Consider the following 121,896-nt stretch of genomic DNA (forward strand, 5'->3'; position numbering starts at 1 on the left):
GAGCCTAGTGGGAAACTCAAGATCTTTATATGCATTTTGACCAAGACTAAATTTAGATCCGGGTGCCAAAAATGTCCCTGTCATAGCAGAGTCATTCATTACATCACCTCAGCATCTGTCTGTGGCCTAATTTGCCTTACCTTCATTGTTCTTCAGATGCAGTGGAAACAGGAATGGGCAAAAAACTTGTAAAACTAAACTTGTAGTTTAGTTGCTTTTGTTCCATGGTTGCTGAAACTACTGAATCAAAACAAGGGTTGGGGTATACTCAAAACTAGAGATGCGATAGTGCTAGAAATACAGGGACAATGGTGCATATTTTTAGATATTCTCTCCTGGGAGACATTCATCGTGTTGCACTTCATTGTGATAGAAATAGACGCGTAGAGAAAGAAAAAGGAGGATCTAGAGAGAGAAGTTAAAACTTTGGCTCTTTTCTTACCTATGCACAGATGGACAGTCATGTCCTGGAGAGGTTGTGAATGCCAGATTGCAGATTTTTTGAAAAGCTACAGATAATGATCGGACCCCCACGCCTTATAAGACATTTGAAAGGCATGTGGGGGGGGGGGGGGGGGGGGGGGGGGTCTACGATGCTCTGATCTGATCATCTGACAAACGGATCAGATGGAATATACTGGCCTCTTAAGAGGGCATCTTTTTATGAAGTTGGCCAATAGTTGTCATATCATCAGCATAAGTTTGGGAAGTTCTGTGGTGTAGCTGTTTGGTTGCTAGTTGTTTTTGAGAAATGAAGCAATGAAAATAATAATTTAACTGAGATTCAGGTTAACTGAGGTCAGAAAAACATTACTTCAGTGGGCTCAGAGATTTAATTCAACTAATAAAATGATAGACAAGTGAGACAAGTGAGTGTCTGCTTTCATTATCCACTCACCTGGCAGAATGAAGGGTTTGAATGGAGTGTTCTCCTCTCCTTCCTCTTGCTCTTCCTCCTCTTCCTCGTCTTCTTTAGGCTGTGCTCCCCCACCTGTCTCCCCCCCCATCTCTTTACCCCTCTCCGTCTCTCCCTCCAGCATCTGCCTGTCTCCCTCAGCCACCGTCCCATTCTCCCTCCCCCACGACCCGCTAGCACCCAAACCCTCCTCCCCCGAAGCTCCCCCCTCCTCTGGGCCAACCCGAGCCCGAATCAGCCTCTGCCTCTGTGGGTGGGGAGGGGAGTGGGGTGAAGTCCGAGAAAAGACAGAGGAAAAATGAAAAAAAAAAAAAGAAGAAAACAAAGTGACATGAGAAACACTGCGGCTAGCTTATGGAATAGACTTCATCTGACTGTGGATAACAATATGAGAACTGGCAGGAGGAGTGATTATGCAGCCAGGCATGTCCTCACATTCACTGGAGGGGATTTGGAAGCATTGATCAAGGGGCATGGCACAGAGCAGGGGCAGCACTGGCAGTTGCGATTTAATTTGGCACTGGAAATGGCAAGCACACATGCAGGAGAGCCGAGGGAGTGAGGAAGCAGATTTGGAGATTGAGTTCTTTTCTGCTTTTGTGTCTAGGATAATATTATGCATTAGGCAGCAGTGTGTATGTGTCTGTGTTTGTTTCTTTGTCGGCTTATTACATGGTGTCCATCCAACAACAACTAACAGGATGGTGTTTGATATGCCAGTACATATCTCCCTAGCTTTCAGTCTATCTACTTGAGATGCACCGCTCCAATGTTTTTCTCTTCCAAGACCTCAATTTAGGATATCTGCCGATGTTGAATACTGATCCTAAACCAGTGCTCTCATTTCACAAATTTAAAATCTGTAAACTTCACTGTGTGAAACTCACTGGAGGGCTTTTATAATGTAGAGTAACATAAGGGCCAGGGATTGCTATGGCACTGAATCCTGAGCTGGCAGCCTATTATGACTGAATGAATGTAACTGATAGCAGATTTAATTTTATGACATTAACAAAGAAACTGTCTGATCCGCTTAATGTTGGTTAGAATCAGACATGATTGGGGTGTATCACACTGGTAGGATGGCACTTTTCAGGTTCAATTTGTGACCAGTAACAAATGTTTCTCACCCCATTCTGCATAGAAATGACAAGACGAAGACAAATTTTACTCTCAGTGTGAACAAATTTACCTTTAGTTGGAGGTATGCCGGTTTAAATGCACCAGAGAAACAAAGTTATTATATTATATTATCATAAGATGTCAGTATCAATTTGACAGTAACATACTGATGTTTAAAATGCTGCACATGCACATTTAAATACCATCCAAAACTAGCCGAAAAAAACAGGGGAACTTGGCGTTATGTGAAGGGTGTGAACGCTTGCAGTGTACCTCATTGATGACCATGCGTCCTGCCATGCGCAGGCGGGTGAAGGGGGGGAAATGCGGGGTGATGAGAAGGCGGAGGCTTGCCTCAGAGAAAGAGAGCTGGTGGGGGTGCAGGTGTAGCAGCTCATCCACCATCACCACCCCTGAGTCCTGACCGGCCACCACGCTTGAGTCTGGGGAAAGTGAGAGGAGATGGATGAATATTACCCAGACATAAAAGCAGAAAGGAGAGGATAGTTTCATAAGACACAGGTAGTAAAAGACAAAGTTTGAGAAAGAAGGAGAAAGACACAAGAGAACAGAGAGACATAAAATGGAGAAATGGAGAAAAAAAACTTGTCCATCAAAGTGATCTAGTTCTTTGTCAGCCTGTTGAATCCACAGAGGAGCAGAAATGGGTTTGACTGGCAGCCTAAACTGTGTCATTAGGTCTGTTGAACGCAGCTCAGAGACTGAGGGAACTTTCTGATGTTTTCGATGTACACATGCGCACGTACAAACACGAGCTCCTGCACCTGGCTTCAGCGGCACCATGTCGTTGTCACAGTCTCCGACGTTTCCGACAGCAGTTGTCCGTCGCAGACTGCTCAGACACGGCTGACCTGCCCTGCTGCAGTGTCTCTCTACCAGGCTGCACAGAGATCTGTTGAACCTGTACAAACGACAACACACACACAAAGATATTGTGGCTTTAGTGTGTGTAGAGGGTGTGGTGGCTTGATACCAACAGGATGCAACTGTGAGAGGAAGAGAAAGAGACTCACTTCATAATGATTATGTAGATTCCATACATAGAGATCAGGATGATGGTCTCCCACCTGAGACATGAACACAAACACTGATTCATAAATACCACATTCATCTCAATGAAAATCAGCTATCTGATCTAATCTGATATTCAAACAGTAGAGGCTACTGAGTCATAAAGTTTCATTACAGTCTTACCACAGGACTTTTTCATCATAGATGACCTGCAAATAAAATGAAAAATACTTTAATTACAACTCAAAAACTTTTTACATGTCTAATCAAAGGAACATAAAATATTGATTAGATAATGAACAATATATATATATATCTTTCTCCGTCTCACTCTTTCTATCTATCTATCTATCTATCTATCTATCTATCTATCTATCTATCTATCTATCTATCTATCTATCTATCTATCTATCTATCTATCTATCTTATAGTTTGACCAGAGGAGGATTTCTCACCAGAATAAGCACCAGTATGGACAAGATGTAGAAAACAGCATCACGAAAAACAGGCCACCAGCTCAGGGTGATGGGCTGGAGAGAATGAACACACATAGTACATTTATATTGGTTTGATCAAGGACATTGTGGGCCAAAAAGTTTGATTGTTTTTGGTTGTCAGAAAAAAAAGGAAAAGCCTTCACTAATATTTATCTATATTGATAACTGATAAGTTTCTATTTAGTGATTTGGAAAAGGTCAGGTGAGTGCTCGTTTTAGTTCCTGATTTGAACACAGTGTATGTACCTGTCCGGAGAAGATGCCACAGATGCCGATGATGACCAGGATGTTAAAGACAGCGGATCCCACAATAGTTCCCACACCCACATCTCCTTTTGTGATAAACACCCCTAAAAACACAGAAAGGTAAAGAACAATAAATCATAAAAACAATGTCACAGCGTTCAATGAATGATGGATTGTATCTTTGTCCAATACAAACTAAGTGAACAAAGTTAAGACACAATAGCTCTCCACTCTGACCAGAAATATTGCATTTTTGGTTCATAACCACAGGGGCTGGGTAGATGTGTTTTATCCTGCCTAAAGTCACCCCAACACTAGTAAAATAGATTATTCTAGTGGCGATATAGTGTAAATATCCTTAAGCCACATGGATTTAGACACAAAGTTTTCATTCTTATAAATCAGAGAAAGACAATGGTGATGTTTCCAGAAACATCACCATTTTAATAGACTACATCTTATATCCTCGATCAAGGGGCACTAGAGATGTGTCCGCTTGGTAAGGTAGAAGCTTTTTTACTGTATCTAGAATAAATCTCCTATATTGTTTAATTTCTCAGATTTACAAAATGTGTGCGAGGGTTTCTTTCTCTGTTTCATTTCTATTTTGAAATACTGTGAACAACAAGACTTCTTTAAAAGTCTTTAAGACAACTGACAACTTTTGTCTTATTGATTCATTGTTGTTTTCTACTCAAAATCATTTGTTTCATCTAAGTCTACATTTACTGAAACCCTAATGGCTTTGTAAAAAAACAGAAAAAAAATGAAAGCTTGCTGAAGTATCTGGGCTACAAAGTAATTTATATTTAAGCTGACAAACCATAAAGCAACATGAAACATGCTCTCCTTGTTGTCTTTGTTTATGTCTAATGCTTGAAAAGGGCCAATCAGTGCTTCTGCCTATGTACACTTGACTTTTCTGAGTCCTCATCAGGTGAAGATGCATATGATTGCAGGTAAGGAATAATGATGGAGCAATCATTGGGCTGACACATTGGGGTGAGTAATTGACTAGACAAGCATTACTGACCAATCAAAGAGGTGAAAAGCTCAGGGGCGGAGCTCCCAGCTGCCATGAAGGTTGCCCCAGCAACATCCTGACTGAGCTGAAGGTTCTAGAGGACAGAGAAGTTTAAACAGATTAAAGAGTAGGGCTGGTGATATTATATATTTTTCATATTGCAAACAAATATCACTGTATATCCAAACACTATTGCACTGACTGACATGTGAATTTATTATGATAAACATGGGCCCTGTAGTTTAATATGAGTCAATACGACACACTGCACATAAGGTGCTAAATGTGAATTAATCCACAACTGAAAATAATATCAAACAAATGCACAGTTTACTTCTTTTGAGTGATGCTAAAACTATGGTGCCCAGCTGTTAGGTGGATTCATGCAACCCTGATGGGCATTTTTTGTCAGAGATGTGTCACCTTGCTCGACCAGGGAAACCGTGGCCTCCTCCTGGAGCCATGTTGGATATTGTTGTGCTGTCTTGACTGACAAGCCTTTTAAGTGTCACATGGAGGTCAGGGACATTGTCTGTTGACTGGCAGACTGAGGCGTTGGTTTCCATATTTAAAAAGGGAGACCAGAGATTGTGCTGCTCAGCCTCCATGTGAAAGTACATAGCATTTCTCTAATACACACATACACACTGATGGTACATCACCAGTACATTTGGAGTTCAGTATCTTGCCCAAGGACACTTCGACATGTGGACTGGAGGAGCCAGGGACGACTCGCTCTACCTCCTGAGCCACAGCTGCCCCTTTGCATGGTTACTGGAAGGGTCATGGGATTTTACCCATACAATCTTCATGTGTTTTGCAGACTTGGAGAGTCCTATACTAGAGAGACTCATCTCATCTGGCCTAGGAACACCTCGGGATCCCCCAGGATGAGCTGGAAAACATTGTTGGGGAGAGGTACATCTGGACTACCCTGCTTAACCTGTTGACATCATGACCCGACTCCAGATAAGCAGCACAAAATGGATGGATGGATCTTTTTTTTTTCAACCATGGCACATATATCTTTTGTTCATACCTCTGATACTTTTTCCAGTGATGGCACAAAGTAAACATCACACACGATGGCCAGCGCATGAAACATGTAGATAGCCTGTAAAATACAGCAGACACTAAATCGGTCAAGTGAGTTAGTCTTTGAGCTATAATGCAACAAAATGTAGCGTCTCTCATTTCAACTTCTGGCCTTCCTGCCAGCCGAGCTGATACTCACACACAGAACATGAAGGAGTACTGCTCCCTGCCTCCTCTGCTCCAGAGTAAAGATATCTTCAGGGAACTCATTGATAGCTGAAGAAGAGATGGACAGAGGATAACTTGTTGATGGATGAAATTAGGAGATTTTAAATAATTAAAGCAACAGACAGCAGACCCTGAGCTACAGCTGAAACAATTAGTCAGTTTCCTGATTGACAGATAACTAATTAGCACTTTGTCCCTCAAATTAATTAATCATAAACCGTCAAGCTACTCAGTTCAGTCAGAGGCACTTGAGTCAAGGAAGTGACCCTTATACACTTGCATGAATATGATTGGCTGTTACTAGTCACACCACTGTGATTGAACCAGTTATTACGAATGAAAAAGTTGATGCCAATCAGCTAATATAAGTGCAAAATAGCAAAGGAATAGCAAAACAACTCACTATGATTTAGTAGTGAGGATTTGCTGCTGTTTCTCTTTGTCACTACTGGCTCCATGTCACTTTTAGGATTGATTTTGACATTATCTTGAAATCATAAATTGATTAATCAATTAGTTGAAGGTTAAATTAATTCATAATGAAAATAATCCAAATTCCAGTTTCATTCAAAAGTTTTTAAACACTTATGGTACTTAAAACTGCACTTGTTGTTGTACCCTTTAAGCTCTCTGAGGAATCTCAATTGAGGAACTTATAACAGCTTTTTCTGTTCCATTTAGTTTGTGGATTTTATGTACTTATTCCTCTTTTGTCGTCCTCTTTCTGTTTAAAGCACCTTGTAACTGTTTTGAAAAGTGCCAATGTATAAGTTTGCTTGCTGTTCTTTGTCAGAAGATATTCATGTGACTGTAAACTGAATATATTTGGGCCTTGGAGTGTTGGTCAAACAAAACAAGCAATTTGATGATATCACCTTTGGCTTTAGGATATTTTTGATCGTCTTTTTTTTGGTCGATAAGGGGAGAAAAATAATCAGCATATTTGTTATTTGCTGCTCACCATTGACCTTCATTCACTTGTGTTTGTGTGTGTGTCACAGTCATGTGACTAAGCCAGTTCAGTTGCATTGTAATTGAGTTTTTCGCCCATTTTCTTGTAAAGCACTCCTCTTATGACTGAACACTATCCCTCGTGCCATCTACACTTTGGTAATGCATCACAAGCACTCTCTTTCCAACTGTACATACAGTAAGCTCAGACAAATGACACAACTCACTGCGCCATAAAAAACAAACAAACAAAAAACTAACACAAAAATACTCTTTTGTTACAAGCTGCCTTTCAAGTGATTTTCCCTAAGAGATTTTCTTTAGTTGTGAGTCAGGACTTATAAAACCTCCACTGAAGATCAAGGTCACAAACAACAGAGTGAAACAAGTGTGACAAAATTGGATAACATCCTGCACAGAGGCAACATTGTGCAGTTGCAGTTAACAGTTGCAGTGTTAGCTGTGCAGTTAACACGCATCATATGTAGGGATGGAGACAGAGATATGGCGTGATATTGTGACAACCTGTCACATGATGTTGTTTGGACACCCTGATTAAACAGCATCATTTCATCAACAGCAGTGTTTGAGGCCTTGTATTTCCCAATGGCAGTAAGCTTTTTCTAGCTCAATATATGTAGCTCCATATACTCTCTGTAATTGGCTACAAACTCTCTTCATCTCAGTATCAGACTTTAAGATGCAGTCACCGTCTCTCTCTTTCAAACAGCCCAACAGATCCAAGCCCACACAAGCGATGAGAGAGCTGCTGATGAGAGGCTACTAATCAGCAGGTCATTAGGACAGGGCACTTTGAACAGCTTCAGATGCACACATCATCCAACCACAAATTCACAATTCAGTTTCCTAGCAACTGGGCCCCTCAAAGATCTAACTGTGTTTAAACATCTAGATGTGCAGTTGGAACAAATGAAGGATGAGGTAAACTGGAGAGGCTGATCGATGAATGGAGGAGATAGACTTGGATTAAACACATTAATGGAGATGGGACCGCACACTCACACTGCCTTTGCACACAAAGCACGCACACACGCGCACATACACACTGCACACACACACACTACACACTGGGGTGTTACCAAGATCATCGCAGTGACTTTACATCCATTACTGCATGAATATCGAAACCCAAACTTAAATCTATGTTGCTGTAGGTTAAAAAATGTCTATTTTTCTGTTTTGTGGGGATAAAACGGAAAAAATTCTCTCTCCCTTGTATCATGCGCACGTATTACCACATGGTAAATCATGTCTCACCAGATCTAGAAATACTGTCAGTCTGGTTGTCTTCTTTTTGCTGGATGAGCTCTCTCTTGGATAAGACGATGTCACGATCCACAGTGGGTCGATGGGAGCCTGAAAAGAGGAATTGAAAAATAAATAGATACTAATGATAAGAATGTTATTATTATACTGTATATCAGTGTGTTTGTGAAATACTGTAAGTTGAGCATAACGCTTACCCAACTTTATGGTATTGCCTTTTTCTACTGTGCCGCTAAAATGCTCTTTCAAGGTTATAATTACCCATTAATAGGTGTATTATTACCGCAATCTATCATCTAAATAATGTAATGATAATTTGCATAGTTATAAACAACACAGATAAAGGATGAAATAAAATCATAAGTTATATGTTTTTTCTTTTTCTAGAGACGTACCTGTCACATCATTGAGGTGAAAGATCAAGGCGGCTGCGAGCAGACCGACTCCACATAAGCAGACACGCGGGAGGAGCCGCGTCTGCCTCGGTCTCCTCGGCGCCTTCATGCCGCCAGCCCCCGCAGCTCACCGCCTCTCCGCTCAGAACATGTCGCCACTGCCGCCGCTGTCGCTCCTCCTCGCACAGCCAGTCCTTTCCCTTGTTTACTGACTAGAGCAAACCAGCCTGTTGCTCTCGTTTCCTGATTTATTGTCTTTCAGCTGTTCTGGCTTTGGTCTCCATCCACGACACAGGAGGACGTAAAAGAGACTCGGCCTGTCATCAGCATCTCAGCACCAGTCAGTCAGTCAGTCAGTCAGTCAGTCAGTCAGTCAGCACCAACGAACGCAAGCATCCGCGCCCCCAAGCTTCAGCTCCGGCAGATATGTACAGACAACGAATATCAGTCAGCACCTACACAATAATGCCCAATAATGCCACCAGTCCACACACCGCTCCAGCCCTAAATCTGATCCCTGGTTTATGATTTTCTCTCTGTCTGCGAGGGGGTGTTTTCCTGGAGTCACAGACAAGACCACCAGGGAGCGTCTTCAGCTGGGTGGGGCGAATGGAGAGAGCCTGGCAGCAAAGGGAGGCATGGGAGTAGTATGGACTCACTTTGACTAATGCATGTAGTTCAACAGCGACATTATTAACTTTCTAATAAAGCTGGGGACCTAACCTCTTCCTCACAATAAAATCTGTTGTTTTAAAAAACATGAATACTGGACTTTCTGGCAGCTGGCAACTCTAAGCCTTTCCCAGAATTTTTCATGGTTTTTCTGTTGCCTTTAGTGAAAAGTATTTATCTCAAAGTATTTCCAACCATCAATCACTCACCACTTTTCCACAGTTGTGTCTAAACTAGATGTTTCCATATCAGTATGTAAAAAGCACCCTGTTTATTTGAAATAAATTATAATTTATATATTAGTTCAATAAGTAATTTATAAAAGACTCAGTGACTTTGATGCAAGTCATTACTGTAGTGGCAAGGACAGATTTTCTTTTTTAATTAACAGTTTCTTAGAAAAACAATTGTATCCCTATTTGATAATTGTCCTGGGTTGAACAAGCAAATATAAAATAACTCGTGTCTTCCTAACCAAAGTGAAGCTTGAGGTACAGTGAGCAAGCAACTCAAAATTTTCACTCAAGATAAAAAGTTTTAAAGTTAAGAATTTCCAAGTCTTGCTGAGTTTGACTTTCACCAATATAAATTTGAGTATTTAATTGAAAAACAACTCAAAAGGAAAGCGCAGATGTTTGAGAATCAAATAGGCCTTTTTTCACAGCACAGGAAAAGCACAGATGTTACTAATAACATTAACAATGGCTGTTATATTCAAGTGTCCCAGTAGGCCATGACAGTGTGACACAGCTAAACAAGATGCAGCGGTCATTAAATTTGAATTTTTTACACTTGTGCCTTTTCTACTATATGTCAAAATGTCTTCTGTGAAAAGCTCCTTTGGATGTTTTATGAATTTATGTCACTGAATGTAGTTTTATAGATCTTTCATGTCATATTTAAAAATAAAAAAAATTAAAAAATTTGAAATAAAATCATCAGTCTTATGATCTGCTGTGTAGAAAATAAACTCAGCTACAAAAATAACAAACAGTCAGGCAGAGGAATAGACTTTTATGTTTATAAGAAGGAGTGTTAAGATCAAATCGGAGGTAGGGCACCATAGTGCACTCTGCAGTAGGGCTGTAACATTAGATGTGCACTGGTCCACAAGCTGCTAATGGAAAACAAATCACCGCTTCCTGCACAGCTTCCCGAAGCCACAAAGACCAAAACAAGGACAATGAAGATGCACATCATAAATAGTCCTGCTCTCTGGATGGCTGTCTCCAATGTACCTTCACGCCTTAGACAACAGAGAAGCCAGAGGGATGGTGATGAGTAAAGAAAGAAGAAGAGAAAAAGAGTGTGAATATGATATAGAACTACTGCAAGTTCCAGAACAGAAAGTTTTCTACATATTCCTACCTTTCATTCATCATATACCAAAGTACCTTTTGGTCTGAAGGTCTACTGTGAGACTTTGAGGTTTCAGCAGCTCCTCCTCCTCAGTTTCGTCCTGTGGACACAGTACCAGACATCACTAATCTACCTTGTTTCTATATCTACAGTAACAGAGCTTCTGAAACTTGGCTTTGTGGTGGCACACTCTAGTGGTCACTTGTAGAAGTGCAAAAAAAGTCAAAAGGTGGTAAATATCTCACTAAATATCTATCTATTATTTTTTAAGGTTCTAAACATATGGGTCACAGAGAGAATTCATACATTTCTTAGATGTTCGGAGTCTGACATGCTGGTTTTCAGTTCATCTGAAGCAGCCTGTAGCTTCATTTCGTCTGCGAAAGACAGAGGGGGACTGAGCGAGCCTTCATTTTCTTCTATCAGAGCAGACCTGGAGACCAACAGCAGACACACAATCAAGTGTGAGTCCACACAGACGACTCAGTGTACATCATGATATTCATTCAAAGCAAGAGGACTTTGTGCGTCATGGTTACAATATGGCCTCATCCTGTCTGTTCTCCAACTGCTTCCTCAGCTCCTGATTTGTCAGCCTGAGATCCTGGAGCAAAGAAATCAAAACATCTGACAGCAGTCAATAGTCAATGTTGCAAATTAGGTGAAATATCCATCATGAGTACACCTCAATTTGTTCTGTGATATATTACTGTTCTTTTACAGATGCAACGACCAAATTTACCCTCAGATTAATTCCTTGTCATAGTTTAAGTAATTCATATGAGCAAGGAGTTACATGGCATGTTCAAATTGTATATGACAATGTCTAAATAACAATGAAGTAATAACTGAATAGCAATGGATGAGAAAATCTTTACCTTTATGATGATGGAACACTCTTCTACTGTTCCCTCTGAGTGCTTTAGTTTCAGGTTTTTCTATCACAAAACACATACACACATGTTTAAAAATGTGATGTTCAAATAATGACATATAAAAACCTGCCAAAATACTCATGTTGAACTCCAAAGAGAAAGATCTAGATTTATATCAAAATCTTGGCCTTTTGCTCAGTCAGTGCCTAATACTGAAGTCTCTGTTCCTACCTTTTGAATAACCTCATCCCTGTGCAGCAGCCCTAACTGAGCCTCCTCCATTCCAAGCTAAAGCAACACATGACATAACAAATGAGGAGTTGGTTGACAATGTAAAATGACTAATGGTAGGATGAATTGAGAGAGAAATATAATCAAACATCTCCAAGTTGAACCTGCGTTGTTACCTCGAGGGTTTGAAGTGAAACCTTGAATTTGCTCAAGCTTATCTTGTCCTGTTCTCTCTCTTGCTGGAGTTTCTTAAGCTGAAAAGAATTTAAATGTGGACAGTGTTTTCAAATTTCTGTACCCCTTCTAACTGTAGTATACTATATGATGATGATTAAAGTTTGGAATTGGAATTGGAAAAATTATGTGACAATAAAAGACATCATACCTCTGCAGTTAGTTTCTTATTTTGTTCCTTCATCATGGTGGATTCCTCCTCCTGCACAAAAACACAATTTGAAGGCTCACCTTGAGATATTTAAAATGCCAACCATCAGCCTATTTGACAGACTGAAGTTTACCTGCAGATATTTATGGTAATGTGATGGTTCATTTAGATTTTGTGCTCTCCACTAGTATTGTGGTGGCAGAGCTGAACTGAATCCAGTTTCACTAACTGTGAATGCACTGCCATTTAGATGAAACCCATTATGCAACTGCCCTTTCTGACAAACAGGGGACGTTAAGTAAATATTAATGTTGTTAAGTCTCACAACTAGTCTTAAATTGTGGTGGTTTCTGAAAAATGATTCTTACAGCTCTAGGTGTCTGTGAGGCAAAAATTACCCACTAGAAACACAGCCGGGCAAATTGTTAATGCAATGTAAAACTAAATATCATCAAGGATTTTGCTTTCGCTCAAGTGTATGGCAGGTTAGTTCAAGTGATATAATTTTATGAACTGAAGTCACTGTTATAGCTGAGTGAAATCAGCTATCACTGCCACATCACCCACACATTTAAGCTTTTATTAAGTCTAAATACCTTTTTAAAAACAGAAGTTCTACTGTAATACAATAACAATTCTGGTTACTCACCAATTTCTGAATCTTTCTGTCACTACATCTCTTGACATCAAGGTCATCCGTTAGGAGGGACCTGCTTGGCTCTGCTTCAATCTGCTGTGCTTCACTGACAATCTTCTCCAGGCTGCAGACACACAAAGAAAAGCCCCTGACAGTTTTTCCACCAAAGTGTTACGACACTGCTTCAAAAGCAAAAACCTAAATACAAAACAGGAACGATTCTGTGGTTACAATTAGGTAAAGATAAAAACCCGTAAAGCTAATGATATAGTGGATATGTTTATCAAATTCTGATCCAGAATCAAATACATAGCTGTGGTCTGCAAGTCCAAGGATGGAGACCTGGCCTGAATGCAAACAAGATGCATGAGAAAAAAAAACCCACTGGCTATGTTGAGGGCAGCAAGGAGCTCAAACAGAATTATCGATGATGAACACAGTAAAAGATGATTGCAGTGACAATACAGGGACCTTTCTCCTAATGAGTGGAGATGATAATGTGTGACTAGTTACGTTTTCACTTGTTTTCTGAGGGTGACATTCTCTGAGCGCAGCGCTGCCATATCCTCATCTGCAACATCCAGCCAGTGCCTCATCTCAGTGTTAAGTTCCTTCAGCTGGCTTTGACTGTAATCCAGCTCAGCTATTTTCTCAAGCATCTCCTTCATTGTCCTACACACATACACACACACACACACACACACACACAACAGAAACAAATCTTCATATATTTGCCACTACATCACTCATCCAGACAGTTTTTTTGTGTGGATTTGTTAAGTAAAATTCACTCACATATTTTCCTCTGTGACAAACATCCTGCTTGTTTACTCCTCCTTCCTCCTGCTTGTGAGCAACATATAAACAACCAAACTCCTATTAGGAGTGACACACAGCTTTTAGGAGATATTCCCCATATCTTCTAATCTAAACATATTCCAAAGTCAGTTTATCTACCTGGTACAATGTGCATAAATTATTAAAACACTTTACATAAAGCAGCAATACCTGCAATATGTGCAAAATTATTTTTACTGTATTCAGATAAGCATACAACGCAACATGCAATGAAAATGGGTAGATGGATCAATTTCAATTAAATTCAAAAAACTTATTTTTAAGTTCCACATATTAATTCTACATGGCATAAAGTCTTTTCCAGACAGATTTGTTATTTTTTCTTTTGTTGTTGTTGCTACAATCACATTTTATAAGTGACATTACAGCAATGGCAGCAATAATTTTTTTAAAGACTTTCTTAGACCTGCAGATACCCTGGAATAAGAGATTTATGATTTACAATGAAAAATCAGTCACAGTAACTTCGATAACCGCCCTTTCCTGAAAAATCAACAGCTTTGAAAACCAGCCAGTGTGGTGTGACTAAGGTTATAGCCGATAAACACTGAAAAAAAAAACGTATTTTAAATGTTGGTAACGTTGAATTTTATGCCGTTTTTGTCGCTAAAGATAGCAAAGGTTAGAGAACTTAGGTTAGCTAGCTAGGTTACACTTTTTTTGTTTTTAAAGAACTGAGGTAAACATTAGATAAGTTCACATTTCACATGTGTCTTAGACACAATAACTGAGTTTTGGAGAAAATAAAGTCGGTCTTTTTCAAGACCTTTTAACCGACACCATTATTCCATGTCTTCAACTAACTTGGCTATAAGCTAATGTTACCATTGACAGCTAACGTTTTTCAGTTAGCTAACTTTACGCAACGAAACCGAACCCTGGACATTTTAATTTCCACATTTACTAAAAACCCAACAAAGCCCAATGCTGAAACTGCGGTGCCGCCATAAATGGACAATAAAATGCCTTACCAGCAAGTAAATTCAAGCTAATAAAGTTACCACAGCTAAATTGTAGGTCTAGCTGCCACACCAAGCACAGGTGACCTGGGTTGACAGGTTGCTATGGACTTGGTCGTTATGATTTAGAAATGAACAGCTGGTTGTGATTATGTCAGACATGGAACAAAAGTCCAAAATGTCCCTATTCATGAGGGTCATGAAGATGGGTCTAAAATAGTTCTAGCTATCTTAGTTGTAATCACATTTCTAATATTTTAACAACATCATCCCTTAGAATTAAATCAAAAGGAATGTGAATGAGTACATTTGACTGTTCTTACACTCAAGCATACATTAAAATAATTTCAATAGCAGCAATTTTGAAAGTTTTCAAACTCAAATTTAATTATTACAACAAAACTTACACCACATACATTTTCAGAGTACAAAATAATGAAACATTTTTAAATAGTTCTGCACATCCCTCGACACAATAAATTTCATCACTCTCAAATGGCAAAAAGAAATTCAAATGGTGTGAGCCATATGAAAAAGCAGGAAAAAAAGAAATTAAGCAGACATACATATTTGGCGAAACAACTAACAATACTGACAAATAATAGTTTTTGGTAAGTAAGTGCACCTGTGGTGAGAGGGGTGGGTGTGAGGCTGGAGGGTGTTGTAATGAGGCAACAAAAGTTAAGATGCTGGCATCAAGTGCTGTAAAACATGTTCATCTTGTTCCTAATCCATACTACTTACAGGTTTTTCAGTATGTAGTGTTTTCACACCAGAAGAGTGATTAAATAAAATATACTCAAAAACAGTCAGGTGAAAGAGCGCCAGGAACACATCAGAAAACAAAAAAGAACTGACTAACAATCTTTTGGAAAAACATTGCTTTTTCATTAAATTTAATTACCAGTGGAATTCTGAAGTCACAGTTTGATTGACGCCATCTTGTTACACTGTAAATTTTGTTTGTAATAGTACCTGACTGACCGAAACGTGAAAAGTGTCCATAAGTAGATTTTAAATACTGCATTCACTAAATGCCCTTACATTAGTCTGTAGACTGCAACACTAGATGTACAATTTCTGTCGATTGTTCTCTAACACACATGCTGTCTTGTAGATGTTAAGACATTAACTGTAATTTTTCTCATTGTCCCATGTGGGATAAAGTTCTGTGTAATAATCTCATCTCAGGAGTCGAAGGTATACGCACATCATGTTCATTGCAGCAAACACACAAAAGCAGATAGGAAGCTAATAATGGTGTATTTTATAAACAGTGCAAGCCAAGTTTGTTCGACCTTCAGATTTAGGCAGTTTATCTGTATAAGAAAGACTCCCAGTTAAGAAGTCATTGATTCCAAGAGGATGACTACCCAGGAGTCATAATCAGTAATTACGAGTTGTTCCTCCATCCTGTTAATGAGGATTTAAAACTTTTCATTATCAATAGAATACATTCTCATTTCAGTGTTGTTTACATACATATTTTAGTGCTAAAACCCAAAGAACCACTGCTCATTTCTGTGGTAATATTATGAGGCCAGCCTCAATGAGTGTACAGATTACCTTTAGGTCAAGGACAATGTACCTTCCAAAGTAGGCCCACAATTTCTTTGTCTCAGCAGAGGTAAAGGATGAGGAGAAGATACTGGTAGACAGTTATACCCAGTAACACCTTTAACAACCACACACCGTTCTAGCTTCTTCCCATCCCAAGCTATCTCCTCTTGAACTGAGGTGATATTCCCTGCTGCTGCTCCCCAATAACATTAACTATCACCAATAAAGTAAGGACACAGCCTGTTAATATTCAGACTTTTAAGCTGTTACCGGGCAGGTTCCAGTGATCCTGTAACCTGAAAGCTTATCCCATCTCCAGGTAGAGGTGATGGGATGAGCGGGCAAAGCCAGCAGAGGTACCAGCGAAGGCCCAGGGTGTGACGCATGTTGCCCAGGAGTCCCAGGCTGTAGGGTCGGCGGGATGAGTACCACTCCCTTGTGGTCTGTCCCCGAAACATCAGGAAGAGATGGAAGAAGAAGAAGGCTGACACCAGCAGGAAGCCCACCACACATGTGTCAGCAATGAAAGCGAAGGCAAAGGCACGGGCCGAGACCTGGCCTAGGACACGGAGAAGGGACACAGTCAGTCATAACACTCCAGCTAGATTTGTGGATTGCACCTCATCTCGAACAACTGAACCGATGCACAAGAAGCATAAAGATAGTATTCCTTTTGCATTAATTCTGAGTTTCTTGGACAATAACCTTCAATGTTTATTAAATTAAATACAACACTACAATAGCCCTGGTAATAAGTGCCATTTTTTGTGTCAAGAGTCATCCACATGTATTTGTGAATTCAACTACTGATCCCCGTGAAACAATGCAGTGTATTAATAGGACGTCATGATCGGAGCTTTCTCTCAAGTGAATTCTGGCAGATAAAAGTACAGCAGACAAAAAACAATAAAGTACACAGCATGAGGGAAGGGCATGTTTGCTATTATGTAGTATATTTGTGTATTTGATGGCTTGTTTAAAACAAATAGTTTCAGAACAACTGAAATTATTTAAAAATAAGTCAGTCTTAAAGGTGCAAATATAAGGATCACGTTTCTCCTGTGCTGTCCAGTACTTCTTATTTAAAACCTCTGCTGCATTAGGGCAAAAAACTAGGGTTGAATTAATTAATTAATTGGCAACTGTTTTGGTAATTGATTAATTGAGTCATTTTGAGACATTTGCCTCCTCCAGTTTCTCTGGTGTGAGAATTTACGGCTTTTCTCTATTTTATATAACTGTAAATATAATATTTTGGACTTGTCAGACGAAACAAGACATTTGAAGATGTTGGTGATATAGTGTGCTACCACAGCTATGAAGAATAGATACAAAATGGGACAACCAACAGATGAGACACCAGATTCTACCTGAAACAAGCATGATCCAGGGTATGAGCAGTAGCAGGACGCTGTGCACAGTCACCCCCTCCTTCAGTATGACGATGAAGACCTCTGCGTTCATCAGCGTGGCGTAGAGGAGCCCAGACCACATGAACAACAAGCAGCTCAGGAAGAAGCGGTAGTTACGGAAGCCCACACACTGGCCAAAAAAGACACAGTGGTGATCCCGCCGCAGCACACACACTTTGCAGTCATAGCAGTGGGAGCAGCGAGGAGGAGTGTGTGTCTCACATGTATAACAGTACCTGTGTAAGGAAAAAGACAAAATATCTATTCTCAAATATGACAAAAGCAACATTTCACAGGTGAAATTGGAAAAAATCTGATGTTTCTTTGCTGTGGTTACTCTGCTTTTCTGCAATCATGAAGGATTTGACCCACACAGCAATAATGACTGGATGGCAAATGTTTCTTAGGAATTGGCAGAAAAGTTGACAGACAGAACAACATTTCCTCAACTGGGGCATGTACAGTATATCTCTTTTATGTTGCTTAAGTAAAAGAATGAGGTGGAAGCAAAGTGATGATGCAGATTTCCATGTTGGGAGTTTTGCTTTGTATGGTCTCTCAAAATTGTATTGTGTCTTATATTTTTTATCGGCTTTATTTCTATGGCAGGCACTTTGTATTTTGGTGAACCCTTCTAGTTTCCATGGGGTTGGATGGAAATGGGAAGTCCCTACTGATATAGGCTGCTTCTCTCTTTTTTTTTTTTTTTTTTTTTTACTGATTTACAGGACTGATGTTATATTTCAAAGTAAGAATTAGATGTCATACAAAAAATCCTCGATTGGAACTAAGGAGGCTGCCCCTGACCAAAAGAGCACAGAAGTGTGTAGATAAGGGTGTCCACATACTTTTGGTCATATAGTGTACTGTGTATTCACTACTGCTAAATTGTAAATAAAATCCATTCATTTTCTTGTCTATAACAACCCCCACAGCTGCTCCTTCCTTACCTCCAACCCTGACCCACCCCCTCTCCTCCCAGGAACACCCCCTTGATGCTGGGGCTGGTTTTAACGAAGAGCAGGGCGTTCCAGCAGATGTTTCCCAGCATAAAGTACTGGGCCAGCAGGTGCACGACCTTCCACCAGGCGGACCACTCCGTCTTCTTCTGGTCCGCCTCAAGCGGAGCCTCGACCAGGACCAAGTAGCTCACCTCCCCGGTGATGGAGAAGACCAGGAAAGTGTTCAGGGCAACGGGGAGGTGGCGACACACCCTCTCGACCCTGCAAAACGTTTTACTGGCAAAACTCGTCATGTTTCCTGCGTGTCCTCCTCTGCGCGATGTCTGAACCACAGCTGGAAACCCAGTGGTGTGGTTATGGGAAGGACTGATTTCAAAGACGCACCGCCAAATAACCGTTGGTTAGCTTTGTTAGCCGTATAACCACACCATTAGCTTTCTGACTGAGGTTAAACCAACCGCACGGTATTAACAATACCAAGAAAAACTTCGGGTACAACTTCATGTAATGTAAGAGGTGAAATGTGACGCCGGTAATCTGTAAAAACCCTCTCCTTACCACGATCTGTCAATGGACGGAATCAAGTTTCTGCTTGCAAGCGTCACACAAAAACATATCCGTAATGCTACAAGATACTATGGTTCCGCTAGAAAAATGCCGTTAATCTTGTGCCCTTTTCAAAACAATGTTCAAAACGTAATATGTACAGTGGTGAAAAGTTACTAACCACATTTACTGAGGTACCATACTCGGGTACAATTTTTAGGTACTTAGGCACCAGGTAGCTACTGAGGTACTTTACTTGAGTATTTCCATTTTCTGTCATTTTGTACTTTTACTCCACTACATTTATTTGCTATCTTTAATGACTTCACAAATAAAGATTTTCTACATACAAAACAAATAAAGAGTCTATAAAATACTTGAAAGACTTTGTTATGAATAAGAATAACCAATAGTATATACACATAGAGCTGAAAAGAATAATTGATTAATCAATTAGTGAGCTGACGGAACTCTTGTTAATATTTCATGGTTTCATCTTTTTAAATGTGATTATTTGCTGGTTAATAATAATGCTTTTAATTCAATAAGTTTGGAGTTTTGTTTAGGTTTAGGTTAGGTCAGGGTTAGGTCAACACGGTTCGCAAACAAGGCCATAAGCATTGTGAACGACCCCAGCCACAGCTCCTCCTTCACCTCCTTAGAATCCAGCCAGTGTCACTGAAGTATCAAGACCTCCTCTAGCAGGCTGTACAAAAGACAAATAGTCCACAAGAAATGATATTTCGTTTACACGTGACAACAATAAAAGCTTGAACCTTGAACCTTGGTTGGACAAAACAAGCATTGTGAAGTTGTCACTTTGGGCTGTGGTAATTGCGTCACTTCAAGAAGCTAGAACAATAAAATGCTGTTTACACATTAATGCATCCAGAATAATAATATAATGATATATATATAATAGTACAACAGTCACAGGGGATGTTTTCTGCATTGAGTACTTTTACTTCTAATAGATTAAGTAATTTTTTCTGATTACATTTACATACTTTTACCTGAGTCATCTTTTGAATGAATTAAGTTCCATATTAATGGTTTTCAATCTTTTCAATTACAGAACTATAGTGTATGTAAGTGGATGTTTCAATAATTTGGTTACCTGTGTGGCATTAAAAAAAAAAAAAGCTCACACTACTGTTTAACCCCATTACCATGTCCATGTGTGGATTTGGCAGCATCTCGCTGGTCCCTCCCCCTCAAAGCGCAGACCTTAATCCTTGATAATCTCTGCATCCATTGAAAGCCTTCAGTCATGGCTGCACCGAAGGAGAATTTACTGTCTCTTGGATATCTGACCGGCACTGAAAGAAACACTTTCACAAAACAAAGAGAGCACAGTCTAAAGAATAGGTAAGATTATTGGATGCTGCCCTGGAGTCAGGGAGTGGGGATCATGTTGGACTTTTTTTTTCAAAATGCATTCAGCAAACAATGATTACCATTCCTGACTAAAATTACCATAATACAATTTGACTTCTGCAGGGATTTGAACAGGGTGGTACTCAAGAGGGAGATCAATATGTAGCCTTGGTAAAGCTTATTGAATTTTTATTTGGAAACTTGAAAGTTTAGTGGTGTAAACTCTGGGTGGTGTGTGAGAGTGGATAGGTGTGTGTGTGTGGCATGCTTTACTATGATGCTGTATCATGATGCAATGTCTCCTCTTACAGTGTCCACAGGCCATTGCTGTTGCAAACTGACTTTTCAACTCTTCAGAGTCACCAACATCTGTAAGTGCACAGACAAAAACGCAATAAGATGTTTGCGTTATGCATCATTGTCTATGAATGGGGATGTGGAGGAGAACACATACTGCAGAGTTCATGTCAGGATAACCAGCTGTTCACCACCTCTGTCAAAAATCCAGGCTGTATGCGGGCAACTAAAGAACATTTTCATTATCAATTAATCTGCTCATTGTGTAAATCGGTTCATTCAGTGTTTGTCATCTCAGACTGTGTGTGTTTCCTGCAGCAGAGTGATGCACCTGCAGCAGCGCTGGCAGGAGCTGAAGGAGAGAGAGCTTACAGCCCAGCAGCACAACAGGCAGCTCCTGCAGCAGTTCGAGAAAGCCCAGGACACACTGAGAGAGATGTTGGCCCGCAATGCTGCCATGAAAATGATCCGGGTATATATATATATATATATATATACACACACACACACACACACACACACACACACACACAGACAGACAGACAGACAGACAGACAGACAGACAGACAGACACACAGACAGACAGACAGACAGACAGACACAGACACACACACACACACACACACACACACACACACACACACACACACGAAGAAAAATTTAGGAAGTAGCTCAGGAAAAGAATCCTGGCTTCTATGTTGATTGTAAAAAAAACAGTCACACTTGTATTTCATTCCTGCATCAGTGAAGCCCTTGTGCTCAATGTTTGTCTTGACCTTTGACCCCTGCAGATGGAGTATGAGAGGTATCTGGAAGAGAGCGCCCCCCGCTGGCAGCAGCAACTCAAGGAGAAAACCCAGGCTGCTCAGAGGAAGGTATGTAGCAGCTTTCCTTTAATTCAGCAAGCCATTCGAATGTGAGGCATTTTGAGACGTTTATGAAACTGGATCAGTGTGAAAAAGGCTGTTTCTTCAACAGAGGATGGAGGAGTATCTGAGGTCATGTCTAAAGAATACAGAGCAAGAACAAATGACAGATCAACCTTTACTTTCGCAAGGTTTTTTCTCTTCCTCACTCACTTTAAGAAATTATATTGTGACATTTATTCTTAAATTTTATTTATAGCATCACACAACAGGTCTTCTGTACTCTCATATTCAGCATGTACCTCTGTTTGTAGGCCTTACCAAAAAGACACAGAAAGTTTCTGCATCTCAAGAGAACAACAACAACCAAAGCAGCCACTCAGACTACAACCAAGATGTCTCCTCTCATCTCCCCTACGTGCAGTCTTCCTGGCTCACCCACACTCGATCCCAGACAGCTAGGTTTCCTATCAGAGTGCCCTGTCAACCCCAAGGTTCCTCTCATGCCCCTCCATCCTATCTCCCACCGCCCGCCATCTTCCCACATCCTGATCAATTCCAGCTCCAACACCTTGCGTCTTTATCTAGTCATCATCATCATCATCATCATCCCTGGCCCAGACAGGATCCACCAGGCTGGGCTCCCCCTCAGCTTGACTACCCCTGGTCCTGGCCTACAGGTGCTGCTGGGATCCCCTCAGGCTCTGGGGCTCTGTTGGGTCAGCTCTACACAGAGCAGCCTCCTAATGAGAGGGGGGTGGAGGCTGAGACAAGCAGAGCACCTAGCTCAAAGAGAGAGAGAGGCGGTGGAAGCAGGAGCAGCCATTTATCCCAGGAGCTGGACATTAAACCAGGTGGGAAAATGAAATTTAACAGAAAACAAGCACTTATTTCATGTCAGTGTGTATATCTATACAACATGTGTAGCCTTGTTCTTTTTTAAAATAAGTTTATCTGTAATGTGTGTGTAGTTCGCCTGTCCAGTGGCCATGCAGAAAGCAGCGAGAGTGGCAGGGATTCCAGTCAGGCGAGAAGAGAGATAAGGAAGAGGAGGGAGAAGAGAGGAAAAACACGGAGTACCTCCTCACACAGAGACAGGTGCAGCTCTCAGGAGTGAGTAAAGATATTTTTTAAAGATTTCACTTTGTATTTGGTTCCCTTCATGCCTGTGTACTTCATTAAGTTTTCCACATACAGCTTGTCTCATTTGAATGGTTTTAAGAGGCTTTGTAGTATCATACATCACAAAGAAGAATGACACATTTTGTTGCAGAGATACTGTAATAAGCTTTTTTTTCTCATCTCCTATCTTGTTAACAATATTGCAACCTGGGGTCCCATCCCTGAGGCAGAGAACCACCCCTCTATGTTCATACAGACCTAATCAGTGATGGAAAGCAACTAAGTACATTCACTAAAGTACAATTTTAGCTGCTTGTACTTTACTTGAATATTTCCACTAAACTACATTTCAGAAGAAAATATTGCAGTTATTCTTGTAAAATATGACAGTGTAATAGATTTAGCAATGTATGAAGCAAACTAGTTATAGTTTAATTTGTTATTTGATGATAGAGTTTCCTACTGTCCTGGGCTTTTATAGGACTTTACTGGACAATTTAGTTCCTTACTAACAATAACCCAATATTACAGTAATATAACACTGACAAGGCCTATTCTGCGCTGAGCACTTTTAACTTTGATACTCTAAGTAGATGTTAATGCCTTCTACCTCTGTATTTCTACATTAAATGCAGGACTTTAAATGGAATATTATTTTTTCCACAGTATTGTATTGATATCACTGTATTATAAATTTCTTCAAATCATCTTACCTGACAGTTTTTTGTTCATTCCTCTTAAGGTCATCTATGACTTCCAGTGCAATTGTCGTTGCTGGAGTCACTGTGGTTCAAAGCTCAGAGAGCGAAACCTCATCAGAGAAGCGCAGCACGAGTGGCAGTGGTAGAACAAGGACTAGAAGTGGGGGACTTCCTGTTGGATCACCAAGGATGGAAGAGGTGGCAAGTGAAAGTACCAGGAGCAAGGGAGATGACTCTGGTAGTCACAAAGAAGAGAGTAACTCCACTAGTGAGGAGTCAGTGAGTCAGATTGAGAAATCCAGGAGTGAAAATGTCCTGAATCAAGGTCCTGATGACAAATCAGACAGCTGTAGAGAGGAAGTATCACAAAGTGTTAGTATAAAGATTGAAAATGGAGTTGCAGAAATAGAAAAGCAGGAGCGAAGGAGCAGTGCTGAAGAGAGCAGTGCTGAAGAAAAGGATGAGGAAGAAGAGGAGCATGAAGATCTTGAAGAAAGAGCCGATGGTGAAGGTGAGGAGAAAGAAAACAGTCAGAGAAATGTGGAGGAAGATGATGGTGATGTTTCTGCCAAAAAGAATACAGCAGAGGAAGAGGAAGAGACAGCAGCAGAGGAAGAGTTGGAGGATCAGGGAGATGATAAAGACAGTTTGAAGAATGAAGACGGCGAGAACAGAACACAGGGTTCTGCCTCCTCTCAGGATGAAGAGGATGAGAGTGAACAAGATGACAACAAGATAGGTGAGGATGAGGAGGGGTCTGCTGAAGAGGAAGGCGAGGGTGAGGAGGAAGAGGAGGAAGAAGAGCAGGAGAGTGATGAAGTAGGAGAAGCAGAGGAGGAAAGCGATTCAGAGGACAGTATCATCTCACCACAAAACAGGTAAGATCATATAGGAATTCAACGGTTTTCTTTGCAAATGACTGAACCTAAACTAAATATGAAAAAAATATTTTGTTTTCAGACTGAAAAAGATGCACATTATTCCAGAGGAAGCAGCTGAAGATGATGATGAGCAGAAGGGGAGTAAAACAGGATCCTCAGACGAGGTCTCAATTGAGTTCAGCGAGGAGGACGATATTGAGGATCTCCTCGCACCTCAAGAACAAAGAAAGAAAGAGTGAGTACAGATTTCACTTCTCTGATGGCAAAAACACATCTGCATATGCTTCTCACATCTTTTTAAACATGTATTTTCAGAGAAAAGGACCTGAAAGTTGATGACAAGCCTGAAGGTACGGTCTCAGCCAGTCAAAAGAATCACAAGATGAAATGAATATACGAAAAACTTGTTGTTGAAGATGCTGATTATGTGTTCAACTTCTTTTCCAGCAACTTGTGACAAGGTGGAGATTTTTCAAGTGGAGCTGGACAATTCGACAAAGACAGATCACCAAAGTGACTCTGATGAGTTTGATCACTTTTATGACTAAATACGTTGTTTTAAACTGTCTAACCCTGAGAATAAGGGTTAAAAACTACCTCAGTCACCTGCAATTTAGGAGAATATTTAAAAAAGATGTTGATTCATAAATAATGTTGATTATTTAGTTTCTTTGCATTTAAATAGAGATGGATATCTAAATGTTGGATAATTTCCATTCAAAAATAAAAGAAATCTCACCTCTAATAACGGCATTTCTTACATATCAAACATTTCTTTCTTTTATTTTTGAGCTACAATTTATAGGTTTCTTTCTCCTCCAGTCAAAACATACCACAGAAACATGATATAAAGCTCTGGCACAGGAAAGGAGCAGACTGTGCAACAATCTTTTATTTATTTTTTTTCTCTTAACTTTTTGCATGTATTTAACCCAAACCACAGGCAAATAACATTTTCAAGTAGAAGTAAGAGGAAAGTACACAATAAAGTACAAAGGGTGACAATAATTTATTGAAAAGAGATCTGCTGTATCTGAGTGATTGCTATTCCTCCACATTCCTGACACCACCAACCAGAGTACTGTACACCCCAACATGTTTTGTCATATAAAAACAGACCGGTGGGCAAAATGGTCTCAACAGCACAAGAGTCGTTTCCTGCTTTTACATATTTTACATCCGAGAGCCTGGAGAGTGCAGCGTGCAAAGCTGCTGGCAAACTGGTCCTGGTTAATCAAGTCACTTCTGTTGACAGTGAGAATTTAAAGTCTTTGTTATTGTTAGATTTTCACCACCTGAGCTGCCAAGCAGGGGCTCACTCTCTTCCCGTCCTCTGATGTAGCGCTGCGCTGAATGAGCAGCCTGCCGTAAGTCCCACCCACCTGGCCTTTAGTCAGCCGTCCGGGATTGACACAGACACAGCCGACAACATCCTGAGGACAGGTGAAGATGAAGTTTAAAAAAACAAAACACACTTACATTCTTTAATGTCAATGTGAAAACGTATCCTCTATTCCTCTATTACACTTCACGTAAATGATTAACTATTTAAATGTGGACTACATGTTAATGAAAGGGATGTTTGCACCTTTACAAAGTAGCGCAGCTCAGAGGGGATGATGAGAACATCGGGGGTGAGCGGCATCTGACCGAAGCTCTGAAACTTCTCATAATCCATGTTAACCTCCTCCACAGGTGGGTACAGCGGGTAGTAACTTCATGTTAAGACAGAAACAGAGGGGGCATTAATGCTGGGCATCCTCAAAAATAGAGAGAACAAGTGAACGCTTTCTGGACTCCTACCTCCTCTGGGTCAGCATGTGTTTCAGTATCCGTGAAAATCTGTCTGATCCAGTGCCACTGCAACACAAATCAATGGCAGTTTTTACATAAAACTCTATAGTGATGGCAACCATTAACATATTCATCAGTGTAATGCAATTATAGCTTTAAAAGGGTTGTTTGTGTGAATAATATGAAACATATTTAAAAACAAAAACAAAAACATATTTTCAGTTCTAGTCAGTTCTGAGCTCCTTTGCTGGATGGAGAGTGTGAGACCATTACAAATTGCAATTTAAGCACATTCTGGGGGTCTTCCTCACCAGCTGATCTCCTCTGCGCCCATGTGGAACAAGATGTCGGTGGATGTCAAGCCAAAGGTCACGCCATCGATCAGCAGGGTGCAGGGGTCAGGGACCAGGGTGACACGCTGCAAAGCATGAGGAGAAAACATTGTCTGAGACTGATCGTGATGATGGACTACGAAATTTCCAGTGACGATAAAAACAAGTAGTTTGTTGGGTTGACGTGAAGAATCCTACAGTCAGGTCTTTCTGTGTCTGACCTGGTCCTTGCTGAGGTTTGGCAGGGTGAAGGGAGGCTGTGGGTAGATGAAGTGGTGGTGGATGTCTCTCTGCGAGGGCACGAACACCAGATGACAGCCAACACTGCGAAAAGAAAACACGAAGCTTCATGATTTGTAAAAAAAAAAAAAAAAAAAAAAAAGTCTGATGAAAGCACAATACAATGCTGCTCTTTATGGTCACCAGGAGCTTAAACAGTAGAATCAGAGTGAGGAGAGTTATGACACGTACCTTCTGGTGCCATCCACGATGCTTTCAATACATCTTGCGAAAATGGCCTCAAATGTCTCAGTCACCTGTGCTTTCTGTTGGAGAGATGGTCACATATATTCAAGTTAAACAAATTAATCCGAGCTCAAAAGAGTGATTAGAAGAGCGACTGTTATGTTGGACAAGAGGAATTAATATTTGTCTTTTGATTTTTAAAATCAAATTTTAAAAAGAAAATGAGTTCAAAGAGAAGAAGGTATTCTGAGATAAACAAACAAGCTGATCATGTCCGCTGTTAAACCTACCTCAATTTGTTCGTGTTTGGAATCCACAAATGGGCCCAGCTGGTGAAAAGAAGGGAGAATTAGGAAACTCACACATAACACTGAATGAAAAAAGGATTGTGCGCCTATAAACTAGTGACAGGGGAGGTTTTATGAGCCACTGTGTGCATCTAGCCACACATGGAAAGTGTATGAAATATAGTTTATGATGCAACAACAACAAAAAAAAATTACTATACCAGTAGGCAGACATCAGGACGATCCCTGACAATGACATTGATTAGGTCCAGCAGAGGGTCAAAGGTCAGACTGTCAGAAGGGGTGTATGGTCCACAGGCCACTAGTACATTCATTGGCTCTGCAATTGCATGAGATGACGAGTGTGTTTTCATTGATGTGAAAGAGAAAGTTCTCCGCATCATTCAGTCACTGGAGAATATTGTAAGCTCCATGTCTAGTTAAACAAGTCAGTAACAGGATACAGTGATACCTGTATGATGCATTTAAAACGACATTGTTCCTTACCTTCATCCATCTCCATTTTCACCTCCGAAGTGTAGAAAGGAAGTGGGACACTCTAAGAAAGGAAAAAAAGACAAAACCATTAACAGAAGATACACAAACAGGTCTTTATTTTTAAACATTTCAAGTAAATGTGGCTTTAAAAGGCTTCATCTTTGACTCGCTCATGTGTCAGCACTTGTTAACTTGTAGCTGACCTCATAGAGTTTAGAAGCCACCAGTTTTCTTCCTGTTGTGTTCATTCCCTCCATCATTACAACCTGTAGGAAGAGGACAGACAAGGGGATGAATCTGTGCTCCTTCCTGCACAGCAGTCTCATACACCGCAGGGAGGCAGTTATTGATTCTTTTGTGGGAACGGTTGTTTTTGTCAGAGTTCTCGGTCAGACGCTGGGTGAGTCTCCAGCCCAGGTCCTTGGCATGCTCTGTTACTCTTGGTGGACATATAACCTGCTGCACACAAACCTCAGTGCACAGGCAAAGGAGAGCCCACCACTCAGTGTGTGTTCATCACTTCATTACGGTGTGTGCATTTTAATCTAGTGACTCTCAATGGTAGAATACATGACAGATAATAGCAGCATAGAGATGGGTGCACATCTTAGAGGAGAATCATGCAGGAGACATTTGGTTCAATAATGTAAAAAAATTTTTCCTAATACAGCTAAAATAACATTTACAGCAGACCCCTTTGTAGCTTGATCTGTCACAACAATTGCGTTCCTTCTGCGCACCTGTCCAGGAAACAGGGAGTACTCTTTGAGCTCTGATAGGTCAACAGGTACTTGCTGACCACCTTGCTCTGGTCCCGCCTCCAGCAGAACTGACTGCGCGTTCAGTTTGCCATTGCTGTCGCAGCACACCTGTCCCAGCACTGTTACACTGTCCTGCAGGTGGACAAACACAAACACAAGAAACTGAGCAGTCAGGTAGTCGTTAAACAGAGATATAACTGAGCTGTATCTGTTTTAGTCACATAAAACAACAAATGTGGATTACACAGTAGAAGCCTAGTCGAGGCACGTTTTATCCACATACTAAGAAATTTCTACAACAGTTTTATAACATAAGAGAAAACTTACATTCATGTGCCTGAATCCAAGTTCAAAACAATCAAAAGCTCATTACAATGTACAAGTTTAGCAGTTAAAAAACTTTTAGGCTAATTTTATATCATAAAATATAAGATCTATTCAAAACTTCTGTAAAACAGGTTTAAGCTTCTGTGACTAAATAAGATGTCCACAACAATCAAACCTCTGTACCTGCGCGGGCAGAGAGACAGGGGAAAACTCTTCGATACTGAAGTGAGACTTGAGGCCCTCTCCCAGCTCCTCTATCTTCTCTGTCAACACTGGGGAGGAGAGATGCAAAAATGTGTATTACAGGCTTCAGGCACTTCTACTGTCTCCATTTAGCTGATCTGGTTTTTCAGTTACTTTTAATGTATGTTTTTACATCTATACATTAAGGGGAGCCTTTGTTTTTTTTTTTTTTTTTTTTTTTTTACAGACAGTAAGTGTCAAGATGTCTGAGATTGATGACGTTGAATAAATCTGTACAGCTACATACCATTTCGAACATCTCGCAGCCTCTGGAACATGTACTTGTAGCTGCAGCGGAGGGAGTCTTCGGGACCTTCCAGCAGCTCCAGCTGGACGCCTTCACCCGGAGCTTTCCTGCCTACCCAGCGGGTGCCCTGCACAGCCCCAAATGTAACCACCACCTCCCCTTTCCCCCCTCGCTGGCTGTACTTCTGTGAGGGAGTTGCACTGCAGAGAGAGATGGGAGGAAGGGCAGAGTCTGGTCACAGTGCAATAAATTGCCATTTTATCAAGTGATTCAGTCTTATGGTTCAAAAAAGGTCATTTTCTTTTGGTGTCATGGCTCCAAAATTAGGTCAAGTTAAAGGCTAGCTTAATTTTTTTTGGCTTATTATGTTGATTATACAACTCATGCTTATTTAATTTGAGGATTTTGAAAAGTGATATATAAAGTTTACTCTTACTGTGAAAGTCATCAAAATCAAGTCTATAACTTTTCCCTGTAAAAAAAAAAAAAAAAAAGACTACCTGACTAATTAAATTACACTTGGAAACACGACAGACAAGCAGATATTGTTCACTTAGTTCACACAAGAAAGTGATTTCAATACAAGGCAAGACTGAATAAATCTTAAGTGTGTTTTTTCTTAAAGGTTGACCAATATCAAAACCAGGAAGCAGAGTGTATTTGTGGGGATTTGGCTGCTGTTGGTTTACACTGCTGAATACCTGGGAGAGAAGCTGGCAGGAGACAGCAGCAGGACAGGGCTTGCCAGCAGAGCTGCACTCCTCTTTGAACGAGGGTGTTCGGGAGTGGTCAGTGCTCGTTTCTGAGAGCCCTGCACAGACGTAAACAAACATGGTCAGAGCAGAGCATACGGAAAACACAAACATGCTCAGACTCACTGTATGGACAGCTAGTTAGCCACACCTATACTAATTCACCTTTTCTAAGTGAATGGAGAGTGAACAGGAGTAAAAAATAAAAGTTGTCATCAAAATTTACCTTTGCAGGGGTAGAGTAGGAATCTAGTAGATCGTCCTCCTCCTCCTCAGCTTTGATTCTGAAGAAATTATGTTAAGGTCTGGTCAACATGTTGACAATAACAAGACACTCATCACAGACAACAGTTAAATCCAGAAGGAGGAGCAGCTGGATAATCAAGTGTGTTTTTTTTCCCCCGAGAGTTCACTGTGAAGGATACAAGTCCTGCAGAGAGTGGATGTCTCTGGTTCTGTTATGAGTTTCTTCTATTCTGAAGCTTTGTTTATTCCTCTTGTTCAACACCTGCAAAGAAGATAGACACACACACACACACACACACACTGTAAATTGGTTTCCTAGGGGTGACCACCAATTCACACGAGTACAAAATGGTAGAGTCACAAATAAATGTGGTTACTTTATTGACTGGAAAAATATAACATATTCAGTTTCAGCCTGTCACCTCATGTTCAAACTGCTCCAGGTTGTCCAGGGTGAGTTTTAATCCATTTTTTGTGCTGCTGTAGGCCACCCACTCCAGCACTATCTTGTCTATCTGTAACCTGCTACAAATACACTGCTCCACCACTGAGGGACAGAAAGAAGGACAGCAAGTGAAATGTAAAGCAAACTGCAAACACACCGAGGGACCATAAATATGACATTACAACAGTTACTGAAAATAAAACTATAAATCAGAGGATGAGGAGGATAACAAGTAGCATAATTGTTGTGCAGGTTTTTTTTTTCTAAAGTCTGCCTTTACATTCTGATATATGAACATTAACATTGAGAATGAATGAAGTGCACAAACACTTTTGCATTTGACAGTAATGCAAATGTTCTTCTGCAGTCACCGGAAAGTGATGTAGGTGTTTAAAGAAAGACAAAACACAACATAAAAGCCCATACATTGGGATGGAGCACAAGACACCTCATAAAATCCGTCACATAATAGACATATACTGTAGTTTACTCTATAGCAGATGAGACCAAACATCGCAAACTATAAAAATGTAGCAGTACAGTCACATAACGTTGCACCCTGTTGGACGGTTGTTGAGGTACTGGCTGCTTTCCAGCTGAGATTGAAAAAATTAGCAGATGTTAGCTACTTACTCTTGTCGAGGACCGAGTCATCCTGGTAGGGTATGCCGAATATTTCCAGCTCTGATTTTAGGGTTTCTGCAGATAGTTCTGCCATTGCTTTATGCTGTATATTCACTAGACACCGTGTTGTAAATATGGAGGAATTCAAACGTCAGAAGCTCGAGCGCAACGTTAGCTTTCGTCTCACTTCATAACAACGACGTCGAACCAATTCTCTCAACAATGCGACTTCTAAACACCAGCTACGGCAGTTTGCTCCAGCTTAGTTTGGTTGAAGATGTGAGAGCTGTGAATAAATCTGACCAACATTAGATGCACATTTCATTTTACCGCGAAAAAGCGCTGTCGGTGTTGGCGGCCGGAACTTGCGTCACAGCCAAAAACAATAACAAGCGGAAGTTAACAGTGCTGAAAAAATAAGTCTCTGTCGCCACCTATTGGTCACTGTGAGAATGTTCACCCTGTTAGCCGGGGCTGTACGAATACTTTCATGTTTAATTTGGTTTTCCCTGTTCAACTACAAACAATAGCATTAACTGCGGAGGTATATAATGTAACCTTACAGCGTCAGTAGGAATATAAACACTATAGATGCCCATGCTACTGTACCATATTGTTTATTTCGGGCTACATAAAAAAACATCAACAAAGGAGTGTTTCAGATCAGAAATGAGTCAACTGAACGAGTAGTTGACGGAAGAAAAAACAAAAACTTTTCTGACAAATGATTAATCATTTAATTTTTCAAATAAAAATACCAAAAATGTAATCCTTTCAATTTCTCAAATGTGAGAATTAGCCTTTTTTTTTTTCTTTTTCACATTATAGTATATTGAATACGTTTTGGAGTGTTGATCAAACAAAATATGACATATAATGATGTCACCTGGTTCAGGATATTTTCACGGGCAAGTATCACAGTATTTTGATTGAGAAAAGAGATTAATCAGATCAATAATATGAAATAATAATAATGAAAATAACTGTTAGCTGCAGACCTTATATGTATGTGTTATATAGATCTTTTAGAATATTTTATATCTTAGAACTGTGTAAAAATCAATCACATCTGGTATAACACACAAACTATAATAACAACAGTGTATTTTTTAAAATTAAAGGTTAAATAAATAGCTATTTCAGCCATTACCGGCATATTTACAACATGCACTACTGCCACACTTTAAACTGCAAAATAATCATCCTAGTGTTAACTCCTTCCACAGGTTTCAAATGGAACAAAACTCATTCTAGAAAAACACAGACAGTCTCAGATTTCTGTTCTAGTAGCCTCATCACTCTCAGGATGTTCTTCCATCTGTGGAAGCAATGATGTGGTGTTAGATTATGGTACAAAATCAGAGGTCTGACAGTAATGAAGTGCTGCTATAGAAACTGGTAGGTGTCAAAAAACAAACATTCCACTCACCTGAACTGAGTAGCACCTGCCCCTGGGGGTGAATTTCCATGATGTCACCCTCCTCAAAGATTCAGAGAAGGAGGCCGACAGTTCATGAGTGTCATGTACCTGATAAACACATACATTATGTACAGATATCTGACAGACAGGATCAACATGGATGCGTGTTTATCTTTGTATGTAACAGATGTATTTGCAGTGTAGCTGCTAATATCTTTGCTTGGTGTCTTTTACTAATGACGAGATGTGAAAGTGAATAACTATTTTATTGTTTATATAAATATCTGCATGAGCATTTTAAAACTTTTTTCACACCTTCATGCTGTTCAGACAGGCATTTCTGAAGTCCATGTTGCTGCTGCTGCTCACGATACTGATGGATGAACTGCGAATCACGTCGACAGCTGAACGCAGCTTCTCTTGGTCCTTTCATGTCACACACAATACCCAAACACACACTATCAGGGCTCTAGTAAATTATTAATTTCATAATTTATTTGATTAATAACAATGTCAAAATGTAATGAAAAATAACCATTTCAATCTCCCAGAACCCAAGGTGACATCTTATTATTGCTTGTTTTGACCCACCATCAGTCCAAACCCCAAGGATATTCCATTTATAATAATTAACAACAAAAACAAAAGCAGCAAATTCTGAGATTTGAGAGGGTGGCGCCAGGAAATGTTTGGCATTTTATCCTGATAAACAACTTCATCAATAAATTGATGGTCAAAACTGTTGCTGACTTATTTTCTGTTGATCGATTAGACAAATAATTGTTCCACACACCATTTTATAAAACTAGTAGGCCAGTTAGTGTATATGTGTTTCTCAGACTTGCCATTTTTCTGCGATTTTGGGCTTTCAGAGTGTTTTTCAGCTCAGTCTGCAGGGTTGTTGTGACTGCCTGTCTGTTGTTGCTCAGAATATCCTCCAGGTGGTGCTCGATCAGTGCCTCTGTATCTGTAAGAGGAGAATAGATATCCCTGTTACCACTGTAGCTGAAACAGTATTTTATTCTTGTGTTCAGCTGTAGAAGAAAAAATTAAGACAGGCCACCTGCAACCCATTATTTTGTGAGTCTACATGATGCAGTTGTCTCTCACCCATAACATCAGAGACCTGGGAGGTGAAGGGGTCACTGTGCTGCAGGAAGAGAAAAAGCAGGAGACTCTGCTGCATTGTGGGAAGACTTGATTCTTCCTCTGAGTTTTCTTGCTCTATTTTATACACGGTGCCACCACTGAGTGCAAGATCTGCAGAGGAAGTTAAAATATTATTTTGCAAAACAGATAATGAGGAGGGAATGGAAGGAGAGCTTGATTATTAGTGAAGAAACAGTAAAAACATTGCAAGTCAACACTGGTTGAAGGCACACTAGTACAATTACAGCAAATGGAAGACACACCTTTGGGTTGTGGTTTTGGTTGCGCAGGTAATGTTGTCATGTTTGGTTTTAATATTTTCATACCAAATTAAATGAAACTTTACCAACATACATGTTTGTGGGAGAGTATCTTCTCTTTGAGAGACTGGGGTAGACTGTACTATGGGACCTTTTCTTTTTTTTTTTAAACTTTACTTATCATGTATTGTGGATGAATAAGCTACTTGCAATCACTGTAGACCTGTGGTTTTGCTTGTGGCTCTGATTCACTGTGTAATCTACAAGGGAAAAAATAAAATAATGCAACAGCAGTCTCTGAGAAATCAGCCAGTTTTTAGCTTTTTCATGATACAACTTACACATAACTGTACTACACTATATTATATCCTATTGTCTGTGCCAGACAGCGATCATTTAGCAATGATTAAATTTAGTTTCCAGATTAAAGTGTCTCCTTACATTACATCAGATTTACCCAAATTCACTCTCTGAAACATAATTTAGAGCAGTCAGACTTTTTAACTTAACTAACTTTAACCTATTGTTGATTTAACTGTACTGTTTGCCTGAAAGAAGATCTTGTGTTACTCCAGGGCTTAAATTAAACCTGTGATTAGGATGGTTTTAATTCAGATATGCTGACTATTGCCTGGAAACATACAGATTATTTGGACTATTTTAGTTAAGATTAAACACCTACAAGGTATTTATTGAAAGGAGATGTACATGTAATAAATGCAACCAGTTTGCATCAGCAAATAACATTTTACATTTCTAGCCTTGGTAGTGGCGTTGGCCTGTTGGTTGGCTGGTCCACCACTGTGGGCCTCTTTGCAGACTGAAATATCTCTACAACTATGGTACAAATTTCCGAGACATTTTCTACGTTCATCTTCTCCAGAGGATGAATTGTTCCATAACCATGCTTGTCCTTATAATGATTTTTGGTTTTTAATGACAGCTATTGGATGGATTGCCACATAATATGGTACACACATTCATGTTTCCCTCAGGATGAAATGTAATAGCCCTTAACTTTTCATCTAGCACCATAATCAAGTCAAACTTTCTGTTTATGACATTATCATTTAGCTGAAACCCACTTAGTTAAGGTCTGGGAAAGATCAGGGTCAAAGTTACATAGGACAAATTTAAACGCTGATGTCTAGTATAAAACAGGATGGGAACCAGAGCATCCTGTGTCAAAGCCAAACACATGGTAAACCCCTTCTCCACCCCAGATTCTGCACAACAACTTTCTGCTGTGAGAATTCTTTGTGACGTGGACGTATGCAACACTACTCTTTGCATCTGAACCAAATGTTTGCAATCGACATAAACCACTTATGCAAATTACTTGCATATGAGCATATTTCACAGGAAACAGCTTTGTAAAATGCAGTGGCAATCATTTCACTGCTGTGAATGCTTGCAGTCCATTCTCTTCAAATGCTGTCACAGGTTTTTGTTATCGTCTTCATTGTTTGTTCTTTTTTCCTACTTCCAATGTTTGGTCTTGTTTTATTCTTCTGATTCAAATTATGGGCCTTTTGTGATTCATTAAGTTTTTATAAGCAGCTGCAGGCCATGGTTTTGTGCACAGTCTCTCACAAATGAGCACAGGTGGTTTAAATTACTCTCAGGCCTCATTTCAAACCTTGTAATCAAGAAGTATCTAATCCAAATTTCAAGTGTTACGTTACTTTTGAAGGGCAGGATTAACTGTCCCGGACTTCGGAACCTACTCCAGGTTCAATCTATAACCTGTCCAATAAAACTGGCCCTTACCAGTATGTGTTGTTCCCATCAGTGGTTGTTGTCTACCTTTGAAGGAGGAGCAGCGAAGGCCATGCAGGGTCAGTTCTTGACAGCCCAGATGAGCGGGGAGGTTCTGGAGGAAGGTGGAGGGCCCTGTAACAGGAACATTACTGGGGCTGTAAACCAGCACCTAGAGGCATGTGAAGTCAAGGACGACTAATCCAAATCAGATGCCTGGACCACCTCCACGGAGTCAACACAAAGCAGCAGTGGTTGCTACCCACAACTTTGACCAAAAGTGAGGGCTGGAACATCATCTGGCCAGCAAATCAAGAGCGTCGCCTTCAAGCTGCCTCTTCACCACCACAGTCCAGAACAATGTCCACATTACTGCTAGGTTATAGCACCAATCTGCATGTTGATTTTACACTACATCTAAAGCTGCCAGTATAGTTTTGTCTGAAAATGTGCACTTACTTAAACAGTACTGCATTTCCACAATGTCTCTGTCTGGCTTTTCACTATGCCTTTGTGTTTGGATGTGCAGAACAACTATAAACACACTTGATTTACGACGTGGTCACACGACACGTCTGACTAACTGGTTCTTTCTGCACAATCCGGCCCTTACCCTCACTCATAAAAAAGATTTCAAAATACTTTAACTCCTTCACTTGGGGCAGTGACTGACTCCAAATCCTAAGGGAGCAAGCCTGTTTTTCAGGCAGAGTACCATGGCCCCAGATTTCGAGGGGCTGGCCCTCATCCCTGCTTGCACACTCAGCTGCAAATGGTCCCAGTGCGGACTGGAGGTCACAGTCTTAAGAGGCAAGCTGAACCACGTAATCTGCAAAAAGCTGTATTGAACACTGTCTACAACTCTGCCTAGAGATTCTGTTCCTGACAATCACCACCAAAATGACAATGATCAGCAAAGGATATTTGTATGTGAGTTAGCTGGGTTGCCAGATTGGGGTATTGCAGCACACAGGGCCTGAGAAGTGTTACAGGCTGAATGCTGAGCTCCCCGTACAGGCCCTGTTCCATGGCTTGTGGTGGGATACTGAGTGGTAACCTGCCTCCAAGGACAGGGTGTCCTCCCTGACACCAGCATCCTTTCTTCACACACTCTGGAGGCCTTTGAACCCGAGGAGAGAGAATCACTTTTTGCAGTTAAAAGCAGGTATACAGTATGTACAGAAGTATTTATGTTGTTGCAGCATTGATATATGAGGATAAAACTTGTATTCATTACACATCTGTAATTTCCCTCCTAAAAGTAAGGCAACATTGATCCAAACAAACAACCACACATTAAATAATATTAAAAATTTGAATTACTGACTGTGTATTACAAGTGACATCCAAGATCAGTGATGGGTCATCTGCCTGTGCAACTTTACTTTTGATTTTCACTCTGCATGAATAGGAACACAATGTTAGTACTTCATGAAAACTGAGGCTGACATTCCCATTGATCATTTAAAATTATGAACTTCCTTCCACCCATGGGAAATTAACTGAAGTGGTGAGCTTTTATCTTTGTGGCTGTTATTATATTGTAACTCCAAAAGCCAAAAATGTTGCAAGCCACTATTAAAATCTTTCCTTCTGAAATGCAATCCTTGTGTGTGAGGCTAAATTTTACTTCAATAAATTACTTTATTAAACAAACTATCTAAATACTGTGTAATGCACCGTGACTGCATAGGTCACATTTTAAAATAAATGTCATATAAAAGACACAGTTTTTGTAGTAACCTGCTTTATTGTGGTCTTATTTAACGTAAGGTAGGCTCCCTACAATTACCCGAAAGAAAGTTTTAACTTTTGCCTTTGTTGTTGCTGTCAAACCTGAATTCTTGTTGGAGGGTCTCCTGGTTGAATTTGAATTTGAGGTGGATTTTAATCTGTGAAAAATAAAAAAGTTATGTTTTTGCTAACTACCTTATCATATAACTGTAAATAAGGAAACAGATCCTTTCATACCCCTGCATTAGCCAAACTGAATATGCGTAGGAATGCCTCTATATGAGCTTGACACTCTGGACTGAAAAGTCTTGCATCTTTCATCTGTATAGTGCAATGAGATAACGTGTCACTCACAGCCTCACTGTGATCATCAATCATTAATGACATTTGAAAAGGAAATACATGAAAAAATTTCACTTCAAGATTTAACATTAGTAAAGGGTCACTATTATCTGTACCTGAAAGGAGAGGAGTAATCTGAGGGAACCGTACAGATCAGTAAAGGAACACAACTCCTCAGGGTCGGGCTCAGGACACAGCCATGCACAGGGAAACATGCTCTCCTTCAAATCTGTGAGGACTTATGCGGCAAAAAGAGTCATATGGGATACAGAAGCTGAAGATGAGTGCATATGTTGTATGTGTGTACATACCAGGTTGGAGTGCTTTCATTTTAATCCCTGTGCACCAGGGACCAGCAGCTGCAACTGCACAACAAAGGGGACTGCTGTTACAACACCTGGCAGTTTGTTACTGTACGCCAGACTTATATTCTTTGTTGTTGCACCTCGTCCTGACAGCTCTTTTTCTTCAGTACAGGCTTGAATCAGTGCCACTACATATGGACTGGATGACTTGCACTGTTTGGTCAAATCTCTCTGGAGTTAAACATCTGATATCCATGTGTTTTCACCATGTCTGGCACATTTTTACCTCAAGTGTTATTTTTATTTATGGTTACTTAATACCCATGTTATTTTATAATTCATGTCTAAGGATGTTGAAAATTTCCTCTGACTCAATTCTCTGCACCAGTGGTAGGCAAACAGAGACCCCTCAGCCAAACACCCCCCCCCCCCAACAAAAAATATTTGGTCCAAAACAAAACTTAATCTTTCATATTGATACTGTGGGTAATAGTGTATATCCAAGGCTAATGTAAATAAATATGACCTTGTAACATCTAATAATGATCAGAGATTTGTGTGTCAAACCAAGCATAAATAGTAAGCACAACAGTACTTTCATTCACCACAAACGAGGCAGACCACAGTTTAATGTGTCATAACTTCATCCATTTGACTTTCAGGTCTTCAAGCACAACACAAAGCATAAAGCTGCCAAAATTAGTCACTTTTTGTCAAATGAGTACTCATACTGGTAGTAGTGTTAAAGTGCTTGCAACTCAATGTTTCAGTGTTTGGAGGTGTTTACTAAGATTTCTTTGTTTTGTTTTACATATATTTAAAATAAGAGTGATCAAATGCATAGCTTCTACCCTGTTCCTTTGTTCGTGTACATTTAACAGATATTTCTACCACACAACAAGGGACACTTCATGTCATCCTCCTGCTAGTTTAACCTGATGGAGCAGTTCACATTGTGAGAAGAGTTAAAACTTACCGGTGCAGTATAAACTTTGAACAGAAGTTCTGGTTTCAGTCCACAGAAGAACCAAAAGCCCTCCTGCCCTCTTAAAACCATGCTGCTGCCTTTGCTTTCCCATTAGCATGACCAGCCTCAACACCTGCAGAGGTAATTACATAAAACACAAACATATAGCTTAGCAAGCTAACGCTACATATGTTATGCTAGTTAGCTTCAACCGGAGAGGACCAGTCTGTACTTTCTAAACATTTACAAACTGGGGCTGGTGACACTAAACAACATTCTTACATGTGTTTCTAACTGGAACAGCTAATTTAAACAATTACCTGCTGTATTTCTCTGAGCATTTTTGTGTACTGACACAACAGCACTCGATAATGAATTTCAGATGCAGTTTCCCACTGGTTTACTTTGCTAAAGCAGAGTTATCGACACTTGAAGTCCCTCTGCACCCAATATCACAGCTAGTAAAGTTACTACACCTTTGAAGTCGCTGTAAATATTCCTACAAAGGAAGTAAATACCTTTGGTAAATAGTAAAAATACCAATACCACATTGTAAAAAATACTCGATTACAAGTACTTTGCATTGAAAGTGTTAAAGTGTTACATTAAGTAAAAGTATGTAAAAAAAATCAGGAGAACGTACTTAATAAATTAAAAGTAAAAGTACTGTAGCCTACTCAATCCACAAAATGGTCCCTGTGAGGGTTTTATCATTATTATTCATTCATGTGTAGCCTAAGCAGCATTTTACTGTGGTAATTGAGTTGGAGCTAGTTTTTAAATTATTTATATATGATCAGTTAATTGTTTGTTTGGTTTGTAACAATTCAGGAAGTAGCGGGAAATGCTTTTGTCAACAATAGTCAAATTATTAAAAGGAATAAACAGTTAATCCTCACATTTTACAAATCTGGAACTATACCACAAAGTTTTTTTACCTGAAAAATTACCTAACCCTTATCAAAATAGTTGGCAATTCATTTTCTGTCAGTAAACTAATAATTTCAGCTCCACTACAAGTTTCATTTATAACAAAGTATCATATTTTATAAGCTCTTAATATGTTTTGTATGCAAAAATCTTCATTTGTAAAGTAACTTAAGCTGCCATATAAATACAGTGCTGTCAAAAAGTACTATATTTCCCTCTGAAATGTAGGAGTACAAGTATAAAGTCGTATGACAAGAAAATACTGACGTAAACTACAAGTACCTCAAAACTGCACTTAAGTACAATACTTGAGTAAATATACTTAGTTACATTGCAGCGCTGGGTAAGAAGTTTAAATCGGTAGTCTATAAATTAGGAGGAAATGACCATGACTTGATAATTGTAATAAAGTAGGGTTTTGTAAATACTGAAGTCATGAGTCTGCAAAAAAAAAAAAAAAAAAAAAAGCAAACAGCCAAACTCAGTAAATGTAAAGGGCTTCAAGATTGTACGATGCAATTGCTGTTTTACCTTGCAGGGAGTGCTTTTCCTAGTTTTGCATGTCTAGATGTTGAGCTCTCATAAATGATCCACACAAATACATGTAAATAACATAATTTTATTTATATTCATTCATACATGGTGCACTCTATGAAAACAAAACAGTATCAAAAGATAAAAAAAATAAGACACCGAAATGTTTCTCTAGTTTGTGTGTCGAGGTTTCACAATTGCCATTTTGTATAAATATACAGATTGATGAGAAATTAAAGGAAAAACCTGAATAAATGAGTGCAATCATAACAAATGCAGATGCCTCCATACAGGGAACGAGGGCTCACTGAAAAGTTTAAGGTGTATAAAAATGAGTTATATGTTAGCTTTGTTTCCAGTATGTAAATATTTGGATTTGAAATGTTCACAGCTCATATTACGGAGGAGCTTGTGGAGACAGTAGTATTTCTATGTGTCCCTAGTGAACACTTTGAACACAGTTGGACTGAAAGCTTTGATGCTTCAACGAAACTTTGTCCACCCCGTCACTAATGGTCTTCACAGTCTCCATATTTCAACCCAGCGGAAAACATATGAGAGACCACCAAACCACCACATGAGAGAATATCATTTGGTCGAATGTTGTTCATCCCTCCAGTAGAGTTGGAGAATATATGACAAGGAAGCAATGAAGCTGTTTTGGAGGCTCAAGGTGGAGCAACACCTTACTGGATTTATCCATTGTTTTGTCACCCATCTGTACACGAGGCTTTCCTTCCACACAAATCACTTCCCCTCTTTCTCAGACCACTCCTTGTATCCTCCAGTATAATTGCATGCACTGAAACACAAGACAGAGGAACACAATAGAAGAGTTGTCATCATTACATAATTACTTATTACATAATAGTTAGGGCTATTAATGTAAAACACTGCCTGTTTAAAAGCAAGATGGGCTGTATGTGTGTGTGTGTGGGTATTATGAATAGTAAACAATAATTTATTTACTTTGCGTATCCAAGCTCATGGGCCTTGCCTGTGGCCACTCCCCCTCGCCTTCCCATCTGGCAGTGAAACACCAGCTCTGGGGCGTCCAACGCTGGCTTCGTTACTCCGTACGCAGCCTTGAATTCTTCAGGCCCCTTTGCAAAAGCATCTTCTACTTTATCAACTGAATGAATAATGGGAGGAAAGGAAGAAGCATTTTGAGATTGAACAGATGATGGACATATAGCATTAACATCTATCAGCATTAACAAATATACAGAACCAGACTACAGTAGACTGATGCTTTTTCAACACAGCACACTTTGGCATATTAAGTATACACAACAACACATGCGGAATAACTTTGGGCTGGGTTTGTATGGGAGTGGAAACAATGGGGGAAAAAAAGGGAAATTTCATGCTCAGGATGAGACAATGGTTAACACTGTATGCCTTTTAACCTTGGAGATTTAATGAATTTAAAAAGACGCTCACCTGGGATGTGAATAGATCCTGGAATATGTCCTTTATCCACTTCCTCTTTACTGCGTACATCAACCAGGAGGAGATTCTGGCTCTTCCCCAGAAGCGCTTTCAGTTCCTCATAAGAGATCTCCTTGGTAACTGGCAATGACAGACGAAGGACATCAAAGGCTTTGTAAAGTCTGAAGGTCATTCTTGAAAACTTCTATAAGATTGCAGAATTCACTTTAAATAAGCCTGACTCAAGATTTTACTACGCACTTAAAAAAAAAAAAAAAAGTTAGTAGTAAAAACTTTTTTTAATACGATAATTAAGAATGTACCCAACAGTAAGGGCACTGGGTCTCACCCATGATGTGACTGATACACATTTAATACCCTTTGTTTGTCAATGTTATTATAAAATGCAGTATTTCCAGTTAAATCCATTTTCAGTCACAAAGGGCTACTGTGCTAACAGTTAAGAAAAGTGCTACATAAATAAAATGTGTTTATTATGATTATTATTATTATGATTATTATTACTGACTGTGTTTTTAGTGGCACAGCAATAATAATGAATAAAATGAGATACACACTGAGGTGCAGAGAGTTTGAATTACAGTTGCATGTATTTGCTTTTCTTTGAATGCTTATGGGGCTTTACTTTTCATTTTAACTTAACTTAAAAAACAGGAAAAAAATTAAACAGTAATTGTGGCATGTGGAAAAGTTTGAGCACCCCACTATGTCAGTATTTATTAACTCCCCCTTTGACGGATAGCACAGCTTGTCAACACTTTTTGTAGCAGCTGAGAGTCTTTCTATTCTTGAATCAGGAATTTTCCCCCTCTCTTCCTGCAGATCACTTCACACTCAAAGATGTTTTTACACTGTTCTGCACACGCAGCATGTTTGCAATCTACCCACAGATTTTCAGTGACGTTCAGGTCAGAGGACCGTGAGGGCCGTTCACAGTAGTTCACAGTGGATTTTAATGTCTGCTTTGGATCATTGTCCTGTTTTTAAAATCAGCCTCTTTGCAGTGTCAGTTTCCTGACCGACCGCAGGACATTTGCATCCAGAAATTGCTGCTATTTAGTGGAATCCATTCTTCACTCTGTCGGTGCAATGTTTCCTGTGGCACTGGCTGCCACACAACTCCAAAGAATAATCTTTCCATCCCCATGCAAAGTTGTCAAAAATACTAAGTACTTAGTAATTTGAACAAACTTTTGATGCATGCCACAATTAAGTGATCATTCTTTTTTTAAGTTCATGAAATAAAAAGTGACACTTGATTAACATTTGTAGAAAGGCAAATTTTTTCTAATCTATTTGCTCCTGGGGTTGAATTTACTTCTTTTCTCAAAAATCAACAAAATATGGAGTTAGCCTGGGGGTGCCCAAACTTTTGCATATACCTCCAGGTATCTCAATCACTATCTGGAGAGCAAATCAGACTGAATGCCCATTTGGTTTCACTTTCATCATTCACTCATATTTGACTGTATTTGAATCACTGATAAAAATCATAGACATAGGTGATAACTGAAGAGGTCTGGAACCAGGACACGATACAAGATGGTGATCACGATAAGAAAAAAAAAATCATCATCATCTCCACTATCAGGTTGCATTCATCCCCTGAAGACGGCTCCCTCATATTGGCGCTAGTGCTTTTTCTTATCAGTGTACCTGTGTGTGTGTGTGTGTGTGTGTGTGTGTGTGTGTGTCAAAATATTAGGAGTAAAACTACAATGCCCTCATTGCCTTTGATGCCCTAATTGCCTTTGGTATGCTTATCAGATTTATCAGCTTCATTTAAGGGTCAAATACTGGAAATGGTTTATTGTTGCTTGGGTAACCAGACTGCATTCCCACAAGACTTTAATGGCTGCTGAGTCATTCTGAATCAGTCATGTTCTTACAACCTGATATTGTTTCCTCTCTCATTATTTATCAAATCGCTGCCTAGATAGTTGCAAAAGACCCACAATTGTTAACACGATCTGACAATGAAAATACCATTAATGCCACTTAAGATACGATTGTTTATTCATTAACTGAACAAGTGTTAGATAACTACTTAACTCAACGCAGGTTTCTAAACCAAAATTACGGATCTTTAAAGTTGTTCAGCCAATTCAGATAAACTAGTTTTAGTTAAATTATGTCTATCTCAGTGAGTCAGGTGAAAGAAGGACTCACCTATGCTCGCCATCCTGCGTCTGTAAAGCTGTGGACATGAACGGTACCTTCTTCCTCATATTGTTTGACGGCAAATCATTGGCTTAGACACCGGGGAAAGGCGGGACTTAGCTTGAATGACTCCAGATGTTAGCCAATTAGATTAACTTCTTGCGGTATTGTTTCAAGACTTTCAAAATAAAAGTTAAGAACTTGGTGTTAAATAAACAGTTGTGGAAGTTATATTTAGGTGCGTCGCTTAACTAAAAGTAACAATAGCAAAACGTTCAAGAAGTCTTGCATACAAAATCGTGAGCAAAAGTATAACAGTAGCACTTGAAAGTATTAGAAGTAAAACTACTCCCTATAAAAAAATGGCACATGCCTCCAAAACTAATGCCGTCAATTGTTTTTAATTATCACTTAACGTCATACAAAGTGAAGTAAACAGAGAAAAACTAAATCAAATCCATATTTGTTTTTTTCTACACTTTGCCTTCAAAACAGGTCCAGCTCTCCAAGTTAATTGGCAGTTGGTTGTCTGGGCTGTCTCAGTGTCTTCTGTTTCAGAGAACACAGTCCAGAGTAAACAGCATACCATCTGATGCCAAGGCTCATTTAAGCTGTTGTGGTTCTCACTGTGGCCCAACAACTCAGCTTACATTATCATGGTTTTTCCTTTCCTTTGTCACCCATCTGTATGTTATAAAATCTAGGCCTATTCAAAACCTTTTGAATGAAAACAAAAAATTCAACCACAAGAGTCTATACACAGTTTTTTTTTTATTAAAATAAATGTTAGTTTATTACAAAACTTTCAGTCAGTAACTATTCTCAAAACATTATTTACAATTTAATTCACTACAATAAACCTACCGAGGTTAATTTGCCAGCAAATAAACCTGTAGTTTTAACCCAAATATAACACAATTAACTATTTGTTAGTGGTTTTCCATGAACACTGCTGCACTCTCCCAATCTGATCACATATCGATTCCTGAAACAGGAATGTAAACAACTTTGATTCTCTAATGAATCACAAGACCATCCCAGAATTGTTTGACTTTCGTTCGTGATCACACCGCTGTGCCCCCCTCCATCTCAAGGGGCCTGTAACTGGGTTGGATCATCCATGTTGCACTAGTCTGTATTACAGAGTTCCCTCTGTACTGTAAGAAGGGTTCCCTAGTCCATCAGTGGAGTCTTCCTTTCCCTTTTGACATACTTTATGTTTCCATAGGATCACAGATGTTATGATGATGATCAGCAGGAGGGCGACTCCTCCACCTATGACCCAGGCAAACAGGTTATGATCAGAAGATTCAGGAGGGTCATACCGCTTACACGCGGACTCTGAGCGGGTGCTGTGTCCTGCACTGTTCACCGCTTCCACACACACCTTGGTCCCACTTTCCAAAGATCCCACCAAACCTCGCCGCCGAGCACCTCCAAACTCCAAGGCATTACCGTGGCTTCCCTCAAACACCACTCTGTACCCAGTCACCACAGAGGATGGAGCACACCACTGCACCTCTACCATCCCCCTGTTATCCCCTTTAGTGATTGGCAGCAGTGCTTGAATGCGTGGTGAATGAGGAGGCTCATCAGCCCCACTGATACCAGGACAGAGGCACCCAGTCTGCTTTAAAAGCTTGGCGCAGGGCTCCTGATTCTCCAGGCAGGGGTTGTGCTGGCAGAGTTTGGGTTCCTGGTGGAGCTGGGGAATATTCACAGAGGACAGCACTTCAGGAGGAGAGCTGTGGTTGTCAAAATAGTCATCTTTATAGTCATCATCTGAGCCCAAGTCAGTCATAATTAGGATTCGTGGAAGAGTGACAGGACGGGAAGTAGAGGCAGCATGAATGAGGAGGTTGTAGTGGAGGAGTGATGATGCATTCAGAAAAAGAAGAAGTGCAGCCAGGTTCTTGCCCAGTGACGCCATCTCTACGGAGTAACAAATAACTATTACTTACAAAAATATTGGTCATTTAAAAACTAATACAGCGATAAACAAATCATTAACACTGTTAACAGAAGTTCCAAACAAATACGTATAAGGCAAGAAGTATCTGAAGTGGTCCGAAAGATAAGAGATAGAGTATATGAAGTTTCAAGATTTCCCCCCTTTTGTTATTTGGATATGTCAAAGAGGAGAAAAACAAACAAAAATGTTGAGAGTCAAAATAGAAGAAAGCTATTTCGCCAGATTGAAATCCCTAGGATGCTATTTCCCCATAGTTTACGGCTAGGAAATGTCTTTGCTTATAATAAAACATTTTCAATGTTTTGGTTTCCATCCATAAACAGCTTCAGATAAATAAATGCTGAGTGCTGGAAGAAAAAAATACAACTATTGTGGGTGACCCAATCAGCACGTCCATCATTTTCTCCTGGCAGCAAGCCCGTTGAGTTCTGTGGGAACCCAGGGCTGAATCAGAAAAGTAGAAAGATTTCAGTTTACTCTCTGGTTGATTTTAAAATAACTCGAATCAGTGAGAATATTTTTTCTCATGCCTTGAAATGCTGAAACGGATAACTGATTCTCTAAGAATAAACATGTAACCACTCCTGTGGTTTCAGTCTGGTCAGCACACACAACACACATATTACCGTAGAGATAAAGTGAATGGAAACTAAAGTAAAGCAAAGAAAAGTGCTCAAAATGTTTTACTGTACCTGTTGGATGTTGATGGATATTTCAAGTCTTTTTCTCGTGTTCCCAGTCTCTCTGCTCACACCGTGTGCTTACTTACTCTTCAGATTTCACTGTCTTAAGTTGTTTCCCTCAGTCTCTCTCCTCCTCCTCCTCAACACCCCCTCATTTTCTCCGCTCAGTGCTTCTCCCTCCCCTCTTCACTCTTTCATACTCTGTCTTTTTTCCCTTCTCGCCTCCTCCTCTGTCTCAACAGGGTTTCCAACCAGCCATCGCTGCGCCTTTATAGTTCTCTTTTTGCGGAATTCTTGCGAATATTGTGTCAAGAAACTTTGTGTGTGTGTGTGTGTGTGTGTGTGTGTGTGTGTGTGTGTGTGTGTGTGTGTCACCCCATGCCTGTGTGCTTCTCGGCATATTAATTTGCTGAGCAGCAGCAGGAGGCAGGCTTGTGCTTGTTGCAGTATGTGTGTGTGTAATCTCTAGGTATAGCTGTCTGTTTTGGATAACTTTTTTAAGAGATAAACACCCCACATACTCTGCAGGTGTTCTTGCGAAATGAACAGGGTCACAAGGTCACTTCAGTGTGTGTTTATGTGTCCCTTTGAGAGTGGGGGATGAAGAATGCATGCATGTGTGTTTATCATAGACCCCCTCCACCTCTTGCAGCCACCATTGTGAAGAGCTGGAGGGGGACGATAAAAGCTTTCTTTTTTCTCGTCCTTTTATGGGGTGAAGCTGGCAAAGTGGGCGAGTTCTTTCTTATTCCAAGTGCCTGCGTTGAACAGATGAGAGTCAAAGTACCAGGGCTGGAGCCTCCTTGTTTTCCAGTTACAGAACCCAAAGGATTAGAGAAACAAAATCCCAGGGACTTTTTCTTTTTTTTCTTAGAATAAATGCCATTCTTTAAATTTCAGTTGAGCTGACATAGAATCTGTTTATTGTTGAGTACATGTACATGAGAAAAACCAGCAACATAAAGCAAAGTGAGGTTGTGAGAAGTTGCACTTGCATATATAAATCAACTTCATATAAAGGCAAATAATGTAATAATATGTTCACAAGATAAGGGCTGAGTGGAAAGAAACAATAAATTATTGAGAGAAGAATAAACACTGAAGGGAGACTTAAATGTATCGCCATTTAAACAGTACAGCAGGAAATACAGAGCAGATTTATGTACTGTTTTATTTGGATTTTATGTACTTACAGTAATTGGGAGAAAATGCAGTGTGCAGATTTATAGATTGTGTGTCCAGTACATGCATGGTTGTACAGATGTACAGATTAAGACTGAACGTGACTGAATCCAAAATGAGAAAAAGTGTCACACACAAAAACTGAGTTCTAGACCCACTTAATTTTAGTGGATAGCTGAGGGGTAGCCTATGCAGCTTTACACATGTAATATGCATCTCAAAACACATTGTTTGCCTATTTACAACTTTGCAAACATGCTGAAATAAAATGACAGCTCTAAAGCTGAATTTTGCTTTCTGGTAAACGTGTCACAATTTAGATTCCCTCCCATGCCTAAATCTGTAACATATGTGCCTGCTTAAAGGGAACATCAGGGAGATATTTGAGAAGAAGAGACAAGCTCTTTGCAACAACTTCTTTGTTAAATTTGTTGCTCACTGCCTCTGAGGGAGAAGCTGAAGTTCTCTGACATTTACCATGTGGCAATGCTCAGAAAAAGGTGGTGCCTTGGGTGAGAAACATCAGTCACGACGCTGAAGTTCTTGACTCATGTCATGTCATACACATGGAGGGCATGTTACATCCAAACGATCTTTTCCTCGGGGCTACATGACACACAGAGCCGTGATCTACTACGCTGGGTGGGCTGCTTTGAGCCAGACATCGAGAATATGAACTAAAGTGGAGTAGTACAATTACTCCTCTTGCGGCAGATTGGTCTATTTAACTGATCATATGTCTACATGAAACTGAAGGGAGCACAGATGTTAGAGCAAGTTGGCCCCTGATCATTACATTTCCCAGGAATTTTTTAAATTGTTCGTCGTGGGACTATGTGTCACTGTTGGTTGGTCAATCCACCCCTTTGGACCTCTTTACAGACCAAAGTATCCAGACCACAGAATTTGGCACAGACATTCATGGTCCCCAGATGATAAAGCAAGTCACTGACTTTTCTTATAGTGCCACCATGAGGTGGCCATCATGTTACAATTAAAACTGAAAACAATCAACAAAATCAACACAAGAGTTAAAACCGGACATAATTGTTTTTATAATCCAGCACAGGGATATATGCATGTGAAATTTACCTACATGCACTGCTGTCTTGTGTTGTGTGAAGTGGAGCAGTAAGTGTTGCCCAGAGAAAGTAAAATCTAATGACTGTTATTTGTGTAGTTCTGACAAGTTAAGGCATCAGAATGGGAAAATGCAGTACAGTTGTGCGGCCAAGGGGGAAGAGTGACATGGATTTTATAAGCTCTGTTAGTCTTGCTATTGGCTAAGTGAGTTCCTTTGTGTTGAGGGACCAGGCTGGAAGACAATAGCACAATGCTAAAAGAATGACTGAATAATCATTTTGGTGATCCACTGATTTTTTTTCCCTCTAGAATAATATCTCAACAACTACTGGAAAATTTGACACAGACATTCATCCATGATATCAAGTCAAAACTTCAACTTGTCCAAAACTTTGGTTTATGACACCCGCAAAATATGATAAATAAGATGGAGAATGTAGTGAACATTATACCTGCTAAACATCAGCAGATTAACATTGTCACTGTGAGCATGTTAGCATTTAGCTCAAAGCACTGTTGTGTATAGCCTCATAGAGCCACTGGCATGACTGCAGACTTGTTTACTTTGGGTTGGTGGGCAATAAAAAGCCTGATAATAGTATGTATATATTAAAACCATGTATTTATAATGTAACACATTCCAGCAGAAGATTCAGAAATGTGTATATTCTGTAGCCAAGGCTATAAATGGGTGACAGAGAGGGGATTTTTTCATGACGTCTACCCTCATCCCTACTGTTTTTTCAGCTTTAAGCTTTGGGTTGTTTTGGCTGCATGAGACAACCATCTCTTCCACCCTGTCTTTCCCCCTGTCCACAACATCAGGAGCTGATAAGTTTCAGCAACCCATCTGCAACTGGGTGGTACAGGTTGCTGTGACTTATCACAGATTTATGAGATTCATACCTTCATTCATTCCTTGAACGAGACAATCCGTCTCCAGGTACTCTGAGTACAACTTTTTTTTTCAAACATTTCCAGCACAGTAGCAGTTATTTGGTATTTCATCACACAGCTTTATGTGGCCGTTTCTCCCACGAGGCGTTTTAACCTCCAACTGTAAGTGTACAATATTATTATACTCTTGGATTTGTGACAGTAATAATGCTTGAGTGCTGAAACATCTGACCTTGCTTTTCTGAATGAGCAAAGTTTCATATTAATAATATAATATAAAAGTATTTAATTGTATGTATGTCCACTTGAAGTGCACATACTTGTGTGTAGGAGGATTTCACCAGAGTATAAAAGAACTCCTCGCTTGTTCAAATAAGGGAAGAGGACAAGGCTGAGGCGAACAGACAAATGTGTGAAATGCTCAGCTTATCTCTAGCCTCTTTTTCAGATTGACTTTATAGTTCCTCCGCTCTGGTACTTTAGCTCTGAGGATCCATGTCCTTATCACGTAGCACAAAGAAAAACAAAAGGACAAAAGGTAGAGCTTATGTGATACATACAATTTGTGTGTAATAGACAATAGTAGAGGCAGTTAGTGACTAATGGGCAGCGGTTTGTTCAGTAACACTCTAGTTGGGTCATTCCAGGATGAATGTCTAAACTCACGTCTCACATGAAACCAAGCACAGCAAAGGAGGCAGGCACATACAGTTCGCTGATTCAGTTCACAGGCTTGCCTTCAGTTTCAAACATGCCGTCATTAACTGATGATGCCACAGTGCTCACATTTGAACTTTTAAATAGTTTACTTAAAAGTGGGCGACATCACTGTGGAGAAAGTGTTCATTCTGTATTATTTTCTCCTGTCAATGAGAGGCCCTGTGTGCTGAAGTTTTCCAAAAAAATGTGATTCCTAGGCCCCAGAGGAATAAAGGAAGCTGAATGAGGTGTGAGTCATACTACTCGAGATAATGACTATGCTGCCAGTGCGCATTCCCGCTCCCACCATCGCAGCATGTTTGAGCATGCTACTGAAAAAGGAATCTGCACATCTCACCACCATCAACCTTTTGATTGTAGACGGCGACACAATTTCACCAGAGCATTGCAAATTCTCACTGAAACCTGATACTTTTGTTTGCTCAATAAAATTAGAGTCATATAAGGCAGGAATTCCCCTCCATCTGTTTAGTCCTCTACTTTCATGTTCACCAACTAAGTCAGCCTTCATTTCTCAGACTCAGACATGTGTGGGCCTCTCTCAGATGCTTATTCCCTCTGCTACCCACACCTCTCTGAGGATTTAAAGTATTCCAATTTAAACAGGAAGCACTACCATTGGCTGTGTCCCACTTTTGTCCCCCATTTCATTCAAAAGGAATCCTTTGGTAGTCTTGTAACCAGACTCTGTGAAGTTGTGTGAACTGCTATTTTTGCCCCCGGAGCCAGAATGGGCCATGCAATCTTATGTAGGCTGTTCCTCAAGGGGCTAATTGGAAATAGGCATGTGATGATGAAGCAGCTCCATCTCATGATGAGGTGTCACATTCCACCACTTCAGAGCAGTATCATAATGTAATGTTGGAAGAGTAGGCTGGTTGTCAGAAAATAAACATACAAGTGGAATTCAGTTGAATCTAGTTGAATTCCACCCAGGTGAAATGGGAAATGGTAATATTAACCTTTTTTTTTGGAAGGGTTGCTAAATGCTCTTTCACGTATACGATTAATTTAACAAAATAATACAGAGTGGATTTCTTTTGACTGGATCAAATAGCGATACTATGGCAACAAACACAGACATCACATGTTGAGATGTCTCAAATGTTTTATGATGAGCAACAAAATGTGTCACATCGCACATAGATTACACAACCCTAAGGTGTGACTGGAAAATGTAAATGCCATACTATAAGTGTTGCTTACCTTCCAGTGTGACTGCAGGACTACACTAGATCATAATCAGCATTTACAGTATATACTCCAGCATGTTTTTGGTTGTTAATATCACTCAGTCACAATAAATCTACTTTCCTTTATATGAAGATGTACATTGAATGAGTTTAAATTGGTCCCCTTAGTTCAGTCATTTGAGTTTCAATGGTGTCAATGTTGGACACATCACTGAAATAATGACAATGAAATAACAGCTGGCCTACACCCTAGGCACCATTATAAGAGAACAGGGGCACTGACTGATCACCGACAGCAAAAAGTCACAAAACAACTCTTGAATTATAAGCAGCAGAAATCAGCTAGGTCAAGGCCTTTTTAAACTATATTAAACAGAAGGGTTAGGCCACCTGCCCAGAGGTCTTCTGTACTTACTAATTGTACCAATTCTAGTTTTTCATGCTGGGGTTTGAAGTGGTTCTTTAACTGACAGTTAAAAAATTAATATAGAATATAATTATTGTTCAGTATAGTTATGTTATCTATTGTTTATTTATAGTTTTGTCAGCACTGATTGATATGGATGGGGGTGGTGAGATTTTCATGATTTTATTCATGAATAAATTGAACCTTGAACATATTAGGAAAGCTTTTGTAGGATTAACTATAGTGAATGTAGCTACTGGGTGACCTCCAACCTTGCGCTTGTGCTCGCAATCCTGAACAATACCTTACACAGGGCTGTAGCTCCTCTTAGTGGTAAACGCTTGTTACTGTTACTTTCTTTCCTGTGGCCAGATGAATTTTTAAAAATCCATTGTAGATCTCTGGGAAAACAGGGGTTCTTGCCTGTTTGAGGTTATTTATTGAATGTAATGGACTGGTTAATAGGCAGAAATAGTGTCCAAACACACATGAGATTAAAAAAATAATAATTTAGATTGAAATGTTGCGGTTAAAATTTCTTGTCATGTTGTAACCCTAACATGGTATACATAGGCCATACTAAGAGGATTGTGATGTAGTTTTTCCTCTAGCAGAGGTTTTTGTTGCTCACTCACTTGAGAACACTGCTCAAGTGTGAAATTCTTTCCCTTTAATTATCTCTGCCTGGAGACTCGCTCTGCCCCCACCCCTCTAATCTCATAAGGATGAATCAGTAGAGGAAGAGCAGCTTTTGTTTGGAAACTCTACGGTTGACCTACATGTTCAGAAACAAAATAATCATTCTAGCCTGATTTTAGCCTATAAAATGTTGTGCTTTTGTCAGTGGTGAAGGAAGAAAATTTTATTTGAATGAAAGTTGCAATACCACAGTGATAAAATACTCAGTTACAGTGATGGAAAGAGAGGAAGTTCATTTACTCAAACAGTACATTTAAGTACAGTTTTGAGGTACTTAATTTAGGTACTTCATACTTAATAATTTGCTTTAGTATTTATATTTTACACTTCTTTATACTTCCATTCCACTACATTTCAGAGGGTTATATCTTACTCTTTACTCAACTACCTTTGTATTACAACTATAGATATGTGTTAGATATTTGGACATTGAGATTTTACACACATATCATTGGTTTATAAAATATAATGCATTATTATAGAGATTTCTGTATCATGGGTAGCTACTTTTGATATTCAAGCACATTTTACTTCTAACACTTCTGTGCTATAGTATTTTAGTTTTACAATTTTCTTCCACCAGTAATCAATTACAAGTGAAACTTTTCCATTTAGAACTCTACTTAAAAGTATATAATTATTATCGCTTATTGTTTGGTTTATTTATTATTCTTTTATATACTTTTGGGTAGTTTAATACTATAACAGTACATGACATTGTATAAATGTGATGAATATGTTTTGCTTTTTACAATCTTAATCTGCATGAGTAACTAGTAACTATAGATCACTCTAGGAAGACATTGAATACAGGACTTTAACTTGTAATTAAGAATATTTACAGTTGTGTTGCTTTTACTTTAGTAAAAATCTAAATACTTCTTTCACTTCCACAGATGTCAAATAATTGCACTGGAGTAAGAAGAACCACACTCTCCTTTGAAATGGAGTGAAGTAGAAGTGAAAGTCGCACAAATTGGAAACACTCAAGTAAAGTACAAGTATTTGTGAAAATATAGCCTGTTTAGTTACTTTCCATCTGTTTTTTAGCTAGCGTTAGACCAGAAATGGGCGGGAACCTGGAAGTAGCCTTTTACTCCCGGTACAGTATGTACAGGAAATATCAGGTACTGTACATGGGGCAGGAAACGATTAAAGCAGGCACAACAGCACCACAGTTTTAAGTTATTAAAGGAGCAACGACTTAAGTAACTTGATTGTTTGTAGCTGTTAATATCTAAATACTCCGCCGTTACAATCACAGACAATGACGTTGTGTCTAAACCAAAGTAGACTCTCAGCACTGATGGAAGACCAAGATTTACAATGTCAAGTGTAGAGAGACACCATTAATGGCTGGATGGAAGTAAAACGACAGTAACACCACCCCCCTCCATGATGAAAACAGTGAGTGTAGCTACGTGCTGGCGTATCCTTTAAAACCTTTACAACCGAAGATACGCTTTTAAGGGACGTCGCTGACGGTGATTAACTACAGGGTGTAGTTACCATCCCAGTAGTCCGAAAAAATACTCGGCTCTTTACGTTATAATCCGAGAAGACACGAAGTATAAACTCGTCCCCCTGCTACACCGTAACAGTTGTGAAGCTCCACTATTGGTTCCCATCGACCATCCGCCGGGGAGAGGAGGCGGGGGGGGGGGGGGGGGGGAGGCGGGGGGGGGGGGGGAGCGGTTGAATGACGGCCGTACTTGTGTTGACACTTTGGAGCCGAGACAGCCTCCGGGACCCACACGGGCCTACCTTTTTCACATTTACGTTGTGTAAAGACACCGAATTAAAGAGGAGGAGCGCCTGATCATTTCTTATGCGACCGCGGGATGTTGCGGACCGTATGCGGACTGCGTGACGGGAGGATACGGTGTCGAGGTTGAGCGGACGTTTTCACAGGTTGATGATCTGCATTTGGCACCGAGCAGGGGAGCCAACAAAAGTAAATACATAGTGTCAGTCTTTATAGGCTGTTCCTAGAAAACACAGGCTCACATTAAAAAGGAGAAATAGGCGGTGCCTGCTAATTCCTGGAAAAAGACATACCTCCGGCCAGAATGACACATTTAACATCTGCAGGTTGGAGTTTAACCGCTGAAGTTGACGCTCAGACCTGGGCTACATGCAGCGTGTAAGGCTTGTCTGTCAGTAAAGGACCGTCTGTCTTACACATTTTGACAGATAGCCAATCAAATTTGTTTCTCAAATCGGTGCTCTTATGTCAGTGACCTATATCTCATGCATGTGCGCCAAGAGCCCACAGTAACCTCACCATCGGACCAGACTGCATGGGGATCAACGGGGTAGATAATCAACCACAGCCGTCCAGCGGAGCCTGCCGGACGGAGCAGCCGGCTGCAGATCCCCAGATGGAGCAGAGAGATGCTCCCCATGAAGCAGACAGGAGCAAGGATGATCAGGCAGCGGGCAGCGAGAGCAAAATCGTGCAGGAGGACAGCACCGTGCAGCTGATCGAGGCCGGGTGCAAGCCGCCCTCTGATTCCGAGGCGAGGGTTCAGGTGAAGCAGCACGGCGACGGTGCCGGATTCGTCCCACCCGAAGGAGGTTTCGGCTGGCTGGTGGTTCTCGCTGCAACCTGGTGCAATGGGTCGATCTTCGGGATTCAAAACTCTTTCGGCATCCTGCATTTGATGCTTGCACAGGAGCATGCAGATCCAAGAGACAAGACGACTCAGTTCAAAGTGGGTGAGTAGTACCATACTGTCTGCTGAGGTGAACTGGACAGTGAGATGAAGCAACACAGCAACTGGTGGACACAAGTACATTTTGTCCTGGGTGCACGCTTGTTTACAATCAATGAAAAATTAAAATATGGGAAACTTGTATCACCACTGGGTGATTATCATAGGAAAAACCATCAGCATGACAAAAACAAATGACATCTTTATCTAAGTAACACCAGCAATTGATCATGTATAGGCTGCTATACTGTGTCACACACATACATTCATGAGTCTAAAAAAGATGTGGGTCAGCTCTGAGTTCAAGTGAGTTTACCATGCACTTAAAGTGGCACACTAACCATAGTGTCAAATGACATATGTGCCTCTGCAATACAAATGTCTGCATTATTTTTTCGTCATGCCTTCTGAAAATGCCCCTTAACCCTCCTTTGGGTTGCATGTTTTGGAGAGCACCATCTCTGATGTTAAATGATTAACCGGCTTTCAACTGACTAACAGTGTACTTGTCATCTATTCACTAACACCATTGTTTTTCTAAATCTATTAACCAGCTGCTGCAAATCCATTTCAGTTTGTTACAAATGGCCCTTTGATAAAGTCTTTCCCTGACAGGCTTGAAATTTGTCACATAGAAAGTCATAAAAATGTGAATGTACTGCAGACATTTTAACATTCTGTAAACCTGTGATCATACTGCCCTTATTAAGTGTGACAAAAAGTATTTCTGCCACATATAATATAAAAGAGCTAAAAGACTGTGATATTTTAATTTTAGTTAACAAAAAAAGATGCTGTTTACCACTGACTCTGATGTACATGACCAGAATAAGGCCAGTGTTCACCCCTCTGTTTCCCTTCATGGTTCAGTTTAAATCATTTTGCTGAGGATTATATCACAGGCTTTCACTGATGTATATTCAAATAATTTCTCTTTATTTCCTGGATACTTCAGACTTGAGTGTTATTTAGAGTAATGGGGGAGGCAGGATGGAAAGCAGACAAAGAAATCCATAATGTAGAAATATGGAAAACTGATGTCACTGTTAGGGAATGAGACAGCCCAATCTTGTTTTATTCAAATAAATTAGTCTCTAGATAAAGTTTGAAAATCATGGAGCAACGACTGATGATCCATCAATAGTTGATAGGGAACTGACATTTTCTTGCTTTTGTCTCTGGAGCACTTCTGAAGTCTGGGTGTCCAGAGGTTTGGTCACTTCATGGCGTTACATATTGGAGCACTGGCCTCTTGTTTTGGCCTGAAGTACTCACTAAATAAATAATTATCTGAGGAATGAGACAGACCCTCTCCTTGGGCAAGCTGCTGGTTCTGATCAAACGGGAGCTGGTGTAAAGCTGTACGCCCATCTGTCCAGATTTTAGTGGAAAGAAATATTTTTGAGGATGGGGAGTAGCATGTAACAGGAGTGGGTATTTTTCTGAACCTCCTGTCAAGTCCCACAATCACCAGCAAAGGTTAAGGTCAGGATGTGGGAAGGGATTACAGTTCTAAGACTGTTCCCTGGAACAAATTCAACCCTTTATTATTGTCAGTGTAAAGACAGTTACAGGGGGAGAGAAAATAAACCAAAGAGTTCTTTATGTAAGTTGAACATCTTTAATGGTATCTTGCACCTTGTCATCTCTAATTAATTTTGAGGAAATTGCTGTGTCTGTGGGCAGCGTGACAAGGCATCACATTACGTTCAGGTTTTGTGTGATAGAAAGCTTGAGAACTGTGAACATGTTGGGCCTGAGAGCAGAAACACTAGGACTGGTAGTTGCTTTTCAAGAGTCATGTGAAACCAGAGGTAATCTGTATATGTTGCAACAGAGGGCAGTTGCTATCAAGGTATTTATGTTGTTTTTTTCCCCCTTTTCTTTTGGCTTGTTGAGGATTTTCATCTCCAGCCGTTCTTTGGCTTTAATTCTTGGTTTTTCTCATATGTGAAAGGATTAAGCGAGTCGGCTGAGTCCTGACCTTTTCCTCTCAGCAACAGAAGAAAACAGAGGGGAACAGCTTAGCTATAATAGTCACAGTTGTAAAGGCTCCTTTTGAACTAGCCAGTCTGAGAGGGTGCAGTCAGTGAAAGTTAAATTGACGTGTGTAGAACATCCTGAAACAGGACTTCTGATTCACAAGCAAAAAACCCGTGGGACCATGAGGTGAGGAGGTGACAAGAAAACACTGAGTTGTAATTAAATCTTGATCAGAGATTACCATCAGGTCTTTATACCGAGCTTGATTATGCTGAGTATTTATTAAGCCTTAAGGGGTAAACAAGAGATTTTCAAAATAGCTCAGGAGTAACAAGGTGGGGGATAAGAACAGCCTTTTTTTTTTTTTTAACAAAAGAAAATAATGAAGGAGAGGTGAGTGGATTATGAGTTGCAGATGTTGTTGTTTTGCTTGATCACAGCATGGCACGGTCAAGTTTCATCCCTGTTGTGGTCCAAAAATGCTGGTATGTCAAGGTGTGTACTGAGTTCAAGTATCCAACACAACATTCTTGTCAAATCAAAAACAAAAACTGTGGTGCTTTTACAATCAGTGGGGAGTAAGCCCCTTGTGAGGTGATGTGTGACTGAACATGGGCGCGGCGAGTGTGGGAGAGAAGTTCAGACTGCAGCACTGTCTCTGCTGCGGCAGAGTTTGCAAAACTGGGAACGCGTGTGAAGGGGCAGAAGAAAGGGACTGAGTGAGCGAGTGATTAATTTTTCATCGATCCCAGAAATGATTTCCATCATATGTCGCTAGTGTTAAACAGTAGGGAGCTTTAATGAGACAAAAAAAAACCCCAAAGAAACAGAGGCTCATCCAAACACAGTGTGTCCTATTTGTGTCTATACAGCTTAGTTACTTAAGTTACTGAGCAACATCACCTCTATTCTTTTTATTTTCTCCAAGAAATTTGGTGTCTTGCTCAAAGACATCAAGGCGAGAGTGATGTAACTGAGGCTCCATTAGTAACACTGCTCCATCAGTAAAAGTAATTTTCCACTCTAACTTCAGTCTTAAGTGGACAGACAATAAATCATACTGACAGCAGCGTTTGGGCAGTGAGAGAGTTTCCCATTAAAAGTTGAAAGTCACTGATAATATATAAATGACATGCACATACCACAAACAAGCTCTTAGCCCTAGGCTTACACACAGGAAACCGGCCTTTTACCACTATATGTTACAAAGTGGAAAGATTTCTGAAGGCTACAAGCACCTCTGTGCCTCTGTGCCGACACACATTAAATTATATAAACTACTTAAGAATAGCTCATAGTGAGTGCAATAACAGTGGCAACATACAAGTAAAACTAGGCAGAGATTACTATGTGTTCATGAAATTTTCCAAAATCGCTAAAGTGTGTTCAAATGTCCAGTTTTGTGTTTGATCTCTCTGCTGTCCTCTTTGTGTAACCTTGTCTCTGTGTTATTTGGCTTGGCAATCATCAGTATTAGGGTAAAATCAATATTACTTTTAAACATTTATGTATTGAAGCTGTTGATTATTAATATGTAGCAGGTATTTATGAACTCAAAACATTAGGGGAATTAGTGTCAGGCCTGGGTTTTGGGAAACAGCGTTTAGAACATTATGGGACACTAAAACTGAACTGAAACACAGGCTACAAAAAATCATATAGAATTAGCTGTTCTTTAAAGGTCCTACCCTTCCAGTGGTGGGGGAAACTCAAGGATCCCTGCAGCCTTTAAATGAACAGTTAAACTAGGCATAATTGCAGTGTTCAACACTGTGTTTCTTTAGCTGTTGTCATTATGTAATCTCTCATCATATCAGATGTGGTAAACATTCAGTGGCTGATATTTCTCAAAAGCCAAATATCAACTCAGTGAATAGAATATTCTAACAGGTGTCTGTCCTGTCTCAAGCAAACCTCTCATTCACAGACATCTTTCTTCTGTGGAGCTGCTACATTGTAGCTCTGCTGCCCCAGATTTCTTCAGTATCTCCAGGGTAGCTGGAAATCCTAGGTTGGCAGATCAGGGAGTACTGTGGCATTTTTGACATTCCAGAGGGCAGGGGAATGGGTTCAGGTCAGATCATAGTCTTTAAAGGCACCACACACAAGCAGGTAATCAAACATAGGGGTAAACTGTTTTTTGGGTTCATTAATAAAGTTTATGCATTTATTTATAGGCAGTTCTCCAGCAGGTGCAAATGCAAATAGAAAGTGTATCAGGGGTGAATTTGGAGATTCGTGCTGTCAGACACATTCATGGACTGAGTCCGCGTTGTTTGAACATAACTGTGGCAGCTGGTCCCCCAAATGACTTGTCTTACATCTGTAATACTCCACAAACTGACCTGAGGCACTGTGTGGTAGCCATTTAGGTAACTGAAGCTAAGATGAGAGTTTATGAACGTAATACCCTCACACAGTGGTAGCTTATGCTGCACTGTTTTGTTGATATGTCTCAAAATGAAGAATCTGCTCTCACTGTGTACTCATAGAGGGTGTATCCAGCAATATACATAGGCCTATAGGAAGGTTGTTTTTGGCTTGATAGTGGTGACCTGTGAGGAAACAGCTAAGATAAGCTAAAAGTGAGGATTTACCTGAAACATTTGCAGGCTTCTTCTCTGGTAAAAGAGGCTTACAGTCCGCAAAGTATCAAATATCCCTCAGAGAACTATAGCTACACTTACTGCACTACACTACACTACCTGCTTGTTAATAATTTTAAAGCTAACCGTAGTTATGGTCTTTGGGTAGTGTACACTCTTAACCATAACAAAGGCGCTATAAAAGTCTATTTTGGTAGATTCCTACAGTGTGATACCACTGAGTAGTGTGTGTGTTTTTCAGTTGAAATTATCATGTATGTCGAACAACAACACATTGTCCACCCCTACCACCTGCTAAGGGCATTTCATGTGGCCTTGAGGGAATGGGCTTCCGTACCAAGTCTATAGTCTTGTACCTTCGTGTTTCCTTTAATGTTGCCAAAGTACGTACGGCCATTGTTGCTATAACTGTGAGTACCCAAGACAGTTTCGAACACAATATGTTGCATTGTTTAGCAGATAGAATATTTCCTCTGTGTGTCTATGGGAAATTGTTTTAGACACAAACACTGCGGTCAGAAAGCATTTGGATAGTCATTTGTTTTTGATTGTTTTGGCACATTGGATTTGAAATAAAACAATGATTATGTGGATTTCTTTCAACTTTAGAGGGTTGATTCAATCCAATTCCAAAAAAATATTGTTTCCTACTTACTGCAGTGGTATCTATCTATTCAGATAGTTTTTGTTTTATTTGCCCAAGTTTAGAGATATGTGTCTCTGCTGCCGCCAAATAAATTGGAGGTGAATAACATTTTGTTGGTTCTGCTCCAAGTGTTGAAAACATTTGAAAAAGTCAACAGCGACACTTCTTTCCAGGAACAATGAATAATCCACAGAGCATGCTGTAAACAGTTTTCTTTGAAAGTACTTCCTGCTTTACTTGCTGTCTGAGGGGCTAAATAGCTAGAAATCCAACACGATCATCTCATGTGAACGTTAACACCCTCAAATGAAAGCTGAAATTTGGCACTTTAGCCTCATTGTTTCATTTGAAATCCAATGTCCCGGAGTATAGGGCCAACACACTATCACAGACCTTTGTTACTGCGCTGTGGCTGCTACTGTCGTAAACAGCTGCAGTTCTTTGTGATCTTAATCTTTGTCTCTATATTGCAACTGCAGTAGTGAGGTAATTGTTCCATCACATATGTCAGTCTGGAACACAGTGAGAAGACCTGAATAACATGAATGACTCAGTGTTAGTGCTCTCACAGCAATAGAAAAGCTGGTTCGTTTGGCATGCAAGATATTTGTTAAGATATAAGACCCATCTGGCACCAGATTCAGTTATGTACTCATGATGCAGACCAGTCTTAATAGCCACATGTTCAAGCATGTATACGCTATAGTTTTGGCATTACTCAAACTTCCATGGTTTGGTTAGGTTTTGTTTTGCCATAAAACAACTTGACATACTTACAAAAATATATGTAGTACACAAAACAAAGATATCCACAAATTACAAGTCTGTACGTCCTACACCAGCTATACTAAGTAACCTTGGTTAACCTCTTAGTGCATTAAATGACACTACGTCTTTAAAATAGAACAGCGTGTCTCCGCTGGAAGACGTTTGTTCCACCAATGTACAGATGGGACTTATAGTCTCTCTGTCTCTCTATTGCTGTCAAACTGCATCCATCATTTAACGAGAGGGATTGTTTTTAAACCCCCCTCACTGCACGCACACACACACACACACACACACACACACACACACACACACACACACACACACACACACACACACACACACACACACACACACACACACACACACACACACACACACACACACATCTTTTCATTTTTCCTCAGTGTCCCTCGCTGTGTTCTTTTTCTTTTGTTTGAAAGCGTTCAGACCTAATTGTCTCTAATGAGTACGCTCCTCTCAGTCTATTCACAGACCTTTGCTTGTGCCAGGCCAGAGGGAAATGGGGGTTCGGTGACTGGGTTGGCAAGAAAAAGAGAAAAGAGAGTGGAGGAAAGAGACATGGGTCTGCAGTTCTGTTAAATTTTGTACGTTGCATGTTGTAGAGTTTACCCCAGGAAATGTAACTGTAACCATCCTCTCCACATTGGTCCAGCCATGAACCTGTGGATGCAGGCTTGAGACAAAGTGATTGCATAATTTATCATAACATGACAACAACCAGCAATTAGGATTGCTGTACTGCTGTCCTCAGTGCTAGATTGTTGGCGCCACCAGTTCTCAAAGAGGCAGAGGGCTCTATTAAAGCTGGGTAAAGGGTTGAAGAAAAAGCTTCTGGAAATTAAGCCTTGCCCTTATTTAAGTGTGCCTAGTCTTCAATAATATGCTGCTCTTCGTTCCTTTCTATTCAGTATTCCACATTACTCTATAATATCTCCCTGCGGTCCCATCTCCCTGTAACATTATATTCAGCCAGGGAGAGACCACAAACATGAACTAACAGCCTTGGTTTAAAGTTGTAATCTGTGATGTTTATTTTATCTCCCTCTTTGGTGATAAGCATTAGTGCTGTCAGTTTCACATTTACTCCATCGCTGAGACATATATTCCTTTAAGAAAGAATATGAGAAGCTGGAGAAATACCAGTGAAGGCAAAAGTGATCCCAGAAGCACACAAGACTGTGGCCATTCATTTCTGAGATTCCAGGCACCAGAGGGCTGCATCCCAAACTAAAATCAACCCAATTCTGTCAGGAGTTTTGAGCTGAGCTGAGGTTTTAGGGTGATTAACTTTTTAGAGCTATGCACGTACCGTATGTCATTCAATTCTAGGGCAGTATGTTTTATTTCTGACTGTATGCCATTTGTGTTTGCACACATTCGCGAAAGCTGCAGGCTATTCTTGTGGAACACGTCCTTTGAAGGACCCCGCCACTGAATGTGGATGCCACTGTAATCATGGGGGTCATTTTTGGCCTTTCCCTTGATGCCACCACTAACTTTACCTTCCTGTATGTATGCGTATGTTTTGTCATCTAAACAGTAGCTCTAACTGGAGATATTATTGGGCAAAGTTTGCACTCTTTTACAAAACATACACAGAGCAGTCTAATGCTTTCCATTGTGGTGCTGTTTCAGCTTGTTATTTCCACCCTGCCAAAAGACATATGTTAAGCCCTCAGGGCAAATATGGAGAAAAGAAACAGATTAAATGTGTTGCACAGCATAACATGATTTTTTTCCTCAGCATTGTTGCTCCATAATCAGTTGTGAGAGTGTTAAGGGTTCCGCATATTTAAAGCTGCTATAATCTACTGTTTTTATATCGGCTTTTAAAGGTTTCATTTGTAGTGATGAACCAACAGAGAATTGTAACCCAACTTTACAGTTTTGATACACTCTCAAAGATCTCATCACTGTCATTTTCAGCCACAGCATGTTGATGTTTTTTTTTTGTGAAAAAAAGTCTGCCCGTACATCACTTGCCCAGCACCAAATAGCAGGAAGGTAAAGTTAGCGATTATCTGGTGAACAAAGTGAGCTATTTAACAGCTGAGGAGCCAACTATTTCCTTCAGGATTTGGTGGATACCGAAACAGATTGCAACCTCAGAAAGACCTGAGGTTGAGTGTTACAGACAATGTTAGATAATCTGACACACACTAAGTTTAAAGGATACTAAGTCCCTTAAGAGAGTGGTTCTTAGTTTTCTAGATCAGTGGTGCAATGTGGTGCAATTGTAATGTTAAGGTGCTTATGGGAAGCCAAACCCAAACTCTCTGGCTTATGAAGTAAAGTGGGTTAATCTGATCTCATGCAACATTGCCACTGATTTCTCTCTCAGTGGTATACCTGGTATATGTGTTTTTAATGTATGTTGGTTACGCCAACATGTGTTAACAACCATATGCTTTTACCTTGATCGATGAAGTGTTTTCTGTTGCTCCTCACGATGAAACTCTGAACATTTTGTAGAGAAAGTTGCTAGATGGTGGGAGTTCGAGAGTAAGGTTGAATAGCAGAATTCTCTCTTGTTTCATTTGGATAAATAAACTATAGGAGGACTGAGGTGCAGTCCCACCCTTAAACTACAAAAAATGTAACTTTGTATTGTACACTATGTATGCATACAACATGTAGAGGCACACAACAAAGACTGTTGTACGTGTGTGTAAATAGGTAAATCAGTCCACCCGTCTGTTTATCGGTCTCTCTGGTCTCATTCCCATTGAGCTGTTAGATCAGTGTGACTCACAGCCCAGACACTACCGTAGACATTAAAGCTACCTTTGCTCCCCAGGAGACTGGACCCAGACATTTGTTTGTTTTCACTTCAGGGTACGCAGTGTCTCTGCTGGATCATTCTGGCGCGTTATATTTTAACACTGGATGGATGTTACACCACAGGCCAGAACTATCCACTTTGATCCACTTGTTGATCTGCTTATACCCCACGAGAAAAATCTCACAGAGTGTGTCTGATGTACATGATGCAAGCAAAGACACAATAAAGAGCAGAGTTACATATGTCTATATAGCAAATAACATCAGATGGTGGAGTGTCACAGAGAGGTATCAAGGTATTCATGCTGTCTGAGTTATGAAATGTAGGCGTAGGTGCAAGATTCAACATGAAGTACACATTTACTTTATACTGTGCCCACCATTGAGATCACAGGAGGCACATGTTCAAACCGTCAAAGAAATGAAGCCAATCACGAAGACTTGCACACAAGTGCAGCAGCAGATGCCTTTTTAATTTTCATACAATATCTTCCATATGGAAATTGTATTATTATTATTATTTTTTTTTTTGCTTTAAAAAGTGTTGTTTTCTCATCTTTCTTCTACAACAATTTGTTCCATACTTTCAGTTTCAAGTGGGGCTGTATATACACTACATTTGTTTGACTGTATAACATTATATAGTAGTAAAGGCAAATCCTCCAACTGCATATATTTGGTAAGGGTAGTTTCAAGAACTGTAGCAACTGGTGAAAGATTACATAATGCAAATGATATAGTGTGTTGTTTCAATGCAAGAAAGAGAGTCCATTTCTCCTCATTGTCCTCATGTCAGTTGTATTGCACAGAATTGTATCCTGTATATCTTTCATGTGTTGATTTACAGCACACACATTTCATGTTGCATGTGCTTTTAGCCTCAGTCAAACAGGCATAAGATTGTCTTATATTTATTTCTGATTCTAGCTACAACATGCAACATTTCTACATATTACTGATGATGAATTATCTCCCCTCTCCTCTTCCTCTGCAGCCTGGGTCGGGGCCCTGGCCATGGGCATGATCTTCCTTTGCTCACCTGTGGTCAGCATGTTCACCGACCGTTTTGGCTGTAGGAAGACGGCTGTCAGCGGGGCGTTGCTGGCTTTTATAGGGTTGCTCAGTACATCCTTTGCAAAGTAAGTTAGTGTACATTTATTAAAGACATCACTTGTTTCCGCGCCGGTCTGTGCCAGTGGTGTTTTATCACATTTTAGTCACAGACCTACTGTTAGCATTCAAAATAAATACCTAGTATTGTTGGATAAAACTGAGAAAATTGTTTATAACACTGCCTGGAGTCCTGATGAAATTTCCAGAATTTTCAAAGTCAAAGTGTCTAACCATCTGGATGAAAAAGTAATCCATCTGCTGCACACCACTAAAGATTTTCAACCTGTTTCTGAAATTACAGCTTTATTTCCTGATCCAGGTACTGGAAATGAAATAGAGTATGTCGTTGCTATATTGTACACAATACAAGAAAAGTATCACCCAAATATTTTGTATGAAAATATGGAAAAAAAAAAAAAGGAGACAATTATCATTAAAAATTCAACCAAGACATAAACATAGATAGTGGATTAGGAAACAGAGCCACACTTTGGGAAATAGGTAATTTTGTTTTCCCTCAGATTGTTTGATGACCTTCTGGGTTTTTTCAAATGTCATCAGGTATTTTTTTCCCAGAAAAACTATGACATGCCATTTGATAATTTTGTTACACTGTCTAGTGGCATGCCTTCCACTAAATGATGATATCTAATAATCCTTTCATCGATTGTTGTCTTATTTAATTTATACAATAATTAATGTTACAGAAAAACAACTGGACATATAATAATTCAGTTATTTAATAATGATTTTCTGCACATATTCAACATCTTATCGTCACTATCATCTTATCCTCTCTTCTTTTCTCGTTCTCTTTTGTTACTTTACTCCTCCTTTTCCTTCCTCTCTTTTATTGCAGCTCCCTAGGCCTTCGTTATTTCACATATGGCATATTGTTCGGCTGTGGCTCTTCCTTCGCCTTCCAGCCCTCATTGGTCATCCTCGGCCACTACTTCCGCCAGCGCCTTGGCCTGGCCAATGGCTTGGTCACAGCCGGTGCCAGCCTATTCTCTATGGGCCTCCCGGTTTTGCTCGACAAGGTGGTGAAACCTCTGGGCCTCAGCAGGACCTTTCAGATCCTAAGCCTCTTCATGCTGGTCCAGGCCCTGCTGGCGTTGACGTTCAAACCTTTACTGCCTGCTGGAGGAGGCATGGGACCACCGGGTATGGGTCCTGACCCTACTGGATCTCAAACCCAGTCGGGAGCTACCGATCAGGGTGGGACCAGGTGGAGTAGAGTTCTGGTTGGGCTCAGGAAATACTTCAACCTGCGTGTGTTTCACAATGTGACATACCGGGTGTGGGCGTTTGGAGTAGCTACAGCTGTATTGGGCTACTTTGTGCCATATATCCATCTGGTAAGAACATCTCATGGGCATGCTTACAGAAGAGTTACATGTTGTGTGTTCCTGGCTTAAATTAGCTTAACTAAACCCAAGGCAGTTCAAGTCTTCTGTCTCGAATAGCACCAGAGTAAAATCAGCCTGTCATATTTTGTTTATATTTGATAGATGTTAATGGAAGATCGCATGTAGATACTAAGCTTTGTGTACTTTACACTCTTCCATCCATCTCAGCTGCGCTAAAACGTGACCTAATATAGAATACATGCTATAACATCCGTAGGTATTTTTGGAACATGACTGTGACCTTTTCATTGGTATTACAAGGTTTATGGTTTTGATTAGTCCGAGTTGTATAATTATGTGTCTGACATAAAAAATGATGTCCCTACCTGGGGAATGGAGAGACGGGGAGAGGGAGGGAGATTGATGTAAGAGCTGTCCTGTTGTACCGTGGTTGGTCTGGCGCCATTCATTTTCTGTAGGGCTCAGTTGAAGGGCAGTCGAATGCATGTCAGCATGGTATATGAGCGGTGAAAGCTGAAGATCTGACTTGTTCCTATCGACATGATAATAGGGTTTTGTCAGAATAATGGCTGTGACTGACCATCAGCTGCCAGGTTTCTGATGACAGAGCTAAGTGTCCTTTCATGGTTCATTTCATGGTTGTGTTTGCTACAGCATTCACATCTGCTCTATAAATCACTTTTCCTGTGTTTTCTAGTAAATATCTGAAACCAAAAGGGAGAAAATCATACTTACCATTTTATAGTTTCATGATGGTGCCCCCTATTTTTGCATTTATACCATTAGCTCTCTGTTACGTCCATGTAAGCGCTTCATATTAAGCCATGCATAAATCGGCAACGTCATCATTTTGTCAGCCAGGCAGCAGCCTGTTACACAACACAAGCCACAGACTTCGAACAACAACAACTCACATTAGCTTTCATGACATGAACACGAGTCACATCCTGTAACTGGTTGAAAAAACCACCAACAAGCAAACGTCAACTGGGAAAAAGTGCACTGCTAACATGAGTTTGCAGGCTAAATACTTAATTAGCTGCTCAGCTTATATGCAGATATCACTTCACACGAGTCAGCATGACTCCTGACAACACACTGTCTATGGCTTGTAAACTACAGACAGGTTTGTTACTTTGTCTCTTATACTCCTGCTGGGGCTCAGCCTTTCAGTTGATGTCAATCAAACAAAGACAAACCCCTCCAGGGGCTGAGAGGAAAAGGAGTATTTCTCAAAAGACATTGTTTTCCTTTCTTTTAACAATACATTTAAAATAACACTGACGTTATTTTTTTTTAATGCTAAAGGGTATGACGAAATCAAATCACTCCCAAAGTACAATCATTTTGCATTCTATAACGGTTAGAGTCCAAAAGTCAGCCAGAGTATATTTGCAAAATCTGTACAAGAACTATGACCAACTCTGGTGTGAAATAGTGAGATAGTAAAGGATGAGGGTGAAGTGTAAAGCTGCAGCGTGGAAGCTGTGAAGTTGATCTCCCTCTATCCAGATGTCGGATGTTCCAGCTCCGGCCTCCCTCTGTCAGGTCTGTTGTTTCAGGCCCAGGCCCAGATGTAAACACAGCCCCGGCCTTTGTATTGGCTCAACCACCTCAGGAAACCTCTCCTGTATGGCCTCTCTGTATCCCTAAACATGCCTATCCTATGGCCATTGATGAATGTAGAGCCCTTCAAAGCAGAGCAAATATTTCACAAGGACCAGCATGCTCAGGAAAGACTTCAGAGGGCGGTTTCATGTTTTGGATCTGAATTGGGGGGTCAGGGCTGAGGGGAGTGGGAGGGTCTGACCTATATGCGTTGGGTCTTCCTGTCCTGCTGTTCCAAAAGTCTGTGGATGAAGACATTTTGTTATTGTAAGACCGTGGCTTTGGGGTTAAGGATGGACAATTCCGCCACTCCAAAATGCACACCCATTTTATGAGGTCATTGACTTCTTAGGCAAAGAGCAAAAAAACATCTGAAGGAGTTCAACAGCAAGTTGTGTGGTATCTTTGCTCACTCATCCATTATTGGCAGCTTCTAGAGTGTTTCTCATGCAGCACAATCCCATTATCCACTGATACGCACTGCCAAATCTCACACAGCACCATGGCCTGTCTTTCTTTTCGTTTCTCAGATAAACTTTGTGAAGACAAAGTTCAAGGACACCCAGAAGGAATGGGTGCTCTTGGTGTGCATCGGAGCTTCATCCGGGGTGGGACGCCTTGCTTTCGGTAAGATTGGTGACCTCATTCCTGGTCTACAAAAGGTCTACATGCAGGTGAGGAAATTAAACATCTGCATATAACATTTGACCTGAAATAGAAGACTTGAAGTTAACCATTAACATTTGTGCTTTAAGTCTCTTTTTTTCAACACTGAGTACGCTGGTACTCATATTATCACACTGGATCCATATCTGTTTAATGTTATTCTATTTAAAGGCTAATTTAGTGTTTACTAGTGGTTGAACATTGGAATTTTATTTGCAATTAGAGTGATTCAGTGTCATTAATGTCTTATTAGATTGCAGATAAACATAACTCAGATACTAATTTGCACACACTTCGTGTTGTTGTTGCAAGAAAAATTACTGGCCTAGATAATGATAGGGAAGATTCAGTTCAGTGTAGATAGAAGGGGGAAATGTATTCACAGCAATTTTAGAGGAAAATACAAACAGGATTTGTCATTTCTTGCTGTATATGTACGCAATATCTGCAGAACGCAAATGTACACATAATCCACTGACTGAGTTGGCCAGAACCAGCACACTCACGCTGCATGTTGTTGATAAACATGTACAGTGATTCAGCAGAGGCATAATGAATCTTAGGTTAATTAAAAACCTTGAAATTGCATAACATACATTTTTAAAATGTGCAACTCTATGTGATATGAACATGCAAAGATACATGTTTATAATGCCCCTTTGGCCCTATTGGCCATTTAGATTGTGCAGAGATCATCTTTTCTGTTGAACAGGATAATGTGTTTACTGTGTGCTGCTCAATAGGTTCTCTCCTGCTGTCATAAATAAAGAAACACACTGGCTGACTGGAGTCTTTTACAGATGGAAAGGCTTGTTCTTTTCTTTCTTTTATCCAGAGTTGAACACTCACTGTATTTTTAAGAGTTGATTTCTCCCACAATATGGTAATTATGAAGGGTTTTAAGGTAACACTTCGGCTCATTGTCAAGGAACAGAGCCCTCCCTCACAGTTCACAGTATTAATCATGAAGTCGGAGCTCAGTATAATGTGACTGCTCAGATTTGTGCGAACAGGCAGGCAGACTTCTGCAGAAGTAAACAAAAGCTCAAAGGACAGATATAAATATCTTTCTCAGCCGATAGAACAGATGACGTGACTGAGATGTATAAAAGTTCCTCAGTTGTATGTTCCTGCCCACATTACTCATACTACATGAACTGAATTGTTGGTAGTAAACAGCAACTACTGTAATCTAAAAAATATAATAATAATATGAAAGTCATTTTCATGGCAAAGAAACTGTTTTCAGCAGGTTTCAGCACATCACACTTGATATTGTATCACTTTTTTTTTTCCAGTTTTCGAGCTGGAGGTTGTACTCTAAATGAGCTAACTTACAGTTTTAAGTTCAATATAATGAACGGTGACTATAAATACATTGAAAGCTTGTGTTCTCGCCGTGTGTTTCAGGTGGTGTCCTTCATGGCTCTGGGCCTGATGTCCATCATGATTCCTCAGTGCTCGGTGTTCGAGGGGCTGGTGGTTGTGTGTGTGTTCCTGGGGCTGTGTGACGGCTGCTTCCTCACCATAATGGCTCCCATAGCGTTCGAGCTAGTTGGGCCCATGCAAGCCTCGCAGGCCATAGGCTACCTTCTAGGCCTCATGGCTCTTCCCATGACAGCAGGTCCCCCCATCGCTGGTGAGAGGCACGCTTCTTTTTTCACAACAAAGCACTCATTTATATATTATATACCAAAGGGAACACTTTGATCTGGCTCCTTTCACTGACGTCAAGATGTTGGCAATAACAGTGCACAACAAGTTGATTGATAATAGCAGAGAAAAAGGGGATAGAAAAGATGTAGGGACCAGGTAAGACGAAGGCATGGCAGGATGGATTGTACTGGATTGTTTAGCCAACTGCAGGCTGCCTCCAGGGTTTTGTCTTGGGAAAAGAAAGTACATACAGGGTAGGATCTCAGAATTCAACTTAATTTGTCTGCTCTGCCTCCCCCTTCTCTCTCCTGAGCTCTCTATTAACAGGAGTATATAGAAGACCACTGCTGGCAGACGGTTAATTTGATGACTCAGGCATCCTTGTGCTTTGTGTTTCCAACCACTTTTAGCTCTTACACATACCGGGACTGCATTTACTACAAAAAACAAACTCTGATTTCTGTTTTAAACTACATCTACTATACTCTATACTAGAGCTGAAATAGTACAATAGTTGATTAACAGAAAATGAATATGCAACTATGTAAAACTGTTGATAAAAAAAACAAAAAAACTAGGTTCTGAAAACTTTCTGTGTGCACTTTTACTGTTTTCTGACATTTTCTACACAAACCATTAAATTGATGAATTGAGAAAATAATTCAGTCATTCAATCAGATTATAATCTTTTGCAGATTTTTTTTTAATACTGAAAATATCCTGGCTTCATGTGTGATTAGTTTATTGATTTTAGCAGAATAGTTGATATTTTTATAGAGAATGTGTTGTGCAGTTAGGCAGCAGAAACTGGAAGGGGGAGCAGGCCAGAAGGAGAGTAGTTTAGAGAAAAAACTTATCAATTATCTTATCAATTATCTATCCCTCAACCCTATCGTCCCTGCTCATTTTATGTCTGAAAGGTGTCTTATCTTTTTCAGTAACTACGATCAAATCATAGAATTTTAGGGATCCAGTGCATATGGGAAGTAACTATAAGAGACTAACCGGCCAAATGAATGCACTGTTTGTGTCCACACAAAGAACTGTATTCAGACATCGAGGACAGGATAGTGGTTTCAATTGGCTTACGGTTTTCCTTCCAACTAAATATAGTGCCAGCCTATCATCTGTAGTTAGACATGCGTACTTGACATGAGGCAGATTATTATAATGTGTAAACTTACAATACACTGCACAGGGGAATTTTCGCTGTAGGAAAATATATTGTTCTGTACATTCTGTACAGTTCATGAGCAAGAACATATATGTAACAGGCAACAATGTACTGTAAGTGCACATCCCTCCCACTGGTCTGTGCTGTAGGTAGAGTTTGTTTGATTTAGCTCATGTGGATAAATATAGGCTGCGCATATACACAGTACAGACAGGGTGAGGTTTTACTGCTGTATTGTATCACAACACTGCAGGGTGCACAGGGGTGGGGAATGAGTATAGGCCTTCATTACTATAAATATATAATGTATAATGTATGACAGAGTTATTGTGGCCGTAACTTGCATTGCTACATCTGTTAGTAGATCATAATAGAGCTTAGCTTACTTTCTTGAATTGACCTTTTTAAAGTGCATTGATCAGACAAAACAATAACCGGCAAAGTCTAAGGAAATTTCACTGCATTCAGTGCTGACTATATGATGTTGTACAGAACCAACTGCCAATCATCGGGATAGCGTGGAAGCCAACGGCAGGATGTGAATCGTTCTGCCCACATGCTGTTGTGCATATATGTGCACGTATGCATGGCACATGGTACGATAGGGAACAGGCTAATGTGCTTTTACGTCACCTGAAGCCCACCATAGGTTCTCCTACACACTTGGAAAGGAAAGGGTGAGGGGAGGGGTGTTCAGTTGGTTGCAGCTGACAGCCTCGCCGGTAGATGCTTCTGAATCCAACACACTTGTCCTTAAACTTATGGACATAACAGTGTTTTTGATCTTCTCATTACACTTTGGGGAAAAAAGTAAATTTGATGCCTATCTGTCACTGATGACATCAGGGACTCCTAGTGAAATAGATACTGTGTTTCAGTGGGATTCCTTGAGTGAAGACAGGATAACAATGTATGTATCCCCCCTGCCACCACTTCCCAGGTCTCCTACATGATTACTTTGGGAACTACACAGTGGCCTTCTCCCTGGCTGGGGTGCCTCCTATCGTGGGGGGCGTGGTGCTCTTCTTTGTGCCCCTGATACACTCCCGGCTCCAGCGAGGCCAGGCAGCAGCTTCACCGGATGACACATCCACGACTGCTCACATGTTGCCCTCTGCGCCACTAGCGGAGGAGCCCAAGAGCTGCTCCAATGGAGACATCCTCCCTGGCTACACTGACGTAGAGACACACATCTGAGTCGCACCGTACAAAGGTTACATACATTTACACATGCCCAGCACATGTTATTTACCTGGAAATATGTAAACACACACGCTTCTCCTTATGTTTACTTTCCTTTTGCTTTGTGTTTTTTTTTTTCCAGGGATTCAGCCCACCAGCACCTTTTCTCATCCTTAGATTGCCCTCCTCCCAACCAGAGCTCTCTTGTTGGCTGACCTTTAGCCCCTCCTGGCCCTCATTGGCTGTTTGTTATTTTCTTGTGGAGAGAATTCGAATAGGGCACTCTGGCTGCAAGCCGCAGAGAGGACAAAAAGCAGGCACATCGGGATAGGATGATGGAAATGTTTAAGGAGGATAAGCACAACACAGTCTCAACTACGATTGTTTTCATCAGTGGGGACTCTGTAGTAACACATACCTCCGAGAGAGAAGAAATTAAGAGATTTTAATGGGATTTTCTGATTTCACAGCACTTATGACTATAGATATATATTCATATTTATGCTCATAGTCATAAATATAGTCATATCTATGACTAAAAATGACTATGCTTTGTTTATAGATTCCATATAAACACATTGTTAAGATAAAGTGGCATATAAAATAAGAACTAGTTAAGGGATGAATTCATAGATTTCTTTATGTAGTACCTCATGCATCTAATTTTTTTCAAGCATTTTACTTAGTTTGTGTAGCGGAAACACAAGCTCATTTTGAGAGATTTGCAGGTTTGCTTTAATCTATTCTACAGTTTTCTGCTGTGACAGCTACAAGAGAAACATACGGATCTGTTGTAAATGTCACTGGAGAGAGATCAGCCACCAGACGCAATCACCTCAACTCAACCGCACACTGTACCACACTGCACTCACAGCCAGGGTCTAAAAACTTAGCGAAATGACTTCAGCTACTCTACCAGCCTGCCTGCATGGGAGACAGATGTGTGATTGTGGCAGCTGTTGATTCCACTGATTAACAATGCCGTGAACCCGAGAGTGTTCGTTTTTCTCTTCACAGTTTTAATATAGGTCAGTGACTTTGCATCATTAACTTATGCAGTCAAAGTTTAAAGAGGTGAGCAGAGAGAGCTGTGCATCTCCTGCCCGAATCACCGAAACTAATCTCTACAGTTGATGCAAGGTCCTCACATGAGTCAGCCTTAACTTTCAGCTTTTTGTTTTTTTTTTTCCAAGAATTGAATTCTATAGTTTTTATTGTCCTGTTTTAGCAGGGTGCTGAACAAATCTGCATAAACTATTATGTTATGACTTTGAGAAATAATTCACCAATAGTTTTGTGGTGTGCACACCGTATACCTGTTTAAGTGGAAAGAGAAAGAGAGAGAGAGATTCACGGCTATTGGGAGCATAGATTTTTCTCATATTATCAAAAGTTAAGTTTTCCTCTGTGTGGATGTGTGTGTGTGTGTGTGTGTGTGTGTGTGTGTGTGTGTGTGTGTGCAGCACCTGCGCAACTGCATTTGGATAGTAGAGGCAGTTATGTAATATGAAATTATTATGTTGCAATCTGTTGATAATAGGGGACTACTGAAAGTAAAACTGCCAAATGGCCAGAGCCCTCGTCAGGCCATCTCACAGATAAATCAGTTTAGTTCAGTCTCGTCATGAGGGCCTCACTCACTGTGTTAGCATTAATGAAGCAAAACGTCGCAGCCTCGTTGAGATATTCCCTCAAGAGGACAGTGACTGTTAGATTTCATAAACATTTGGACCACTTACCTCTGCACTCTTAGATTACAGGTTCTCCTGAACAATGAACTTTAATGAACAGATGTGAAGAGCTGCAATAATAGAGTTTGAGTTACACTCTATGGTTATATACAGTACATAACAGAATAGCATCGGGGGGAACTGGGAAAAGGAAATGCCCTGGTGTTAAGGTGGTATGCCTTTCTAACAATTCCCCTCGTTGCTTTCACTGCCATTACTCAGTCGGCTTCTTTGTTACAACACTTTAGGGACTAAAAGCTACACAAACCTCACTGCTGAGTGTAGTTTTTTAGGGGGTTAATGCTACAGGAAAAAACAGTTCTGAATAGGAAACATACACCTATACCTCAGTAATCAATCAATCCTCAGCAGTTTAGTTGAACACGTTGACATTCTTCATTAACTTTGTAATTTCACTGCCCTGTGTAGTGGTTTGTTGTTGCAGTCTGAATCTCACACCACAAAGTTGCCAAACACCAGTTTTCAATGAACCCTGCTTCCTCTCAAAACTCATTATTGTCTGTTTAAGTACCACAAAACAGTGGACATTTCACACTTCCATTCCCCATGATCAGCTGGTGCATAGTATATTTAGAAATTTATTCTTCCTCCTTTTTTTTGCCTTTATATCCATTCGCTCTGTTGTGTTTGATCCTCATCATTCCTGCCCTCTGTTACTTCTTCCTACAAAAGTGCGAGTGGTCGTTACTGTAGCTTCTCCTCATCACAGCCTGTTTTCCATGTCTGTGAATGAAAAATACAGATATTTAAATGTCTAATACTCTTAACTAAAGTTATAGGAGTCACATAACCATGGAATGGAGATATATATGATGGTTAAAAATGTAAAGTATGTTTGAAAGCAAAAACATAGGCCTCTAATTTGACTGAGGCAGTGTTGAATTCTATTGACAGTTGTTGCAGCTGCTATTAAAAGACAAAAAAAGGTCGGGGTAATTAAAAATTATGGGCAGTGTGAGCTGTCCATGTACCAGCTATATAAGCTAACCAATACCATCACAATTGTCATCACAAAACATAACAGATCACATCAACCTGAACATAAAGCTCCAGCACAGTAATATGATTAAAAACAGTCCAATTAAATCTTCAAAATCTTCATCACTTATGAATAACTCATTTACAGTTTTCAATTTGCTTTATTTAACAATCATTGTCTTCTTGCCTAGTAAATAATGGGTAGCTGTGAAATTTGTTGTAGATTTTATTTTTGTATTATGGAGGTTGCAGGAGATTCTTTTATAAAACTGCAGAACTACATGAAACATCAGTAACCCATCGCCCTAATGGCTGAATTTTTTTAAGCTGATGACTGCATCCACCTTCAATCGAAAGATGATAATAGATTAATAGGTAACATTTGATATGTAAGTTGATATTCTGCTGGTTTGCACAGCACTAATATAAAATTCTGTTACTGCCCCAGTGAAAGTGCAGTGTTGGGTGTTACTGACAAGTTGCACTAGTTTGCTGCTGCTAAACTAGAGGCCTATGTCATTAAAGTCTCAGAATCTTGCAAATGAATGAGTGAATGAAAAGTCCACAGAGGATTTTCCCTCTGGCAGCCATATTGGAGGACTTCAGCCTTTTGGTTAACAACAGCTCCAAAAGGCTGATTGTGTTTCTATGCACGAAACGTGTTGGTCTCAACAAAATTGACTAGAATTGTTTAATTTTTTTTGACTGTGAACTGATATTTTCTTTCTATATTTTTGTGTTGAATATGTCGTCAGCTTGTTAGCTAGCAGCTTACTGTTGTTTTCTACAACACATTTTTGAAGAAAGACTAAATAGCAAGGCATTTGAGTCACAGCAGTAACCTCAATATAGAAAAGTAAACAAATCTGCCTTACAGTTACTGAACAGATACACCAGAACCACAACTTGTTGCCAGATTTGAGACACAAATGCAACGTCTATACAGTGAATTTTTCAGATCTTAATGTGACTTTTTACTCATTATTTTCATTTTTTGCTTTCAGTATAGTCATTATCGGTCCTGGATGTTTCTAAACAGCATCCTTACACAATTTCACCTTAGTCAATCTCACCCAGATTCTGGTCAGAACCAGCTGAGTGCGCCTTTTTATTAGCCTACTGCAGATTCAAACAGTAAAATGACATTTATCAGCATATGTACTTTATATACTTTGCATTACTTTGTAATGGTTTCTAATTAACCATAAACTGTTTTATTGTTTCTTTAATTATTGATTTGTTTTAGTGATTCAATGACTACTGGAAAAAGAAGAACTGTTGAGTTACTTCAGATTTAAAATAATATATAAAAGTGAAGGAGTTGAATGCATGAAGAATGATACAATACATCTGAATGGTGTGCATGGTGTCTGCTCAACCAGTGTTTGGCTTGCCAAAGTCTTCTCGTCTATGCAGCATTCCTGGGCTCACGGTCCACTTCCTGTGACCGCTTCACTTTCTGAAGTCTGAACATGTCAAACTGTAAATGATGAATGTTTACTTGGACTCTGAGTTTGCATTTGTCTCCTGTAGCGCTCAGAGCTGTAGCCTGCAGTAGTTTGAGGAACAGTTAAACTTACAGTAGAGCCCCCTTGTATGTTACCTAAACTATATACTACTAACATTACATTTGTTTTACTTATTGTTTTTAAGACTTTGTTTTTTTTTATAATTAAAAAGTTTTTGAGCTGTTGTTTTCCCTGGCAGTCAAAATCATGAAAACTTCATCTTTTCTTCTTCTATGTTTGCTTTTTTTCATCTCTTGGTGCCTGTCTGGGGCATACACGATGCGGGTCAGAGCTACAGAGAGGCACATTTGGCACACTAGGCAGCAGGACAGGCTTAGAAAGTGGCAATGGACAAGACAATGTTTTTGCTGTAACGTATCATTTTGATGCAAATGTTGATTGCACAATGTAATGGCTATGAAATAATGACACCATCTCTGTGTAGGTTGATTCTGTATAAGCCTGTATAGCTTAGCCACAGGGTTTGAAATCTCCCAGAAGGGAGGTACGTCTGCCATTGCGCAACCAAAACAGGAAAAGAATACAGCTTTCATTTAGCATTCACTTAAATTTCCTGCTGATATCTTTTGTTCAGTTACCAGAAAACACAACCTGGCCTCTCATTCTCACTTCATTAGACTTTCCTCTGGCAGACAAAAAAAAATTGGACTTCTTACTACTTGTTCTTCTGCTCTCCTATATGTGCCATTTTGCCACTCCTTTGACCTCAATCTCCACTTAACGGTTTAACTGCTGTACTTTCCCTCAGCCTGGAACCAGTCAAACAATACGTGAAACAGGATAGCTGAAGGTCTATATATTATGAAGCTGAGACATGATTTGCAAAAAGTCAACACCTCAAAGAATGCTGTGAACCGCTTCCAGCCAGAATATGTTTTCAGTGCTGTTGCCAGTACCTTTAATCACTGGGTGTAACTTTTATATTGCATTCGGTCACACGTGAATAATGTATAGACCTGTATATGTTCTAGAAACCTTGTAATATTCATGCATATTTTTCATTGTCCTGACTGTAGGCATCGTGTCTTCACAGCCATAAATATTCAAACCTTTGCAGGTGATATATTCTCATCTATGTTTGTGTATGAGTAATATTTCAGTGCAGGGCTCTGCTAAACTTTCCTTCTCTAACCTCCAGTAAGGTTGCTGCAGTTAAACCTCTAATGCCTCTCTTCACTTCTTAAAGCTATGAGCTTCTGTTCTCCCTCTACAAGCTATACCTTTTTATATAAATATGTATTTCTGTTTTAGTCATTTTACAAAAACGTTCTAACAAGGTCAGTGACGTCACAAGATCTGAAATTAATTCATGCTGCTAGAAAAATTTATGTAATTTTTGTGTTTTTGTCGACGTTATTTTGAATCTGTATCAAAAGAGGCACATTTTTTCTATTAAACCAACAATAAAGATGTAAAATGAAAACAATCCTTGCTGTCATCGCCAGTACCTCTTTTGTTAGCCGTGTGCTTTGAGTCCTCAACTGTTCCACTTCCACATGAGACGCTGCAGGCACTCAGGTTTTTTAGACACACACTCATGTTGGAGATTAACCCCAGACTCTATTAAATGTATAATGACATGGCCATTCAAAAAAGAGACGTAATGCACTGCTGCTGTTTAGTGACACACTGAATGTGTCTTCAAACGTGTGACCGACTCATTATCACCACAGCAACATGGCCATGTTTATTCAGGCATTAAGCCCTCCCTTGACTCCCCATTCCCCTATTTAACCTCAGTATCTCACAGCCAGGCAGCCAATCATGCCAGAATCATAAATATCACGCTTCCCTGAATCACTTCCAAGCAGCAGAGCTCTTTATGTACATAAAGGGAACTATTGTGTACATGTCACAAGGCGAAGAATAAATCACTTGTTGAGCATGGCTCCCAAGCCTTAGGCCGTCTTCTTTCTTTTTGATTAATATGCATTAATACTTGAATGAAAGAATGGTCTTCTGGGGGAAATACATGAAAAATAATGTTATTAAGCAATGTGGTCTTAAATGGAACTGACAGTTTTTTATTAAACCACAGGAGAGCCGTTCTACTGATCTGGCATAATGCTCATTTACAACAAAGGTTCAATTGCATGATCAGAATTCAGAAACTGTGTCTTTGTATTGAAGTAAGACAGGGTACAACAGATCAAGAGCATGTTGCTTTGGAAACAAGAGAATTTAGGTCAGTCCCCCAGAGTCTATTTTTAAAACTATATAATATAATTCTGAAATTCTCAACTTCTTAAGATGGATATTTTTGGCTCACTTTTATTTTATTCTGATATAATTCAGTATATCAGACCTTTAAGATAAGCTAATTTTAGAAGCCCTCTCATTATACTTGAAATTCAGCCTGAGTTGTACGTGCATAGAGTAAAATAACCAGAGAGCAGTGAGTGAAGCTGAGTTAATAATGCAGAGGATCACAGCTCAGGCTACCATACAGCTGCTGTATAATTATTTTAGGATGAATGCACTGAGTTGGGTGGGTACAGATTGTACAAATGCAGGCTATAGCCATATAACTGTATATTTGTGAATGTACATGCTGGCCGATAGGTGTCTGCATGCCACCATTCAGTGCAATAACTAATGTAACACTGTGGATTGTCCAGTAGGGGTCCTCCCTCACTTATTTCTTTGAGTGAACCATTTTTATTGACCTCACATAAAGGATCTGGTCTTCAACAAGGTGCTCAAGGCTCTGAGACCAATAACTTGAATAATTGAGTTCAGACAATGATAAGTTATGTGTCAATTTAGAATATACTTAATGTCTATATGTCTTGCTCATAGAGATTTATATAGCGTAGCATATAGGGACATTTCAGGAATAAAATATGAATATATTTAATATATTTTAAATGCATGTTATTTATTAAGACCTTAGATAAAATAACATTTGTACTCACACTCACACACACACACACACACACACACACACACACACACACACACACACACACACACACACACACACACACACACACACACACACACACACAGACACACACATATATACATATACATATGTATACATATATATATATATATATATATATGCAACAGAAAGGGTATCCCCCGAGGTTCAATTTTGGGTCCACTACTCTTTAATTTGTTTTTGCCTTCAAGTTACCTCTAGGCCAATTGTCAGCTTTATGCAGATGACTCAGTCATATATGTATCAGCTAAATCACCCAGCAAAGCGGCCGAGTTTCGACCTGCTTACTTTGGTGATATCCATCAGTTGTTGTAACATATTCATCTTGTTTCAAATTTGAAAAAGACAGTTTCCTGTTTCTCAATTAGAAAACAGGGCTCACCTGAAAACTTGAAAAAATACAAAAAATAGAGGAGGTCAATTATTTCAAATTCAGTTTTATATGCACTCTATGATTATTGCACATTTTTCATATTGTATCACAGTATTGGTTCAAGCATCACCATAAAGTCAGACCCCTCATATTCTCATACAATCAGACATTGAAAGTGATCTGTCTGATGGCATCACTGACACTAAAGAAAAGATACAATTTCCTTAGTTTTGATGGCTTTATTCATCTTTGCTTTCTTATACATGTATCAATAGTTTAGCCCCAGAGTCTCTTTCCAGATATATTCAAAGGCAAGACAGTAACAGAGTGACTAGTAGCGTGGTTAAATTTGGATAATCAGCTTTCTCCATAAAGGGCTGTCAACTTTGGAACACATTACCAACTTCAATCAAATTTACCCCAGATATAAATTCCTTTACAACAAAGGTTAAGTGCTGGCTAAAAGCAAACCAAAGCTGTACCCATTTCCATGAAATATATCTATTGTTGATTGCTTTGGTTTGACTATTTGTCTGCTTGTTATGTGGTTGTTGTCTCTTTTTAGACTGTACATCTGCATATTTTTAGCTAATTGTTTGATGATATCATTAGTGTGTCTGTTTGTGCTGTTGTTGTCTCTTCTTAGACTATACATCACAATCAATGTATTTCAACATAGTATTTTACTCTACTTTCATATTTGTAGTGTGTTGTGGTCTTATATAATGAAAATTGACTGTTTTGATGAATTACACTGAGCATGTAAAAGCCTAACAAGGGACAAGAGTTGAATATTAGCAATACCTATAAACTCTGTGCAACTCATCAGTTTCATGCTTCAGTTTCGGGCACATTTATAATCTTCAAATCAAAGTTAAATAATATAATAGACCCCTCCAAGTGATATCAAAGATAATAATTTTACCACTTATGATATTAATGTCATACTTGAGACCTGATATCATCACACATAATTTACTGAATAATGTGTGAAATGTGTGAAAATTTTTTTATCAGATTAACTGGTGTCATCACAGTGGAAATTTATGGGAATCACAGATGCACAGACACATACACACACAGTAAGTGTCCGTCAGCAATTCTTGAACAATTCTTAGTTATTAAGAAGGAAGTTTAAAATAACAAAGAATGCTGATACAACTTATGAACAAACTGAAATCATACTGAGTCATAGCTCTAAAACTGTAGCTTACACATGAAGTTGCACTGTGCCATCACTGGCAGTTAGAGTGGTGACGAAATTTGATTTAAGGAAAATAGTGTAACGTTGGCAATTAGCAAAATGTCAGCAATTTGGCAATTAAGTCCCATCAGTCAAAAGGTAATGTGTACAGTATGCAAGTTTTTCATTTCGAAGGGTTTCATTAGTGTTAGAATCACTAATGTTGGAAGTGCTGTTTATTTCAATTCATGTGTCTGTTCATGTTTTTTAGAGGGTTTAACTCGAGCCATTCCATACAACAATGACAGCGATCGTGTCACATCCATACAGGGTTAGCAGTATGCAGCTGTTTAATTTTCAGCACTCAGTTTTACAGCTACATAAGTTCAGGTATCAGTATTGGAAAAAATGGTGTTGGAACATCTCTCGTTAAAGGTCAAGTTAAACCCAGAATATCTTAGTCTGTTGCTATGCAGGTATTGATTGGTTTTGGACATGAAAAAGGCCAGTTGCTTACCCAGATGTATATTATAGTTACGGTATATTCTATTATTGTACTTCTGCTTAATAAGGAACAAAGTGTGTACACACACTGATGTTGTCACTTTAAATGATGTTGTAAATGTCACCTCAAAGGAGAAAAACACGAAGAAAAGTGTCAATAAGGTCTTCTTCTGTTTGTTTTTTTTAACTTATATCCAGGGGCCTCTGGGTCCTCAGGGACCCTTTGAATCATGACAGGAAGTGATGTAAAGAGGGTGATAAAGCTGGTTTTCTTTCTGTCCCTGCCACTTCATGAGAACCATCCCTCACTGCTCTGCCAACACAGAGATAGCGACAGAGTCCTTTACAATGTTGTTGCAGGTTGTGTTGGCAGGCTGTGTGTAACAAAGAAAAGGGAGGCAATCATTCACCAGGTTCAACATTCACAGCACAGTCAATGTCAGGGTGAATTTGAAACTCCAGATCAAGCATTTGTCGTGTTTGGAAATTTCAGACCTGATTATTGTAGAATTTGACAGTCGACTTTTTCTAAATCAGAAAGAGTGTGTCAGGTTCGGTCTGGTCAAATACAATTTCAAAAAGAACGGCTGGGTTTATTCAACAACATCCACATTCTGGACTGTTTATGAAAATCAGCATTCCTTGAATGAACAAGATGTTTATTTCTTTGAAATCTGAAACAAATAATGAGTGTGATGAAAGCCATACTTTTTTCAGAAATTTGCACAACTATTTTGTAACACTGTAACTTTGGCTTCCCTAACAGAGGCAAATCTGGGCTTCTGGACAGTTGCAAAATGAAAGAAGAAGAAAAAAGAGGAAGCTGGGTTATACTATCCTTTAAAAGACCTTTGTGGTTGAAAAGGATCACGTGAATTTATAAATTGACAGCCAATGCAGTCCAGTTCTCACACCTGCGGTAGTTGAAATGATTATTTGTTTAACTAATTTCACTGGTTCCAGCTTCTCAAATGTGACACCTGGCTGCCTTTCTTTGTTTTAGTAGTTGACTACTTTTGGGTTTTTGGCTGTTGGTTGGACAAAACAAGCAATATGAAGATATCAACCTGGGCTCTGGGAAATTCTAATGGGCCTTTTTGACTATTTTCTGAGATTTAAAAAAAAGAAAAGATTAATCAAATATCAACAGTTTAATCAATAATAAAAACGATGTTCTCTGTGTTGGATTAACCGTCTTAAGTAGGTTGTTAGCCTCTGCATGTCGATTTTCCAGAAGAACCTGAAACAAAAGGCTATCTTAAAGTTAAGAAATTAATTATTATACATGTGACCAAGGGCTAAATACCAATCTGTGTTAAAGTTTTACTACGCCACCTTGGGAATTGCATCCAAGGGCATTTACTGGATGGATTTACTTATGCATATAAGTAAGACAAAGACTTTTAAAACAGCTACCCCTGGCAGGAGGGCTGACTAATGGAAGGCCTCTCTGCCCCACTGCAAACTTAACTAAACCAGAAACAGACAATGTTTGCACATCATCAAAATGTTCATAAGTTTGTCACATGACAGTGTAAAGGGAGTCTGGCCCCTAACCAATAAGTAAATAAATTAAATTACACCAATAAAAGATGAAAAATGATCCATCACAAACTGCATAGAAGAATTTATATAGAGGTTGATAACCATTAACCATTATATCTATCAGTATTACTCTTATTATTTTGTCTGTAACAATCAACAGTATATACAGATGTTTCTGGGCTCTCTCTCTCTTTTCTCCCAACTGCAAAGGAAAAGAAATACCATCATCATCAGCCAGGTGTGTCAGGAAACCAGCACAACACTTCTGAGCTGAACTTAAATACCCACACCTGACCTCTGTAGGAGTGACCCAGGTGTCAGCCATCAGGCAGTGACGGATAGGGAGGAGTTACCTATCACATACATTTAAATCAATAAAGATAGGGAGTATAGACAGAATTGAGAGTTAATGAGAAAGTCATGTAAAAGCCCACCCGTGCTCAGTCTCCACTGCATGTGCTTGGCTTGTGTTGTTGGGTCTTTCACACGCTCCAAACACAATCCCACAATTATTCAGCTGGAGTTGATTACAGGTGCTCTGTCAGTTCGCTGAGATAACGGACCGTGTGCTGTTGTTTTCAGAGAGATAAAATGTGACGGCCGGGCATAATGTGCTACTGCTATGTCTCTGCCAACACACATCCTGTCTGGCATTACTCTGTCCTCCAAACGAAACACACCCCCACCCTGGAAACTTCCTCAGCCGATAGTGAGTTGATAAAGCTTGGTTGCACCTACAAACATGTTGCTCTTGTTTTCAAGTTTCACACCATCAGACCCAAAATATACAGCACGCGCGCACACACACACACACACACACACACACACACACACACACACAAACCTTGTTGCTCTTACTCTTGTTACTACTGTTTCCCTTCCAGTCACCTCATGATTGTCATTCTGATCTGTGAGCGTACTTGTTTTTCCTCGCTGCATATTTGAAGAAAGAACAATGTTGGAGCTGAGCTGTTGCATTGTTTCTGCCAGGAGGACCTGGTGGAGGTGGATAAGTCAAAATAACAGTTCAGGAACATTTTGGACTGAAGTCAGATGGACAGAAGAAAGAACAAAGATAATGTACTGGCAAGAAGGAAGAAAACAAAAGTGAAGGACGGAGAGAGGTGTTTGTTTGAAGCTGCCCATGTTCAAACATCTACCTGAACTTGGTAGAGTTTTGAAAAAACACATAATAGTTCAAATTCTGCCTTCAGCTGGAGGGAAAATGTGTGTCCTTGTATTTTTGTGTTTGTGTGTACAAGAATGTGTAATTCACACCTGAGGTGTGGAATAAATGCCACTGAAACTCTTTAAGATTCATTGTTTATATAAACTCTAATAAAGCAAAAAAAACATTAATACAAACTTTCCCCATCATATACAACTACTAGTCAAACTGTATACATCCTTCTGGGTCTGAAATATTTACACAAGCTTACATTCAAAAGGTTTGCTCTGCAGTTAGCCCAGCTGTGAAAGCAAATACTGTGTAGCTCAGCTGCGTTTATCTTAAAACTGAAATAAAATATTCATATATTATATCCATTTTAATATGACCTCAAGCATACTTATGTCCTGTCTTTTCGGACAGGATTCTTCTTCTGAACAGTAGTAAAATGATCAAACGCCACACTGGCAAAAAGGTGAAAATGTAAACAAAGTTGTGGTTACAGAAGAAATAGCTTTTCTCATTCAATTTCAAACAATATATATATAACTTAAGAAGTGTTCATCATAACAATGAAACATTTCTCATCAACCCCCAAAACTAAGATACTTCACGCACACACATACGCTCACACACAAACGCTGCTACTAAAATGCTGCTGCATGCCGGTTGCTGAGTTTGTCCAGTGGAGTCAGAGCACCTGCTGTGCCTCACAGCCCAGGACCTCCAGACGCAGGGCGATGTCGTTGATCCAGCCTCGTGGGTGGATACGAAGGTATTGGCCGAACAGAGGACGATCAAAAAGTGTGACAGCCTCCTCCTCTGGATCGTTGTTTCCTGTGAAGATCTGAGGATGGAATAAACGGGAACAGAGGGAAAAGCAGGGAGTTAAGAAGAATTGTAATAAATTAACACTGAAGGGCTCAGGTTGCAGATTAGATCCAGAAAATATTTTTTTTTATGCAGATCTGGGTATTAGAGTTCAACAGATGTGGATTTTGGAAGTCATGATACTAAGAACTGATTATTTGCCCAGAACTTTGATTAGTTACAGGGATTTTCAAGCGTCATACCAGCATTTAGTACACTGTGTTACCAAGCTTTAATAGGACTCTTGTGATGGGCTGTCAGCTCTAAAATACAGAGTCCATGGTACGAGAAACTGGGAGATAGATGTTTATATAGTTGTAGTCAGGCAGGAAACTGGATCGTGTTAGCTATGAAATGATGAAGTGTCTGTGTGGTCTACCTGTTCTCTTTGGGACCTGTCCTCTAACACGCTGCTCCAGGAGTGTCCATCATGACTGACGGTGACTGAGAACTCCGTCACCATCATCTGGGTCAACAGTGATCGTGCTCCTTGGGTTATGACCCCTGTGATACGTCTGATTTTCCCCAGGTTGACCTGCAGCCACTCGTGGGGATTGTTGTTCTGGCGTGAAGGGAGGGGGGGGGGGGGGGGGGGGGGGGAAGAGATTTTTAGATCTCAGAAAGTAAAATATCAACATAAAAGAACAAAGACGAAATATACAAACAAAGACACTAGACCTGCGAGCAGTTATACCAAGGTCATCGCAAAACTCAACTGAACTCGGGGCGACAGAGAGGGACATCACAGAGTAGGGCTAAAACAGCTGGTTTGTTCGTATGCTTGAGCAGGATGAGACACAGATTTGCTCCAGCCTTGGACTACAAAGGCCATGAAGGGAAAAAAGAAACAGATGCGGAGATGGCACAAGGGAACACCGCATCACTTCCCCTCCCACATTTCTCTAAAAACACTAAGAAACTTATAAACTAGGTTTCTGGCAGTGTGTTGTTTTGCCATGATATAATCGGGTAAAACCAGAAGAACTGTTTGTGTGGGGACTATTTGTTGTATCCATCATTTCCGAAAAAAACAAATGATGAGGAAAAGGTTGCTTGATTTCAGGAAAAGTCCCAACAATTAAAAATGATTCAAAGCTGAAACCCAGTGTGAGGAGAGCCAGAGATTTTAAAAGCCTATTTAAATGCCAAACCACTCGCATTTATATAAACAAGGAAAAGTAAATCAAGGTGGGCCCCATTATAGTCTGTATCCTGGAACATATTTACAAGAAGTGCTTTGTTCCTGTTTAGACTAATGTTAATGACAATGACTGAATGCTGACTGCGGATACAGTTAAAGGATAAATTCCCCTAAACCTCTAAGAACATTAAAAACAGAAAAGACTTCACACATAATATGAAGCTATCTGTTCAGACCTTTACGGCCCTTTAAGGACACTTCGAGATAATAATCAGCCCAAAGTGTTTGACCCCTGTCAACGAATCACAAGTGCTACATACTGTTTGCCGTGTGACTTTTAATAACAGCTCAACAGTTTGACAGAGGGACAAATCACACCTCTAGAGTTCAGTGCTGCAAAGTGTGAAAGCGATAAGCTTTGAGATGAGAGGAGAGGAAGAAATGATAAAAGGCAAAAATAATATAAGGATAGAGAGAGGAGAATGTGAGGGAGCAATAATAATGCATGACACTGGTTCTTAACATAGTGCGACATATGGAACAAACGGCAGATGAAGTAACACTGCTTTGTGTTGGTGTTTCTCAAACAGTGTTGCTGAGGCACACACAAATAACTCAACAAGTTTTTCCTCTAAGTGCTTGCTCATTGTGGAAACTGTTCAGTTTCTCTCTATAATATTCTCTCTATTATCTTGACCTTACCCTCTAAAGTGCATTGACATAATGTATGTTGTGATTTGGTGCTATGCAAATAAAACTGAACTGAATTGAATTGTTTTCCAAGAACACTGATTTTGCTTTGCATGTGTTATAAATTTGGATTTCATGAACAGTATGTGTGCATTTATTAACATATGTGTTTATGTGTGTTAAGTTCACCTTTGGCCTCCAGGCGTTGGCTCTGCCTCCCTGATGGAGCCGGGCGAGGCTGGCCTTCCAAGTACTCAGCAGAGATGAATAACATGAGGAGGCATCGAAGTTTTTGTCAGGAATCAGCGTCTGGAGCCCGAGAGGGAGCGAGCAGCCTGGCCACAAACACACACACACACACACACACACACACACACACACACACACACACACACATACAAACAATCATTCTCAGCACTTTCATACAGTTAAATAAAGACTTCAGTAAATTCTGTCACTGTTTAGTACAACTCACTGTTGAGATCGCAGCCCAGAAGCTCCAGTCGGAGAGCAGGCTTTTGCACATAGTTAAATGGCTGAATCTTGACGTAGCGAGCCACAAATGGTGGGAAAAAGTGGTTGTTTTTCACCTTGGAGCTGTCCATGTTGCCATAAAATACCTAAACCAGAGCCACAAAAACAGTTTACAACAACAGTGAACACTGCCCCAAACTCCAACGGACAACCATCTCCCAGATTTTCTGACATCACAAATGCACAGCCAAGGACAGTGGCACCTGCTCGTAACTGATCTGCAAAAACTGTATAGTATTCAGAATTTGTAGTTAATGAACTTCAAAACACAAAACTACTTGTTAGGTTACTAGAAGGTCATTTGTGTGGGATACTTTAAATTTTAATGATGGAGTCATCAGTTTTAAAATAGTAAGTAAGTCAAATGCTTTGCAACAGTTTCACTCTTTAAGTCTTATGAGTTTTGAGTTCTAGTCTACAGACTGAAGGCTGCATCTTCCTGACACAGGACACAGGAAGCAGATTGTTGAAGCTGTTTCTAGATATAGAATATATAATGTGTATGTAAATACAACTGGAAATAATGTCAGTGGTCACGTGGTCTGTTTATCTGGTGATCTGGGAACTGCATGTTCCACGACTACTTGTATGTTGAGGAACAAATTTTCTGAAGAATCAACATTTTATTACAGACAAATATTAACCTTAATCCTACTGAGGTATCACATTAGAGGACATACATTGTTCTTCCTGGTGGTGTTTCCTTTGTAGGTGACCCAAGTATCCTGGTCCAGACTGTAGGAGATGGTGAAGAACGTGATGTAGTGGTCCCTCAGCTTTGAACTGACTCCCTGTGTCTGAATACCATGCAGCAGGGTCGGCCTCTGGAGGTCGACCTAACAAAACACACATTACATGACATAACATTTCACTGTGCTTGATTACTGTTTTAAACTTGAATGTTACAAAAAGAATTTAACTGATATTGTTGCACCATATACTGTGGCAGATAAAGTGTAGAGAAAGGCTGTATGTCTGACCTGTATCCATGACATCTTGTTTCTGCCCATCCAGGCATTGATATAACCCGACTGGTCCAGCCTCGCCAGGCTGGGCTCCCACCTATCTGGACACACAAATGTAAACACATTTATAATCCAACTCTTAATGTGGGTAATTTCCAGGGTTTAAGATTTCATAAAGCTAGTTGGGGTATTTTCATTTTCGTTGCACTGGGTATTTGTGCTAAGCATGTCCTCTCTCTGCAGATATTGCTAAGTATTAAGGGCCTTCTTGGTGTGTTTACCCTGTTTAATGAAAGTTTAAAAAAACAGCATCTTACCTATGTGATCTGAAGCCGTGATCTGGGAATCCTCAATCCTTCCTGATTTCATCCCCAAAGGCAAGACACATCCTGCATGACAGTAAGAGAAAATTCCAGCAAATTTCCAAGTATACACAATTATCACTTAAAAATTTCCCTTTCCCATTTCTGTGGACTTAACACATCTGAACAGTAGAGATTTCTGGAAATGACAAGAGCATCTGTATTGGTTTACCTCAGAATGCGCCCTCACAATGGGTGAATTTCTCATTACAATAAAAAGTTTCCTAAATTAAACATTGCTTGGGAAAAAGCCTCTGATATATTTCATATGATGTGATGAAACTCTTCAAAATGCAGCAGCTGTGGTGTTGGCATGTAAGTGATGAAGTTCCTAGTGTTGCGAAATCTTATTCAAGCCCAAATATCTGTAGCCTGGTCAGCAGCTCCATGAGGCTGAAACACTCATTACGCAATAGAAAACAAATTAATGAGCTGGCAACAATGGAAACTCTTGGCTAGTAGCACACCAAATTACACATACTGCAAAATATGCATACTAGCACATGTTATGTTAGCATGCTAATCTAAGAATGTCAGTACAGATGAGGCTGAAGGAATTCAATCATTGTTGTTGGAAAAGTGGAAATTTTGACTTATTGGTAAAGGGATCACTAAAATCATTTAGATCCATCATCTTGAGACAATGAAATATAAACCAGGTTCATTTCAATCCTTTTTGCTGAGATTTTTTTTTTTATCTCTGGACCAAAGCGCTGGACACAGGCAGAACAGACTGACACTGTCATTCCTTGAGCCACTACCTTGACTAATAATAATAATAATAATATTTTTCACCCATATATGAAATGTGTACCTACGTGGATTATACACTAGCAGTTTAGCCCTCATGCCAGCCAGCTGGTAGTCTCCTATGGTGCACTCAACCAGCCATGTGCCGACTGTGGGGGGTCTCATTTCCACTGTGCCAAACACTCCTGGAGGGGGGGAGGAATTAATGGGTGACAAAGAGCAATAAATAAACAAGACAGTGTGTAATACAGGAATCAAGAAAGATTCTTAGAAAGACAGGGTTACATAACCAGAAAGACAGAACTAAAAGTATTAGCATATAAATATGAATGTGCGTGTGTGTGTGTCTGTGTGTGTGTGTGTGTGTGTGTGTGTGTGTGTGTGTGTGTGTGTGTGTGTGTATTTACCCGGGAAGAGGTTGTAGACCCCCATACGGTGCTCCTGTTCAATGTGAACGGTGAAAGGCAAACCATGGAAGTGCACAGCGTGGTACTCGCCGTCGCTTCCTACATTCAGCAGGTGCCACCTCACTCGCTGGTGCTGGGCGACCAACAGACCAGGAAGTGTCTCCGCCACATAACCATTTATCGCTAAAAGGAAAAATCATAAGCATTTATTTAAAATATATAAAAATTTCTCATAAAAACAATTGCAACAAATCTGCAGTAGTTTAATTAAAACATGTCACCAACGATCAACTCTATTTTTCGCCCACCTGCAAACTTATTGCTGATGTGGTACCAGGGGTCCTCGGTGTTGGCGTGACAGGGTGGGGCACAGTGCCGGCGCAGATTCTCCTCCATGTACCAGCTTTTAGTTTCATCAAAGGTGTGGAAGAGCAGGGAAAACTCCTGGACATCCAGCTGTGTGTTCTGACGAGTCCAGAGGGTGCCGGGCTTACAGATCACCAGAGGACCGATCAGACCTGAGTGTAGGTCCTTCTCCTGAATATAGAAGGATATATTTATTTTCTCCTTTTCATTTAAATACAGTCAAGGTTTTAGGCAATAATTAAAAAGATTAAGTTTGTGAATTTATGGGACATGTTTTGTGATTCTCATTTTATGCCCTTGCAAGGAACAAACAAGAATTTATTTGAGATTTAACAATTACAAATTAACTTACAAATAAACAATCAGACTAATCTTATGATGAAAATAAATAAGAACCAAATGGAGACGGTTATAATAATAAACAAAGCAATTAGTGCCTCACTTAATTGTGAATGACAAATTAAAAAATAAAATAATTATTAATTAATTATAAGTTCATATGTACATGTATTAAGAGACAGTAATGGACAAAACAGAAAAATAACATTCATGCAAACACAGATATATGCCGTATATCCATGAAACATGTGAAGGCTGCAGGTGAAGGCCCATACAGACCCTGTCCACAGTGGAGTAGTAAGCCCCAGTCTTGCAGTCGAATTCAGTGTCAGTTGGTCCTTGTTTCTTGGTTATTCTCCAGTTATAGGTCCGCGTCTCACCAGGAGCCACGGGCTCTCCTGGGACACCAGGTGGAGCAGAGGAGGCATGGGTTTGGGCTATGCCGGCCCCCTGGCTGCGGTCATACACTCCCTGAAGATGAAATGAGTACGGCCTGGATGCCTTGTTTTTAAAGATCACCTTGAGTAAGACAGGGAGATTACCAACACCAATCAAAAGTGGTGAATTTTTCACAAAAGCAGAGACAGTTTTGAGCAGAGAGCTACATTATCTACAGTAGTTATATCTCGTACTTTGGTTGTTTCATGAAACATTTGCTGTAAATTGAAGATTGTGAAAGTAGCTACCTTGACTAAAGAAAAAAACATAATTAGTTTATCATTTTATTTTGCGCAGGCAACAGTATCACTCACAGTGACAAGATCATTAATCTCAGCTTTGATGAAAGGTCCCATGAGTCCCAGGTGATGTTGAATCTCTCCCCTGCTTATGGGATTTAGGAAGTCTTCACCCCTGTAGGCCCGAAACACCACCTTCTTATACTCTGGCAGGAACTTCCTCATACCTCGCCGCATCTCTCTAAAGAAAGGAGTTCAGTCAGTACTGCTGATTTAATACGGATTATTTCAGGACATCTGAGACTCACATTGTCAAGTTTAGCTCCATATTGTCAGACTTGGCTCAGCTTTCACCAATCTACGCTGTATAACACTCAATTAGACACAGTAGGCTGCTTATGTTATATTATTATCACTTCTACATGCTAATATTAGTATAGCTTTTTATCATGCTAACATGACAAGATGGATACAGTTAGAAATTTAACATCCCAACATTTAACATTTTTGTATAAGGCTGAGAGGAGCTTTCAAAAGTCAGAGCTACTTCTTCAGCACAGACTGGACGCTACAATAACTCACCATCAGAAAGTGAAGAAAAACCTGGATGAAATCTTATTCCTACCTGGGTTTGATGAACTGATGTGGTTTTCTGATGCCGTAGTCCCAGGTGATCTCCTCTGCAGCAATGTAGTAAGTGCGATATTTGATGCCTCCCGAGCGTGGGTTCACATGGCCTGTGGCAGACATATGTGTGCTGTTCATCTATAAAAACAAAACAAATATTTACATAATTAAAGGTGAGGACGAAGAGTTTGGGTTTGTGGCAGTTGCTATCTGGCGTATGGAATTATATGTACTTGAAAAATTTACACAAGACATACAGAAAATAGTACCTGATAGCTGTAGTCATCATACTCTAAAGACAGGTCAATCTGTGTTTCATTGTTATTAGCAGTGTAGTTGGTGTCCAAAGCCAGCAGATCCACTGAAAGTCGATCAGGTTCAGACTGAATGTAGTTTTGCAGTACAAAGTTTTCATCAATTTCTTCTGAACTGCTTGGTTCCACAGTTGAGATCGTTTTTGTCAACAGTGGATTGCTGTTCAGTAAGATCTCGTTGCTCTTTAGAAGCTCCTCTTTTGTCCCATTCATTTCACTCCTTTCATTGGACTTTATCTCTGCATCAGTGTCGGTCTTGTTTTCTGCAGCCTGTCCACCAATCTCTGTCCCAGTTCCTCCAGCTTCTGAGGCTCCAGAGAAAATGTCCCCATCTGTCCAGTTTCCCTCTGCCTGTCTTCTCTGTCTGCCCCCATGGTTTTCTACAGGTTCAGTCCCATTCTGAGTAACTGTCAACTCTCCATCTATCTCTATTTTCTCCAAGATATCCTGTGGGATTTCTCCCTCTGACACCCTGTTTGGATCTCCTCCTGTTACTGACACTCTCTTCAGCTGACATATCTGTCCTTCAGCAGCCCCAGTCCCTTCAGTTTTATCATTAGTGAAGTTTCCTGACTGAGTATTATTGATAGCTGGGGGTTTCTTGCACACTCGAACCAAAACTGTGTTATTTTGCGATCTTCTGCCCCTTGGCAGTAGATCAATCTGATCTATATAATCAGTGATATCATCTTCATCTCTGTCTCGATCGACTAGTGGGAGGTCTCCATTGTCGCAAGGACGAACTGTGTAATGGATGCTCATCCCCCGGCTCTTGAGGCTGCCGTCAAAAGCACTGATCTCCCACTCACCTGAGCGAAGAGAAAGTCAAGCGTTAATATGATTTGAGTGTATGCACTGGCAGTGCATGACATGCATCAAAACACTCACACCTATTGCTTTTCATGTAAACCCAATCACCAGCCGCATCTTGGAAGAAAGAACAGTAGCATATCCAAAATTCCTTGATGCATGTCAATGCTGGGAAACAGGATAGTGGCCTTAATGCTAAATGCTCCAAAAAATGTGCTTCACAGGCACATCCCTGCTACCATGCACACACCTTGACTACTTAACATGCTGAGTATACGATACAGATGTCCATCAGACGTCACTCCCCACTAAGATGCTGCCAAAGTCTTTCAAACAATTCAACCACCAAAAATTGTTGTATTTCCCACATTTAAGGCAAAGAATTAACAATCTGTGTTGCCATGTGAAGCCACCATGTGTAGGAGTTTTAGCTGATTACAGCATATTTAAGTTATTCTGATAATGCTTTTGTTTGTGGTTTTTGATTGTACAAAAATAACACAATTATGGAGTTTGGGGGGCACACAGGCAGACGCAGTGTCATTTTTAAATACGACCACAGGTTTACAAGGCCAAAACTTGAATTATGTGACCTCACCTGTCAGCTCAGTTTCCATGGGAATGGTCACGCCAGTCATGGGGAAAAGGGTGAGGACGGACTTGTAGAGGCCTTGGTACTGAAACAGGTTCCCCGTGAAGTATACAGAGAGGAAGTCACTTTGGGTGCCCACGCTGGCCACATGCCAGAAGGTGACATCAGTTTGACACATCACAAACTGACGCCCACTGAACATGATACCATTCACACCTGGAAGAGGATGAAAATCCAAAGTAGTTCACTGATACTGTATGTCACTGTGACCATTGTTCCACTGACAACCATTGACAAGTAAATATACAAATTGAACTCCAAAGTGAACTCACTGTAGATGACATTGGAGTTGTAGAATTCAGCGTCTGTGGTGTTAGAGAAGCTTTGGCTGGATTTCTGCATGTTTTCGTTGAAGTACCAACTTCTGTTCTCATCAAACACAGCAAATATCAAGCTCCACTCTTTATCCGGCCCCAACTACATGCAACAAAAGATTCAGTAAACACAAGATATAAAATTACATTAGTGGAGGCAACACTGCAGCTTGGATCTTCCTTTTCTGTCTATAAGTGCTATGTTGTATTCAAATTCTTCTCACCAGGTGTCCTCTGGTGTCGATGGCCTCATACTTGCAGATGAGCAGGGTGCCTACCAGCCCCGATGCCAAGTCCCTCTCTGGTGAGATGGTGCTCTGATACAGCTGGGTCAGACACTGGGGGTCTCCCTCGAGGGGCCCGTCATCTGGTGTTAGCTTCCAAATGTAGCCAAATGTTCCATTGGGGGGCACTGCCATGGAGCGTAAGTCCTTCTCTGCATCTGTTTAATAAGATGAGAGTAGATCAACTTTTGATGGTTGGAATTTGGCAGCAAGCAGACAAACAGCATGACACAAACAAACAAAGTATGTTGAAAACATTATACATCCAAATTTCCTCATTGCATTTTTATGTGAATATATGCCCAAAATAATTTGTATTTTATATAACAATCCTTCTGTCATGTCTTTGAGTAAAACATGGTAATAGTTTTGATGACTTATCTTGTACTGTGGGACATATTGAACTGACTTGACTATAAAAACACACTCTTCTTAGCGAGCCAATCAAATCCCTGAACAATTTGAAAATTCCTCTTGCGATGATAAACCTTCACATTTTACATTATACTTGGAAATATATCACATTAAAGAAGGTAAAGATGATTTTACCTGTCTACTGGATCTCTAATTAAGAGGTATTTGAATTCTGAGAAATACATTCGTTTTGTCTGTTGGTTTATGTCTGTGTTTAAGATTACCATTTGTGGTTCTCTGCAGTGGAACGATCTTGGTAAGGCCGTTGGGGTAGATGTTGAAAGAGCGACTGGCCAGGTTTCTGAAAATGATCTGGAGACACAGTTTAAATCAGTGGAAGATCAATAGAAAGGCAAACAAAGAATTTGTGCTTTCACAATACCAGTTCTTAATTCTGTTTTTGTTAAAATTTCTTTTGATTTAGCTCATACTTCTCATGCAAAACAGACAAATTCCCAGATTATCTGTTCTTCAAAACTTGACTCACTCACATGGAACTGATCATTGATTTTCCCTCTCAGGAGTGGTCCCATTAAATTCATGGCAGGGTTCTTCCTCTGAGTGAAAGATCCATCGGTGTATTCAACATACACCACCTTTTTATACTTGTAGTCCAGGTGATGGGGGGATGCAGGCAAATATCTGGATTGCAATTCACTGATGTAGCAGAGAAAAAAAAACACAATCACTTTATTGCAAGCAATCCATTTAATTCAAATCAATTCAGTGAGCCACTTCCTGATCCTCTTCTTCCTTCCCCTCCTCCATCTTTCCTACCTGTCTGTGGGTGTGAGATGAGGAGCGTAGTCCCAGGTGACCTCTTCAGCTGCGATATAATGCTGCCAGGTTTGAAACTGCTGTCCCCTGTTGGATCTCGCTTGCAGATGTGGCTTCTTAGGCTGATAGCTTATGGTGTTGAATAAACTGTCATAATCTTCATCACTGTAATTTTCACTGCTGCCCCCGTAATCTCCGTGTTTGACGTTTCGCAGGTCAGGTCCCGGCACAATGACGGGTTCGGGGCATTTCTCCACGGAGAAGAAGGCGTTCATACCATCTAGGTAGAGCAGTAATGCACCATAACAATCAGATGTATGACTCAGACTGAAGAGATAAAAATCATTTTTATCGAACAAATGTTTGTCCGTACCGTGGCGGTGAGCATGTATCTGGCAACTGATAAGGAAGCGGCCTTCAGTGGTGGGTCTCATTTCTGCAGTGATGAAGGTCATAGGGGTCACCTCCATGGTGACTTTACGATGAGTCAACACCTGAAAAAACAAAGCCAGTGTATTAGATTTTAGTCAAGACTGTTTGAGAAAGAACATGATAATAATAAATTAGATCAGAAATTATAAATTGGTTTGTAACAGGTAAAAAAATGATCTATTTCCTCCTGTATAATCATCCTGCCTGCTATTTGTGAAATGAGAATTAAATTAACAGAAAATAAGCTTTCAAAGCACATGAGATTAAAATCTTCATTGTTATGTTGCATATTTTAGACCGTACATTACATAATTACAGCAGCCCACTGGAGCACTGCATTGAAATGGATCTAAAACGGAAGTCTACGTCAGGATTAACAGAGTACTCTATGGTTTTGGCATGTCTGTTTTTGAGTTATTTCTGGCATCACATTTCTGTTTAGTGTTAATGGGCATGTAGGGACAATCATTTAAACAATCTGAAATAATTTAAGAAGCTCAACTTGTGCAAAACTAGAAAAAGAGGAACTGATTCTTGCCTCAACAAAGCAGAGTATGACTTCACTGAGTAAAAATCATCCAGAAATTGCATCTGTTCATCTGTTACTGGATCATTTATTTCAATCTTTATATTTTTAAGATTCAGCTCATAACATTCTTATTTTGGATTTTAAGGATTTAAAAAAAATCTTCTCTAATTGCCTCTTTAAAGTCTGTTTGTTATGACTGAATTACCTGCAGAGTGTGATCCTGAAACTGAATGGAGTGGATTTCTGGAGCCGTGCCCACCCCAATCAAATGCCAAAACACATGATTTCGGCCTTGACACATTGTCAAACCTACACACACACACACACACACACACACACACACACACAAACACACAGACACACAACAGAGAGAGAGAAAGAAAATGAGGCCAAATTCCTGTGCAGACCAAACACAACACAACACTTAACATTACAACACGACTTCATGGAACAAACTCTCTGTCTGCAGCCAGTCTGGTTCATTACCTGGTAACGTAGAGTTGACATATCCATTGATGGTGTGGTATTCCTTCCTGCCTTGGCTCCTCTTGAACTTCTCTCTGCTCATCCTCTCTCCTACCTCTCCATACCAGCTCTTGGTCTCATCAAACACTGCAAACAGCAGGACGAATGCTGGATTTCTCCTCAGGCCTTCGTCTGTAAAGGCACCTGGGAAAACATACACACATAATGCAGATATAAGACACAATAAGAGGTGTAAAGACCAAGGTTTGATAGCATGTTTGCGATGCCATGGTGCAGCCAGAGATTATGCAATAAGATAGTATGGATATTTTGAGATTGAAAGAACAGCTAAACTAACCAACCACAGCCAAATGACACTTTTCAGCAAAAGCCTGGGTTTAGTAATATGGATTTAGACCTGACATCAGCCAGAAACCAAAGGTATACAAGGTTTAAACCAAGTGATGAAATGATTTCTGCTTCTTGCTCATTCTAAATGTTAGCATAACTTCAACAAAAATCTGTGTCTTTCTGTCTGTGTCTGTACCTGTATGTGTTTATAGGTAAATGAGATGATGAGATGAAGTGCAATGTGCATGATTAACATTAGAGAGAGCTTTACATAACAATAAATGATATAAAGACACAATAAATATGAGACAAAATGTTTGTCTGTAGGGAAACTTGTGGTCTCAAGTATAATTTAAACTTTCAAAACACTGGATCCTACATTTCCAACATCTCTGTAGCATCTTTGTGAGATGCTATTGGACAATCCCTGACTGGCAAATGTCAATGTTTTACCAATTTCACAACCGCAGCTGGTACCACAGAAATTCTTATAAAGTTTGTAGTCTTCAAGCACAAGCTGAAATCATTATGTTTTAAGACTTTGGAAAGCCCCTTCCAGAACCACACAGGAGACTGTATAACTGTTTTCACAGGCTGAATAGTACTCTCTGTCGTCGAGCAAAGTGAACTTAAAAGACCATTACAGATCAAAGCTGCCTTTGGTCCTCAAATTACTGACTTGATTTGCAGATGAGCAGGGCACCGATGAGTCCTGAGTTGACGTCTCGGACTGTGTCCACCTGGGATGAGTAGGAGTAGGTGAGGCAGTCAGGGTCGCTGGTGGTGGGGCCATCCTTAGGGCTGATATCCCACACGTACTCATAGTATCCTCCTGGAGGGACGGCGTCATCCTCCTTCTCCTGACCCGCTGTGGAGTCATCATACCCGACTCCTGGAAAGAGAAGACACAGCATGAGTCTGTGTAGTCATTCAGCAGTACGAGTGGGTGAAAGCAGGAAAACTACAGTCACTGCAGGATGAAGGGATAAATTAAATGAATGCAATTCTCTCCTCTTTGAGAAAAAGAGAGAGTGTAATTAGAAAATAAATAAATCAAATCAATCAATCAGCTGTGTGACATCACAATAGAAAAAATACGTGTTTTTCGTATGGGAATGTTTAAAATTGCAACTTCAGTTAAGGAAATCGTATCAGGAATAACGTAAAACCACAGTCTGTGCTGCTGTAAAAACCACATCCAGGGGAAGCTCTGACTCATGATGATATGCAACAATGACTTAAATCCAACACGTGCGCGCACACACACACACACACACACACACACACACACACACACACACACACACACACACACACAGGTGCACAGACACACACCCTCAATATTAGGCTGATTAGATCTGCTTTGTGAAACCTCATTGCTGGACGTGACAGAAGCAGCTTTTCAGATTACGATAAAACTGCATTCTAAGAGTCAAGCCTGAGGCAGGGACACATGAGCCGTTTACTGGAAGTGACTGCAGCATTAGGATATATGTCAGCAGCTGCCGTGAAGGGGATTTATCCCCAAAAGCTTCTTAGAACAAGGATATTCAATCATTTAGATATTTTTAACCGCACGTTTAATGGAGAAAACTTGTGCTGTAACAGACTGACTGTTTGGCTCTAAAGCGCTGCACAGAATCTGCACACACAAGATAATGATAACCGTTGCCTGCTGCAATTTCTAAAGAATGAGGAGGCAACTTTTTGGGAAGCTAAAACTTTTTTCTTGATGATTCCTAAACCATTTACACTTAGCTTTGAATATCTTAATCAAACCATTCATGACTATTACCAGTAAGTAGGCAGTAATTCAGTTTACATTAACATTCCTGTCTTTTGCAGTGAACTGATTCTTTGCTCAGTTTTGGCTCAGAAACAAAACGTGTTTGACTATCTGACTTCACCTTCATCTAAGTCACAGTGGAACATTAAACTTATAGGCTTCTTGTGTTTTTTTTTTCCATTTTCTCATCTAGGGTGTAACCTGGACTTAACATTAAGAGCTGAGTATGAGTCAAAAAGCTGAGTAAAGTTCTTGGTATCACTTGACCACAAAAAACAGAATGTAGCTGACTAACATACAGTTTGTGATGCATGTGATAACAGCCGTTCCTCCCGTTCACGTCACTATACCTTCAGACTGTTTCCAGTAGGTGATTCCTAAAGGGCTGATACTGTAAGGCTGAGAGGCCAGGTTTTTGAAGTGGACCACCACCCGGTCACCAGCCTGGGCAACGATCACCGGGCCTTGAATACCTGCAACCAGTGGACACAACTTTCTTTAAGAATTCATACTGATAGTAATAAAAATCAGAAGATACGTGCTCTGAAACAGAACTAGTAACTATGAAGTTTTCTTATTTGGGTTGAAAACAGGCGCCATGCATGTGTACAAAATCCCTGTTGTGAATATAAAACAACTGAAAACTTAATTTCCATGAAATTAAAGCTTTTGTTCAGCCGTTGAAAGATTGGTATTATCCTTTGAGAAAGATTTGATGACACAAAACAAAGATACAAAATATGTGGCCTAATAATGAACATCATTGGAGGAGACCTACCTGTCCATGCTGGTCTTGGCTTGGGGACACTGTATGTGAAATCTGTATACTCCCTGTAAACTGCCTTGATGTATTTTTGAGGAATATCTTTGGAGAGCCATCTAAAAAAAACAAAAACAAAATACAGGCTATTAGTGAAACCAAATCAAATAATAAGAAAACTGCCAGAAAACACTCAAGAAACTCATCTTAACTGTTTTCATTTTTTAAATTAACTGTCATTATATTCATCTGTCAATATTTTAACCAGCTTCTAATAAATTCCTCTAAAATATGACCCTTTATTGGAAGCAAACCAATCGTCGTAATATCATCACACTTTATTGAACAGTACCAGCTTTAAAAAAGGTCAAACTGACTTATAAAGACTTTTACAGTGTGCCGCCCAAAAAAAGTGGGGTTACTAAAATTCAACAAAGAAACATTCACCTTTGGTCGGAGTCACCATCGTCCAGGTAGAGATAGTCCCAGCCGATTTCTACAGCTGCTATATAATAGTCTCTTACAACGGGGGCTGAGGGCTTCACTTCTCCGGCGGAGCAGCGGAGCAGCAGCGGCAGCAGCAGCGTCACAAATGTCGGCCTCATCGCAGTGTGCGCACCTGTGGGGTCCACCGTGTCCCAGGTCAAAGTCGATCCAGGCTCTGGTGCTCCTCCTGTGGGCTGGAATATTTAAAGGGACGGGCTGCGGGGGTGGGGTGGGGAGAGTACGATTACAAGGGAAACTGAGGTTGCATGTGGGGGCGTGTGGTGGTTGGAGTGTGTGCGGGTGAGATTGTACGAGCTGTGCTATGATAAGATCAGATGAGACTTTATTGTCCAGGGAGAGAAATTTGTCTTGGACACACCGAGCTGCAAATGAAACCGGTAAATCACATTAAACAAGGATCATACAATCTTGCTATATAATATACATAAATAAACCTAGAACAGCACTGGCCACAACTCTCTCTTAAGACACCCATTGTAAGAACTGTGCTTGGCTTCATACATGTTACTTAACCATTTATATAAACAGTTATAAGCCATTAATAAAAACACATTTTGGGTTGCCAGATTGGGGAAAACCTCCCAAAATCCATTAATTGTCAACTTGATTATATTTATATGTATTATATACTTGATTGCTTACATGAAAGTGGGAAACAAATGAATTTTACCTGCCAACATTTAGAGCTGCTGTTATTGATGGGTTATAACTGATCTATACATAATTAGAATTATATTATTTATAAAGCATTAATGAAGCCATTTGATGCAATTTATAAATCTTTTGAAGGTGGCATCCTTGTGGGTATAATCGCATTTGTGATAAATTTGTGTATGTTTGGGATTATGAGTGCAGTATTTTTTCTCTCTGACATAGATTATTATAGATTGTATAACAATTTGCAGGCTTTGGTGTACCCATATACCTGTGATTTAATGAGCTTGGCTATGATTCATTTGCCAGAAGGTTTTGGCTGATTGATGGAGTGCTAATACATAACTGTAGTACAATACAATAATTACCCACACATCACATAGAACAAGTAGGCTCCAATTCAGTACCCTTTACTTGATTAAGGATTCTGGTAACTGACACCCTGGGCAGAAGTTGCTGGAGAAAATTGTAGTTTAAAAAAAAACTACAAAAAAAGGTTAAAATTGAAATGATTTGAAAAAATGAAATGATACACTCTCCAAATGTGGAAATGTGACGGAAGCATGTTTTCATTACTAGGCTTCACTGACACCTTGTGGCAAATAAAAGGTACTGCAGGACCTCTTCATTTTAGGCTTGACCATAACAGCAGGACCAGCTCTATAATGTGGAACGTCCCAGACTGACTGACTGATGTATTTAAATCTCGTGTCAAAGTCCGTAAATTGGCAACACTGGAAAGACAAAGCTCCTGTGTATCAGTCAATGCAGTAGTAGCAGATCCATCCAATCGATCATGCCACTATAACCAATAGCCGTTTATTTCAGCATTTATTTGTATATTTATACTACTTTATACTGTCATTTTTCGTCCTTCATACAAACCTGGTATATGACAGGACCGTTTGTGGATGCCGACCAGGGGCTTAGAGCTACACGTCTTGTTACGGCAGTCTACTGCAGCAAAGTGGAGGAGCGCTTCCAATACACTGAGGCTTGCCTCCATTACAGCAAATAAACTACTTTCATTACGTGTACCATTATTACTACAGCAGGCAGAGAAATAATTAAACATAAGACACGGAGGGAGAGGGAGAAGTCATCAGTAATGAGGCTTAGCCTACATATCAAGCCTACATATTAGAAATAAGGACCTGCCTCAAATAAATGTCTGTTACGTTCTGGAGTTGAAGTAAATAAAGGCAAAACTATTGTGGATCCCAGACGGAGGCTGTGAGCTGTGTGAGACCACGTCATGGTTATAAAATCAGGATTTGGCCATAAGCTAGGCTTTGGCCACATACTAGGCTTTGACCTAGTCTTGTTTTTCACTGCAGTGATAAAGTGCACTGTGTTGAAAGTTAAGAGGCAGTGTACAATAAATGGTTTCACTATTTTAATGCAAATGTAAAAAGTTTTGTTTATAAAATGGAATAGAACAATTCAATAAACAAGCGTTACTCCATGAATATGTTGACCATGCGTGTATAAAACTAATTTAAATAGTCAATAAAAACAGAGGCAGAACAAACAATAGCAACATATCACACTTTTTTAAAGAAAAAAAAAAATCAAAAGATAATATAATATTAAATGGTTCATATTTCTTCAGCATTTTGGGCTGTATGGGGATATCAAAGTCAGATCCAACTAGTTAATTACAGAATTTCTTCTCTTTACCTTTGGAGGAAAACTTCTACGCAAAACACAACATCATATTTTCTCTGCCTCTTTTTCACAAATCTCTCTAAGAATTCAGTCTCAGCATCAGACACACTGAGAAACTATAACCAGCTGCACTTTCTTACTTATATCTCGACTGTAAACCAATCAACATAAGGACATAAAAACATTAAATTACAGAGCTCATCCACAAGCACCAGAAAGATAATGTGAGAATTACATAACTTTCGAAATGAGCATTAAAAGATGATTATTACCGTATACTCTACATTTAGGTTAGTTTTATAAACCCAAACTTTGCATAAGAACATGGAAAAAAATACCAATCTATGCCAAAAGATATCTGCTAGATTCAATGACAATACTGATCATAGTTTCAGTGAGTTGACCTCTATGATCTGCTGCAGGATGCTGTCTACGTCAGTGGTCTCCATACTGATGCCAGCCAGGTCCAGTTGGGGCAGCAGGGCTGTGAGTAGCACCACCACGTTGTTACGGATATCGTGCAGATTTTCCTGTGCTGATCTGTTTGGAGAACAACTTCATTATCAAAGCTGGAAAACGTAACAGGCTGCATTTCACATTTCAGTAGCTCAGGTGAAAAGGCTTGTCTTGTCGCGCCCCGTCTGGATAGTTAAGTTACCTTTTTGTTTCTCCTGGTGTTCTTTGTCTTTGTACTTCCTGTTTTTATTTTGATACTCGCCTCTTGTCTCGTTTCAGGTCCTTTACTTCCTGCCCTCATGTTTCCCTCATGTGTCATTACCTGCCCTGCCCCAAAGTGTTGCACCTGTGTCTCATTGTCTCCCCTCCCCCTGAGTATATAGTCTTAGTGTCCCCTTCCTTCTGTGCCAGTTCGTCTTGTTCCCTCGTGACAACGTTCCAGCATTTTTCCTTCTGAGTTTCTGGAGCCAATAGTTTCCTGACCTGTTTTTGCCTTTTGCCTGCTGATTTGGACACTGTTGCCCCTCTGACTGATCACCTGTGTACTGACCTCATTCTGATTTAAATGACTGATTTTTTAACTGAGTCTGTGTCTGCATTTGAGTCCAAGCTTGTGGTTCAGCATTGACATGTCTGGGAACATTAGTTTTTAATCACACATCAGCGAAAATGGAGAACAAGAACGCACAAATAAGTGTAAAGGATATGACGTCAATGTTTTTGGAGAAGTGAGAGTAAAAAAAAAAAAAAACAGCAGACAGGTGGTAAAGACAGATACTAATATAGTTAAAGTTGATTTATCTTTTAAATAGGAGAATTTATGTTTTTCCTTTGGTTCATTTGTCCGCTGAAAACAATCCCTGCACGTAAATGTCAACTAAAACATAAATGTCCTGCCAACTACAGGACATGAATCTAAAATCCAGGACTTTATTCTTTAAGTATAGAGATAGATGTTTATATCTGAGAGGCAGCAGTTCGTTGTGATTGGCTAGCCTAACTTTTAAAAAATGAAGTGAAGGCAAATGCCAGTCTGGACATTTTCAGCTATTTGTTCATATGTGCTTACCTTGTTTGCACAGAGATAGTAATAGGATTTATTTCTACTGCTGTCCACTACCCAAATCTTTAATAAATCTATGATTAAGCACCTAGTTTCTAAACAGTAAACAAACCAACGTGTCGACCGGCATGAGCAGAACGCACAAGTACGATTAACAAATGAATCAAAAATTGGTTTAAAGATAATTTCATTATATACAGCTAGTGGTGCCTGTGTATGCAACTACATGTGCATGTCTATCCAGAAAATACACACCTGCTGTCTTCACAGGCCTCGCTGTCACAGACTCTGGTCCTGCTCTGAGTTTCAGTTTTCTCCTTCCAGGGTCGGTTCTGCTCAGGCTGCTCCTTCGACCCACATACAGCTCTTTGACCCTGGACCAGCACAGCTAGTGACGGGCTGCTGGATGAAGCAGAGCTCTGATGCAGAGGAACGACAGAAGAAGGGATATAACTTAAGAGTTTGCTGTTAGATCTTCATTTAAGGTTAATGAGTCTGAGCAGATTTAGGCGACCTGGAATAAAGGATGTTATATCCCCATAGTAGTTCATTTAGTTTAAAAAGCACTGCACTCCTATGGTTTGGTCACACAACTTGTAAATGAGACAGGGGAGAATTTACATTTTTTAACATACCACACAGAGCAGTCTGAGCTTGAGTAGGGTAATCTTTTTCATCTTTTCTAATTAATTCCCAATACAGCTACCACACATTTTTACTGGCAGTCATATCTTATTATTTGGGCAATATTTTAAAAGCTAAATTCAGGATGATTTTCCTTACAGTGGCACTCCATTTGCTTTGCTTTGCTTTCCATTTAGCTTAGATTTGAAGCAAATAAATACAGCTAAAATATTAATTAGATGTGTTTCTTTTAGATAGGTTACTAATGATTTCAATGAAAACTGACTGTAAAAGTGGCTACTGTTTTGTCATTTAAGTTATTTATATCTGTATTTCTGGTCATTTGACATTAAAACCAAGTCATGCCTTTTTTCAATATTAAAAAGCATCAACTAAAAGCCACGCCAGAATAAAAACACTGCAAACCAAAAAAGCTTTGAGTGGCAAAATTGAGTACATATGGTTTACTTCACAATTTCCATTGAGTTTTGTAAGTTATCATCAATTTATCAATGAAGCTAGAATATTGGATATTAACTCTGCTGACCTCAGCCATGTCCGTCTGGCAGCCAACCTCTCTGCTCGCTGTGGATGCTGGCAGGTCTTTTGGATTTTCTGTACTGCTATCAGCAGTTGTCATCGTGCCTTGAGATGTCTTTGTGACTTCCAGACCTAGAAGCCTCCGTAGCCCCTGAACCTCTTTCTCTAACCCAGCCAGTTTCTGTACTTTAGACTCCCGCTCACTCCCTTTGAGAAGCAGTGGTCTGCTCCATGGCCCTTCTGTTCGACTCAGTGGAGAGACCATCACAGTCTGGGTGGAGGGGAGCGAATGGGTCCAGGTGAGGCCTATCTGTGTTTGCTGCACTTGTTCACCTTGTTTCTCTACTCGGCTGCTACTGTCCGGCTTGGTCCTCTCCAAGGAAAGTGTCTCAGACACATGTGTTTGTTTCTCAGGATTGTCTGAGTTGGCCTGCCGCTCCTCCCAAAGGCCCGTCCTCTTTCTCCCATAGCAAAATAACAATCCCGACTTCCTTTTGTGGCTACAGAGAACAAATGCTAGTCAGTTTGTTGAAGATCCGTGTGTGAAAATTAACTTGCAATTCTCATATAAATATCTTTCAGACATATAATCCACAACAGTGAGCATTTCATGGGCTTTGTCTTGTTGTCAAAGTTATGTTTTTATTGTGTGATAATGCAGCTGCAAACAAAGACAGCTCTGTCAATTCTCTGTGTTAGCTTCAGGGTTTTCTTGCTGAAAAAGATGCAAAGATGGCACCTCTAAACTCACTACTGACACTCTATTAATTTATTTCTATAAATAGGAAAAAAACTTACTTATTCTGCCAATAGTCACTGGAAATGAATTTATAATCGTATACTGTAACTGTATAATCGATGACAGTGTTTGGGTATTAAAACATGTTATAATTCAAACAATTAAGGGGGTTTTGTTAAATACATGCCATGCTAAGTAAGTATTGTCTGACCAAAAATCCACATATTTAAAAAGAAATGTCGAGAATCATATCTATTAACTGTCATCACCTGTCTTCTGTATCAGGAAGACACTCCAAAACTTTGGACTAGAAAGTTTTCAGAACTGTTCCAGCTCCCAACTGAATTACCACACACTGACGACACAATGGAGTCTCTCATGGACTTTTCATTAAAAATCTAAATGAATATTCTTAAGGATGTACTCTACTTGTTATTTGATTATTCACAAGTCTGAACTTGCATACACTGCTTACGTGTGCAATATACCCCACCTTATTGTGTCTGTGCTCTCCTCTTCTTTCTCGAATGGCTCCACGTCGGTGTCTTTCTGTTTGTCTTTCTCTGTACCTTCAAAGGTTTGCGAGTTTGTCTCATTTTCCAACTGCAAAAGTCCTTGTGTGATTCCTGTCTTGTCTCTAATGACTGTGTCTCTTCCAGACGGCTTCCGTTGTGAGCGGGCGACTTCACCTGTCACCCTGTTTTGTGTCTGTACATTGTCATTCGTGTGCGTGTCTGCGTGATCATCTGCACAGTGATTTGTGTTTGTCTGATCATGTTCAAGTGTGTTTTCCTCTGCGTGCCATCGATCAGGTGTGCGTGTAGACTGGAAGGTGGGCTGGCTCGGCTCTGATGAACTACGTGAGAGGATTTGATGTTTCGCCACTTGGTCCTGGAACTCACACACCTGCAGCACACACACATAACACACATCAGAAGTGGTAGACAGTACAGTGTTACCTTTGTCAATGAGAAACTTTCAGTATAAGAAACATTTTTCACATACCTCCAATGATTTTTCTCGTTTTCTGCTTTTGGGATGCTCTCTGTAGGAAATTCCAAACAGATAACAGAGTTGACTTGGGCAAATTATTATCTAATTATCTTCAAGAAAGTCATTTTTTCCTGTGACCTGTTGGCAAATGTCATTGTTCAACTCTCTAATCATTCTAATATTACAAGAATATCATCTAATTTTGAGGTTTTTACTATTAATATTTGGTTGAAGTGACAATGTCATGTGTAATGAGAGATAATATAAAAAGTGTGAGTAAGGCTGCGTCACAAATCGCAGTCTCGTTCATTTCAATGACACTGCCTCTTTGACACAGAGGAGGAGTTGACATGATGGGATCCAGCAAAAAAAACAAAAAAAAAAACAACAGTGCAAAATGATCAGGCAAAAAAAAAAAAAGTAGAACCTCACTCAAATTTTGCAGCAAATCAATGCAACATCATCCATCACGTCAAAGTAATTTGGACAGTATTTTGTATGGTGATAAACAGTGTGTGCCTCAGCTCTAATTGCAGAATGGTACATAAATTATATTTTGTAGAGAAATTATAATCATGAAAAAAATAATTTAATTTGAGAAAACAAATATCTGTTCTGTGTTTGTGTCTTTGCTATTATTAACTTACTACAAGTGCATAATAAGAACCTCTCTCACTCCGTTTTACTCATATGCTCTTTCTCTGATCCCTCACACTTAGTGCTCTCAAACCTTCTGACACTTGAGAAGTACTGGAAAAATTGTTAAGTAGGCCTACCACAGTCAGACATATGTAGTTTACACAGTTCTGGTAACATGCCGAGTTTCATGAGCCTCTATGAAATTTTGCTTGAAGGTTAGTCTATAGTTTATTAGCTTGTGACCTAGCTAGAATTCTAGCTAACTTCTATCTAAGGTAGTTAGCTAGTTTGATGATTCCAGCTACCAATAAGCTGTTAACTTAAAATAATTCAAAAAAATATTTTTATATTAAATGTTTACCAAGTTTTTGGTATAAAATTTACGAGTTACACGAAAAACTGACTCAGTCTCATCATCTCAGGCAGAGAACAGCTTTCTCTAATAGTCACACACATACAGTCACGTGGACAACCACCGGAAATAAGAGTGTGAAACTGACAGATGGAAACCACAAAATGGCACATGGACCCACACACACTCACACACACACACACAAACAGTCATGCAGGAAGAATAGCAGTGTGAAACGTCTGTCCATTACATTTTCACACAAACAGACAAAGTTTGAGAAAGCTGGAGACATTGGAATTTACTGTTTCTTGTGGTTTTTCTGGTAACTGGGTGTTAGCAACTTCTCTGTCTCTTCTGCTTCCTCTGGTGAAGTGCAGCTTCTGAAAGACAAAGAGATCTGGCATAGCAACTTAACTACAGCTCAAGGCCTTCCTGTTACGACCAGCACACTCTCACACCCCACACTGGCCTCCTCCGCCTGTTAAAGCACATATAGATGTCTTGAGTCTTGTGACTGCTAATTTATTTTGGATTCGAAATGGCGATGTTGCGGCTCATGGTTGGCCTCTTAACCTCTAAGTCCGACATGTTGCTAACATTTTAAGTCTTAAGTCCAATTCACGATAAGTCATATCACATAGTTTGGTGGACTGCCCCTTCAATTAGACTCCTTATTTTTTTCTGATACTGCTACACTATATATTGATGATAGTTTGGAGGTAGGTAGTGGCATATAAATATTCTATATCCTGTTAAGGAAGGAGAACTTACTTGTCTATGGCTGTTGTCAGCCCATTAATTGTCCACAAGTAAGTTATTTTGCCTAATCCAACCAATGTGACACTGATGTAGTACCTCTGATCGTGACGGTCGACTCGTGAGCGTGCACCAGCTTCTGCATTCATTCATGTAAACCAGAGGTTTTCAAACCCTGCGTGCACCTCCACAGGGGAGAGTTGCAGGGGGCGTGTAGGGAGAGACGTGAGGCAAATATTGTTTGAGGTGAAAGGGACAGGTGCATGCAGGTGTTCTAACAACAACGGGAAGTTAGTTGCTGCTTGCCACAATTTGCATCAAAAATCATCATATCTAGTCAAATCTCAACACAAAGACATGAAACACATATTTTTAGATTCAGTGTGACTTACACATTATCTCCAATGTCCATCATGAATAAACAATTTGCCTGACAATAACTATGTCTTTAAGTTTTCTTCAGTATCAACATAATCCAGTGATACTTCTCTAGATACCCATTGGTACATTGTAATCAGGAACTGTTAAGGTGCCAAATTGCCAATATGTACACAAACGGAGGTTAATAAAGGAGCTTTTTAGGTCATGTTTAGTTCACAGCATACCTAACTGAGGCCATAGCAATTTTATACTTCCTCGTTACATTCCCCAAAGCATTGTGGGAACTGTAGTTCCAAAACCTAGAGCTTGACTACCTACCAAGTAGAAGTAAGACAAAGAATAATAACAGAAGAGACAAAATATCAATATGAGCTAATATTAATACTAACTTTTTCATGTGCACAACAAGCACTCAATGGAGCTCCAAATATCCCATAAATATTTGAGGGTGGGGGGAAAATAAAGTAGAAAATCAATAAATAAAGAAATGCGCACCTGTAACGTGGATTGGGGTTCTGGCTGCAGTCCCAGCTTTCGGGAACAACACCGTAATGGTTTGCAGGTACGCTCCGCCACTTCAGGCACTCCTCACACTGTAGCCACAGGGGCCCCCTGCAAGTACAGACAAATACGTGTGAAAACTGTCAGTTAAGCAGAAGTCGAGAATAAAAGGGGAAGTCAGCTAAAAATAATAATAACAAATAACTTTCAAAGAATTTATCAAATGATCCAAAGATGTGTGCATGACCATGTTTGTTCTACAGCCATATACAAGATAAAAATGTTTTCTATATACTTCTGTGTATGTCCTAGTTCAGTACGCCACACAAATTAAGTTCATTTGCTTTTAAAGGCTCTTGAAATTCTCAACGAGTTTACTCTTGTTGAGAGCAGCTTCAGAAGCAGCGTCTCCATTCTCTGGTTTCAAGCTTTTTTTTTCTTTTTCTTTATCTTTTTTTTTTTCTGCAGAGGGGTGGGGGGGTGTCACTTTTGGTTGAATTAAGTTCCTTCCTGACAGATGTAGGTTATCAGCTGATCTGAATCTGGTATGGTAATTATCCATGAAAGGCTTGTAGGACACGAACTGGTAATTTTTTTACTCACTCAGTGGTTTTAACATGATCGGGTACAGATAGAGTCAGATGGAACAGAGGCACTGAAATCCTTTTTCAGCAGCACCACACTCAAACTGACTGTGTTTACACACTAATAATAATAATTATAATGATAATGAAGAAGAAGAAGAAGAAGAAGAAGAAGAAGAGGAAGAAGAAGAAGAGGAAGAGGAAGAGGAAGAAATGATTCTTGAGTTGAGATTTAAAAACTGAAATCAATTTTGCATTGTTGGATTGATGCAAGGAGAGTGTTGTCAAGTTATGAACACACTTGAAGATGAGGAGAAGAGTTTTCACGACTTGCTCTACTACTGTCAAAAAACAAAACAAACGAGAAAAAAGCAAACAGGTGACACTAACTCGTCAACGTCATTCTGATCTTCATTTTCATCTCTGTCTAGAGCCTGAAACTCTCGCTCTCTGGCCTTCTTCTCTGTCACCTCCTTCCAGTAGTCGTTGAGTTTTAGGCCCAAAGCGCCGAGGGTGAGTCTTGCAAGGAGAACAAAGGAAAACAAAGAACACACACAAATCGATTAATAAGAGTATATAGGCAAATATTTCTTGACAGGTTTTACCTTTAAAGATAGTGTGAGCAATATCAACATTTCAGCTTACAAAACACTCACATGTGGCGCTGCATTTGTGGAACATGAAAACACTTCCAGGAAGAGCTGCATGAGTTATTGGTTCTGTTTGCTCATAACCTTTAAATATTGTATGTAGCACTAATGTCTGTGCACTATTGTAATTGCAGTGGAAAAGTGAAGTGTGATTGAATTTGTAACTTGTTGAATCCATCATATGTGTGCTCTCATGTTACTTTTGTATCTGATAAGCTGTTCCGGTTAAGAGCTGAACTGCCCTTGACTGTGGTAAAGAAGCAGTTCCTTATCTGCATTCTTTCCCCTTTCTGTCTCCTGAGAATTTACATCTACCTGCCTGTGCAGCCTGAACTTACCAACTGTCAGCTAGGGGCAGATACTCCCACATTCTTCTTTGCCATAGTATAAGAAACTGAAATTGTTCTCTCATCTCACTTTGTGTGGACCATTCATCTGTCATTGATCTCTGTGTAAGTGCTGATCCCATTTGTTAATGCTATGTTGAATAAAAATGACAGACCTGAGTCATTATCTTTTTTAAAATTTTCACAAAACCAAGCATCAACCTAAACAGCTAGTTCACTCCATAGTACGTCTTCCGTGTATCTGACATTGTTTGTTTTGTACAGGTGTTGTACCTGTATTCTTTGGTGTACTCAAAGTCTTGCTTGTTGTGAGCAGGTTTGAGAAAGTTACACTCGATGATACCGATGACCCCGACTCCTGCTCTTTGACCTGAAGCCTGTAGAAAATGAAGAGTGAGATTTAATAAGAGGCAAGTATCCATTAATATAAACATGGAGGAAAGCACTGCACTTGTCACGTGTTAAGACAAAGGGTAAAATCCTTTTTTCTTTTTCTTTACCTTTAGCTGGCAGCCCACTTTCTCGTACGCTTTAATGAGTCGGTTCTTGTGGTACATCATGATGCCATAGTGATCTTTGTTTTTCGGACTCAGCCCAAAAGTCACTTTCACCTTCTCTTTCTGACAGAGATCAGTCAAGGTTAGCAGGACTGAGCAACGGCATGTTTCAGAATATTATCACTTCATGTAAATATTTAGCAAGCTCAAGGTATCAGCAGTGAACAGAAGCAAAAGGCAGAATTGATATTGACCTGCTTTTTTTGTTTTACAGAAAAATGGAGGAAACTGCTCATATGAAAATCTCCAGTACTAATGCTTATTTCATACTTGAGTTTCTGTGCCAATACCTAAACCTGTGAGACGCAATTTCCTATAAAATCGTTTTTTTATTCACAAAAACAGCCAAAGCTCTCAAATGTTCAATGTTGTCTAAAGATAAGCATTTACAGATCTGTTAGTAATAATATGAACTCTTTCTTGTAACACTGGATATTATAGATTTCCAATGAATTGCATTGTAATTCTGTATTTGTTTGAACCCATGTCTTTTTTTCATTTTTGTCAATTTAATTGATACTGCATCATTTTCAGAACAGACAACTTCTTTGTCCAGTTTTTCTGTAATGGAAAGACCATTGGTCAGTGTGTTTGACCAATCAGGTGTAGATGAGGTTCATGTTAATGTTAAATTTACATAGAACACCTTCAGTCGTGTATTGTGCAGCTTGAACATGATGAACATGATAACTTTGCCAGGCTAAAACTAATCCTCATTTCCATAATTCTCCATACACTGTAAAGTTCTTGAAAGGAGATGAGAGGATGTAAACAAACGACAAATATGAAAGTGAAAATGAAATTCTAGATGATACAAAACCCACATGAATTGTAGCTGCGATGCTTGTTTTCATTTTCCCTTCTCTCACTCAGCTATACAAAACAAACACGCACGCACGCACGCACGCACGCACGCACACTCACACACACACACACACACACACACACACACACACACACACACACACACAGACACACACAGATAGTGAAGGGATACACTGAAGTGGGGTTTGTACACGTCATGCTCAATGTGTGTCAGCCTCTTCGACACCAGCTTGGCAAGAATCTTCTTCCCCCTCAGTATGATCTGTGTCCTTGGTTTCAGATACAAAATGCTAAGGTAGGCCTGAGACAAAGAGACAAATAAAAGACAATAAAAAATAAAACTCACTTTATTGAATTTTTAATATATTAGCTTGAAGGTATGTTTTTTAAGCTTTAAAAGTGTTAAAACTCCTTTAGGTGACATACTGGCTTGACACTTCCTGCCTAACACTGAATGTTAAAAAGAAAACTGTACTCTCTATGTGCTTCTCAAATAGAAAGCTCCCAATCACAAACAGAGACTTTGACACTATGAGACTTCTTTTGCACAAACTGCATTCTCAATTAAAGGCACAACTCTCTAGAATTCACTTCCTCTTGACCAGAACTGTAATCATGACACCAAACAGTCTTTTTGAGTTTGTGCTAAAAATAATCTGAGATATGTTTTTGTTTTATTTTTGTTTTATTCTATATTTCTTGTTTTGTTTTATTTGGTAAAAAAAAACGTATGATTTGTTTTGTTTGCGTGTTGTCATGGATGGTTTCAGCTCTTGTTTTATTACTATATGCACTTATTTTATATGCAGTCATATGCACTGCACTGATATTGTATGCACTAATATATGATATATATAATAATTATATATGATATAATATAATATATGATAATAATTTTAAACTGAAACATATAATCTGAATGATAACTTGATCCATCACTGCCCATCAAGGGACTGTAGCTTCAGCTAAATACGTACGTACAGTTCATCGGTACTTTTGACACTGCGACTGTAACAGTCAATGTTTTTCTGTGTTTGTCCCACACAGATAAACCAAAAAAAAATCAATACATCATCATCATCATCATCATCATCATCATCATCATCATCATCATCATCATCTTATTATAATCTTATTATTACAATTTGATCATGGTTTTAATATGAAACTGAGGCAGTGTTACTATAAAACCACAGCTAAGTCTCTGGTAGTGGAGAGGCATGGTTTGTACATGAAACAGGCACACACACATTTATACCCAGCCAACCAGCCACTGACTCACCTACCCACCCACCCACACACACACACAAACACACACACACACACACACACACACACACACACACACACACACACACACACACACACACACACACACACACATACACACATACACACACACACACCAGTTTTGGACTAATCGTTGCGATGTAGGGACTTACCCAAACCTTAACCACAACCACTACATATCTTAGCCAGAATTCTACTCTAAACCCAATCTTAACCACTAACCCTAAACTCATCCAGATGAGCTCTAAGTGTCCCAAAAGCCCAAATATAAGTGCTGCGCGATGAGTCCGGGTATCTTCAATTTTGGTGATTTTTCAAATTAATTTAAGGATTTTGTGTTGTGTGAGAAAAAAGTCTCTTATTTCTTAAACTACATAAATCATTTAAAATCCACTGGATTATCTGAAAAATGCATTTTCACATTGGTGAAAACAGGGTTATTTTTCTTAGCTAATGAAAAGGTGGGGATGAGTGTTTTTCACAGGGCAACAATATGTGTTTACACTAAACATTTTAAGCTGCATTACATGTTTGAAAGATGCTGTACTGCATTAGTTATCCTCGCTGTCTAACAGAATCAGAGTGGGACAATCTCCTCTTGAACAAATTATGCATCTCAATCTGCTGAGGAGGATCGCGTGATGCAACTGAAAGCTACAGAACATCTACTAAATGGACTGTGTGGTGGTATTGTACACAAGGTCATGAATGAACTTTCAATCTCAATTTTTAAGGCAACATGGATGAGAAGTGCTAAAAAATATTGGAAATATGAACATCTGAGCTGAGGAAGATCCTGTGATATGAGTGAAAGCTGAGATTGTTTACACACCTTTAGGATCTTTTTACAAGAAATGTAGTGTTTAACTTCACCATGGACTCACCCTGAGACTATAGTGCATGTCGGGGATGTTCTGCTCAGCTCTCAGGGATCCACTGTTCCTCAGTCCCTTCTTCAGCTCCTCAATCTGAATCTCTGGCAAACGGAAGTCAGTCACGTCGCTCCCAAAGTCAATCTCCGGCTTGCCATCTTTGGCCCTTCAAGACAATATCAAATTATCGTGCAACCAAAAATGCGGCAGATTTTCCTGTTTTAAAGGAGCTGTTTGTAAGTTTAGCCAACATTAGCATTAACAGCTGTTTACCTACTAGTCTAGACGGAACAGTGCAAGTTCAGCTTTAGTCTTACTCGCCATGAGCTGTCTCCAGCAGTGGAAAGCAACGCCAATGTTGAAGCTCATTTTGCTTCTATTTCCTTCACTTCTTTTCTTTGACTGAAGTTAGCATGCTAACTAGCTCTTGTCACTTTCTGGTACCAATTCTAGAGCGTCCAGTCTGCCATGAAGAAGTAGCGCTGCTCAGAGGACATATTATATCCTCTTGCCTTGTGAATGAAACAATGGCAGAAGCTCTTGACAAGACTGGTAAGTAAAGAGCTGTTAATGCTGATGTTGTCTATGTAGCAATGGCCAAACTAACAAATAGCTCCTAGCTAGCTCCTAAAGCTACACAAATGGCACAAGAACTCATCTAAATGACTTGAATATAGCTAATCTTGATAATTGCAGTACTTAGTATTTGTTGATTATGATCGCCGTGGTGAGCATTTTCTGTCTCCAGTGTAAATAGGAAGTAGCACAGAGGTTAAGTGTGAAAAAGTTTGCAGCAAAATTTATTCTAGAAAAGTTCACTTCAGAACATCATAAGGAGTTCACTTATTTAAATTATCTCTGCTCATCATATGGGAGTTTGTATTTGAATGTGTGCTGTTTTGCATGGATTTGTCTGAAGGCATGCTTAAACAAAAATCATATGTGCGTGATGATGCTTATTTGCCTGTCTCTGCATGTGTCTGTGTTTGCATACTCATGAATCTCACATGCTGTACATTAAACTGACATTCAACACACCTAAGAAACTCAAACCAAGAATGTTTGTGTGAACTCAAACTAAATTCACACAAACATTGCCGCACTGGATCACTACCACTCTCATACCAAGCTACAGCCAGGAGACAGCTTTGTTTAAAGACTGGAAGCAGCTGGAAGCAGCAAGCCTGGCTGTGTACAAAATCTGCCTATCAGCACCTCTTAAGCTCACTAATGGGTTCATACCATACCAACTTACCTAGGACTTCCCAGTTCACATCATTGATTTTCTTGAAAAGATTAATGAGAACTGAAAGCCATTGCTGCAGCTTAGAATACACATAAAACAAATCACAAAAATGATCAAATTTAGCTCAGAGGGCCAAACTTCAAAAATTGGTAACTAAAGTATTTGGAGTAGAGCTGTAAGATTTTGCTTGTTTTGGTTGTTTAATCTCTACAAAAAATAAAGTGTAAAAATTAAATTAGTGACATGAAACATGTTAAATGACCTTTAAAGGTGCTACGTGTATCTTTTTTTTTTTTTACAGAGCTAGGCTAACTATTTCTCTTTGCTGTGCTTTCAGTCTTTGTGCTAAGCTAAGCTATCCGTCTCCAGGCTATAGCTTCATATTTATCAAACAGTCATGAGAGTGGCATTGATCTTATCTTCTAACTCTCTGCAAGAAAATATCCTTCACAACCTACATTCTGCATGAGCGAATGTGTGACTCTAACCTGCGGATGTTCCAGATTAGTATCTTGGTGCCTTTTTTGGAGAGAATGGAGTCAAAGTGTGCATGTATCTGCTCCTGAGAGCCGATGATGGAGTGCTGGAGGATGGCTGCCAGACTTGCCTCTGAGTCCTCTGTCACCACCAGCGACTGTAACATGGAGTTAAGGTTAGGACGAAAAGGAGTATGCACAAACTGCTTTATGTCCTTTTGTTTACCTGGAATGCTTGTTAACCCTTTTACCGGTAATCGTTACGATAATGACACCGAGGAATCATGAAGATGTGCTGATGCTGAAGAACAAACACACACAGACACACAGTGTATCTATTGGTCTAAATATTACTTTTTGTGTCCCATGCGTATGTAAAGGATATTTGTTTGTTGGTTGAAGGGGACGATGGGGACGATGACGGCCTGGGCCTTGATGTTTTCCAGGTAGGTCTGAGATAGCATTCCCACAGTCTGGCAGCCGCCATTCTTGGTGAAGATGAGCGCGTCACGGCCCAGACGCATGGAGCCAGACTTGAAACCGTTCCCGTAGACGCCGATGGCCTGCAGACTTGCCTTCCCTGAGCCCTTTTCTGTAAAACCAAAACTGAACACGAGGGTGAAGGGGAGAGTGAGGAAATAAGGATTTGTATTTGTGTGTATATCAGACACACAACTTGTGATTATTTTTCATTGTAGAAAATGTTTAGTGTTTTGTGTGTTATGTGTAATTACCTGCTTATTTATGTGAATTATGTGGGTCTTTGTGGGGGGTATACATGTGTGTGTCTGCATGAGACAGAGATACCTAAAATAAAATGTGGTCTAGAAATGCTGGTGAGTCACTCTTTGTGGTTTAAATGCAGGAACGCTGTCAGTGTGTATGACTCTGTGCAAGAAAACATTTCTGATGAAACATGCACTTATTACATTTTTTTAATGTGTTTTTTCATTTGCATGTTAACTAAAGTTAACAGCAGATGTGCATGCATGTGTCTTACCTGAGCATCTTGTGCAGTTTGTTGGGGGTCATACCACTGCCATTATCAGTGAACGTTATACAGTGGTGACCGGCTTCGTCAACCACATCTATCCAGATCTGTTTAGCAGATACACCAGGATCTGATGCATTGTCTAGAGCATGAGAGAAAGAAACAAATTAACACTGGAAGTTTACGACAGTTTCCGTTTCAATTTCCCATTCTCACATGGCACGTGTGCAGTGCAGTGTTGCCAGACCGGGCTGTTGTTTCAGGTGGGTTGTGATATTTTATGTTACGTTTTGTTTTCCACCTATAAAAAGTTAGGCTATATTCCTATTTCCAGTTTAATTTCCGTTTATAGCAACTATACTTTTATTTGTTTTCTGTGCATTTCATTAAACAAGTGTAAGAGCTGAACAGAAACATACACAAAGAGAAGGTAGGATGATAAATTACAAATCCTTATCTCTGTTACATTCATTCATTAAATTAACACTTTAAAAAAACTATTTCTGGATCTAAGCTCCTTGTAAAATTAGGTTAAAGGTACCTTTCCCCACCAGTTGATGATCCATGTTGAAGCCATGATAAAATTAAAAATATATAAAAACGAAATGTATTACAATGGAGATCAACTAGTCAGGCCGAGTATTATATACAAGTACAAAAAGAAAAAAATGTAACATTAATATTTGACTTTGTTTTCTCTTCCAAACAAGTTTAGCAAACCTGTTCAGTTTCACAGTTCTTTGACCACTTGTATCCATGGATTTTGTTTTAGCAGCATTATCGCATTCCCAGATCTCCACAACTGATTTGGTGAGCACCACTTTAATGCCAACAGGACAGACAAAAATTAAACGATATTTCCCTTTTCAACGAGTCAGCCCAACTGTACTTGTGTAGCACTTTCCGTACACCAAGGTTGAACAGCAGACATTTTGTCTTGTCATAGCGGTAAAAACACAAATATCTTCTGTGAAAATATATGATGCTAATGTAGGAATTGTCAAAGAAATTAAGACATGTATATTAAAGTATGATAAGGTGATTGTAACTTCACTTCAAATACACTGTAGTAAGTTAGTATATACACTACTATGGGAACAGTGCACTGATAACATACACTACAAGGAATGTGTTATGTTGTCCCATGCTGTATGTAATGAGTCCAAATATAAGTGCAACGTGTATATAGTGCATGCAGTAACTCTGTTGCTATTTTTATGCTTCTCTAATTTACCTAATTTACTTCTCTAGTTTTTTACCAGTGCATAGGTTTATACCTTGCTGCTGTGACCTTTTACTTTCCTTGCGTGACATCAGCAAAGTTTAACTTGTTTAACTTCTCTCTATCTCAACCAACCTCCTGCTAAAAGCCAGCAGCCAACAGACAGACAGCACGTCTGACCTAATGACAGAGCAAAGAGTGGAGACTGACAATGTTGACAGTCAGGATGCAGAGGGTTTGGATCACGTGGAGGGACAAATCATGGAGTGACTCAGTGTAAATTGAATTGAAGTCCAAACCACGGTACAGACCCTTTGACCCCTTTAACACAGAGATCTACACACCAACTGAGTAATGGTGATTCTCTACGAAAATGAAACCTTACCTGTTTACGAGTTATTAGAATTGTAGGAAAGTTATTACTTTTGCAAGGGCATGGAAAGTATAATAAAGCTCACTTGTAATCGCTTAACAACATGATTATTATTATGACAGTCCTATATACTATCAACACACATTGTGTTAAGGCGCGTGGGAGCAATAAAATCATTAGGGATGTGAAAGAGGAAGTCCACACGGTCCATTTTAGCACCAACAGAAACGTCTGTAAAGCACAGTCCACTGTGTGCGACAGCGGAAGAGTGCATGAAATGAAACAATGAAAAGCTGCGAAAGCAACAAGTAGAGCGCACCACGGCTGCAGGTGCACAGAACTACACATAGTTTGAGTGCAGTACTTCATATTGTATCCTACCTATCAATTCTGCCACCGCGCTGAAAGGCCAGGTATGACTTGTAGAGTTGCTGTTCAGGAAGGAAGGACTCATCTTGAAAAGACATAAAGATAAGTCAGTGGGTTTGTGTCAGTTGTCATTGACAGTCTTCTGTCCGTGCGGCAACATTCATTTTGCAATAGTGCACAGACAAGGCTACATACTACTGAGATACATTAGAAATACTGAGAGAATACATTAGAAATACGTACAGAGCTCAGACGGATCCCATGCTCGCTTAACCTCGCCATGATAAGCGACTGAGTACTTTCCCTCTTGTGCTGTCTGTTAGTTCTCAGCGCGCAGGCACGTAAACCCGACAGACACAGCCGTGGGCGTAGCGGTGCTGGGCTACACTGTCAAAGGAAGTGTTGTCAGTGTGTCCTCTCAGGAACCCATCTAAAATACTGAACTATCATTTTATGTGCGTGTGCTTAAGTATTTTCCATTATCTTCTACTCCACTACAATTTCAGAGGGAAATGTTGTACTTTTTACTCCACTACATTATTTGGAGAACTTTAGCTACCTTACATATTCACGTTAATAATGCATAATATATTCAACAAATAAGTTATGATGTAGGCTATTATTTAAGGTTAGGATAAGACTTCATTGGTCCCCAGGGCTAAATCCACAAGCTATCCAGCAGTATATAAAGGAAATACCTTAAGCAGCTGCAAGATAATAAGTTTAATGTACACATTAAAACATCAATAATCATAATCCACTAATACAATATAATTGCATATCATCCTGAAATGGGCCGTTCTGCATAGTGCATACTTTTACTGTTGGTACTTAAAGTTTATTTTGATTTTAATACTGGTATACTTTTAATTAGGTGAAACTTTGAATACAGTGTATTTCTTCTACATTGTGCTATTGCTGTTTTTACTTAAGTAAAAGATCTGAGTTAATCTCCAACCACTGTACATCTATTTGGACTCTGCCCATCCTGCCAGCTGTAGGCCAGTCACCACAACAAACAACTAATTCACTAGCATGG

At 39.8% G+C, this 121,896-nt stretch overlaps 10 protein-coding genes across 16 annotated transcripts in view; 1 reads left to right on the top strand and 9 right to left on the bottom strand.

Annotated features, from left to right (window-relative positions):
• The window catches only part of slc24a6a (solute carrier family 24 member 6a), a 13,560-nt gene extending 4,091 nt beyond the window's left edge, over positions 1–9,469 (bottom strand). Inside the window, exons 1-12 of one of the 4 annotated variants that reach the window (XM_056383029.1) lie at positions 8,734–9,469; positions 8,330–8,428; positions 6,072–6,148; positions 5,877–5,951; positions 4,847–4,931; positions 3,814–3,917; positions 3,526–3,600; positions 3,254–3,279; positions 3,073–3,126; positions 2,806–2,960; positions 2,312–2,481; positions 899–1,163 (exon numbers count right to left, since the gene is read on the bottom strand). In XM_056383029.1, coding sequence (XP_056239004.1) covers positions 899–1,163; positions 2,312–2,481; positions 2,806–2,960; positions 3,073–3,126; positions 3,254–3,279; positions 3,526–3,600; positions 3,814–3,917; positions 4,847–4,931; positions 5,877–5,951; positions 6,072–6,148; positions 8,330–8,428; positions 8,734–8,842 — 1,294 coding nt within the window. In that variant the 5' untranslated portion in view covers positions 8,843–9,469. The remainder of the gene's footprint in view (positions 1–898; positions 1,164–2,311; positions 2,482–2,805; positions 2,961–3,072; positions 3,127–3,253; positions 3,280–3,525; positions 3,601–3,813; positions 3,918–4,846; positions 4,932–5,876; positions 5,952–6,071; positions 6,149–8,329; positions 8,429–8,733) is intronic. The other 3 variants (XM_056383031.1, XM_056383030.1, XM_056383032.1) reach the window with 3 other exon arrangements.
• A 935-nt stretch (positions 9,470–10,404) lies between these two features.
• On the bottom strand, positions 10,405–14,819 carry LOC130173734 (girdin-like). 4 transcript variants are annotated; one of them, XM_056383203.1, is made up of 12 exons: positions 14,722–14,819; positions 13,688–13,735; positions 13,406–13,564; positions 12,905–13,016; positions 12,256–12,306; positions 12,047–12,124; positions 11,871–11,927; positions 11,643–11,702; positions 11,304–11,368; positions 11,071–11,197; positions 10,800–10,864; positions 10,405–10,651 (listed from the first exon to the last, which is right to left on the bottom strand). In XM_056383203.1, exons 2-12 carry the CDS (start codon positions 13,708–13,710, stop codon positions 10,447–10,449), a joined length of 1,002 nt encoding a protein of 333 aa, XP_056239178.1. In that variant the 5' UTR covers positions 13,711–13,735; positions 14,722–14,819; the 3' UTR covers positions 10,405–10,446. The 4 variants fall into 4 exon arrangements, with proteins under 4 accessions (XP_056239178.1, XP_056239176.1, XP_056239177.1 ...); XM_056383201.1 differs by having other exon boundaries at positions 13,688–13,738; XM_056383202.1 differs by having other exon boundaries at positions 13,688–13,768.
• A 256-nt stretch (positions 14,820–15,075) lies between these two features.
• zdhhc24 (zinc finger DHHC-type containing 24) lies at positions 15,076–19,235 on the bottom strand. The gene is made up of 3 exons (XM_056382063.1): positions 18,632–19,235; positions 17,640–17,917; positions 15,076–16,828 (listed from the first exon to the last, which is right to left on the bottom strand). The coding sequence occupies exons 1-3, from the start codon at positions 18,934–18,936 to the stop codon at positions 16,536–16,538; spliced, it is 876 nt and encodes a 291-aa protein (XP_056238038.1). The 5' UTR covers positions 18,937–19,235; the 3' UTR covers positions 15,076–16,535.
• Positions 19,236–25,307: 6,072 nt separating this feature from the next.
• Positions 25,308–31,818, bottom strand: pola2 (polymerase (DNA directed), alpha 2). Its single transcript, XM_056383008.1, has 18 exons — positions 31,464–31,818; positions 30,808–30,932; positions 30,565–30,647; positions 30,366–30,423; positions 30,089–30,198; positions 29,388–29,587; positions 29,081–29,169; positions 28,550–28,702; positions 28,013–28,075; positions 27,819–27,870; positions 27,533–27,651; positions 27,315–27,353; positions 27,031–27,104; positions 26,781–26,883; positions 26,539–26,645; positions 26,237–26,293; positions 26,022–26,148; positions 25,308–25,866 (listed from the first exon to the last, which is right to left on the bottom strand). Exons 1-18 carry the CDS (start codon positions 31,546–31,548, stop codon positions 25,714–25,716), a joined length of 1,797 nt encoding a protein of 598 aa, XP_056238983.1. The 5' UTR covers positions 31,549–31,818; the 3' UTR covers positions 25,308–25,713.
• Positions 31,819–31,992: 174 nt separating this feature from the next.
• zgc:195212 (DUF4554 domain-containing protein) lies at positions 31,993–39,842 on the bottom strand. The gene is made up of 14 exons (XM_056383147.1): positions 39,710–39,842; positions 39,399–39,522; positions 38,429–38,482; positions 38,234–38,355; positions 38,013–38,096; positions 37,878–37,933; positions 37,369–37,440; positions 36,957–37,161; positions 36,090–36,213; positions 33,985–34,134; positions 33,720–33,841; positions 33,190–33,300; positions 32,884–32,982; positions 31,993–32,772 (listed from the first exon to the last, which is right to left on the bottom strand). The coding sequence occupies exons 1-14, from the start codon at positions 39,728–39,730 to the stop codon at positions 32,725–32,727; spliced, it is 1,392 nt and encodes a 463-aa protein (XP_056239122.1). The 5' UTR covers positions 39,731–39,842; the 3' UTR covers positions 31,993–32,724.
• Positions 39,843–40,918: 1,076 nt separating this feature from the next.
• Positions 40,919–44,548, bottom strand: tstd1 (thiosulfate sulfurtransferase like domain containing 1). Its single transcript, XM_056383635.1, has 4 exons — positions 44,475–44,548; positions 42,297–42,425; positions 41,823–41,985; positions 40,919–41,655 (listed from the first exon to the last, which is right to left on the bottom strand). Exons 1-4 carry the CDS (start codon positions 44,485–44,487, stop codon positions 41,601–41,603), a joined length of 360 nt encoding a protein of 119 aa, XP_056239610.1. The 5' UTR covers positions 44,488–44,548; the 3' UTR covers positions 40,919–41,600.
• A 669-nt stretch (positions 44,549–45,217) lies between these two features.
• Positions 45,218–47,344, bottom strand: si:ch1073-303k11.2 (leucine-rich repeat neuronal protein 4). The gene is made up of 2 exons (XM_056383633.1): positions 47,130–47,344; positions 45,218–46,397 (listed from the first exon to the last, which is right to left on the bottom strand). Exon 2 carries the CDS (start codon positions 46,393–46,395, stop codon positions 45,604–45,606), a length of 792 nt encoding a protein of 263 aa, XP_056239608.1. The 5' UTR covers positions 46,396–46,397; positions 47,130–47,344; the 3' UTR covers positions 45,218–45,603.
• A 7,662-nt stretch (positions 47,345–55,006) lies between these two features.
• On the top strand, positions 55,007–79,275 carry slc16a2 (solute carrier family 16 member 2). The gene is made up of 7 exons (XM_056383001.1): positions 55,007–56,018; positions 65,817–65,961; positions 66,795–67,293; positions 69,444–69,587; positions 70,990–71,218; positions 73,350–73,622; positions 73,734–79,275. The coding sequence occupies exons 1-6, from the start codon at positions 55,601–55,603 to the stop codon at positions 73,604–73,606; spliced, it is 1,692 nt and encodes a 563-aa protein (XP_056238976.1). The 5' UTR covers positions 55,007–55,600; the 3' UTR covers positions 73,607–73,622; positions 73,734–79,275.
• Positions 79,276–85,707: 6,432 nt separating this feature from the next.
• f8 (coagulation factor VIII, procoagulant component) lies at positions 85,708–101,860 on the bottom strand. Its single transcript, XM_056383632.1, has 27 exons — positions 101,630–101,860; positions 101,201–101,301; positions 100,773–100,895; positions 99,316–99,528; positions 98,307–98,489; positions 98,026–98,129; positions 97,233–97,353; positions 96,860–97,139; positions 96,574–96,739; positions 96,307–96,394; positions 95,609–95,826; positions 95,343–95,487; positions 95,012–95,226; positions 93,564–94,412; positions 93,293–93,432; positions 92,743–92,908; positions 92,270–92,509; positions 91,594–91,822; positions 91,286–91,468; positions 90,947–91,063; positions 90,084–90,155; positions 89,782–89,867; positions 89,482–89,637; positions 88,743–88,887; positions 88,457–88,602; positions 86,816–86,998; positions 85,708–86,413 (listed from the first exon to the last, which is right to left on the bottom strand). The coding sequence occupies exons 1-27, from the start codon at positions 101,785–101,787 to the stop codon at positions 86,258–86,260; spliced, it is 4,983 nt and encodes a 1,660-aa protein (XP_056239607.1). The 5' UTR covers positions 101,788–101,860; the 3' UTR covers positions 85,708–86,257.
• Positions 101,861–103,726: 1,866 nt separating this feature from the next.
• Positions 103,727–121,201, bottom strand: zgc:152774 (uncharacterized protein LOC553526 homolog). Its single transcript, XM_056383651.1, has 17 exons — positions 121,101–121,201; positions 120,870–120,942; positions 118,903–119,035; positions 118,287–118,508; positions 117,915–118,061; positions 116,193–116,346; positions 114,191–114,319; positions 113,137–113,256; positions 112,910–113,013; positions 112,030–112,158; positions 111,050–111,166; positions 109,720–109,797; positions 108,439–108,478; positions 107,927–108,339; positions 106,702–107,194; positions 105,786–105,949; positions 103,727–104,551 (listed from the first exon to the last, which is right to left on the bottom strand). The coding sequence occupies exons 1-17, from the start codon at positions 121,137–121,139 to the stop codon at positions 104,395–104,397; spliced, it is 2,712 nt and encodes a 903-aa protein (XP_056239626.1). The 5' UTR covers positions 121,140–121,201; the 3' UTR covers positions 103,727–104,394.
• Between the last annotated feature and the right edge of the window lie 695 nt (positions 121,202–121,896).

The sequence above is a fragment of the Seriola aureovittata genome, chromosome 8 (genome assembly GCF_021018895.1).
Source record: "Seriola aureovittata isolate HTS-2021-v1 ecotype China chromosome 8, ASM2101889v1, whole genome shotgun sequence".
Taxonomy (NCBI): domain Eukaryota; kingdom Metazoa; phylum Chordata; class Actinopteri; order Carangiformes; family Carangidae; genus Seriola; species Seriola aureovittata.

Excerpts from the sequence above, each read along its gene's own strand:
- zgc:195212 (XM_056383147.1), bottom strand. The coding sequence starts at position 39,730 with ATGCTCAGAGAAATACAGCAG. Across the intron at positions 39,523-39,709 it reads TGCTCAGAGAAATACAGCAG|GTGTTGAGGCTGGTCATGCT; the intron begins GTAATTGTTTAA and ends TTACCTCTGCAG. Across the intron at positions 38,356-38,428 it reads AATGAAAGCACTCCAACCTG|TCCTCACAGATTTGAAGGAG; the intron begins GTATGTACACAC and ends TTGCCGCATAAG.
- pola2 (XM_056383008.1), bottom strand. The coding sequence starts at position 31,548 with ATGGCAGAACTATCTGCAGAAACCCTAAAATCAGAGCTGGAAATATTC. Across the intron at positions 30,199-30,365 it reads CCTACTCTACCCCTGCAAAG|GGCTCTCAGAAACGAGCACT; the intron begins GTAAATTTTGAT and ends ACGTCTGTGCAG. Across the intron at positions 26,294-26,538 it reads GGCGCAGAGGAGATCAGCTG|TGGCACTGGATCAGACAGAT; the intron begins GTGAGGAAGACC and ends TTTGTGTTGCAG.
- f8 (XM_056383632.1), bottom strand. The coding sequence starts at position 101,787 with ATGAGGCCGACATTTGTGACGCTGCTGCTGCCGCTGCTGCTCCGCTGC. Across the intron at positions 95,488-95,608 it reads TCGACACCAGAGGACACCTG|TTGGGGCCGGATAAAGAGTG; the intron begins GTGAGAAGAATT and ends TGTTGCATGTAG. Across the intron at positions 92,510-92,742 it reads AGATTAATGATCTTGTCACT|GTGATCTTTAAAAACAAGGC; the intron begins GTGAGTGATACT and ends GTCTTACTCAAG.
- slc16a2 (XM_056383001.1), top strand. The coding sequence starts at position 55,601 with ATGGGGATCAACGGGGTAGATAATCAACCACAGCCGTCCAGCGGAGCC. Across the intron at positions 67,294-69,443 it reads TTGTGCCATATATCCATCTG|ATAAACTTTGTGAAGACAAA; the intron begins GTAAGAACATCT and ends TTCGTTTCTCAG. Across the intron at positions 71,219-73,349 it reads AGCAGGTCCCCCCATCGCTG|GTCTCCTACATGATTACTTT; the intron begins GTGAGAGGCACG and ends ACCACTTCCCAG.
- tstd1 (XM_056383635.1), bottom strand. Across the intron at positions 41,986-42,296 it reads AGGATCTATTCACATCCCAG|TTGATAAAGTAGAAGATGCT; the intron begins GTGAGCGTCTTT and ends TTATTCATTCAG. Across the intron at positions 41,656-41,822 it reads CATGAGCTTGGATACGCAAA|TGCATGCAATTATACTGGAG; the intron begins GTAAATAAATTA and ends CTTGTGTTTCAG.
- zdhhc24 (XM_056382063.1), bottom strand. The coding sequence starts at position 18,936 with ATGACGAGTTTTGCCAGTAAAACGTTTTGCAGGGTCGAGAGGGTGTGT. Across the intron at positions 17,918-18,631 it reads GGGGTGGGTCAGGGTTGGAG|GTACTGTTATACATGTGAGA; the intron begins GTAAGGAAGGAG and ends TTCCTTACACAG. Across the intron at positions 16,829-17,639 it reads CTGGATCATGCTTGTTTCAG|GCCAGGTCTCGGCCCGTGCC; the intron begins GTAGAATCTGGT and ends TCCGTGTCCTAG.
- zgc:152774 (XM_056383651.1), bottom strand. The coding sequence starts at position 121,139 with ATGGCGAGGTTAAGCGAGCATGGGATCCGTCTGAGCTCT. Across the intron at positions 120,943-121,100 it reads ATGGGATCCGTCTGAGCTCT|ATGAGTCCTTCCTTCCTGAA; the intron begins GTACGTATTTCT and ends TGTCTTTTCAAG. Across the intron at positions 113,014-113,136 it reads AAGTGGGCTGCCAGCTAAAG|GCTTCAGGTCAAAGAGCAGG; the intron begins GTAAAGAAAAAG and ends CATTTTCTACAG.
- si:ch1073-303k11.2 (XM_056383633.1), bottom strand. The coding sequence starts at position 46,395 with ATGGCGTCACTGGGCAAGAACCTGGCTGCACTTCTTCTTTTTCTGAAT.
- LOC130173734 (XM_056383203.1), bottom strand. The coding sequence starts at position 13,710 with ATGTTTGTCACAGAGGAAAATAT. Across the intron at positions 12,125-12,255 it reads ATAAGAAACTAACTGCAGAG|CTTAAGAAACTCCAGCAAGA; the intron begins GTATGATGTCTT and ends AATTCTTTTCAG. Across the intron at positions 10,865-11,070 it reads ACTCCGAACATCTAAGAAAT|GACGAAACTGAGGAGGAGGA; the intron begins GTATGAATTCTC and ends CTGTGTCCACAG.